Below are 144,179 nucleotides of genomic sequence, written 5' to 3'. Positions count from 1 at the left end.
AATATACAAGCAGCTCATACAACTCAATGCCAGACAAACAAACAACTCAATCAAAAATGGGAAAAAGACATAAACAGACATTTCTCCAAAGAAGACATACAGATGGCTAACAAACACATGAAAAGATGCTCAACATCACTCATTATTAGAGAAATGCAAATCAAAATTACAATGAGTTATCACCTCACACTGGTCAGAATGGCCCTCATCAAAATGTCTACAAACAATAAATGCTGGAGAGGGTGTGGAGAAAAGGGAACGCTCTTGCACTGTTGGTGGGAATGTAAATTGATACAGCCACTATGGAAGATGGTATGGAGATTCCTTGAAAAACTAGGAATAAAACCACCATATGACCCTGCAATCCCACTCCTACGTGTATATATACCCTGAGGAAACCAAAATTGAAAGAGAAACATGTATCCCATTGTTCATTGTAGCACTATTAACAATAGCTAGAACATGGAAGCAACCTGGATGTCCATTGACAGATGAATGGATAAAGAAGTTGTGGTATATATACACAATGGAATATTGCTCAGCCATAAAAAGGAATGCATTGGAGTCAGTTCTAATGAGGTGGATGACCTAGAACCTACTGTACAGAGTGAAGTGAGTCAGAAAGAGAAAAATAAATACCATATTCTAATGTATATATTTGGAATCTAGAAAAATGATAGTGAAGAATTTATTTACAGAGCAACAATGGAGAAACAGACTTATGGACACGGAGAGAGGGGAGGAGAGGGTGAGATGTATGGAAAGAGTAACATGGAAACTTACATTACCATATGTAAGAGATAGCCAATGGGAATTTGCTGTATGGCTCAGGAAGCTCAAACAGGGGCTCTGTATCAACCTAGAGGGATGGGATGGGGACGGAGATGGGAGGGAGGTTCAAAGGGAGGGGATATATGTATACCTATGGCTGATTCACATTGAGGTTTGACAGAAAGCAGCAAGATTCTGTAAAGCAATTATTCTTCAATAAAAAATAAATAAAATTTTTAAAAATACAGAAAGGGAGGCGGCTAGAAGGAACTTTGTGGAATTGGGTTGGAATTTAGAGGTATCAGTATAAACTGGTGGTTATGGACAGAGACATAGAAATGTATGTGTATATGCATAACTTATTTCTAGCTCTTTCTTCTGAGTTCTTGAAGCAATGATTCAAGAGAGATTGAGAGGTTGAGTGGTTCCAGTAGCAATGAGTGCACATAAAGCTCAGATCTTGGCAACTTAAAACAATTTGTCACTATAAAACACTATTAGAAAAGTCATTGATTAAGGGACTGAAGCAGAGAAGGGACAAGAGGAGCTTGGAATTTCTCACTGGACCTGAAATTAAGGAAGATCTTAAAGAATGATGTGCGTGCATACTAAGCCACTTCAGTCACATCTGACCCTTTGTGACCCCATGAACTGTAGCCCACAAGGCTCCTTTGTCCATGGGGATTCTCTAGGCAAGAATACTGGAGTGGTGCCGGGAGCCGGTGGGAGGCACTCTGCCCATGGCAAAGGTCATGAGGAAGGAGGCTCGACATACGCAAAGGCGGGATCGAGCCTCAGGAGTCCCCCTGGAAATCCTCGAGCATCTACCCCCATAACCAGAGCCTGCCTACTTTACTACTTTGTGCTCTCACCTATACCTCTGACTTTATGGGGGGCTGTCCCCCACCACCTCTTTCAGAGAAGGAGTTAACTTAGAGCTCCAGTTAATAATAATTCCTGGGTGTGACAGGAGTGTTTCAAACTTACAAACTCCTCTAAAGGTTCTCTAGCCTGCCTGACAGGCTTGTCTGGCCACATGTGATTGCTCACAGCCTCCCAACCGTGAGAGGCATGAGATGCTTTAAACCTTCTAAAAACAGGTTCTTTAGAGAAGTTAGAAAACTATTAGTATAAGTATAGTAGGCTGATTAGAAGTTGTATTGGTGAAGGGTTTTTCATTTGTTTAGCCAATGTTTACTGCTAAGTCTCCACATCCCCTGCCCTTATACACATTAATGAATATATAGAAGAAATAAGTATTAACCTTTGATATAAATCACGTTAGACCTTAGGCTAAGTAAATTCTTTCCTTAACTAAAACCCACTACACCCTCACCCTATAGGAATGTAACTTTATTTGGGTGGCGTCTGTTTTAAGAATAATCACCCCTGGAGAAATAAGTGTTGACTGACCGCTGTCACAAGGAGAGGGTCATAAATTGTCAGCAGGCCCCCCTGGCCAGAAGATGATGTAACACCCCTAAGACCTCTGTATACATTTGTATGAAGCACCTGACTTTGATAAAAGTCAGGACTGCTGTCCCCACGTGACTTTGGTATAACACGTCAGTGTATAAAAACAGACTCTGGAAAATAAAGAATTGGGATCAGTTCCTCGAAATACTGGTCTCCCCATGTTGTTCTCTCTCTCAAACTCTGGCTGAGTCTCCATCTGGAGCGTGGAGCCCGCCATGCTTGCTAATTATGCCTGGGCTTCTAAGATCTGACCGGGGAGGCCTCAGTGTCTCCTCTCCTTCGGGAGAACGGAAGGATGCCTGTGGCCTACGTAAGTGGTGCAAGCTTCTTGTCTTAAGTTTTATTGGTTTCCCGAGTAAACCAAGCTACTCAGCCTCTTTTCTCCACTGAATTTTCCTACTGAGCTATCCTCATTCTAGTACTCTTTATATCTCTAATTAACATTTAATTAAAGCCAGTGTATTCGCCGACACCGTCCCCACTTTGAACTCCCTGGATCAGCCAGGGCTGGACCCCGGCAGAGTGGGTTGCTATGCCCTCCTCCAGGGGATTTTCCCAACCCAGGGATTGAATGATGGGCACATGTCAAAAGTGCAGATGCCACCCTAACTGAGAAATCAAAGTTAACCTTCCCTGTAATGTCACACATCATGAGTCTCTTGTTAAAATGCCCTGAAAACAGTACAACTCTCTTCTGAACTTTCCTGGCAAATATGTATATTAGCATCAAATGATGAGGAAACATCAGCTAAAGCTCATACGGAGGAGGGATTCTACAAAATTATCAAGTCAAAGAAAGACTGGAACCATTGCAGATCAAAGAATATCATCTAAAGAGGCATGGTGAGTGTATACAATGTGTGAGCTTTTCATGTGTAGCTTCGTTTGCAGGTTTTGAGGCGCTAAAGAATTCAGCAACTTCTGTATTGTTTTCAAATGAGCAGAAAACATAATAGGGGGTTGGTATCCCAGGGAACTATCTGGGTGCAAGGCTTGTTATATTTTGTCTTATATACAAAGCAGATCTGCCTTATGTACAAAGCTTTATGTACACCAAATTTTATTTATTTTAATCAGATTAATCTCCAGACTATTTGCCTGTCTTGTTTTCCATTCATCTCTAGGTTCTGTTACCTAAAAGGATATAATTTTCTTCCAATTTTATTTTATCTTCATCTCCAAGTATGTATCCTTCCCACTGCGATGTACAAAAACACAATTTTAGGTGTGAAGATTTTTTGATTAATAGTATATATGTGAAATCTTAGTTTCTACCTATGTGTGTGTGTGATCCTGCTCTTTGCTACTCCCTGAACTGTATAGGCTCATCTGTCTATGGAATTCTCCAGCAAGGATACTGGAGTGGGTTGCCATTTCCTTCTCCAGAGGATCTTCCTGACCTCAGGATTGAACCCACGTCTCTTGCATCTCCTGCATTGGCAGATGGGTTCTTTACCAGCTGAGCCACCTGGGAAGCCCATGTAGGGTTAAAAATGTAAACTGACCTTTTTGAAACAGATTTCAACGATGTGGATTTTAACAGTGTTTCTCACTAAACAGTATGAAGAAATCCTCTGTGTATGTCAATGTATGTCAGTGACACACAAAAATATGTTTAATAATTGAATCATTCCCCAAAAGGGTGGATATTCTAACTAGAATGCTAAAAGCTTTGGCGGGTGATGGAAGTTTGAAGTAGAGCTTGGGACAGATGAATTGCTCTGCATTATAGCTGCCTGAGAATTGTGAGGAGGGAAACAAAATGCAAGGTCTGCTGGCATCCACCGGATGGGGAGGTGAGCTGAGATGCAGGATGCATCACAGCATAAGAAGTAGGGGATTGGAAAGGGAGTGGTCCAAGAGGAATTTTAGGGCAACAGGTCTTGAGTGTGATTCATAAATCTCATAAAATGCTTAGGGTACTTGGAGCTGTGGTAGAAACTAAAGAAGAGGCGTAATTCCGTGACTGACACGGTGTGGAAATCATAAGGCTTTGTGGATGAGGGCACTGTAGACAACTGAGGTCCATAAGGGCACTTGGGCATCTTGTAATATGCAAAAGAACCCATCTGTGGATATGTTCCTTTATGGGTCTTGGTTTGTGGGGTGGGGGGTGGGGGTTCATGTTTTTCTGTAATATAATGACTGGTCAACAGTCATTTCCTGCCCTTTTTCTTTACTAAGCCATTTTTACAATGGGACAGTTTGATAAATTTGGTAAATATCTGAGGCTAGTTCACAGGCAAACAAAGTCATAAGTAGATGGGTAACAGTCTGTTCACTGGTTTTCTCTAAATAGATACAATGAGTCACATCTTCCCCTTGGTTTACCATCTGCTGTGATTTAGAAAGCAGCCCTCATTTAAACAAGACTTAATTTTTTTTTCTCTTTCTTTGATTATTCTTGCATGAGAGAAGGATTGGCCTGGGACTCACACTTTAATTTATTTCTTGTTGTACATGATAAATCCTTATTGTGCTATGTCAACCCTTGTCTTGCCACCCTGTACAAATCACTTAAAGGGGGCATCTATAGCAAGAGTACCACTGAACTGTCTCTACAGATGCAGCCACGAGTGTGAGCTCATTTGCTCAGCCGTATCCGACTCTTTGTGACCCCATGGGCAGTAGCCCGAGAGGCTCCTCTGTCCATGGGATTCTCCGGGCAAGAACACTGGACTGGGTTGCCATGCCCTCCTCCAGGGGATTTCCTGACCCAGGGATTGAGCCCAGGTCTCTTAGGTCTCGTGCACTGGCAATTCCTCTCTCCTAGGGAGTGTCTGTGATGCTCCCTCGCCATCACTATCTGGCAGAACTGATTTTACTGTTGATTGTCACAGCAGACACTTGAGATGAGCTACAGGTCACTTGGGATGATTTTGTAAAGAAATCTGTCATGACTGGGCAGTTGGGCAGAGAGGTTGGGACAATCTGAATATAGGAAAGTCCTATCCAGAGCTGCCATATAATTTTCTTCCATATAAGCTTACCTTCTATTTTCTATATGCTATGATGAGAGAACCAGTTCTTACAATTTGATCATGAGTTTCATTCAAAAGTTTTGTAAATGGACTTCCCTTGTGGTCCAGTGGGACTTCACACTTGCAATACAGGGGGCCTAGGTTCAATCTGAGCACCGAGGAATTAAAGTTTTTGAACTGTGGTGTTGGAGAAGACTCCTGAGAGTCCCTTGGACTGCAAGGAGATCCAACCAGTCCATTCTAAAGGAGATCAGTCCTGAATATTCATTGGAAGGACTGATGCTGAAGCTGAAACTCCAATATTTGGCCACCTGATGCAAAGAACTGACTCATTGGAAAAGACTCTGATGGTGGGAAAGATTAAAGGCCGGAGGAGAAGGGGCTGACAGAGGATGAGATGGTTGGATGGCATCACTGACTCAATGGACATGAGTTTGAGCAAGCTCCAGGAGTTGGTGATGGACAGGGAAACCTGGCGTGCTGCAGTCCATGGGGTTGCAAAGAGTAGGACACGACTGAACAACTGAACTAAATGACTAGGTTTCAATCCCTGATCTGGGAACTGGATCCCACATGCCGCAACTAAGGGATCATGTGCTACAACTAAAGATTCCCCATGACGCAGCAAAAATCAAGGATCCTGTGTGCCTTGACTAGGACCCGGTGCAGCCAAATAAATAAACATATATTTTTTAATTTCATAAAACTTTTGAGCATCTACTGGGTACAGTCATTGAATAAGATAAATTCCTTGCTTTTAAGCAGCTGAGTGAGCAAACCAACAATTGCAATTGCAAAGACAAAGATATACAAAGAGCCTGAGTAGGGTGATGTGTTCTAACCTGGGAATTAAAAACAGAAGTGTCTTAGAGGAAAGGGTGCCTGAGTTGTGCCTGAATAAGGAGGAAATAGTCAGGAAGTGGGATGTGTGTCTGGGGGTAGGAGTGGCAGACCAAGGTCCCAAGAGTGGGAACAATATGAATAAATCCTCAGAGGTTTGAAAGGAAATGCAGTAAGGTGTTCAGGGAGGAACAAGCATTGCAATCATGGCAGGACAAAGCGTGAGGCCAGAAGGAGAGGAGTCAGGGCTGGATAGTTAGTGGAGTGGGTCACGGAGCAATGCAAGAGGCTTAGCGTTGATCCTTAGGCAACTCGGGAGACACTGGAGAGTATAAAATGGAGAGCTGTCTTTTAAAAGACATGGTTATGTGGAGGAAGCGCTGCAAGTGAACAAAATAAGGAAACCATTGAGAAGGTTGCTGCTGTGCGAGAGAGATGATGAAAGATTGAACAGGGCAGTAATTACAAAGATGGAGAGAAGGGAGTTGGGCTTGCAAATTATCAGGAGCTAAAATTAATAGAACGTGGGGATTGATTACATTATGGAACAGAGTGAAGGAGCCCAGTACCTGCCGTGGTAACTGGTTGGCTGTAATACAGTCTATTTGAAGAGCCCACTTAGTGGAATATAAATTTAGCCTTGAGTACTTTATCAGAGCTCATCAAGTAGAGATATCCACTAGCCAGGGGTCCCTAATCACCAGGCTATAGACCGATCCTGGTTCATGACCTGTTAGGAACCAAGCCCTAGAGCAGGAGGTGAGCAGTAGGCCAGAGAGGGAAACTTCATCTGTATTTACAGCCACACCCTAATGTGCCTGAATCATTCTGAAACCATACCCCCTCCCACCACTGGTCTGTGGAAAAATTGTCTTCCATGAAACCAGTCCCTGGTGCCAAAAAGGCTGGAGACTATAGCACTAGGCAATCAGATTTGTGCTGAGTGGCATAGCCAGGTCAGGGATGCTGCTACAGATTAAGAAATCAACAGCAGAGAAATGGGAATTAAAGCCCAGGGAGAATGTGTAGAACACAGAGGTCAATGGTCAGAAGCAGCAAATGGATGGAATGACCAAACAGCAATAACAACAACAGAGAAAATCCATCAGTATAGACAAGGAGGAAGGCAGGGATTGGGGGATGATGGTGGTGAGCTTTAGAAAGAACCAGAGGGAATCCTGGGAATATATCTAGAGAAAACTCTAATTTGAAAAGACACATGCACCCTAGTGTCCACTGCAACACTATTTACAACAGCCAGGATATGGAAGTAACCTAAACATCCACATGCAGGCATGCCCAGTCACTTCAGTTGTATAGGACTCTGCAACCCAATGGACTAGAACCTGCCACAGGCTTCTCTGTCCATGGGATTCCCCAGGCCAGAACACTGGAGTGAGTCACCATGCCCTCCTCCAGGGGATCTTCCTGACCCAGGGATTGAACTTATGTCTCCTGAATTGGCAGGGAGGGTTCCTTACCACTAGTGCCAGCTGGGAAGCCCAGATAAAGAATGCGGTATATTACAATGAAATATTACTCAGCCATAAAAGAGAATGAAATGATGCCATATGCAGCAACAGGGATGGGCCTAGAGAATGTCATACTAAGTAAGTCAGGAGAAAGGCAAATACCAAATAATATCACTTATACGTGGAATCTAAAAGAAATGACACAAATGAATTATTTACAAAACAGAAATAGATTCACAGACATTGAAAAAAAACTAAGGTTACCAAAGAAGAGTGGGGAGAATAAATTAGGAATTTGGGCTTAATATATACACACTACTATATACTGACTAGATAACCAACAAGGGCCTACGGTAATCACAGGGAACTATACTCAAAATTCTGTAATAACCTATAAAGGAAAAGAATTTGAAAAAGAATATGTATCTATATATAACTGAATCAATGTGCTACATACCTGAAACTAACACAATATTGTAAATCAACTATACTTCAATTAAAAAAAAGAATATTGTAAAAAAGTTTAACTCTGAGGCAGTCTTTTCTGACTAATTGAACTGACGATAGTTGCTGCTGCTGCTAAGTCGCTTCAGTCATGTCCAGCTTTTTGCAACCCCATGGACTATAGCCCGCCAGGCTCTTAGTTTATGGGATTCTCTGGGCAAGAATACTGGACAGACTGCAATGAGCAAGCTTTAAACCTCAAAGTAACATTGGTCAGTTTGATGTTAGGAGAAAAGTTTTGATCATTTGATCAACTCACTTGTGCTATCTAGAACTGTATTCTCCAGGAGGGTAGCTACTACCATAAAAATTAATTCGTAGTAAATTAAATTAAAAATTGAGTCCCTCAGCAGCATCACACACTTACCCGGAGTGCTACCTACTAGTGGTATGAACAGCATCAACGCATTTAAAGTGCTCAAAGGCCACATGTTTTGGACAGAGTAGGTTCCCAGGTGGCTCAGTGGTAAAGAGCCAGCCTGCCCATGCAGGAGACACAGGAGACGTGGGTTCGAGACCTGGGTCAGAAAGATCCCCTGTAGGAGGAAATGGCAACCCACTCCAGTATTCTTGGCAGGGGTAAGAATAATCCATGGGGTTACAAAGAATCAGACACGACCTAGGGAATAAGCCCGCAAGGTATAATAGTACCACCATGGTTGAAAGTTCCATTGGATGGTACTTACCTAGAAATGACTCCTTGGCCTGTTACTGCCCAAGGAAGGAGCCAGGTGCTAATCAAAATGCCATTCACTAGTAGAAAAACTGTAGATGTGGTTACAGTGATTGTGTAGTCCTTTGTTCAAAATACAAAGCAATACAGTATTAGGATTAGAAACCTTTAAGATCGGAATTACATGGAACTAAATACAGTATTTAGCCATACTGAATAAGTGGATGTGAGTTCTTTTCCCTTCCGTGTTCCGATACAATAAACTCTGGATGCACTGCCATCACCTGGGGGTTAGGAAAAGTGAACTAAGTCTAAGCGTTTGAAATTTTGCATTTACTTTCTCAAAAATTGCCAAATAAAACAGTAGATGCCTATTGTGTGTCAAGGCTACTTTGCTTTTAGAAAAAAAAAAAAATCACAATCTCTAATTCAAACAATGATCTAAACTGTTTAAATTTTCAAAATATAAAATGAGAGGTCAAGAGAGCCCCCAGATACTGTTCCCCGGGGGGGGGGCGGGGGGGGCGGGGAAGTAGTTCAAACATTTTAAATATGTTCTTAAATTTGTGCTTTTTTATAAATCATCCCTCGTATTGGAGAGCAGTAATGCTAGCTTCTACTGAGAAGCAAACAGTAACAACCAAAGTATTATAAGGAAATTAATATTTATTATGGTAATGGATTAGAGGAAAAGGTAAGAGTTCACTAAATAGCTTATTTGCTATTATATTGATACTATTTTTAATAATCAAACCATTACCCAGGAGATGCTGGCCAAGTAGAAGATGCTGGCCAAGTAGAAGATGCTGGCCAGTCTGGATGACCGAATCATGAGGCTGTGTGGTAAATAGTTACTGCCTGGTTAACAAACAGGGGACTCTAAAAGTCTAATTGTGTTTTTGTGAGTGTGTGCGTCTGACATTAAATTTTGAATCTTATTGCTCAGGAAGGACAGAAGGAAAACAAAAGCAAAAGGAAAAGCTTTGTTCTGAAGGTGTCCAGCAGGGGGCATCAGTGCTGCAGCTACAAGCATGCTTTCCATGACCCCAATTGAAAGAGGCTGGTTTATGATCAACCTTCATTAACCATTTCTCTTTCTGACACGAAGCAAGAAGCACAATCTAAATATCGATATCTTCAGGATAAATCTACTTTCATCCTGGGAATGACTGATTTTAAACATAACTTACAGAAAGCTTACATACAGCACCGGCTTCAAAGTCTTGAACGAATGTGGGGGGCGGGGCTAGAATAAGCACAGTCCAAACAGGAGATAAGACGATGGACCACTTTCCACTCTAGGAGAAGCCATCTGGGAAGAACAACTCTTTTCTTTTCAAACTCCCCTTTACTGTCAGTTCCATCTCCTCAGCATGTCAGAAGAGAAATACATTTCCATTCTAAAATACAAAATCCGCCCAACCTTTGTTCCCACCAGCCACCATCCAATTTACTCCTCTCTTTATAATCCCCAAACTTCTTGAAACCATGATCAACACTTTCTCATCTCTCATTCACTCTTCAGCTCCCCTTAATCTGTTTCCCACCCTTGTGTCTTTCAAATAATCCTCCATGGAGCCCAAAGGGAAATTTGCCCAACTTCAAATCTCCTTGTGGTTAAACCTCTAGTCACTTAGGATAGAGTCCAACTCCTAAGCAGAGAATTAGGGTTGCCTCCCTCGCTGACCTTCTCTCTCACTAGCAGTCCCCAACTGCATCAGTTCACAGCACACACCATGCCTTTTCTCATTTCTGTGCTTTTGTTCATACTCTCTTCTCTCCCTGGAATGCCTTAACATTCTCCTTTCCCAGATTTGTCTGAATTTTCCTACACATTATTAACATCAAGCTCAAATTCTTGGAGGAAATTTCCCTAACTGGAGGAATTTCCCTAATTCCCCCAGTCCTACATGAATAACTGAACTCAGATCCAAATTTCTTATAATCCCCTCTGTGTCTATCTGGGAATATATTTATTAGTGAATATGTTAATTATCTGTGTCTGTATTATAGTGTTTTGCTTATATGTCTGTCTTCCCTTTCAGACTGAGAATTGCTTTAAAGAGGAGGTTTGGGAGTTTAATGATTCACTGAAGACTCCAAACAAAAACAATATTACAGTAAAATATTTTGCTTTATACACATTATTGAAAACTTTTTAAAAACATCTACTGCTGCTGCTGCTAAGTTGCTTCAGTCGTGTCCAACTCTGTGCGACCCCCTAGACAGCAGCTCACCAGGCTCCCCCATCCCTGGGATTCTCCAGGCAAGAACACTGGAGTGGGTTGCCATTTCCTTCTCCAATGCATGAAGGTGAAAAGTGAAAGTGAAGTTGCTCAGTCGTGCCCGACTCTTAGCGGCCCCATGGACTGCAGCCCACCAGGCTCCTCCGCCCATGGGATTTTCCAGGCAAGAGTACTGGAGTGGGGTGCCATTGCTACCTATGTAAATACAGACATTTATGGTTATTTCCAAAAAATTACTGTAGTGGAAGAATCATGGAATTACTTAATCTAGGAGCCCATTATTTAGAAAGTAATGGAATATGGTTTGGGGGGAGAAAAAGCAGGCAAACCTTGGAAAATCTAATGGTGAAAAGATGGAAAAAACAAAGAGAGCATGAGAAATATGTAAATAAGGCCACTACTGTGGTTACTACTATTACAAAGTATCGTGCCCATTGGTATGCTAAAAAATTTGGAAATACAGTAAGATAAATATTTTCTGGAAAACTACCAAATTGCTTCAGTATGAAGTATTTAATATGAATGGACTAATAAGGATCAAATTTAAACATTTATCAAATTGCCTACATAAAATACTTTCAATTTTTACAAGTGAATTATTTAAATATTTCCTAGAACATTTATGTGCCATTAAATTGTTTCGGAACATATGAAGTGGTAAAATTCACAATTCAGCCTAACAAAGCAAACATAACACTTATATCAAAACCCAATCCTTAGCCCTCAAACAAAACGGAAGATTCATTATCTGGAAAGTCATTAGTATTCAGTATCTCAAACTTGAAGAAAAAATTATACAAAATTTTCAACTTTATCATAAGGATATTTAATTAACTTAGATGACTATTTATAAGAAATTTTCTTTTAATAGAATAATGGTCCTTAAATATAATAAAGAGCTTCAAGTGTGGATTTTGATAAATTTATCATTTTTTCATTTTTAATGAAAGATCCAATGGTTTCAACTTTGTATCTTGAAAAGAGAATGTGGTAAAATGTTTTGAAATCCAAGTTGTCCACAATTATTTGGTGAACAACCCCGTGTTACAGCTCACAGGATATTTATGCAGACAATTTTTATGCCAGGTTGCGGTTCTTCCACAATAGGTCTAGATGATTTCAAACTTTGTGATTCTTTCCCTGGAAGTTATGTCTATATAATTTTGGAACTAAGCAATATGTCTATAAAGTATCCTTAAAATTTTGGTGAATATTTTCCATACCATAAAAAGAAATTATATGAAATACTGATGGAACAGTTTGTTTAAAAATGATTTAAAGAATTAGAAATATGAATTTTCTCTTTGTCAGGAGTAATCCAATAGTAGTTATGTAGTTATGTTATCTTTGCAGCATGATGCTGTTAATAAACATGAACTGCTAAAATATCTTAACAAAACGTGATGGGCCACCCCTCAGCCTCTTATTGACCTTTGTTCTTAGAGTTTGAGAGTGGTAAGTAAGCATTCCTAGACGTTAGTCAGCCCCGTTGCCCCAAATTAAAGCTGATTAAGAAATAAAACAAACTCCTCCCTCCATGGGATTCTCTAGGCAAGAGTACTGGAGTGGGTTGCCATTTCCTTCTCCAGGGGATCTTCCTGACCCAGGGATCAAACCCGGGTCTCCCGCAATCCAGGCAGATGCTTTAACCGCTGAGCCACAGGAAGCCCTAAAACAAACTACTGGAGGTGAAAAACATCAGTTTACATATTGATGAAGCTAGATGGGAGACACAAGACCAGGGGAGGCTGCCAAATAATTTCCTTGCTGAGACTGACTTTCCCTTGGTGACTGTATTGCTCTCCTGCTGTGGGCAGAGCTAACCATGGTAAACAGACCTCAGGAAGAGCTGGAACTGCCTTGCCTAAAAGAGACCTGTGCCTGCTGTCCTTTTTCCCTAAGCTCACCAATGAGATCAGCTATTCTCTTTCCAAGTGAAAGAGTGAGTGAGGTACACCGCTAAACACTAGAGAAAAGGTGTAAGTTCCCAATTTGTAGAGAACGGTTGCTTCTACCAAGTATATTTTCAGTAAGGTCTTAGAGAAGACACCATTGATCATTAAATTATTTCATGTTTTAAGATTACATTTAATTTATAAGGTTAAACAACTACGGCTTAAGCAAGAAGGAAGCCAATGTTCCTTTTATTAAAAGACATCAGATACCGGTAGCACAATTACTTTAGCAGCTACATAATCATCCAAGGTCCAGCCTTCTTTCTGCTATTTGCTCTACCAATCCACTTCCTCCTGGCACAGGAAGGATTCTAGAGCTCTGGCCATTATATCAAATCCACATTGAATATGGAAGGAAGAAAGAAAGAAGAGAAGTGAAGAAGAGTATGTTCTCTTATTCAGGAAATTTTCTCAGAATGACACATGACCAAATGATGCTTTTGTATTTGATTTCTTTGCCAAAACAGTGAATTACTGTCCCTGTTGCTAGGAAGTCAGGAAGGTTATTTATCTGTGCCCAGTTAATACTGGGGCCTTATTACAAAGCACCAAGGGGTGAATGTGTTTGGGAAGCAACAAGCAGAATTTGTCATGTTGATCAAGCAACATGGAAAAGAATCAGTTCAGCTCAGTTCAGTCACTCAGTCGCGTCCAACTCTTTGCAACCCCATGGACTGCAGCACGCCAGGCTTCCTTGTCCATCACCAACTCCCAGAGTTTACTCAAACTCATGTCCATTGAGTCAGTGATGCCATCCAACCATCTCATCCTCTGCCTCCCCTTCTCCTCCCACCTCAATCTTTCCCAGCATCAGGGTCTTTTCAAATGAGTTAGTTCTTTGCATCAGGTGGCCAGAGTGTTGGAGTTTCAGCTTCAGCATCAGTCCTTCCAATGAACACCCAGGACTGATCTCCTTTAGGATGGACTGGTTGGACCTCCTTGCACTCCAAGGGACTCTCAAGAGTCTTCTCCAACACCACTTTTCAAAAGCATCAATTCTTCAGTGCTCAGCTTGCTTTATGTGAAAAAATAATGGCAGCTAATTTCCTCCGCTGAAAAGTTTTTAATCAAATTCTCTAATGTATTTATTTATCTGCTTATTTTTGGCTGTTCTAGATCTTGATGGCCCTGCGCGGGCTTTCTCTAGTTGTGGCAAGTGGGAGCTACTCATTGTTGCAGTGTGTGGACTTCTCATTGGAGTGACTCCTCTTGTTGCAGAGCAAGGCTCCAGGGCACATAGGCTTGGTAGTTGTGGCACAGGAGCTTAGTGGCTCCCTAGGCATGTGGGATCTTTCCAGACCAGGGGTCAAACTCATGTCCCCTGCATTGACAGGTGGATTCTTAACCACTGGACCAGAGGGGAAGTCCCTCACATCTTTTTAAATTAAGTTTTTACTTTTACTTTGTTTTAAGTGCCAAAAAAGGTCCATCTAGTCAAGGCTATGGTTTTTCCAGTGGTCATGTATGGATGTGAGAGTTGGACTGTGAAGAAAGCTGAGCACCGAAGAATTGATGCTTTTGAACTGTGGTGCTGGAGAAGACTCTTGAGAGTCCCTTGGACTGCAAGGAGATCCAACCAGGAGATCAGCTCTGGGTGTTCTTTGGAAGGAATGATGCTAAAGCTGAAACTCCAATACTTTGGCCACCTCATGCAAAGAGTTGACTCATTGGAAAAGACTCTGATGCTGGGAGGGATTGGGGGCAGGTGGAGAAGGGGATGACAGAGGATGGATGGCATCACTGACTTGATGGACGTGAGTCTGAGTGAACTCCAGGAGTTGGTGATGGACAGGGAGTCCTGGCGTGCTGCAATTCATAGGGTTGCAAAGAGTCGGACACGACTGAGCAACTGAACTGAACTGAATAGCATATAGTTACATGATAGTTTCAAGTTGTCAATCAAGCTCTTTGTAAAACCAAAATTCCATGAACATGGGAGCCTGGCACGCTGCAGTCCATGGGGTTGCAAAGCATCGGACATGACTGAATGAGTGAGCACACACACACAAACATTTTATTCACATGATATTTGTGCCAGTTTCTCAAGTCCAAGAGGAAGAGAAAGTGAAACAACAGTTTATATTTCAGTAATGGAAAAGCAATCAGACCCACATAAGTATGACAGCTTCTCTCTTTATACTTAGCAACAAGTGTCCCTTTTTAGGATCACTATGCATTTCAACTGTATATGCCAGATCAAGATCAAACCCTTGAACCTGAGCCAGTCCAGGCTCCTATAGGGTTAAATTCAGGTTCTACCCAATCCTAGGGAACCAGTTCTAACTAACCACCCTATGGATGGAAAGAGAAGAATCCTAGAGGTTAATATGCTGAAATCCCCAAGTTCTTCCTATCTCCATAGTGACTTAGAGCTTCATATTCTTATTTAGATTGGACACATTCATGCTCAGCAGACAGCCTGGGACTAAGCTGGTGTGCACTCAAAATCCAGTGAACTCCAGGAATCTCTGAGCCTCTACAGAGGCAAGCAAGGAACACTTTTTCCAGATGTTGCCCCCTTCCGTTCAGTCAAAGTACACATTGCAATTCTCTGCTTGGGTGGCTGAACAATGCCATTCCTGACAAGGGGGTGCCATTTGTTTTATTCCTCTGCAAACACAACATTCTTGCTCCCACAGGAATCCCACCTGGAACAGTAAATTTCAATATCCTTGACTACAGTCTAGTTGCTTCTGCCACCTACCATTACGAGACACCTTTGTTTACTTGCCATTCCAGGTAACTAATTAAATAACAGCTTCAATTTGCAGCAGATGAACTCAGACTTTCCAGTAAATATCAACTCCCATGAATTCTGGAAAAGGAAAGAGAACACAGGAAGCTTTCATTTCTCTATGTGGTATCTGCCTGGTGTGCAAGTCAGTGGTCGTAATGATCCCTAAGCACTCTAAGTGCTGATCATTCTTGTTTTTCCATGACTCGGTCTTTTGCTCATTAAACCCAGCAGTAAATATGACTTGGATTTAAGAAATCTGGATAACAATCCCTGTGCTTCTACCAACTAGTGATGTACTTTGTGCAAGTTTCTAAATTTACTTGTCTGTTTCATTTTCTAAAAAAATCCAAAAGTTGGAATAGATAGCTTCTCATCTCATTTTCAATTCAAAAATTCTGACTTGAACTTTTTGAAATTCGTTCTTGGATGATGTCTAAGAGAAATGTATTTCAACATTTTCACATTTAAAAGAGGCAATCTGCTTGAAAGGAAACAGATGTAGGTGCAACATGGATTTCATTAATCCTATTTGTAAATCTCCATTAAGTAAGAGCTGTAACTTGTTGATTTCCAAAGTAGGAAAGAATTTTTCATAATTCAGGTTGAAATATTGTATCCTCAAAGGAAATTTTGGCAAAAGATCTGTTTAGCACACAGCTGATGAAATGTGATCATGTAGCCAATGGCTTTCTTAATTTTGTAAATCTTAATGCTCTCACTGCTACAGCACTAAACACGGTTGTTAGAGGCAAAAAGGAAAATACATCTATTGAGAAAGAACAAGCATTTTTTCCAAGCGTAAATAAAATCTGATAAACTTGGAATAAGGTTAGAAAGAAATTGAATTGTGCAACAACATCACCCCATGAACTCTTTCTTGGATGAGTATGTCTGCTGCTGCTAAGTCGAGTCAGTTGTGTCCGACTCTGTGCGACCCCATAGATGGCAGCCCACCAGGCCCCTCCGTCCCTGGGATTCTCCAGGCAAGAACACTGGAGTGGGTTGCCATTTCCTTCTCCAATGCATGAAAGTGAAAAGTGAAAGGGAAGTCGCTCAGTTGTGTCCAACTCTTAGCAACCCCATGGACTGTAGCCCACCAGGCTCCTCCGTCCATGGGATTCTCCAGGCAAGAGTACTGGAGTCGGGTGCCATTGCCTTCTCCATGAGTATGTCTACAGAACCACAAACCAGAGGCCCAGCAGAGCAGTATACAGTAGTTTCTTTCACAGGGAGTAGGAATAAAAATGTGAAAGTGAACTTTATGAGAGATATTATAGGTCTAAGTGGATTGAATATTGCAAAGTTGATATGGATGGGTCAGATAGTTCTGCTTTCTGCTTGTGGGTATCAAGTGCTGAAAGTGAAAGCAAAGTCACTCAGTTGTGTCCGACACTTTGCGACCCCATGGACTGTAGCCTACGATGTTCCTCCATCCATGGGATTTTCCAGGCAAGAGTACTGGAGTGGGTTGCCATTTCCTTCTCAGGAGCATCGTCCCAACCCAGGGATTGAACCCAGGTCTCCCACTTTGTAGGCAGATGCTTTACCATTTGAGCCACCAGGGAAGATGAAGGAAAGAAAGTGAAGTCACTCAGTTGTGTCCGACTCTTTGCAACCCCATGGACTGTAGCCTACCAGGCTTCTCCGTCTTGGAATTGTCCATGCAAGAATACTGGAGTGGGTTGCCATTTCCTTCTCCAGGAGATCTTCCTGACCCAGGGATTGAACCTGGGTCTCTCACATTGTAGGCAGACGCTTTACCGTCTGAACCACTAGGGAAATCCAAGTGCTAGTTCTACCCAAATGTGGTACACGGGCACCAAGGATGCAGAAATATCATCATTCTTAGTGATGAAGTATCCTTAGTAACAAACTGAGAAGTGTTAGGCTGGACTTGTAGGTTAGGGGAGCAGAACCCTGACCACAGGGGAACCTCCAGGGAAACTAAACGCCATGATAGTGGGAATGGAGGGATGAGAAGACAGATGAAGCCGAGAGGGAGTACACAGGGCGGCTTAGGGCACTGCCTGATTTGCATCCACTTGCACTAGAAGACAATGGCAACCCACTCCAGTACTCTTGCCTGGAAAATCCCATGGATGGCGGAGCCTGGTGGGCTGCAGTCCATGGGGTCGCTAAGAGTCAGACACGACTGAGCGACTTCACTTTCACTTTTCACTTTCATGCATTGGAGAAGGACATGGCAACCCACTCCAGTGTTCTTGCCTGGAGAATCCCAGTGACGGGGGAGCCTGGTGGGCTGCCGTCTATGGGGTCGCACAGAGTCGGACACGACTGAAGCGACTTAGCAGCAGCAGCAGCAGCACTAGAATTAACTGTAGCCCCTGCTAAGCATGATGGGGAGGAGATGAAAGTGCAACTGAAACTCTGCTATGTTTGGGAAAAAACACTACTAGGAGAATGAATATAAACAGAGAGATTCTTTTTTTTTTTAATTGAACTCTAGTTGATTTATATAAGGTGTTAACTTCAGGTATATGGCAAATTGATTCAGTTATATATTTATATCTATATATCTTTTTTTCCGATTCGTTTCCATTATAGGTTATTACAAGATAGTGAATATAGTTCTCTGTGCTACCCAGTAGGCCCTTGTTGTTTATCAATTATATAATGGTATACATATCTGTTACAAAATACACATTTTTAAAACATTTTTTTAATGTGGGCCATTTTAAAACTCTTCACTGAATTTGTTATAATATTGCTTCTGATGTTTGTGTTCTGGTTTTTTGGCCACGAGCCACTGGGATCTTAGCTCCCTGACCAGGGATCGAACCTGCACACCCTGCACTGGAAAGCGAAGTCTTAACCACTGGACTGTCAGGGAAGTTTCCATAGACTCTTTATTGAGAGGCAATTAATGATACAGTGTTATACTTCAGGCGCTGTGGTTCCTCCCCTGATATTCTCCCCAACCCTTACCAAGGTGCATTTCTTGGGACTCAGTCTTAGGCTCTCTGCTTTCACTCCTCCTGGCCCACTACCAAGAGCTCTTTTCATTTACATAATTTCATCTGATTCCCCGCTCCCCAGAGAGGGCTCTCATCTTGCTTTCTCTTCAGTTCCCTGGGGACAGGTACTTCTTTCCTGGTTAATTTCACCCATGTGCCCCTCTATTTAATACCCTGTAAACATTTTTGGGGCTCCAAAATCACTGAAGATGGTGATTGCAGCCATGAAATTAAAAGACGCTTATTCATTGGAAGGAAAGTTATGACCAAACTAGATAGCATATTCAAAAGCAGAGACATTACTTTGCCAACAAAAGTCCATCTAGTCAAGGCTATGGTTTTTCTGGTGGTCATGTATGGATGTGAGAGTTGGACTGTGAAGAAAGCTGAGAGCCGAAGAATTGATGCTTTTGAACTGTGGTGTTGGAGAAGACTCTTGAGTGTCCCTTGGATTGCAAGGAGATCCAACCAGTCCATTCTAAAGGAGATCAATCCTGGGTGTTCATTGGAAGGACTGATGCTAAAGCTGAAACTCCAATACTTGGGCCACCTCACGCGAAGAGTTGACTCATTGGGAAAAAACTCTGATGCTGGGAGGGATTGGGGGCAGGAGGAGAAGGGGATGACAGAGGATGAGATGGCTGGATGGCATCACCGACTCGATGGATATGAGTTTGAGTGAACTACGTGAGTTGGTGATGGACAGGGAGGCCTGGCGTGCTTCGATTTGCTGCGATTCTTGGGGTCGCAAAGAGTCGGACGTTACTGAGCAACTGAACCCAACTGAAACATTCTATTATGGTCTTGAAATGTCTACTTCTTTGTAAGTGTTCTCAGTATTTTTCATTAGGGTGCCTTATGTAGTTCAACAAGACTGAACTGTTTGGAATTGGAGACAGTATTCTTAGGAAAGCCTGACATAAGAGCTGGATTCAGAGAAAAAGTGATCATGTAAGTTAAAGTGCACTTGCTATTGTTGATTCGTAGGATGGTGCCTTGCCTACGGACAACTGAGATGTTCGGAAACCTCAAATTTCTGGGGACACAACTAACAGACACAAAATAAGCTGAGAAAAAGTACTGAGAGAATCTAAGAAACCCCAATAAGTGTCCCAGCATCCAAACACCAGTACTCATGAATATTTCACCTGTGGTGTTTAGTCCCGTTTCTGCTTGTTTGCAGAGGAATCAAAGAAGTGTGAGTGCCTGGTTTCTACAGGAGATTAAAAGAAGCAAAATAGTTAAAGTATGTACAAAGCAAGAATAGGTTAGTAAGGATATATGCAAAGATACAACGTCTAGGGAAAAGGCAGAAAAAAATGAGATTCTTCCATGTCCTGGCCATTGTAAATAGTGCTGCAATGAACGCTAGGCTATATGCATCTTTTGGAACTATGGGTTTCTCTGGGTTTATGCCCAGGAGTGGGATTGCTGGGTCATATGGTAGTTCTGTTTTTAGTTTTTTAAGGAACCTCCATACTGTCCTCCATAGTGGCTGTACCAATTTACATTCACACCAACAGTATAGGAGGGTTCCCTTTTCTCCACACTCTCTCCAGCATTTATTGTTTGTAGATTATTTTTTGATGATGGCCATTCTGACTGGTGTGAGGTGATACCTCATTATAGTTTTGATTTTACTTTCTCTAAAGAATTATGATACTGAGCATCTTTTCATGTGCTTTTTAGCCATCTGTATGTCTTTGGATAAATATCTGTTAGATCTTCTGCCTGTTTTTTAATTGGATGATTTGCGTTTTGATCTTGAGCAGCATGAGCTGTTTGTGTATTTTGGAGATTAATCCCATGTTGGTCGATTCATTTGTAAATATTTTCTCCCATTCTGAGGGTTGTCTTTTTGTTTGGCTTATAGTTTCGTTTGCTGTGCAAAAGTTTTTAAGTTTAATTAGATCCCATTGTTGTTGTTGTTGTTTTCTTTGGTTTTATTTTCACTACTCTAGGAGGTGGCTCGGAGAAGGCAATGGCACCCCACTCCAGTACTCTAGCCTGGAAAGTCCCATCGATGGAGGAGCCTGGAAGGATGCAGTCCATGGGGTTGCTGAGGGTCGGATACGACTGAGCATCTTAACTTTCACTTTTCACTTGCACGCATTGGAGAAGGAAATGGCAACCCACTCCAGTGTTCTTGCCTGGAGAATCCCAGGGACGGGGGAGCCTGGTGGGCTGCTGTCTATGGGGTCACACAGAGTCGGACACGACTGAAGTGACTTAGCAGCAGCAGCAGCAGGAGGTGGCTCAAAAAGGGTCCTTCTGTGATTTATGTCAAACAGTGTTCTGCCTATGTTTTCCTCTAAGCATTTTATAGTGTCTGGCCTTACATTTAGGTTATGGAAGAAAACTACATGTTCATCAACAGAGGAGTGGATAAAGAAGATGTGGTACATATATACAATGGAATATTACTCAGCCATTAAAAAGAACAAAATAATGCTATTTGCAGCAACATGGATGCAACTAGAAATTGTCATACTGAATGAAGTAAATCAGAGAAAGATGAATATCATATAGTATTACTTATATGTGGAAGCTTAAAAAAGGGTACAAGTGAATTTATTTATAAAACAGAAGTAGTCACAGATGTGGAAAACAAAGTTGCGGTTACCAGGGAATAAGCAGGGGGAGGGATAAATTGGGAGATTGGGATTGACATTACACACTACTAGATATAAAATAGATAAACAATAAGAACCTGCTGTACAGCCCAGGGAACTCTGCTCAGTACTCTGTAGTGGCCTATATGAAAAAAGGGGGGGGGGAGAAAAAGAGTGGCTCTACATATATGTTGGCTTCCCAAGTAGTTTAGTGGTAAACAATCCAATCCACCTGCCAATGTAGGAGACACTGGTTGGATCCCTGGGTCAAGAAGATCCCTAGAGAGGGAAAAGGCAACCCATTCCAGTATTCTTGCCTAGAGAATTTCATGGACAGAGGAGCCAGGTGGGCTACAGTCCATGGGGCTACAAAGAGTCGGATATGACTAAGTGACTAAAAACAATAACAAGAAATATGTATATGTGTAACTGATTCACTTAGCTGTATACCTGAAACTAACACGACGTTGTAAATCAGCTATATTCCAATAAAGATTGTTTAAAAAACCAGACTCTCATGTGAGATTCCAAAAGAAAAATTGGGGGCAATTTTAGTGACTTTTTAGTGTAGGGACAAATCGCCATATTTTTTGACAGAGTCTATGGTAATGGCAATAACAAAATCAGAACAAGACTTTTTTTTTATACAGATGAACATATTTTCAACAGAAGTTAAAGACAAATAGCTTTTAAAGTAAGTTGCTAAATACAGACTTTAGTCAGGAAAAAAATTATATCCAAAGGTTATTTATTGATAGATAACCTTTTTAAACTTTTTTTTGTTTGTTTTTTGGAGTATAGCTGATCAACAATGTTGTGACGGTTTCAAGTGCACAGCAGAGCAACTCAGCCATACATATACATGTATCCATTCTCCCCCAAACTCCCCTTCCATCTAGGCTGCCACATACGTTGAGCAGAGTTCATAAGCTATAGAGCAGGTCCTTGCTGGTTTTCCATTTTAAATATAGCAGTGTGTATATGTTCATTCCAAACTCCCTAACTATCCCTTTTCCCCCACCCTTCCCTCTGGTAACCCTAAGTTAATTCTCTAAGTCTGTTTGTCTGTTTCTGTTTTGTAAATAAGTTCATTTATATCATTTCTTTTTCAATTCTGCTTATAAGAGATGGCTCAGACGGTAAAGCGTCTGCCTGCAATGCGGGAGACCCAGGTTCGATTCCTGGGTCAGGAAGATCCCTTGGAGAAGGAAATGACAATCCACTCCAGCACTCTTGCCTGGAAAATCCCATGGACGGAGGAGCCTGATAGGCTACAGTCCATGGGGTCGCAAAGAGTCGGACACGACTGAGCGACTTCACTTTCTTTTCACTTTGTAAGAGATATCATAATATCTTACAGAAAAACCCAAACGAACGTTTTGGCCAACCCAATAATTACGTAGTTACAATGAGTAGGATGGGTCCCTAATTCAATGACTGGTGTCCTTATCAAAAGGGGAAGTTGGGACCTGGAGACAGATGCATGCAGGGAGAACACCATGTGACAAGGGAAGCAGAGATGGGGACAAGGCTTCTATCAGCCAAGGAACACCAAAGATTGCAGGCAAACCACCAGGAACCATGACAGAGACCTGAGGCAGATTCTCCATCACAACCTTCAGAGGGAACCAACCCTGCTGAACACTTCATCTTGGACTACTAACCTCCAGAACTGTGAGGCAATACATTTCTGCTGTTTAGGTCACACGGTTTGTGGTACTTTGCTATGGTAGCCCTAGCAAACTACTAGAACCATTGAGCCAGTTCCTTAGGAAGAATTAAAACTCATTACCAGGCTTCCCTGGTGGTTCAGACAGTAAAGAATCTGCCTACAATGTGGGAGATCTGGATCCAATCCCTGGGTCGGGAAGAGCCCCTGGAAAAGGGAATAACAACCTATTCCAGTGTTTTTGTCTGGAGAATCCCGTGGACAGAGGAGCTGGTGGGCTCAAGTCCATTGGGTCACGAAGAGTCGGACACAACTGAGTGACTGACAAACACTGGAACACTGCTGTATTGAACTTACAATGATTGTATTCCTAGAACAGGATAGGTGGAGAGAAGGAAAAAGAGTAGGTAATTAGGCTTTCATTAATTTTATTGTTCTATTTCTACACACGTATGCCTACCTGTCTACCTAATCTCCTTCTATAATGTAGATAACTGCATAGAAAACTGTCCATCAATCTTATTCCATGAATGGGATCAGTCACTCTCAATGCTTCTTGCTGTTGCTGTAGTATGTTCTAAGCACTATTAAAGATATTCATTTTCAAGATTCTGTGGGCCAGGGGGTTGGTCAATTAAATGGTGTGTCTCATGGAGAGACATTTTAACTACATTCCCGCTGGGGGTGCCACGAATCAGATCCAGGAAATTAAACAACTGTCTCTTGAGCAACTATTATGTACAGGGCTCACTGTGAGGCATTTGGGGACAATACATATATTAATAATTAACTACTGAGCTGGACATTAAGGGGACACATACATCATATTTGAAGCTTTTCTTTAATAATATGCTGAATGGAAAAAAAGACCCTGAATCACAGAGCCAAGTCATGGGCTGCCTCCTTTGAATTTATGATGGGTTTTATACCTCCAGGTTTTGGCAGACCCAACCACAGCAGTTCTGTCCTTCTCCTCCCCATATAGAGGTCCATTCCCTGGGGTCCCTACTTCCTGCCCAGTGAAGCCCTATCCCCTGGAAACATAATGATAATAAAGTTAATTTATTATTGTACAATTAAAATAACTCATTTACGTATACCTCTTCCATTGATGAAGGGCCAGGGTATCTTCCCAACCCAGGTATCAAACCTGCATCTCCTGTGTCTCCTGCATTGGCAGGTGGATTCTTCAACCACTGAGCCACCTGGGAACTTGCCTCCATATATATGTGGAAGAATATTTATTCATTTATTTAGGGATAGTTTTATTATGAAATAGTCATTTTCCTACTTGTTTTCTTTTATTTTTTCAGTGACTTTCTGGAAGATGTTTTATGAAACACTTTAGAAGTCATAGCTACTCTTCTGGGTTCAAGAGGCACCCGGGTGATAAAAACTTCCCATACGTGATATTTGATCTTGCCAGATAAAAGGACTTCTTTTTATGCTCCAAAACAGCCCTCTATTTCAACAGCATCATTTAACTCCAGTTAGAAGGGGCTTCTGGACTTAAATGCTAATGAAACTATGGCAGGAAATAATTTGCTTTATTAATGCAAAGAGATGTCAAATGCAATTATAGAAGTAGAGAGCAAAAATTATTAAGATTTTGATGGAAAGATTATTCAATCTGAATCTGTTCATTAGAATCCACTGTTTTGTTATTAAATGGGTTTGCATAGAATGTTTTCAAAGTAATGAGAGCCCCTTATATGAATGTGTCTGGATCAAGCCATGGGGGAAGCTCTTGATATATGTTATTCCTCAGTTATTCAGCATGATGAAATGACTTCTCTATTCAATAAATGGCATGATATATGAAGATGAATGATAACTGGAAGTCAAAACAAAACATTTAATTCAGATTTTATAAAGATCCTTAGTTACACTGTTTAAAATATAAATTTGTGTGTTAGTCGCTCAGTCGTGTCCATCTCTATGTGACCCCATGGATTGTAGCCCACTAGGCTACCCTCTGTCCATGGGCTTCTCCAGGCAAGAATACTGGAGTGGGTTGCCATTTCCTTCTCAGAGGATCTTCCCAACCCAGGGATCAAACCTAGGTCTCCGGCATTGCAGGCAGATCTTTTATTCTTTACCATCTGAGCCCCAAAGAAACCTCAAATATAAACTTATCTCCTCCAATAAGACAGTCATAAATTCTGGATCCTAAAAATATATTATTAACTTCTACCCCCCAAACCCTTTTATTCTCATTGCTCTCCAATATAACCTAATTTGTGTGACTGAATGTCTCGATGACGTGCCTTTCTAACTAAAAATTGATAGAAATTTTATCTGAGAAAAGCTTAAATGGAAATTTCTGTAAAGAGTTGGACCTGAGATCAAAGTGGACTGAGAGAACATTTTTTCTAATGGGCTTCATTTCAGGAACTCAGCTGATAGCTGATTCCCTGGTAACGGGTGCCACTCCCAGAGGAAAAGTGTGCAAATGATCTGAACCCAAGAAAGCAGGGTATGCTGTTGGAAAGCTAATGAGTTTTAAAAGCCTCATCTCCATCTAGTGAGAACCCTGATGGGCAGCATTAAGCCTCTGGAAAATGAATAGTGCTCTCTGAGAGCACAGTTTTAATATTATTAACCTTCTTATAGTGAATTGAAGTTTCTTGTTCAGAGAAGTGCTGAGGAAAACCTCAACCCCGTTGACCTGTTGAACTGTAATAATGTAGATACTTGAGAGTGGTGGGGAGCAGTAGGCGAAGAGCTTCAGTAATTGGAAACTGATGTAGCAGTGAAGGGAATGGCAACCCACTCCAGTATTCTTACCTGGAGAATCCCGTAGACAGATGAGCCTGGGGGTACAGTCCACGGGATCACAAAAGAGTTGAATACAACTTAGCAAGTAAACAACAACAGCAGCAAAATGTAAAGGGTTCTCCTAACAGAGTTCAACATCATTGATAAAGGAGAGGAGATTGCCCAAGGTCCTCAGAAGTTAATCGACAAATCCCGGCTAATGGAGCTCACTGTGAGCCACTATTGGTACATCGTGACATTTGAGGCAAACCCAAACTTCTAAGACGCTAGAAGCAGAAGTCCTTCTTGATATATTCAATCCTGTTCCAATGCTTTAGGAGAAAAAATATTAACTTTCATAAGAAGCATTCCCAGAAGGATTCTGTAATCATGTAAGATGAAGACATCCTTATCCAAATGACCTTTGTAGTTTGAACAAGCCAGAACACTGAGAGTCTCTGGATACGACGATAGGGTCACAGGTGCAGACCTGGCCTCCAGCTTCCTGCTTTTTTAAACCCATCCCAAGAGAACATCTCTTGACTCCTAGAGTGCCTTCTAATCCTGTTGTTGTTGTTGTTTAGTAGCTAAATTGTGTCCAACTTCTTTGGGACCCCATGGACTGTAGCCTGCCAGACTCCTCTGCCCATGGGACTTTCCCAGCAAGAATTCTGGAGTGGGCTGCCATGCTTTTCTCCAGGAGATCTTCCTAACCCAGGGGTTGAACCTATGTCTCTGGCGTCTCCTGCATTAGCAGGTGGATTCTTTACCACGGAGCCACCTGGGAATCCCAAACAACACCTCCAAAAGAGTGTAAAAACAACCCATAGAGTGGGGGAAGATATATACCTGGAAAAAAAAACTTTATACCAGAACATACAAAGAGCTCTTATCAATCAATAAGAAAAACATAGACATACAAAAATATTTATAAAATATTTTAACATATACATCACAAAAAGAGGATATCCAAATAAGCAATAAACATATAATAAGACCCTCAACTGCATTGTTTTTAAGGAATTGCAAATTCAACCACAATATATCACAATATTCCCATCAGAAATAAAAAGTGAAGAAAGACAGAAAATATCAAGTGTTGGCAAAAATGTGGATAAAGTGGAATACTTAGACAATGCAGGTGTGAATATCAGTTGGTATAATCCCTTTGGTAGGCCATCTAGTGCTATCTGTTATAAATGAACGATACACATCCTATAGCCCAATCCTTCTCAACAACAACAAATACAATCAACAACAAAAATATGAATATACGTTCCTCAGAGGACTTGGCATAGAACTATCACAGTGGCACTAGTTTGTAACAGTAAAAAACCTGAAAATTTCAAATGTCACTCAATAGTAGAATGGATTAGTAAATGTTGGTATGCTCACACATTGGAATGTATTTGTACAGCCATGAGAATGAGTGATTTACAACTACTTAAAAAATTCCAAATTAATTCCCAAATATTGAAAAATCCTCCTAATATTGAATTAAAAACCAAGGTACATAGAAGTGTTCCATTTATATAAATTACATAAATTAGCAAAGATACGATGTGAGAAGCCAGGATGGTGATCACCCTTGGGAGAGTGGGCATGGGGAGAGGTGTTCCAATAGTAAAAAGAGACCCAAGTGGGGTCTCCTGAGGTTCTGGTAATATTGTGTTTTTCCCTTTGGATGCCAGTTTCTCAAGTGTGTTCAAGTCAAGGAAAATGAGATTTCCCTTACCAAGTTTTTTAAGAGTAGACCAAACAGTATAATGAACCATCATGTATCCATGTAATCATACTCAGCTACAATGATCAGTTTATGATTAATTTTGTTTCAAAGATACTCCTACTTCCCACTTCCCATATTGCTTTGAAGCTAATTCCAGACATTATATCATTTATTTCATCTGTAAATATTTTAGTTAGTATCTCTAAATCACATGACTCTTTTAAAAACAGAGCTGAAATGCTGGAGAGGATGTGGAGAAAAGAGAACCCTCTTACACTGTTGGTGAAAATGCAAACTAATACAGCCACTATGGAGAACAGTGTGGAGATTCCTTAAAAAACTGGAAATAGAACTGCCATATGACCCAGCAATCCCACTGCTGGGCATACACACCGAGGAAACCAGAATTGAAAGAGACAAGTGTACCCCAATGTTCATCACAGCACTGTTTATAATAGCCAGGACATGGAAGCAACCTAGATGTCCATCAGCAGATGAATGGATAAGAAAGCTGTGGTACATATACACAATGGAGTATTACTCAGCTATTAAAAAGAATACATTCGAATCAGTTCTAATGAGGTGGATGAAACTGGAGCTGATTATACAGAGTGAAGTAATCCAGAAAGAAAAACACCAATACAGTATACTAACACATATATATGAAATTTAGAAAGATGGTAACAATAACCCTGTATGCGAGACAGCAAAAGAGACACAGATGTATAGAACAGTCTTTTGGACTCTGTGGGAGCAGGGGGGGGATGATTTGGGATGAATGGCATTGAAACATGTATAATATCATATAAGAAATGAATCACCAGTCCAGGTTCAATGCAGGATACAGGAAGCTTGGGGCTGGTGCACAGGGATGACCCAGAGGGATGGTATGGGGAGGAAGGTGGGAGAGCGGTTCAGGATTGGGAACACGTGTACACCTGTGGCAGATTCATGTTGATGTATGGAAAAGCCAATACAATATTGTAAAGTAATTAGCCTCTAATAAAATAAATAAATTTAAATTAAAAAAAAATAAAAACAGAGTTATGGTAACATTATCATACTGAAAAATTGGCAATAATTCCTTGATATTATAAAAAAAATCAGCATTCAAGTTTTCAAACAGGGCATATACACAATTCGTTTTAGAGTTAGAGAAGTTCATCCTACTTGAAATTCACTCTTCTTGAATGAAGTCCATTTCAAATGGGATCTGATTCTCACATTGTTTTCCTGATTTTTTTTTTTTTCCATCTATTAGTTCAACCCTACGATCATCTATGGGGCTTTCCAGGTGATGCTAGTGGTAAAGAACTCGCCTGCCAATGTAGGAGGCATAAAAGACATGGGTTTGATCCCTGGTCCAGGAAGATCCCCTGGAGAAGAGAATGCAATCCACTCCAATATTCTTGCCTGGAGAATGCCATGGACAGAGCCTGGTGGGCTACAGTCCACAGGGTCACAAAGAGTCAGACATGACTGAAGTGACTTAGCATGCATGCACCATCATCTATATACCTAAAAGCAAGCTTAGTTGTTACTAATGGTTTGTTTGATGAATAAATGACAATGTTTCCTGAATATTAGATACACAAACCCACACACACATAAATACACATATTCAAACTCTATGTTAAAAATATCCCCCTTTCCTATGGGTCTCTATGATAGACTTTTATAGTTTTGTTAACTATCTTTTACAATATTCTGTTTTTCAGAATGATGCATGTGAGCAAATAAATTAGAAGAAATTGCTTTTTAAAAATCAATATTTGAACTTACAATTAGAAGAGGGTTCAGAAGATAATCAAGGCAGAAGATGAAAATTTTGCTTTCTGTAGAAAATTATAGGGCTTCCCTGGTGGCTCAGATGGTAAAGACTCTGCCTGCAAGTTAGCTTTGTGGATTCAAGTGACATATAATAATACATGGGACATGTTTATTGCTGTGCTTTGGACATTTGTATAAAGGAATTATGGTGGTTCTTGAGTACAGGATGTTTACACCAAATATACTCTCCTTAATGATGGCAAAAGGTATTTATATTACCATGACCTGTATTTACTCCACAGGTCTTGATATTGGGAGCTCTGAGTCATCAGTAAGGAAGCTGGTCTAAGCCCTGGAAATACAGTGATGCTTTGCTAGATAATGTTTCCATGAGTAAACTTTTGTGGTGACAAAAGCAGAAGAGTGCTTTGGCAGAGTTGTCAATACGGACTCTTCCCTCATTGTAATTGGCCCCGGCAAAAAATAAGTAGGGCATGGAAGAAACTCCAGCCGGTTGATTTTATTCTTGACAATATGGGTGAGTTCTCCTGTCCCAAATAAAAAATGAAGTCAAAATTTGGGAGCTAATCTCCTTTAAAATTTTAATTCTTCTTCTTCCAGCACCCAAGAGGCATCTTCTAAATTTGTGTCATTTTTAATACGGGGGGATGATAATGATAAGGGCTTTTTGATGCTGTTCTTTTGTTTTTAGAATGAGTTACTAGTATTCTTCCTGTGTCTTTAGTGAGAAATTGGGAGATGCTATGTATTGGGAGATGTGATACTATGATTTATTATATATATATGTATATTATATATGTATATTTGGTCTTTGTCCTCTTTTCTGGCAGAGAGCTCCTAAAACCATTGGAATTCCCTACATGTTGAGACCCACAGAGGTATCTTTTGTATTGTTAATGTGGTTTTGGGGAAGTGGGTAGGTAACTTAAGGATGGGGGATGGTGTTCATTGGAGACAACCACATTATTAGAGCGTTAAAACTTTCAGTTCCACCCACTGACCCTTAGGAAGAGGAGGGGAGGTCAAGTTCAATGACCAGTAGCCAGTGATTTCATCAATCATACTTATGTGATGGAGTTTCCATTAAAACCCCAAAGGAGAGGGTTTGGAGGACTTCCATACTGGTGTACACATGAAGATCTGTGGAGAATCTAGAGAGCGCAGAGAAGCTTCATGCCCTTTCCCCATAACCTTGGCTTTGCCTGTCTTCATCCAGATGTTCCTGACTTATATCCTTTGATAATAAACTGGTCATCCAGTAAGTAAATTTTTTCTCTGAGTTCTGTGAGCCACTCTAACAAATTAATTGAACCCAAGGAGGAGGTAGTAAGAACCTCTGATTTATAGCCAGATGGAAGGACAGGTAACAAGCTGGACTTGTAACTGTCATCTGAAGTCCAACAAGAGGGTCATTGGGACCTCCAATCTGTAGCCAGTGGGTCAGAAGCACCAGTGACAGCCCAGGCTTGCTACTGGCATCTGAAATGGGGGTGGAGGGGTACTGTGGGACTGAGTGCCCAGCCCGTGGAGTCTCGTGCTACTCCCAGTAGATTGACTTGTAGGGCACCCCAGTGGTGTCTGGAGAGCTGTTCGTTAGTGTCCAGAAACCTCTTCTGCCAAACATTGATACTGGATCCAAGAATCTAAAGAGAAGTACTGTTTTTAACTGCAAGGGAAAAGGTCTTTATTGTTATACTAACAAAAAGTACAGAGTAGACCAATTTCAAAGTTGCTTCAGTAGCTCAATGATCATGTCACAGACACAGATTCTGTTCATCCTTTGGTACTATTCATGTCCCAAGCTAACAAAAGGAGGTAGGCAGAAAGAAAAGGGCCTTTCATATGGTCCTTCTTCAAACAAAGAGTAAAGTTATTCTCAGAAGCCCACCACCCCCAGCCAACCTTCTCATGTCTCAAGTTCTAGTTGTTCATACCCAAACCAATCACTGGCAAAGTAGAACAGGATTATCTGTTCAGTTCAGTTCAGTCACTCAGTCGTGTCCGACTCTTTGTGACCCCATGGATTGCAGCATGTCAAGTTTCCCTGTCCGTCACCAACTCCCGGAGCTTGCTTAAACTCATGTCCATCGAGTTGGTGATGCCATCCAACCATCTCATCCTCTGTTGTCCCCTTGTCCTCCTGCCTTCAATCTTTCCCAGCATCAGGGGATTTTCTAATGAGTCAGTTCTTCGTATCAAGGTGGCCAGAGTATTAGAGTTTCAGCTTCAGCATCAGTCTTTCCACAGAATAGTCATAATTAGACCTATTATGGTTTAGTCTCTGGGGCTTATCAAACAAAACTCAGTATTATCAAAGAAGAAGATGGAATGGAATGTCCTGGGTTGCATCATGGTTTTCTTCAATGCACCATTTTGAACAAAGTCCTCACACGAGGTTTCCAACCTTGCATGTGTCAACATATGTTATACACCAGATGTAGAACAACAAAAACCAACATGAAAAGAAAGAAAACCAAAAACAACTTTTTTATTAAAACTTTTCATGCACAGACACAACAGTATACTTTATTTGTCTATCTATTTTATGGAAGGTTTATGAGCCATGTAACTTTAGTAAACTTGTTCTAGGTCAAGCATGAGTTGAGAGGTAGATAATATTTAAGCAGACATTTTCAATCCTACAGCACTACAAAGAATGGATAGGAAGGAGTACTAATAGATGAACGCAATTTCATTACTATCATAAAAAATAATTAAAATATTTACCTCTGATGATATTTCATCTTCAGACACCAAGTCACCAAGAAGTTTCCTGGACATCAAAACAACACTGTAAAAATGTATCAAAGAACTCAAAAGATAGCCCAAAAATCCACTGAAAGAAGGAAAAATCAACAAGTGGAGTTGGAGATTTTATCTTGGTTACTATTCTGGAACAAACACATCTGAGCTTATCTTCTCCCCAGATATGTATTTCATTTGCTAAGATAGCTTTTCTGATGTTTAAAATTTTTTCATGTGTCTAGACAGCCTTGTGGCTAGGCAGCAACCCTGTGAAATAGTGATGAGGCAACTTTACAGATAAGCAGGCAACATTTGGTAATATAAACACCTGCTCTATTAATCCTAATGGAAGATTAACATCTGCACAGAAAGAAAATTAGTAGTTCAAACAGGGAGCATCAACGTCGGAGGTATGCAGTGCATCCTTGGTGCCAGATTGGCCAGCATTTTGTGGGACTGCAGTCCATAGGGGAGCAGAGTTTTGCTTGTTGGAACAGATGGATGGAACTGGATCAGATTATTCCCATGAAGGTGACTGAAATTCTCATTAAACAATGCTCTCTCAAGAGGAAAAAAAAAAAAAAAAACATATAAATCTAGAAACACAGGGTGCAGGAGAGAAAGTGAAAGGAAGATAGTACTGGGAAGCAATTGGGGGATAAGAAGAGATGAACAGGGCCGCCATTTGCGGTTCTACTGCCCCCAATCAGACTCATGATCCCCTGCCTGTTGCGTGCATGCATAGTCAGTTGCTCCAGTTGTGTCTGACTTTTTGCAAATCTATGGACTGCAGCCCGCCAGGTTCCTTTGTCCTTGGGATTCTCCAGGCAAGAATACTTGTTTGGATTGCCATTTCCTTCTTCAAGGGCTCTTCTGACCCAGGGATCGAACCCAGGTCTCCTGCACTGCAGGTGGTCTACTGCATTGCAGGCAGATTCTTTACTGCCTGAGCCACCAAGGAAGCCCTCTGATGTATACAGTAGGAACTTGCTGTTCATCTATTAAGTGATTTATAAGGAAAGAGGGTAATGATGTTCACCTTGACTCTCATTTTGATCTTTATTAGAGATTAACTGGTTATCTCCCTTGGGTCTGTGCTTGAAACCTCCCAACGAGGACGGTACACAATTTGTCCAATATTAACCCTAACTTGGATTGATTCTGTGCCTTCCCAAGCAAGAACGTAATTTTACTTTGTTTCATTTTCTTAAACCACAACACAGGAAATTTATATCTGGAAGGATTGACTCTTGGGGAAGCAATTTGTCTGGGAAGTTTTTATTGAGCTGAGTCAAGATGAATCAGACTACGAAATTTCAGTGTTTACAGCTGAAAATAACAATTGCATGATTAGCGGGATGAAAGGAGGTGGTGAGGCAACTTGTTGATGCGTGGAGATTATTAAATGTTGGAGTTGGCAGTAAGGATGCCAAGGAATATTTATCCCTGCGTGCATGCATGCTAAGTTGCTTCAGCTGTATCTCATTCTTTGAGACCATATGGATTCCTCTCTCGCCAGTCTCCTCCATCCATGGGATTCTCTGGACAAGAATACTGGAGTGGGTTGCCATGCCCTCCTCCTGGGGATCTTCCCTACCCAGGGATAGAACCTGTGTCCCTTACATCTCCTCCTTTGAGAGGCAGGTTCTTTACCACTAGCGCCACCTGGGAAGCCCATCTCTGTCCCTAACAGTCCTTAAAAGTCATATATTGGATTGGCCAGAAAGTTTGTTTGTTTTTTTCCATAACATCTTATGGACTTTGGGAAAGGCAGTCTCCCGTTCTATGCCTAAGCTTTCTCATTTGTAAAATGGGAAAAAATTAAGGACCTATTTTCATAAGCAGTCATGAGAATTCAATGACATAATACATCTAAAGTACTGAAATGAGATAATAAGTATGAAATCTGGCTCATTGTGATCATCAATAAATGTTAGCCATCCATCTAGTGTAGACCATCTGGTAATTGTGATAAATAACTTGTGACTCTGGAATAAAAAGCATAAGGTATTGCTTCCCTTTTGTTAGAGTGATTCAATTAAAAATATTATAGTCATTTCCCTCAATGGTTTATCTTATTCCCAAGAACCTCAATAAAGCACCTTTGACTTTAGAAGAGTCCAGAGGAGTTCAAGATTAAATGTTTCTCCATCTGAAAGGTTCATAATGGTCTGCCTTGTATTGAACTCCTAATGCTTTCTCCTATTACTAAAAGGATCATCAGCATAATAAATAAGCATTTTTGTAATGCTGCTCATAAAACGCAGATTAGGCTGCACAGAATTGTGTAGTTTGAGAACATTTTCTCATACACTGTCTAATTTGCTTTCAACAGAATGCTAGTGGGGCTGGCTTTACTTCTGTTCATAAGAAGTCAGAAAATCAGAGAAATTACCAACCGAGGATTACGGAATTGCCAGATGGCATGCTGGGACTCAGACTTTGGTTTTCTTACTTCAACTTCCATGTCATTGCATGACCTTTGATCTCCTGGCCTGGAAAAGCCTGGATTAATAGAGCATGTGGGGGATCTTCTATGGATGGATGGCATTTTGGCCATGAGTTTGCTTATTTCCTACTGGGGCCATAGACCAACCTTTGTAATGTTCTGTATATGGTCTCAAAGAGTCAGACATGACTTAGTGACTGAACAACAACAACTATATTGGTCTATAGTTGTTTTAATTTCTAAAATGAAATTACTATATTCATTTCATCCCTGGAAAGTCCACAGAAAAACAACACCAAAACAACTAAATGTGAAAAACAGTTACTTCTTTTCTTCCCCTCTGTAATTGTTGTTCAATCTCTAAGTCATGTCTGACTTTGTGACCCCATGGACTGCAGCATGCCAAGCTTCTTTGTCCTTAACTATCTCCCACAGTTTGCTCAAATTCATGTCCATTGCGTCAGTGATGCCATCTAACCATCTCATTCTCTGTCATCCTCTTCTTCTTTTGCCATCAATCTTTCCCAGCATCAGGGTCTTTTCTAATGAGTGGATGTCTCACATCAGGTGGCCAAAGTATTGAAGTTTAAACTTCAGCATCAGTCTTTTCAGTGAACATTCAGGATTGATTTCCTTTAGGATTGACTGGCTTGATCTTCTTGCAGTCCAAGGGATTCTCAAGAGTCTTCTCCAACACCACAATTTGAAAGCATCAATTTTTCATTGCTCAAGCTTCCTTATGGTCCAACTCTCACATCCATACATGCTGCTGCTGCTGCTGCTGCTAAGTCACTTCAGTCGTGTCCAACTCTGTGCGACCCCATAGACGGCAGCCCACCAGGCTCTGCCGTCCCTGGGATTCTCCAGTCAAGAACACTGGAGTGGGTTGCCATTTCCTTCTCCAATGAATGAAAGTGAAAAGTGAAAGTGAAGTCGCTCAGTCATGTCCAACTCTTCGAGACCCCATGGAGTGGGTTGCTATTTCCTTCTCCAATGGATAAAAGTGAAAAGTGAAAGTGAAGTCACTCAGTTGTGTCCAACTCTTAGTGACCCCATGGACTGCAGCCTACCAGGCTCCTCTGTCCATGGGATTTTCCAGGCAAGAGTACTGGAGTGGGGTGCCATTCCCTTCTCCACATCCATACATGACTACTGGAAAAACCATAGCATTAACTACACAGATATGCTCTCAGGGTTTATGAAAGCTTTTATTCCAAGGAGCAAGCATCTTAATTTCATAGCTGCAGTTATCACCTGCAGTGATTTTGGAGCTCAAGAAAATAAAATTTGTCACTGCCACTTTTCCTCCTTCTATTTGCCATGAAATGATGGGACCGGAAGCAACAATCTTAGTTTTCTGTATGTCGAGTTTTAAACCAACTTTTTTCACTCTCTTCTTTCACCCTCATCAAAAGGCTCTTTAGTTTCTCTTTGCTTTCTGCTATCAAAATGGTATCATCTGCATACCTGAGGTTGTTGATATTTCTCCAGGCAATTTTGCTTTCAGCTTGTGATTTATCCAGGCCAGGATTTCATATGATGTACTCTGCATATAAGTTAAATAAACAGGGTGACAATATACACACAGCCTTGTCTTACTCTTTTCTCAAATTGGAACCATTGTTGTTCCATGTCTGGTTCTACCTGTTGCTTCTTGACCTGTATACAGGTTTCTCAGGAGACAGGTAAGGCAGTCTGGTATTCCCATCTCTTTAAGAATGTTCTATAGTTTGTTATGATCCACACAGTCAAAGGCTTTAGCGTAGTCAGTGAAACAGAAGTAGATATACTTCTGGAATTTCCTTGCTTCTCTAGATCCAACAGATGTGGCAATTTGATCTCTGGTTCCTCTGCCTTTTCTAAATCCAGCTTGAACATCTGGAAGTTCTTGGTTCATGTAGTGCTGAAGCAAAGTTTGAAGGATTTTGAGCATAACCTTGCTAACCTGTGAAAGAAGTGCAATTGTGTGGTAGTTTGAACATTCTTTGGCATTGCCCTTATTTGGGATTGGAATAAAAACTGACATTTTCCAGTCCTGTGGCCACTGCTGAGTTTTCCAGATTTGCTGACATATTAATGCAGCACTTTAAAAGCATCATCTTACAATTTTTAGCTCAGTTGGAATTCCATCACTTCTACTAGCTTTGTTCATAGTAATGCTTCCAAAGGCCCACCTGATTTCAGATTCCAGGAGTCTGGCTCTAGGTGAGTGACCACACCATCATGATTATCCTGGTCATTAAGACCTTTTTAAAAAATATTTCTTCTGTGTATTCTTGTCATCTCTTCTTAATCTCTGTTAAGTCCTTACTGTTTCTGTCCTTTATTGTGCCCATCCTTGCATGAAATGTTCCCTTGATATCTCCAATTTTCTTGAGGAGATCTCAGCTCCTTAGGATATCTTAATATACTACCTAGTATATAATTTCTGCTCAAAAAAATGTTTCTAAGTTAATAATTGACTGACAATGAAAATGCATTAGAAACAGAAAACAAAGGACATATCAGATGGACCATCTCCAATCAAGTTGTCATATTTGATGTACAAAGCTAGTGTAACTTAAAAGATATTACAGCTCTCACAAAGTATCTTGTTAATTACTTTCTTAAGAAATTTATTTTTCTTAAAATAATGGCAGACTCAAATATATGCTTATGGCATGAGGCATTTGTCATATTCTATTTTGGATAATTTTCTCTTGAACAACTCAGTTTTGTCCCCATTTTACTGGTATATAGCACATTTTATATGTGAATGACAATGTTGCAAACTTTTATATACTTTTCTTGGTGATCCATCTTTTATTCAGTAGAAGGATGGTGATTAGTTTCCCACAGAAGCTAAACAACTCTCCTGAGGGTACCACTTGTAACTAGTTTGATTTGTGATATTACATTATAAGAGTAAGTGAGATAAACTTTAAGCAATAATAAATCAGGTGACTCCTTTTCAGTAGCCAGTAATCAAATTTCAAAGCTCAAAGTATGAAAACTTTGTGTTCACTCATCATTTATATAAGGTAGTCTAATAAAAAGACACAATATTGACTCCTAGAATGAACCACCCCTTGTGTAATTATATATGACTATAAAAGCGGGTGCAACCTACGGACTCTGTGAGAAAAGGAACAGCTCTTTACCTGGGTAACATCAGGTACAAGATGCCAATTTCCATGAATAAAGGTAAGCATGATTTTTATTCACTATCTTATAACTTTAAGATTTTTAAATGTCCTAACATTTCAGATGTTAGGTGAGTCAAGTTTTCTGATATAAGAAATTAACATAATGATAATACTAAGTAATACTTCAAAGGCTAGTTTGTGTTTCACCTCTAAGGAATGTAAGTTCTCATTTTATATTTGATGTTGCTGCTGCTAAGTCACTTCGGTCGTGTCCGACTCTGTGCAACCCCATAGACAGCATCTGACCTAGTTCCCATCATGAATTGGATGAAATAAAAACTTCATTTTTACATATAATTTTATTCAAATTGTTTGAGCTATGGTTGTCCAGAATTACTGAGAAGCTTAATTAAGACTTGGAAATCTAAAAAGTTTTTCTCTTTACAGACTGGGAAATTGAATGTATTCTTAAAACAATAAAACAATAATATTTCTATATACTGAAAATACATCGAACTACAGATATTATTTGTGTTAACAGCTTAAGATAAATTCAATAAGACATTTTCATATATTAGTTTAAAATATCCTTGTGCTTAAAAGGTTCCATATACAATCAAGTTATTAAGGTAAATAGCAGAGGTGCCTTCTATTGTACTTTTACTGCCCCAGTCAACAATGACCTTGGTATAAGTGAATTAAGTGTATAGCAGGTAAAGTTGTACCACAGAGGCTTTTCATAATCATCAGGGAGCTTCAACTGTACTTTCAAATCCTATAGAGTAACACTGCTAACATGAGAAATGTACCATTATCTCCTTCATGGGAAGACATCATGGAAACATATTTAAAATTTTGACTGTTGCTTCAGGTTAAATAGTTAGAAATAAAAATTCAGAACATGAAGATTAACCCACCATCTGATTAAGCTTTATAGAATACAATTTATAGGAATAGAATACAAGTAAAATAAATTTATATATCTTACTTTATTCTAAAATTTGAATTACTATTTGCCATGACACAATTGACTCTTAGCAAGGTTTTCTTGGTCTGGGGGCCAACTTAATTAGCTTTTTAAAAATATCTCACCTTTGAAATAACCTTATCAGATTTGCATTTTTATTAATTGCACTAATAATCTCTCAAACCACAGTTGCCAAGGGCCCTGGTATGGGGCTGGTTTGGATAATCTGTGTCTATCCGTTGGTCTTCTGGGAGATAGAGAGGGAAAAATCTGCTTCAGGCGGCTTCTCTGTATCAAAGCTCATGGACAGTCTCTGATTCCTGATAGAAAAGAGTACTTCCCAGGTGTCCACAGTAATATGTGTACGGTGTGTGCGTGTCCGTGTGTCTCTGTGCTTGGGCATGTACGTGTGGCTCAGACAGTAAACAATCTGCCCACGATGCGGGAGGCCTGGGTGTGATTCCTGGGTAGGGAAGATCCCCTGGAGAAAGGAATAGCAACTACTCCAGTATTCTTGCCTGGAGAATTCTACAGACAGATGAGCCTGGCGAGCTATAGTCCATGGGGTCGCAAAGACTGAGACACGACTGAGCGACTAACACACACACATATGTGTATAACATCTATATATCTGTGTTAAGCAGAATTTTCCATTTGGGACTTTGCTGTCACCAAACTAATGACATGGCCTAGTGAGAAGTAGAATTTATTAAATATTACGTTCTCCCCTTCCTCCCAAACTCAACCCTTTTCTAATGTAACTTAATCATTTCAAGATGCACTATACAAAAAAAAAAAGTACATTTCCACACAAGTTGGCAGACACAGGATAAAATTTTTTAAATTACAGAGAAAATAAGAGAAAGTGATTGAATTAAGATAGTTGTCTGAGACACATCTACTTTCTTTCCCATCTGAAAATGTGAAATAATAATTCTTTTTTAATAAAGAGAAAACCCAAATGAAAGCAGAAAAAAAAATGCATGCAACCAACAGTTTAGAGATGTTAAAGGATTCTGGAAAGGTGGGAGATCAAAACTACGTCATGAAATTTTATAGAGCTAATAGAAAACTCAGTGATCATTCCGACGGTCATAAACTTGGAAGAGTGGTAGCTTTCAAACGGTAGAGAAATTTCTCTTTCTTGATGAAAAAAGAGATAGAAGAGGAGAGAGAAACAGCTTTGATGACATTCAGTCCCAGATCAATCTGTCTTACACTAGTACATTACATTAACACAGACTTTTTATTCTATGAGCCAGTCAATTCTACTAATGGTTAAGCCAGTTTTGGTTGTGTTTTTCTATTATCTGCCATGAAAAGATACCTAATGTTGTAGATACAAAAGAAGAGAATGAATAAAATGGAAGACAGTTTCTCAGAGCAAAGAAAATCATTAGATTAGAAGTACCACAGAGTTCAGAACAAGGCAAAATAGAAATGCCTCACTGAGTTACATATTGGTGAAATTTCATAACACTTAGAATAAGAGGAAAATCCTAAAACATTCCAGAGAGAAAAATAAAACAAATTACCAAGAAATGAATGATAAACAGATTGATATAAGATACTTTACCTGTAAAAATGAATGATGAAAGAGAAAAATAAACTCTTCAAATTTCTCAGAGAAAATGACTTTGAAATAGTTTTATGTCTATTAAAACTATGATCCAATCAGTTCAGTTCAGTCACTCAGTCGTGTCTGAATCTTTGTGACCCCATGAACCACAGCACGCCAGGCCTCCCTGTCCATCACCAACTCCCGGAGTTCACTCAAACTCACGTCCATCGAGTCAGTGATGCCATCCAGCCATGTCATCCTCTGTCATCCCCTTCTCCTCCTGCCTCCTCCTGCCCTCAATCTTTCCCAGCATCAGGGTCTTTTCAAATGAGTCAGCTCTCTGCATTAGGTGGCCAAAGTATTGGAGTTATCATCCAATAGGAAGCCAAAATAAGGAAAGTTTTAGACATGTAGGGCCTAGAATTTCTTACCACCAATTTCTCTTCAACAAATGTTTCTTCTTTAGAAGAATCACTTATATACGGAATCCAGGAAAAATTCATATGACTCTAAGAAAAGGAATGATAAGGATTGTGAGAAACAGTAATATAAAAATAATGATACAATTTACAATTATCTAAATACTTTTATAAAGCTTAATTTTTACATCTGAAACTAAAACCCTGGATATATTAATATGGGTTATGGGGATAGTCAGCAAGAGAGAAATGTAAGCTGTTGTATTGTAAATGGGAAGATATAGACAAGCATTAACTTTTGAGATTGACAAAAATCTTAAGTGAGGAATAACAACAAAATATTTTGATTATTTCCCATCAGAGATAATGGAGGTCAATGTAATAACATTTAAAGTGCTTAAAAAATCTTGAGTAAAAGTTATACATCTAGCAAAATTATCCATTAATAATTTTTTTCAAGCAGAACAGCCTGACAAGAAATTCTAAAGGAAGTTCTTCAGATTGAAAGGAAATGATACCAGATTATTGTGCAAGTCTACTGGAAGAAATGAAGAGCAGTGAATATGGTAAATATTATAACACTTTTATTTTGAGTTATATAACATACATAGATATAGTATATATCCATAAATGCATTACAAATAACAATAATAGTATAAAGATGGGAGAGGAAATGGAGGTGTATTGGAACAAAGTTGATATAGTTTACTGGAATTAAATAAGTACTAACCTGAAGTAGACAGTGATAAGCTGAACATTGTAATCACTACACAAAGAAAATAACTTATTAAAAAATCTACCAAAGAATAAGAATAGTTTGCTGAAAGAATTGTTGAACACAAAAGAAGTCAGTAAAAGAGGAATAGGGTAGAAGAGAAAGATATGAGACATAGAAAACAAATATCAAAACAGCAGTACCACAGAAACAATTACAGTTAATTTCAAGGGTTAAATATAGTAATTAAAAGACAGAGACTGGAATTGGATAAAAGAGCAAGATTTAACTTGACACAATGTATTAGAAACACTTTAAAGATACATAAAGGATACAAAAAGGTCTACCACGTAAACAATAAATATAGGTGATCCGGAATAGCTATCTCAGACAAAATAGACTTTAACACAAAAAATATTACTAAAGACAAAGAAAGAAATTTCATAATAATAAAAGGGGAAATGTAACAGAATAGCAATAATTAAAAATATGCATACATTTAAGAACACACAGCTACCCAAAAAGAAGTAAATCCTGAACAAAACTGAAAGAATAAATCAACAATTAACAGTTAGAACTGTGGGCTTCCCAGGTGGTGCAGTGGTAAAGGATCTGCTTGCCAATGCAGGAGACGTGGGTTCAATCCCTGGGTTGGGAAGATCCCCTGGAGGAGAAATTGGGAACCCACTCCAGTATTCTTGCCTGGAAAATTCCATGCACAGAGGAGACTGGTAGGCTACAGCCCATAGAGTTGTAAAGACTCGGACATCACTGAGCACGCAGGCAAACACACAGTTATAACTGGAGATTTTATTATTCTTCTCTCAACAACTGATAGAAGAATAGACAAAAAGTCACTAAGAATATGGAAGACATGAACACTGCTATAAACCAAATGGACTTTAAAACATGCAAAAACATTACCAAGAGAAAGAGAAAACGCATTCTTTTGAAGTATACATGAAACGGTTTCTAGGAGAGACCACATGACATCCACAAAACAAGTCTCAGTGACTTCACATTTGAATTTAGATGCACTGAAATCATACAAAGTATTTCTCTGACCACAACCAGATTGCCAAAAACAACAGAAAGAAATCTGGGAAAACCCCAAATACTTGGAAATTAAACACACATTTTCAAAAAATAACTTGTGAATTAAAGAAGAAGCCACAAATGTAAACACAACAAATCATGAGATTTATTGGATGCAACTAAAACACTGCTTAGAAACTATCTTGTAGCTTTATTTTTTTTTTACATTTCACATCCATATAATTTATTAATTGGATGACTGCTTACTATTTTTTTAAAGCTGTTCTCTATGATAATACCATTGTTTTAGATACATAGTACAATTTGTCTACTGCTTAGAATAGTTTTCCATTTATTTCATAACAAAATGGAAATCAATTGATGTTATCTTTAGATTCCACTACATTATGAAGCTATTACCATCAATATATTTTATCTACTGACCATGAGATACAAGAAGTTAGTCTCCTAAAGTAATATCTCCTTCAGAAAAATAATGAAAATAGTAGGAAAGCCCTATCATGAATTGCTTGCTTACAAATACAAGATGTCACTGACTAGAGGATATTCCATGATTGAGTCATGATTTTAAATATTTTATGGTAGTAGCTCCTTAAGAATTTAATAATGATTGTGAGTTCTCCTTTCCAAATTCCAAGTTTTGCGATTTTTCCAACTTCCCTGAGGCTATCATTCATAAGTATTAAACAGTATTAAAAAGGTTAACAATATCTGTTTTAAGAACTTTAAATGCTTATATTCAGTTTAGTTCAGTTCAGTTGCTCAGTCGTGTCCAACTCTTTGCGACCCCATGAATCACAGCACGCCAGGCCTCCCTATTCATCACCAACTCCCGGAGTTTACTCAAACTCATGTCCATTGAGTCGGTGATGCCATCCAACCATCTCATCCTCTGCCGTTCCCTTCTCCTCCCACCTTCAATCTTTCCCAGCATCAGGGTCTTTTCTAAGGAGTCAGTTCTTCGCATCAGGTGACCAAAGTATTGGAGTTTCAGCTTCAGCATCAGTCCTTCCAATGAATATTCAGGACTGATTTCCTTTAAGATTGACTGGTTTGATCTCCTTGCATTCCAAGGGACTCTCAAGAGTGTTCTCCAACATCACAGTTCAAAAGCATCAATTCCTCAGTGCTCAGCTTTCTTTATAGTCCAACTCTCACATCCATACATGACTACTGGAAAAACCATAGCTTTGGCTAGACAGACCTTCGTCTAGTAATGTCTCTGCTTTTTAATATGCTGTCTAGCTTGGTAATAGCTTTTCTTCCAAGGAGAAAGCATCTTTTAATTTCATGGTGACAGTTACCATCCACAGTGATTTTGGAACCCCCCAAAATAAAGTCTGTCACTGTTTCCATGGTTTCCCCATCTATTTGCCATGAAGTGATGGGGCCAGTTAGGACTGGACATGGAACAACAGACTGCTTCCAAATTGGGAAAGGAGTACATCAAGGCTATATATTGTCACCCTGCTTATTGAACTTATATGTAGAGTACGTCATGTGAAATGCTGGGCCAGATGAAGCACAAGCTGGAATCAAGATTGCTGGGAGAAATATCAATAACCTCAGATGTGCAGATGACACCACCTTTATGGCAGAAAGTGAAGAAGAACTAAAGAGCCTCTTGATGAAAGTGAAAGAGGAGAGTGAAAATGTTGGCTTAAAGCTCAACATTCAGGAAACTAATATCATGGCATCTGGTCCCATCACTTCATGGCAAATAGATGCTGAAACAATAGAAACAGTGACAGATTTTATTTGGGGGGGCTCCAAAATCACTGTGGATGGTGACTGCAGCCATGAAATTAAAAGACGCTTGCTCCTTGGAAGAAAAGCTATGATCAACCTAGACAGCATATTAAAAAGCAGAGACATTACTTTGCCAACAAAGGTCCGTCTAATTAAAGCTATGGTTTTTCCAGTAGACATGTATGGATGTGAAAGTTGGACTATAAAGAAAGCTGAGTGCTGAAGAATTGATGCTTTTGAACTGTGGTATTGGAGAAGACTCTTTTTTAAAATTTTATTTGTTTTTTATTGAAGAATAATTGCTTTATAGAATTTTGCTGTTTTCTGTCAAACCTCAATATGAATCAGCCATAGGTATACATGGAGAAGACTCTTGAGAGTCCCTTGGACTGCAAGGAGATCCAACCAGTCTATCCTACAGGAAATCAGTGCTGAATATACATTGGAAGGACTGATAGTGAAGCTGCAACTCCAATACTTTGGCCACCTTATGATGCGCAGGACTGATTCATTTGAATAGACCCTGATGCTGGGAAAGATTGAAGGCAGGAGGAGAAGAAGCTGATAGAGGATGAGATGGTTGGATGGCATCACGGATTCAATGGATATGAGTTTGAGTAAACTCTGGGAGGTGGTGATGTACAGGGAGGCCTGGTGTGCTGCAGCCCATAAGGTCCTAAAGAGTTGGACATGACTGAGTGACTGAACTGAATTGAACTGATGGGACCATATGCCATGATCTTAGTTTTCTGAATGTTGTGCTTTAAGCCAACTTTTTCACTCTCTTCTTTCACTCTCATCAAGAGGCTTTTGAGTTCCTCTTTACTTCCTGCCACAAGGGTGGTGTCATCTGCATATCTGAGGTTATTGATATTTCTCCTGGAAATCTTGATTCCAGCTTGTGCTTCATCCAGTCTAGCATTTCTCATGATGTACTCTGCATATAAGTTAAATAAGCAGGGTGACAGTATACAGCCTTGATGTACTCCTTTCCCAATTTGGAACCAGTCTGTTGTTCCATGTCCAGTTCTAATTGTTGCTTCTTGATCTACATACAGATTTCTCAGGAGGCCAGTAAGGTGGTCTGGTATTCCCATCTCTTTTAGAATTTTCCACAGTTTGTTGTGATCCACATAGTCAAAGGCTTTGGCCTAGTCAATAAAGCAGATGTTTTTCTGGAACTCTCGCTTTTTTGATGTTCCAACAGATGTTGGCAATTTGATCTCTTGTTCCTCTGCTGTTTCTAAATTCAGCTTGAACATCTGGAAGTTCACGGTTCACATACTGTGGAAGCCTGGCTTGGAGAATTTAGAGCATTACTTTGCTGGTATGTGAGATGAGTGCAATTGTGCGGTAGTTGGAGCATTCTTTGGCATTGCCTAGAAGGCGATGGTACCCCACTCCAGTACTCTTGCCTAGAAAACCCCATGGATGGAGGAACCTGGTAGGCTGCAGTCCTTAGGGTCGCTAAGAGTCGGACACGACTGAGTGACTACACTTTCACTTTTCACTTTCCTGCATTGGAGAAGGAAATGGCAACCCACTCCAGTGTTCTTGCCTGGAGAATCCCAGGGACAGGGGAGCCTGGTGGGCTGCCGTCTATGGGGTCGCACAGAGTCGGACACGACTGAAGTGACTTAGCAGCAACTACCTACCCTTAAATGCTCTCCAGTGTAGCCTGCAGAGTAAGCAGTCAACAAACCTTTATTCAGTGCCTGCTCTCTGTCAGGTCTTGGGTCCACAGGGCTCTTATGTTAGGCTCTGGAGATTACAGGTGACTATGACAATCCAGAGTGTTTAAAAGAGCACGAGTGCTCAGTCATGTCTGACTTTTTGGGACCCTATGCCTGCCAGGCTCCTCTGTCCATGGAATTTTCCAGGCAAGAATACTGGAGCAGGTTGCCATCCCCTTTTCTGGGGGATCTTCTGAACCCAGGGATCGAACTCCTGTCTCTTGTGTCTCCTGTACTGGCAGGCAGATTCTTTACCACTGTGCCACCTAAGAAGCTCCCCAACTGCCAAAAGAGTGTCAGTTAAATTCAAGACTGTGCAGAGTAATTAGCTTTGGAAGGAAGTTTTTTCTTTCTAAACTTGTGCCAGAAACATAGTGGCAACATGTGGCAAACATACTTTCAGTGGCTATATTATTTGTAGGTAGATGTAAAACTAGCCTCTCTCACAGAGAGTAGACACCTTCCACTCCACAATTACACCAGCTCTGTTGATTAATAAACTCAGCACTGGCCCATGAAGATAAGCCTGTTCAAACAGTGCAGAGGGTAAACAAGTGGATACTAGTCATCATGATTTCTTGTATAATCTAACAGTCATTTTATTAGCCCGGCTGAAACACCAGTCCCTGAGGGGATTAGTATTGTATGCACAGGAAATGGGGCCAGAGGTTCAAAGTGACTTCTAATCCCTCAACCCACTGCTAGGATTTAATCACTCCTCTTTTCTTCCCTAGTAGCTCAGCTGGTAAAAAAATCTGCCTGCAATGCAGGAGACCGGGTTCGATCCCTGGGTTGGAAAGATCCCCTAGAGAAGGAAATGGCCACCCACTCCAGTACTCTAGCCTGGAGAATTCCATGGACAGAGGAGCCTGGCAGGCTACAGTCCATGGGATCACAAAGAATCAGACACGACTGTGAGACCAACTTTCACTTTCTTTTCTTTTGGAAAGATAAGTTTTTCTAAAAACCTCTCCAGCTCAAAGAGCCTTCTACAATGATGCAGCACAGGAAGCTGAAGCCTGGTGACTTTTAGCTGGGAAAACAAATAAACCTATTCATTTATTTTTGAAATTTGGGTTTGCCAAATGGTATATGAGATCTTAGTACCCCCACCAGTGATCAAACACAGGGCCCTTGCATTGGAAGCCCGGAGTCTTAACCACCGGACTGACAGGGAAGTCTCACAACAAACTTTTTTTTCATTGTGTTGAAACAGGATTTATTTGAAACAGTTTTTTGTTAAAACAAAACAAAACAAAATGTTAAGTTTGGCTTTCAGCACATATCCAGGTCACTGTAATGGCCTTTAGAAATATTAAAATCTTAAACATCAATGAACACTCCAAGTCCTCCTTAAACATAATATGACAAGTTTCACAGTCTAGTACTCTTGAAGGCAAAGTTGTGTCAGATCTCACAATCTTGACATTTTGTGGTGTTTATCATTTAAGAGATAAATGAAACCTTCCCCCCAAACCTGCTGTAAACATCATTACCTCAAAACTGTATGTAGTACTATGTGCCAGGAAGAGAGAGAATACAGAGGTCTGTCAATTCTGCATTGCATAGAAATAAAACTCCACTAAAAGCCTTTCATTAAAAAATGTAACAACTTTCTGCTTTGGTTTGCAAGAAGCCAGGACTGATCTCAAAATTGAAAGCCTTAGAACACAATGCCTCTAATTCCAGGGTATTCTTTTGATTTACACCCATTTTACAAGAGTTGATTGTCCCACTTTAAGAATGGTCTGAGTATTGTGATTTTCTTTTTTAAATAAATATATAAATTAAAAAATATTTAAATAATAGAAAAATAAACATCTTCCCAGTGTACCCAGCCACTCTCTTGTCATTCTCTCCCCCGTCCGTCCCGCTGCTCGCCCCTTCCTTTCTCTCTGATTGCAGGACAGGACTGGGGCTCTCAGGGTTTTTATTATGAGTCTAGATTCGGTGGAGACACTCTGATGTGACACCTAGACTCAAGGGTGCGCTGCTGCAGCCGGTTGCGCTTACCGCCCGGGGACACACATGGCGCGGCCTCCCCCTGGCCGCGCGTGGACACGATGGCGCGTCCCCACCCCTCCACGCGCCCCTCCTGCTTCCTGCCCTACAAGTAGCCCGAGCCGGGCAACTCTGGCCAGAAGTCCTCCCGGCCTCACGCAGAGCAAACCTCCTTTCTCCCGGGGACCGCCGTGTGCGGAAGAGCTCTGAGCTCCGGCGCGGACTCCAGCGGCGCCCGCGCCGCTAGTGCCCAGGCCGCGCCCGGCGCCGGCTCACGGCGACTGTCTCGCCCTAGGTGCCCGCGCCCGCGGGGAGCAGCTGCCGCAGGTGGCGTTCGGGGCGTGGTCAATGAGGCGAAGCCTGAGGAAGATGCTGCGCCCCGGGGAGAAGAAGGAGCCCCGGGACTTCGTCTGCCTGGGAGTGGAGGACCACAAGGACAACAGCAATGACTTCAAGGTACCCGGGCGGGCGCTCGCAAGTCCGGGCGCGGGTCGGCTCTTCCTAACTTTACCCTCCTCGACTCGAAGTTTCCTAGAGGGCAGCCCCGGGATGGGAGGACCCGGCCAGGTGAGGGCTGTCTGCTTGGGGTGTGCGTGCGGTCCAGGATGGACCTCGGGAAGTGGGGAACTCGGGGAGCCGCGTTCTTAAAAGGCGCCCGCCAGCAGGTGCCGGCTTTGTCCTTCCTGTTTGCTTGTTTGTTCACCCTGCTCTTGCTTGTGGTGGGCAGCTGCAGCGTGAGGAGATCTACCCCCAAAGTACCGCTAGCATTTGGCCGCAACTGCCTGGTGCCAAAATCGGAACCAGTTTTGGAGTGCGTGCTGTTCTCCTTTTTACAGATTTTATTTAGAACCAAACAACTAGATGGCTGAATCTGGCGGTCGGAGAGCTAGCTGCTTAATAGGAGTTTGGGGTTCTAGAAGCATGCTTGTCTTGCGGAGGGAAATGGAAGCAGAACCTAACAGTGAGGTGTTGCAGGGATTGGAGGACGGGTGGGCAGACTCCTCCAGGGGCTGGGGCAGTCAGTCGGAAGGGACTTTGAGGGAGGAGACCCTTCGAAGCTAGGTGGTCTTCCGGAGGTCCCAAGGACTAGGATGGGGCTTCTGTTTCTTTTGCGGATTCCAAAGTCGCTTTGACCAAAAGGCTGCACCAGCTCAGGTTGCTGCTGGCTGATGGTGCTAACTGAGGGCGGAGGCTATCGGATGCTCAGAAAACTCATCGCTGGATGCCTCACGTTGTCAGTAGGAGGAAACATCTCTTTTTAAACATTAAAAGAATTAAAAGCTCTCTCCAACGCCACCACAAATGTCTTTGCATGGTGAAACCATTTACACTTGGATTTGCTCATGGAATATATTTTGGAATACTTTCAAAATTAGCCGCTGGAGATGTATCTCATTCTTCTTAGCAGCTTTATAATATTCCCTTGTATGAATGTGTTATGCTTTACCAGACCAGCATGTGTGTGTTTGTTTTGTTGTGCTATTACACACGTGATTGAGTGTCTGTGGGTGTAGATATGGCTTCCTCTGTCTACAGTACCTTAATGAGTATGTTAAAGGCCTAGTAGGATCTAAAGTCACCTATGGGCTTAATTTTGGTAGAAATTGCCAAGTTGCCCTCTAAATAGGTTAGGTGAATAGACAGTGTTTTTAATTCTGCATGTGAGTCAGGCATGCATAGAAAATTACATAAAACCACACACCAGGCCTCCCAAGGTGCATCCAGATTAAATCCAGATTAAATACTTTTCCTCCTCCTTAATATTAGTATAATAACTATGGTCTTTTAGCTTAATACAAAGAACTGAAGTTATAAGTGAATGTCAAACACTAGGATAGCATCTTTGGAATTAACATTAAGGGACTGGAAAAAAATTTTTAATTTTGAAAATCACACCAAATGTACTTTCTTTACTTATCAATGTGGTCTCTGTTTTCTGGAGATAATCAGTGAAGGAATTTTGCAATACAGTGTCTCAAACTTACTTTCTTTGTGTTTTTATTTGTCTTTGTTTAGTTTTCTTGCCTAAATCCAGCAGAAGCATTTATGTTATCTAAGGCTTTTGAAAACCACAGTCAAGCTTGTAGATTGAGGGATTTATACATTTTATTTTGTTACCTGACTTTAAATCATCCTGTAGAAATCTCAGCAGTGAGAATAATTACAAACGAATACATGTAGCACTCTGGAGAGTTCTGAACTCTAAGGATTTCCTCATTAAGAAGACGTGGTGTACAATATTTTCTCCAGCATGCACACACATCTCAGGAATCCTGACAAAATCGAAGTATGGCAGAAAACTTACAAGATTAGAAATGTGGAATATGAATCATCTGACTGATGCTTTTAATCTTTTCCAATGACTTTCTTTCAAGGGAGTTAATACTTTAGCATTGGGCCTTAATTTCTCATTGTTATGGGCTTCCCTGATGGCTTAGACAGTAATGAATCCACCTGCAATACAGGAGACCTGGGTTCAATCCTTGAGTCGGGAAGATCCCTTGGAGGAGGAAATGGCTAACTACTCAGTATTCTCGCCTGGAGAATTCCATGGACAGAGGAGCCTGTCAGGCTACAGTTCATGGGGGGATTGCATCGAGTTGGGCACGACTGAGTGACTAACGCTTACCTTACTTAATTCTCGTAGTTATAATCTCCCATTTGTTAAAATCTCTCATTGTAATAATTTCCTTCCTTTTTGCCCCATACTGCTTATATGTATTTCATTAAAACCACCTAAAACAGGTGTATTTGATACCTCCAGTTTAAAGAACTCAGAATTAGCTTCTTTAAACGTAATAGGAGAACTAACCAATCAATCCTAAAGGAAATCAACCCTGAATATTCATTAAAATATTGAATAATCATTGGTGCTAACGCTGAAGCTCCAATACTCTGGCCACCTGATGTGAAGAGCCAACTCATTGGAAAAGATCCTGATGCTGGGAAAGATTGAGGGCAGGAGAAGAAGGGGGAGGCAGAGGATAAGATGGTTAAGAGAGTGTCACCTACTCAATGGACATGAATTTGAGCAAACTCTGAGAGACGGTGAAGGACAGGGAAGCCTGGCGTGCTGCAGGCCATGGGGTCGCAAAGAGTCAGACACAACTTAGTGACTGAACAACAACAACAAACGTGGTCTAGTCTGTTACATCCTGTATCTAGTCATAGAGTTCAGAACCGGAAAGAATGTGAAGTGACCTGTGACAGCAGAAAACTCTATTGACTGAATGTGTAATAACTTGTCTAGATGACATCCTTGACTTTCAGTACTTTCTTTAAAGAAATCTCTTGGAAGCCTAGGTAACATGCCGTAAACTAAATTCAGACAGCACATCTGATGAGCTTGTATAAAATATTTAGATGCTTTGTTATCATTGTGAACTCAGCAGTACCTCATGAGCCTCTGAACCCAGGCCTGGCTGTCAAAGAGTGTGTAATTGGGTTTGTGTTGACTGCACATCACTGAGTAGACCTGTAAATTGCTCTTTTTGACACTGTGGGGTAGACGATAGAATTCCTTTATTATTACTGGAAGAACGTATCAATTTCAAGTGCTATAATACTTCCTAATGGAGTCAGGTAAACTTCCTTTGATGGGGTGAGACATTGAAAAAGAGCCTACTTCTGTGAAGAGCTCATTTTAAATCTATTACTGAATATATATAAATTTGGAAATTTCATACCTTGTGAGAATGAATCAAAAGCAGAATATCAACACCTCGAAATTTCACAAGGAAGAGATATACTGTCATCCATGATAAGTCATCTTTAGTGCAGTTATAATAAAGAATATAAAGAGCATGAAGAAAACAAATCTTAGAGAAAATTTAGATATTCTAGAAAGTTCTTTCTCCCCCCTGACGTCAGTGGACATTAATGTCTGTTTGGAATCATACTTTTCCAGGCCAGTGACAACTGCCAACTATGCCCAAAACTTATGGAACTTGTCCTGCAAAGTTTGTTTTTATGATCTGGAAACTTTATCACACAGTTTCTCTATCACAACTTCAGTCTCCACTGTATGTTGGATTTTTGGCATTCATCAGTCAGACAAAATCTGTATTCCATATACCTTCCATTCAAATTCTAACTTCGTTCCTTACTGTGTGCCTTTGGGTAAACAATGTAACCTCTCAGTGTCTTGATCTTTGGTGGTAAGTAAGTACACAGACAGTAGAAACAGTGAGAGACTTTAATTTTTGGGGGCTCCAAAATCCCTGCAGATGGTGACTGCAGCCATGAAATTAAAAGACACTTGCTCCTTGGAAGAAAAGCCACAACAAACCTAGACAGCATATTAAAAAGCAGAGATACTACTTTGCCAACAAAGGTCCATCTAGTCAAAGCTATGGTTTCTCCAGTAGTCATGTATGGATGTGAGAGTTGGACTATAAAGAAAGCTGAGTGCCAAAGAATTGATGCTTTTGAACTGTGGTGTTGGAGAAGATTCTTGAGAGTCCCTTGGACTGCAAGATCAGACCAGTCCATCCTAAAGGAAATCAGTCCTGAATATTGATTGGAAGGGCTGATGCTGAGGCTGAAGCTCAAGTTCTTTGGTCACCTGATGTGAAAAACTGACTCTGACTGGAAAAGAGTATTGGAAAAGACTCTGATGCTGGGAAAGATTGAAGGCAGGAGGAGAAGGGGATGACAGAGGATGAGATGGTTGGATGGCATCACCAACTTGATGGACATGAGTTTGAGCAAGCTCTGGGTGTTGGTGATGGACAGGGAAGCCTGGAATGCTGCAGTCCATGGGGTCGCAAAGAGTCGGACATGGTTGAGCAACTGAACTGAACTGAACTAAACTAAATGTTAGCCCTTCCTGCCTGCAGAGAACCATGAGGCACTGCACCTGACCTGACTTGGCCTGGTTCAGAATCCAAGTCATCAAAAGAGGGGGGATAGTTCATTCCCAGAGGAGAGTGGGCAGCTGTTCAAGATAACTGACCAAGAGACTTACATCACCATCCTTCAGTATGATTCTATCTCCATTACTTAGGAACACATTGTATGGGAATTGACTATCAGCAGAAAGGCCAAAGAAAGGACAGTAATTTAGCTCTACTCTTACTCCTTGCATTCACGAAAATCTTTTTTCATCAACTAGAATCCCTTATGCTGTGGTTTCAGTACATTTTTCACCTAGAAGAGACAATGCCTCTATGTTTTCACTCTACTTATTTTCTTCTCAGCTCGCATCTATTACATTTACTTCCAAACTCTTCTCAAGGCCTTTATTTCTACAGCATATACAGGTTTGGCATCAGAAAATCAAATTATTTATTTAATGTGCTTATCAATGTAAAAGCATTTGCAGACCTGGGTTCCATCCTTGGGTCAGGAAGATCTCCTGGAGAAGGGAATGGCTACCCACTCCAGTGTTCGTGCCTGGAGAATTCCATGGATAGAGGGGGTTGGCGGACTACAGTCCAGGGGGCCTCAAAGAGTCACACATGACTGACTAACACTTTCACTTTCTTTCTATATGTCTAAGAATCAGCCAGGCAATTAAGGAGACACAGGTTCGATTCCTAGGTTCAGAAGATCTCCTGGAGTAGGAAATGGCTACCCACTCCAGTATTCTTGCCTGGAAAAACCCATGGACAGAGGAGCCTGGCGGGCTACAGTCCGTAGGGTCACAACGAGTCAAACACAACTGAGCATGTATGTTCTGGGGCATGCTCTATATGTCTAAACATTTTGTGTTCTTCAGAAAAAAAAATTATTTACTTTATCATAAGCACAAGAACTAGCTTGGATGATAATCCTTTGACAATGAACTTATTATACTAAGTTTTATATATGCTTATTTAAGGTAACAATTTTGTATATACTTCTAGGTGGTGTTCGAGGGAAACAAATGCGGTCTACAAAACTTTGTGAAGAAACAAAAGAGATTTAAAAAATATGATGATGTGAATGCCTCACCTTTGCACCATGCTGCAGAAGAAGGTCAAGTGGAGCTGATGGAGATGATTGTCAATGAATCCTCCTGTGAAGGTAACAGAACTTTACAGCTAGTGCTATGTATTTCATCATCTCATTAGACTCATTTGGAAAGAGTGGAATGAAGTGATTCTGGAGGGTTGATTAGTTCCAGATTATAAAGGGCCTGAATGTCTCACTCAGGAATGTGGTCTTTCCTCCAGCCAGTGCCCTTCAATCTTTTCCACAGAAATACTGCAGAGGACGGTGCAAGGATCTGGGGCAGCCCACTGCCAGTGCAGATTTTCTTTGCAATTGCATGATAGATCATAAAAATTAATGTGTATTTCATGTATTCTTATATACTGTTTCCACTGAGGTCATCACATACTTAAATTGCTTGCTTGAAGTATGCACATGCTAAGTCACTTCAGTTGTGTCTGTCTCTTTGGGACCCTGTGGACTATAGCCCACCAGGCTCCTCTGTCCATGGGATTCTCCAGGCGAGAATAGTAGAATGGCTAGCCATTTCCTTCTCCAGGGGATTTTCCCGACCCAGGGATCGAACGCGAATCTCTTATGTCTCCTGCATTGGCAGGTGGGTTCTTTACCTCTAGTGCCACCCTTATCGTGTCAATAAAATTGACACCCCAAGAAGATGTCACATCCTCCCCAGCCTTGTGCCCCCAGCCTTCTCTGAGAAACTCAGCTGTAGTTGATAAGGAAGCAGGATGACACAGAGATTTAAGCAGTGAGGTGGTGTAATAAGACCATTATTATTTAATGTAAGATGAAGGTCAGTTAAAAAGCTATTTTAGTAGTAAAGAGAAGTTGAGCATCCACTAGGGTTTTGAGACTGGAATAAGGAGAAAGGGAGAGATTCAGGGGCTATTTCACATGTAGAGTGGAAAGTGCTTGATAAAGATTGAATGCAAGGAGTAAGTGATGAAAAGGTGTACTGATGTTGACATTCTTAATTTAGGAATTAGATTAATAGTCTAGCCATCTGGAAAAGAAGGTTTATAAGAAAACAGAAGAAAAGTGAATGTGAGGAAACAATTTAAATATGGTCATACTGAGTTTAAAAGGCCCAGGGGACATCCACTTGAAAATTTCTAGTAGACTTGTAGCCTAATACCTTGTATCTAGTAGACCAAAAATATAGAAGGAAAGGGTCACACTACAGGGCCAGTATTGCATAGGAAGTAGCTCAAATTGTGTAAATGAATGAAAATCCTTTAGAAGACCATAGAATTGCCATTGAAGGTGGCTAAGGGTAAAACACCAATGCTCAGGGTCAGAGGGCAGAGGAAAAGCCAGAAAAACAATGGTGAAGACAGTGATGCATGAGATTGATGGCACATGAGCCAAGGGAGAGATTAGTTAGAAGGATCAGGTACCACAGAGAGATCATATAGAAAGGAGACACAATAACCTTGACATTAGAAGGCCTCCTGACCTCTGTAAAAGTGATTTATGAAAAGCAATGGTGGTAAAAGCCAAATTCAAGTTATTTAATTGATGAGTTGGAGTTTGTAAGTTTTGGCCATGGTTTCATGAGGTTTGGTGCTAAATGAAATGCTGAGTGTGGTGCTTTGTCTTGATCAGACAGAATGGTCAAGGGATGTGTGTGAGTATGTGAGAGAGAGAGAGAGTATGTGTGTGTGTGAGTGTGTGTGTGTGTGTGTGTGTGTGGTTGAGAATGAGGCACTGGAGTGACTGAGAGAAGATAGTGGGGAGATAAATGTTAAAAAGGAGAGAAATGAGAAATATGGCTGCAGCAGGATTCCAGGCATTGTAGGTGGTCCTTAAGTCATATTTATGAATGAGCTCTTTTCCCTTCTCTTCAGACATAAAAATATACTACCACCAATTAAAATGGTTGATAAAGCAGACGGTAGTGTCTATTTTAGAGCAGATATAAAGTAAATCCTGTAGTGTCAAAGGGCATGCTAATCACAGGGTAAATAATACAATGATATATTGTAGAAGTATGTCAAAATCATGTATGGCATCAAGGTGCACAAGCTCTAATTCTAGTCTTGTGTTTGTTAGTGGTGCATCTTTTTTCTCACTAACATTTTTTTGAACCATTGCTAAAGGCCAAACACCCCATTAAGATCTTTAAGGACATGATTTGATATTCTTCTCCTAAGAATATTGCAAGGTGTACCTATCTGTTACACTCCTTTCTCTTCCTCCCTCCCCTCTTTCCTTCCTTCCACCAAATTTGAATATGAGAAAACTGAGATTCAAAGAGCTAAGTCAGCTTACAGAGCTCTTACTGGCTGCATAATGCTGGCAAGATTTTGAACCTCTCTAGTCCTCATCTTTCTGAAAAATGGTCATGGCCCCTTGTGAGCTATTAGAGGGTTGGATGATATAATGGTTGCGTGGAACTTAGAGTTGCCTGGTGTAGAGTTGTTACTTTTATATAAGCTCAATGCTTTGCAACAAATCCCCAAATTCATAGCACAGATAAAAGCATGTAGCAATAGGAAGACCTATTTCCTATGGATCCTACAGATTGACAGCTAACTCATTTGACAAAGTCAGTGCCATCACTGACATGCAGCCCCAAAGGTGTCTGTTAGATGTTTTTGAGAACTGAAGCTATCTTTTTATTTCTCCTAAAGAAGGTGAAGCCTCTACCATGGGACTGAGCACCGAGCTTTGCAGTAAATAGGCATGCAGTAGGTGCTGAGTACAGTCCAAGCAACGTCTCACCTGTATTTTGCTGTCTTTTTCTAGTACTGAATGTGATGGATGATTACGGAAATACCCCACTGCACTGGGCCGCAGGAAAAAACCAGGTGGAAAGTGTTAAGTTTCTTCTTCGAAAAGGAGCCAACCCAAACCTCCGAAACTGCAGCATGATGGCCCCGCTGCATGTGGCTGTGCAGGGCGGGTACAATGACGTGATGAAGGTGAGCTTGCTGGTGGTCCCCAGGCCGAGCAACGTAGCATGGGCCGGGCCTCAGGTCCAGCTATGTCTGCTTCGTCCAAAAGGCCAACCTCAGCTGCCAGGGCCAACAACATGTGATGATTTTAAAGTTGGCTTTTCTTCTGACCAAAACCATCTCCATAGTGATCGTGATGATGATGACGTGAAGAATAATAAGCACCATCTTATTTTCTTGATTAGTTCTTATGTATCAGCTACCAGCCTTTTTCTGTGTTTAGGAGCCTTCTGTGTTTTTGGTTTTTAAATCCCCATTTTAAAAAATCTATAAAATAAGACCATTATTATCCCCATTTCATAGCTGAGGAAACTGAGGAAGAGAGTGAATTAAATAACGTGCTTAGTTAGTGCGTAAGAGTTAGGAGGCGAAAGCAAGAGTTAGGAAATTTGTCTTCATTATTATGTTTCTCAAGTCAGGGTTTTACTGCTTTTACCTGGCTGATCGAATGCTTCAAAAAAAGGAGGTGACCAGTGCCTCCGTGAAGAGAGGAAATATAATTAGGATTTATTGTTTTTGTGAGAGTCAGTGACAGGCCTTAGTGGATGGCATGTCTTAGCAGAAGACATAATCATAATATGGGGAAATTTCTTAGTATTTTTTTAAGAGAGTGAATTGGGTCAAATAGAGGAAGCCTTGAGAAACGCAGTTTACAAATGAATTATATTCTAGAAATTCATTTCTGAGGTAGGTAATTTGGACCTTGCAGTAAATTTTCCTTTAGGAAAAACGTTGCGAAGGATGACATGGCTGTTGTGTCACAGTTCTGGCTGCTATCACAGAAAACCACAGACCCAGTGGCGTGAACAACAGCTGTCTCTCACAGCTGTGGAGGCTGGGTTGTCCGAGATTGAGGCAGTGGTGGATTTGGTATCTGGTAAGGGCCTGATTCCTGGTTCATAGGTGGCCTTTGTCTCTCTGTGTCTTCATGTTGAGGAAGGAATGAGAGCTTTCTGGGCTTTCGTTTATAAGAGTGCTAATCCCATTCGTGAGGGTTCTGCCTTCATGACCTAGTTCAGTTCAGTTGCTTAGTCGTGTCCCACTCTTTGCAGCACAATGGACTGCAGCACACCAGGCTTCCCTGTCCTTCACCAACTCCTGGAGCTTGCTCAAACTCATGTCCAGTGAGTGGGTGATGACATCCAACCATCGCATCCTCTGTCGGCCCCTTCTCTTCCTGCCTTCAGTCTTTCCCAGCATCAGGGGCTTTTCAAAGGAGTCAGTTCTTCCATTAGATGCCAAAGTTTTGAAGTTTCAGCTTCAGCATCAGTCCTTTCAATGAATTTTCAGGACTGATTTTCTTTAGGATGGACTGGCTGGATCTCCTTGCAGTCCAAGGGACTCTAAAGAGTGTTCTCCAAGACCGCAGTTCAAAAGCGTCAATTCTTCGGCACTCATCTTTCTTTATAGTACAACTCTCACATCCATACATGACTACTGGAAAAACCATAGCTTTGACTAAACAGACTTGTTGGCAAAGTAATGTCTCTGCTTTTTAATATACTGTCTAGGTTGGTCATAGCTTTTCTTCCAAGGAGCATGCATCTTTTAATTTCATGGCTGTAGTCACCATCTGCAGTAATTTTGGAGCCCCCAAAAATAAAGTCTCTCACTCTTTCCCCATCTATTTGCCATGAAGTGATGGGACCGGATGCCATGATCTTAGTTTTCTGAATGTTGAGTTTTAAGCCAGGTTTTTCACTCTCCTCTTTCACTTTCATCAAGAGGCTCTTTAGTTCTTCTTTGCTTTCTGCCATAAGGGGTCATCTGCATATTTGAGGTTATTGATATTTCTCCCAGCAATCTTAATTCCAGCTTGTGTTTCATCCAGCCCAGCATTTTGCATGATGTACTTTGCATATAAGTTACATAAGCAGGGTTACAATATACAGCCTTGACTTACTCCTTTCCTGATTAGGAGCCAATCTGTTGTTCCATGTCCAGTTATAACTGTTGCTTCCTGATCTGCATGCAGATTTCTCAGGAGGCAGGTCAGCTGGTCTGGTATTCCCATCTCTTTAAGAATTTTCCATGGTTTGTTGTGATCTACACAGTCAAAGGCTTTGGCATAGTCAATAAAGCAGAAGTAGGTGTTTTTCTGGAACTCTCTTGCTTTTTCAGTGATCCAACGGATGTTGGCAATTTGATCTCTGGTTCCTCTGCCTTTTTTAAATCCAGCTTGAACATCTGGAAGTTCACGGTTCAGGTACTGTTGAAGCCTGGCTTGGAGAATTTTGAGCATTACTTTGCTAGCGTGTGAGATGAGTACAATTGTGTGGTAGTTTGAGCATTCTTTGGCATTGCCTTTCTTTGGGATTGGAATGAAAACTGACTTTTCCTGGTCCTGTGGCCACTGCTGAGTTTTCCAAATTTTCTGGCATATTGAGTGCAGCATTTTCACGGCAACATCTTTAAGGATTTGAAAGAGCTCAGCTGGAATTCCATCATCTCCACTAGCTTTGTTCTTAGTGATGCTTCCTAAGGCCCACATGACTTCACTTTCCAGGATGTCCGGCTCTAGGTGGGTGATCACACCATCGTGGTTATCTGGGTCAGGAAGATCTTTTTTGTATTGTCCTTCTGTGTATTCTTCCCACCTCTTCTTAATATCTTCTGCTTCTTTTAGGTCCATACCATTTCGGTCCTTTATTGTGCCCATCTTTGCATGAAATGTTCCCTTAGTATCTCTAATTTTCTTGAAGAGATCTCTAGTCTTTCCCATTCTATTGTTTTCTTCTATATCTTTGCATTGATCACTGAGGAAGGCTTTCTTATCTCTCCTTGCTATTCTTCAGAACTCTGCATTCAGATGGGTATATCTTTCCTTTTCTCCTTTGCTTTTTGCTTCTCTTCTTTTCTCAGCTATTTGTAAGGCCTCCTGAGACAGCTATTTTGCCTTTTGCATTTCTTTTTCTTTGGGATGGTCTTGATCACTGGCTACTGTACAATGTCACTAAACTCTGTGCATAGTTCTTCAGGCACTCTGTCTATCAGATCTAATCCCTTGAATCTATGTGTCACTTCTACTATATAATTGTAAGGGATTTGATTTAGGTCATACCTGAATGGTCTAGTGGTTTCCTCTACTTTCTTCAATTTAAGTCTGAATTTTGCAATAAAGAGTTCATGATCTGAGTCACAGTCAGCTCCCAGTCTTGTTTTTGCTGATTGTATAGAGCTTCTCCATCTTTGCCTACAAAGAATATAATCAATCTGATTTTGGTGTTGACCATCTGGTGATGTCCATGTGTAGAGTCTTGTCTCATGTTGTTGGAAGAGGGTGTTTGCTATAACCAGTACATTTTCTTGGCAAAACTCTGTTAGCCTTTGCCCTGCTTCATTTTGTACTCCAAGGCCTAATTTGCCTGTTACTTCAGGTATCCCTTGACTTCCTACTTTTGCATTCCAGCCCCCTATAATGAAAAGGACATCTCTTTTGGTGTTAGTTCTAGGAGGTCTTATAGGTTTTCATAGAACCATTCAACCTCAGCTTCTTCAGCATTACTGGTTGGGGCATAGACTTGGATTACTGTGATATTGAATGGTTTGCCTTGGAAAGGAACAGAGATCAATCTGTCATTTTTAAGACTGCACCCAAAAACTATGTTTCTTCTCTTGACTTATGAGGCTACTCCATTTCTTCTAAGGGATTCTTGCCAACAGTACTAGATATAATGGTCATCTGAGTTAAATTCACCCATTTCAGTCCATTTTAGTTCACTGATTACTAAAATGTCGATGTTCATTCTTACCATCTCCTCTTTGACCATTTCCAATTTGCCTTGACTAATGGACCTAACATTCCAGGTTCCTATGCAATGTTTTTTTTTATAGCATCGGACTTTACCTCCATCACTGGTCACATCCACAACTGTGTGTTGTTTTTGTTTTGGCTCCATCTCTTCATTCTTTCTGCAGTTATTTCTCCACTCTTCTCCAGTAGCATATTGGGCACCTACTGACCTCGGGAGTTCATCTTTCAGTATCATATCTTTTTGCCTTTTCATACTGTTCACGGGGTTCTCAAGGCAAGAATACTGAAGTGGTCTGCCATTCCCTTCTCCAGTGGACCACATTTTGTCAGAACTCTCCACCACGACCTGTCTGTCTTGGGTTGCCCTACGGCATGGTTCATAGTTTCATTGAATTAGACAAGGCTGTGGTCCATGTGATCAGTTGGATTCATTTTCTGTGGTTGTGGTTTTCATTCTGTCTGCCCTCTGAGGGATAAGGACAAGAGGCTTATGGAAGCTTCCTAATGGGAGAGACTGACTGTGGGGGAAACTGGGTCTTGTTCTGATGGGTGGGGCCATGCTCAGTAAATCTTTAATCCAATTTTCTGTTGATGGGCGGGGCTGTGTTCCCTCCCTGTTGTTTGACCTGAGAGCAAACTATGGTGGAGGTAATGAAGACAATGGCGACCTCCTTCAAAAGGTCCCGTGCATGCTCTGCCACACTCAGTGCACCATCCCCGCAGCAGGCCACCACCGACCCACACCTCTGCCAGAGACTCCTGGCCACTCAGAGGCAAGTCTGGGTCAGTCTCTTGTGAGGTCACTGCTCCTTTCTCCTGGGTCCTGGTGTGCAGAAGGTTTTCTCTGTGCCCTCCAAGAGTCTGTTTCCCCAGTCCTGTGTAAGCTGTGGCGGCTCTATGGTAGGGTTAATGGCAACCTCTTCCAAGAGGACTTATGCAATACCCAGGTCTGTTGCACCCAGAGCCCCTACTCTGGTGGCAAGGCACTGCTGACCCGTACCTCTGCAGAAGACACTCGGACAGTCAGAGGCAAGTATGGCTCAGTCTCTGTGGGGTCTCCTGGTGTACACAAGGTTTTGTTTGAGCCCTCCGAGTGTCTCTGGTAGGTTTGGGGTTTGATTCTAAACAGAATTTCACCCCTCCTACCATCTTGCTGAGGCTTCTCCTTTGCCCTTGGACGTGTGGTATCTTTTTTTGGTGGGATCCAACATTCTCCTGTCAATGGTTGTTCAGCAGTGAGTTGTAATTTTGGAGTTCTCACAGGAGAAGATGAGCGCACGTCCTTCTACTCCATCTTGTAGACCTACTGCTAAGTCGCTTCAGTTGTGTCCGACTCTGTGTGACCCCATAGACGGAAGCCCACCAGGCTCCCCCGTCCCTGGGATTCTCCATGCAAGAACACTGGAGTGGGCTGCCATTTCCTTCTCCGATGCATGAAAGTGAAAAGTGAAAGGGAAGTCACTCAGTCACGTCTGACTCTTAGTGACCCCATGGACTGCAGCCTACCAGGCTCCTCCGTCCATGGGATTTTCCAGGCAAGAGTACTGGAGTGGGGTGCCATTGCCTTCTCCATTGTAGACCTAAGCACTTCCCAAATGCCCCTCCTCTTAATACCACACTGGGGATTAGGATTTCGATATATGAATTTTGAGGGACAAAAACATTCAGTTTATCACACCACATCCAAACCTACTCAGCCTATAATATACCAACAATACCTCAGGGGTGTCCATGAATTCCATGCTTCCTTAGTTCAGACCCCTTCCTCTCAGCCCCCTGAGTCCTTGGCTCCTGTAAGCCAGGCAGAGAGCGTGTGAGAGGAGCCCCCTCTCCACTCTCCCCTTGTGCCCTATATGTAGCCTTGCCATAATCCTTAGCACAGGGTACAGCAATCAAATGTTCACATGCTCATTTCCCGCTCTGACTGCTTATACTGGAAGAAGACACTGTGTGTGACTAATGGAACATCTCCAGTCTTCAGCATTGCTGCTAAATGATGGCTTTTGAATGAATAAATTAGTAACTAGGCGTCCTGGCTGAAGGGCAAGGGGAGAGTTTAAGTATCTGTGCCTAAGAAGACAAGTCAGAACAGCCCCTTGCAGAGGTTATTGGAGAGGCCTTTGGCAATAGGCTGTCAGTTTCTGTCGATGTCTGCGTTATTCATGAGCCTGATGCTACTTCTGTATCATCTGTGCTGGGCCACCAGTGAGTGCGGACCCCTCCCCCCGAGAGATGCCACGTTTCCCCAATGAACTCTTGTGCTTCCTCTGAAGGCTCTTTTCAAGAACAAATGCCCATTGACTTAATTAATCTCACCTCTGAAAGTGTGATTTGGGAACTCAAAGGCAGGTTACAGTTGAAAGCTACTGTTAACTAGAAATCAAATCTTCAGGCTAACAAATACAGAAGGATAGGTATCACACTGAAATAGAAGAAAGTCTAGAAATAAACCCATAACTGATTTACAAACTAGATGGTGGGTATAACAGATTTTCCTTTGACACCAGAACAAGAAAAAAAAAAAATAGGGTTGTAAGGGAACTGAAATTAGTTGTCTCTCCTTTGCTTAGTCTTACCAACCATCACTTCATCAAAAGATGTTTTCAAGCCCTTTTGCTTCACCAGAGAAGAAGGAGAAGGAATTTAGGAGGGTCTCTCTGTGTGCTTGCATCCTCAGGGCCTGCCTGTCCCATTTATACCACCTACAGTCCACCAGGTTCCCTCTGTCCATGGAATTCTTCAGGCAAGAACACTGGAGTAGGTTGTCATTCCCCTCTCCAGGGGATCTTCCTGACCCAGGGGATTGTACCCGGGTCTCCTGCATTGCAGGCAGATTATTTACCTTGTGAGCCACAGGGAAGCCCTATTTATAACACCAGCTTTTGCCAATTTCAGTCTCCATTATCCAGCCTTCCCCCAAACCTTCCACAGCTGCCTTGTGGTTGTAAAGTACACAACTGTTACCCATGTGTGACCTTGTGTGACCTCAAGTTCTTACACACATACCACTGGTGTGCATAGTGTTTCCTGGGGCACATTGGACCGGGGTTGGGGGCTGGCCTTGCTTCTCGGTAGCCTGCAGGTCTTAGTTCTTGGCTTAACCCCAAAGGATACAGTTGGACCTCCCATGAGGCTTCCTGGATTCTCATCACAGGGATCTCTGGAGGTCTCACCTGCCAGCCTCCAGACTTGTCTGGTCATGACTGAGCTTGAACTAGACACACAGTTTATTGTTTTTTTTTTTTTAATGTTTTTTTTTTTATCATTTTATTAGGAATAATTCCAAATGGGTTATGAAGAAAACTTATTCATTGAGTTTGATGAGTTTTCCAAAAACTCTTAATGAAGATATGTTCACCAATAAACAATAAAACATCAGCAGAACTATCATATACTGGGCAAAGAGTCAGGCTGATACCAAAAGCAACATGCAACATAAAAAAGATACAATATAAAGGAAGACAGTCTGCTGAGGATTAAAAATCATCTCCATATGCACTCTTTGCATCTAGCACAGAACTAATTATCAAATCCAAACCACACAAAAGTAAGCTTGGCTGATGGAAGCCAGGAGTCAATAAAAATGGAGGGAGAAATTGAAGTTCCTCAGTGCAAGATCTGAATAGTGTTTTAGAGCATTTCCCTGGCTGGTACAAGCAGTATTAAAAAATCTTTTTGGTAAGGGGGAAAAATAAATTCAAATGGAATGCTACAATTTTTAAAATCAGCAGACTGTCCCAGGAATGATAAAGGTATCATTAAAGTAGCAGGGGGTAACTTTAAAACATTATTCCTTGTGGGCTCAAAAAAAAAAAAAAAAAAAACATTCAAAATGGATTTATTTAAAAGGTGTCACATTAGCTACCTCCAGGCATTTAGGCTTAAGCGAAGTAAGAGGACACTTTTTTCCCCCAAGTTAAGGAGAATCTCTTTAAAACCAAGCATATTGCTAAATGGCAACATTATACTTGGTAAACAATAATTGGCAACAAAATAAGTTTAAACGCAATAATATTCTGCCCAAACCAGTCCCAGATACTGTTTAATAACCAAGATGCAAACTAATTTTGTTGTAACAAGCCTAGACCAATTCTATCAAACATGTCCTTGGTTAGATATCCAGCTTCATTTAACGTTTTGAAAGCTCATTTGACAGCCAGTCAAGTCCCTCATACAGACTGGTTCCTTGTGTAGCCCAAGTGGCTTGAACATACCATGTTCTGTTAAGAAGGGACTGAAGACTAATTTATCTGTCCAATTTCACTAATGGCCATAGCATTCGGCAAGTCCTGTTTGTTCGCAAAAAGCAGCAACACTGCATCTCGCAACTCATCTTCCTGAAGCATTTTCTGCAGCTCTTCTGCTCCTTCCTGAATTCTTTCACGATCATTGCTATCTACCACAAAAATAAGACCCTGGGTATTTTCAAAGTAATGTCTCCAGAGAGGCCTAATTTTATCTTGACCACCAATATCCCATACTTTGAAACAAATGTTCTTATATTCTACTGTTTCCACGTTAAAACCAATGGTAGAAATGGTGGTGACCATCTCCCCTAACTTCAGTTTATACAGAATGGTCGTCTTGCCAGCAGCATCCAACCCAACCATCAAAATGCGCATCTGCTGCTTGCCGAAGAGGCGGGAGAAGAGGGAGGAGATGGTGAGGGGCATGGCGGTAGTGACACTTGGAATGGGCAGGAGCAAAAGGGGTTTGGGGCGTCCCCGGACCTTCTCCTTTTACGCTCCCAGAAAACTCAGCGAGAAAAGAGCTGCTGAGGAAGAAAGACGGCTGCGGGGACGGTTCGCTAGCCGGCGTGTCCGAAGAAGCTCCCGGCCAGCGGGGTGAGGGCCTGCTCCGCGACTGGCGGGGCAGCTCCGGCTCCGGCGTTAAATCTTTCGCTGTGCCACGTCACGAGGCAGCCGCGGCGACTACTGCAGCGGCCCGGCCCCTCCAACGCGGCCAGATTCGCGTCACCGCCGCCCCTTCCCCCTGCGCTTCCGGGCGCTTCCCCACACACAGTTTAGTTGCACTCTCTGGGCCCCCTGCCACCTACACTTTAACACAGCTTTAGGAAAGACTGTGCTAGTGGCAGTGAGAAGAAACACCCTAATAGAGGCTCCAGATCTAGGAGCTGTGATTCTAAGAGGGCAGAGATAAAAAAAAAAAACAAAAAACCTCTTCTTGTGGACTTGGGTAGATTACTTCACATGCGAATCAATCCAGACTTTGTTAAGAACAGAAGGCGATGCCTCAGGTCCATTGACTGAACTGTGTGTTCTTATTTTCCTTCATCCATAATCGTCCTGTGTGTTCTTATGGCCTAAAATTCCAGTGTGATTTTCCTTTATGAGAAGAGCTGATTAGTAAGCCTGATTCATCTGCTGACGTATCAGGACACATTCTATTAACTAGCAGCTCTGTGTGTCTTCTTTTGTAAGTCAGAGTTTTTAGGAAACAGCTTGTTTAATAAATTCTTTCTTAGTTGTGAGCACATGATATAATTTTATCAGAGTCTTGCTGCAAAAGAAAAGGTCTTTAGCAGGCTAATTCAGAGATTTCTCTTTTGAGGGAGACATTTATGTAAGAAAAATTTTGTTAGAAGAAAACTAGTTCAAGATCAATAGATTCTTAGCCAATAATCAGCTGTGAGTCAGCCAGATGAAGGGGTAACAGGTCTTCAATTAAATCCCATTAGAAAAATTGCTTAACCATTTTAGCAGGAATTCTCATTTCTTATGTCGGAGAAAGAGTTTCTGGTTCCAGACTAAGTTTGAACCGATTGAGTTAAGCTATATCTCTGTTACATGAGACTCTTCTTTCCTGGAAGGAACGGGGTTTTAATGGACATTTCCCAGAATACTTGCAATCTGGGTCAAAGAAAAATGTCCAGATGGGAAAAGGAAACAGTTCCCTCCCATGTTTGCTTCCCACTCCCTTTCTCTCTTCTCTCTCTCCTTCTCCTTTCTTACATTCCTCCCTTATCACCACCCACACATTCTCAATTTATTTTTTGGCTCCATCAATTTATTTTTGGTAGATATTAGTTAATCTCATATATTAAAATCACATATCTGGAATCTAGAAAAATAGTACAGATGATACTATTTGCAAAGCAGAAATGGAGATGCAGATGGAGAAAACAAAGGTATGGATACCAAAGGGGGAGTGAAAAGTGAAAGTGAAGTCGCTCAGTTGTGGCCGACCCTGTGACGCCATGGACTGTAGGCCACCAGGCTCCTTGGTCCATGGCATTTTCCAGGCAAGAATACTGGAGTGGGTTGCCATTTCCTTCTCCAGGAGATCTTCCCGACCCAGGGATTGAACCCAGGTCTCCTGCATTGCAGGCGAATACTTTACCGTCTGAGCCACCAGGGAAGTCCAAGGGGGGGAAGAGGGTAAGATAAATTGGGAAACTGGGATTGACATATATACACTATTATGTATAAAATAGATAACTAATGAGAGCCTGCTGTATAGCACAGGGAACTTTACTTAATGCTCTGTGGACACCTAAATGGGAAGGAAAGCCAAGGGAGAGGGGATATATGTGTATAGCTGATTCACTTTGCTGTACAGCAGAAACTAACAGAATGTTATAAATAAAGCAACTATACTCCAGTAAAAATTATATACATATATATATAGCTTACTTAATACAAGTGAAAAATATTTAGTGAGCAATGTTAACTAGTATTTACGATTTTTAGTCTATTTTCAATTCTACAACTCCATGTTGGCTTAATTTATGACCTATAGAAATTGCCATTATTTCATCTATATGAGAAATTTTTGTAGTACCCACTAGGTACAAGGTTTTATGTCAGATTCCACGGGAGACTGATGGAAAAGATGAATAAGGACATGGTTCCTGGTACTGAAAGCTTAACATCCAGTGGAAGACAAATACCCTATTTGAAAACCTGCAGGTTAACTTTTGACTGACTATTCCCTCTTTTAAATGTAGGTCTTGATTGAGCACAGCAGTACTGATGTTAATCTGGAAGGAGAAAATGGAAACACAGCTCTGATAATCACATGTTTCACAGACAACAGTGAAGCCATGCAGCTTTTGGTTTGTATTTTATTTATATTTTTTCCTGTTTTCTTTATCCTTTAGTACAACATGAATTTTTGTTCTTTAAAACAGCTTTCAGGGACTTCCCCGGTGGTTCAGTGGTTAAGACCCCATGTTTCCAGTGCAGGGGACACAGGTTCGATCCCTGGCCAGGGAACTAAGGTCCCACGTGCCATGTGGTGTGGCCAAAAAATAAAAAATAAACAAAACTATTTTCAGTTTCTCTTTTAGCAAAATATAAAATGTAGAAAGTGTGTCAGAAAAAAAATAGTTCTATGAGTTTGAGTACATGTTCACACCCCTTAGAGCTTCCTTGATGGCTCAGCACATAAAGAATCTGGCTGCAATGCAGGTCACTAGGGTTCAGTCCCTGGGTCAGGAAGATCCCCTGGAGGAGAGCAACGCAAGCCACTCCGATATTCTTGCCTGGAGAATCCCATGGACAGAGGAGCCTGGTGGACTGTAGTCCTTGGGGTCACAAAGAGTCGGACACAAGTGAAGCAACTGAGCACACCTCTTAAATCTTAAGAGTCTGAAATTTCTTCTGGAAGACAAATAGGAAAGCATTACAGAAAACGTGAGATGACTGAAGTGAAAAGAAAATATCGACAAGAAAAATTAATGTGAAACTGGTAGTCAGACCTAGAATGAAAGTGAATGTGAAAGTCATTCAATCATATCGGACTCTTTGTGATCCCATGGACTACTGGGGTGGGTAGCCTTTCCCTTCTCCAGGGGATCTTCCCAACCCAGGGATCAAACCCAGGTCTCCTGCATTGTGGGCAGATTGTTTACCAGCTGAGCCACCAGGGGAGCCCAAGAATACTGGAGTGAGTCGCCTATCCCTTGTCCAAGAGTACTTCCTGACCCAGGAATCAAACCGGGGTTTCCTGCATTGCAGGCAGATTCTCTACCAGATGAGCTATCAGGAAAGCCCAGAATACAAAAGACAAAGCATAATGGCCTGTATGTGCATAACGGTGAATCATACTTGGGACTCTGAGCTTCTGAATCATCAAAGGAAAGATGAAGATTGTTATTTGCAAAATTATTGTTGGGGCCTGAAATAAAAGCCAGGAGAAACAGCCCCATATCTGTTTCCAAGATGAGAAGAAACAGCTGCCATAGGTTCTCAGAAAGGGACCCTTGCATGATATAATGACTGAGCTCCTCAGCCATAGCTCAACAAGAAGAGCCAGCCTTCTCTCCGGTGAGATTTCTCGGGATGATCCAGTCCGACTCTTCAGGTGTCTGTCACCATGGCTGAGTCCTGGTCCACGGAGTGCCCCTTCTGAGTGTGGTATTAGAATTTCATCAAAGAGCTTTCTTTTAAATATTCCTCAATCACTTGTACATTATTCAGGCCAGATTTTCTATTTTTAGCACTTGATTTTCCCTCTCCACCACCTCCAGGGAGTAAATAAAATGAAATAAAATAATTTCAGACTATCTGTGGGATATTTCAAATTACAAATACCTTCTAACATATTTACTAAATATACTTGGATGAAAATATATATTCTTATAAGCTGTCATGATTGGACCAAAAAAAGAATTTTAAAAGATTTAACTTTTTTGGTCCAATCATGACAGTTTATACTGGGAAATTCCATGGACAGAGGAGCCTGGTGGGCTAGTCCATGGGGTCACAAGAGTCGGACACAACTTAGCAACTAAACCAACAACCAGCCAACCACAATGGAAAAACCTCAAGCAAAAATCAATAAAATTAGAAATAGCAAAAGGATTTAATTGAATATGAAAGAGAATTTTTAAATGGCAAAAGATCAGTATGCAATCCTATCCTAAAAATTTAGAAATGATTTTTAATGGATAAATGTGCTGTGCTTAGTTGCTCAGTCGTGTCCGACTCTTTGTGACCCCATGGACTATACATAGCCAGCCAGGCTTCCCAGTCCATGGGATTCTCCAGGCAAGAGTACCATTTTCTACTCCAGGGGATCTTCCCAACCCACGGATTGAACCAGGTCTCCTGCGTTGCAGGCAGTTATACTCTTTACCATCTGAGCCACCAGGGAAGCCCAATGGATAAAAAACTGAAAGTAATTAAAGTGTTAAAATTGACTACAAAATTAAATATCTGTGAGGAAAGTATTTAGGAAAAAAAAGCATTGCTAATACTTTGTTAAAGCTCTGGAACCAGCTAATATATGCTTTTATAGATTTTATAGTTTCTTTCAAACTTGCAAAGAAGTTTCTGTTTCAGGTAATCTTCCTGTAGCACAAGAAAAGAGTGACATTGTGCAGATTAGTTTTATAAAGTAGACATAATAACTCCAAAACCTGAGAGCTCCCCCCAAAGAAAAACATAGATCAATTTCACATAGATGCAGTCTTAAAAATACTAGCAATTAATTCATCAAAATAATGAAAAGTACCATGTAATACCACATTGGCCTTATCCAGGGACTGAATGGAGAGTTCAGTATTAGATTAGATTATAATCCCTTGATTGACCTGAGCTAACAAAGCATATGATTATATCGATCTGTTTATCTTTAAATGGATATAAAATTATCTGTATTTTCACAGATTTATAAGAAAAAGACAGTGCTCCATAGAAAACTGGCAAGGGGCACATAAAGTTTATTTAATTTCTCTAGTAATCAAAGAGGAAGATATTAAAACAATGAGTTTTTTTTAAATCTCTTAAATTGAAAGGACAAAAATTCCTTATTGATTGAAAATGTAATGAGTGTTAGAAAATGTAATGAGTTGGGGAATTTCATTCACTGTTGGCACAAATGTATTTTGACTCATCAATACCAATTCTTGGAATACATCTCAGGGAGATAATTAAAGATATCACTAATATTAACATCAGTGTTATGTATAGCAGAGAAAACTGAGAAAAAGTTGAAATTCAGTAATAGGGATTCATTGTATGAAGTTTTATGTACCCCCAAATGGAATATGTATTTAATAAAATCATGTAATTTAAGAATATTAAATAAAATACTTTTTAAAATGATGTGATCACATAGTATACATGTAAATATTACTTATGCAAAGAAGACAAAATATTGTCTTCTAAAATGTAAAACAACAGTGTCCCTAGAAAGCAAGATGATACATGTATTTGCTTCTTCACACTTTTTTGCTTTTTCAAAATCTCTCATTTTGTGGTAAGAGGTACTTAAAACTGAAATCCAGTGTTCTATAGAAAATGGTGATTGAGAATGGTTGACTCAGAGGTGAAGGTAATATACCATTCTGTTCATTTTAACAACTTTTTAGTAGAGAACATTCATTAGTGAAAATGTCTGATTTTCATGATTTAATACAAGTGCTGGTCTAATCATTTATTAATTGCACAAATGACAGGAAAATGATCTGGGAAATATTATCACTTTATTTGTATAAGGAAATGAGAATGGGTATAGGAGCAATCGTGATAATGTTTTTTAAAATCTCTTTAATTTCACTAAAAAATGTGTTGACTTTGGTGGAAGATCAAGTTGAAATTTTTGTGAAATGTTGTTACTTTGTCATTAGAAAATTTAAAGTGTCTCTAGTTCAGAATGTTAGCCTAGTTCCAAAATTACCTTTTTGTCCAGGTTTCATACCATACAAAGCTTTTCTATGTAAATAATTTTACATAGGCACAGAGTAGCGAAAAGTTATGGGAGAGGCATATAAATTCTTGTCCATCCTTGTGATGGGTTTAATCTTTGTCATTTATTTCTTTTGTTCTTTCTTTTGTTCCAGTTAAATAAAGGGGCTAAGCCATGTAAATCAAATAAATGGGGGTGCTTCCCTATTCACCAGGCAGCATTTTCGGGTGCCAAAAAATGCATGGAAATAATATTAAAGTTTGGTAAGTAGAAGCTTTCCTCCATTATGTACTATAAGTAAGCCTATTTTGGTGGATGCTATTGAGAAATATTTAATATGATTTATACCTGGGCTTTTATGTAAGTCTAAAAGTCGTTTCTTCTTTTTTTTTAAAAAAATACCTTTTATTTATTTATAGTATTTATTCTCTTGAATTTTATTTCCTCCTAAAGGTGAGGAACATGGGTATAGCAGACTGTCTCACATTAACTTTGTGAACAGTGGGAAAGCCAGCCCTCTCCACATGGCAGTTCAAAGTGGGGACTTGGACATGATTAAAATGTGCCTGGACAATGGTGCGCAGCTGGACCTGCTGGAGGTAACTGTTCAGATTCCTCCTGTAGAATTGTTCATGTTCTATTTGCCAAAGTGCCCTATAGCTCTTTCACAGTTAATTAGATAGATGTTACTTTCTGCTATTCATGCAAAACCAGAATAAGAGATTCTCTCAAATTTTAATCTATCTAAAGAATTTTGAAAGCTACCAAAGACAATTGCAAACACAGATACAGATACAGTAGAGATAAAGACACTGATGATAGAAGCTAAGTACAGTCAGAGCTGTCAAGAACTGTCACCTTGCAAGGAAATACAGTTGCTAGCTATGACTTTTATATTGAGGCTTCTCAGTAGGTGAAACTGATTACTCTTTGCCATCTTAAATTCCATACTCCTTGATTTTGTTGGACTAGGAAGAAAAAAACAACTGAATTTAGGTTTGATCCTTAAATTGGGACGGAATATTGATTGATGCTGATATCAAAACTCTTTACAGAAAGGGAAGTGCACAGCCCTTCATTTTGCTGCCACCCAGGGAGCCACTGAGATTGTTAAGCTGATGGTATCTTCCTATTCTGGCAACAGCGATATTGTTAATGAGGTGGATGGAAATCACGAGACACTGCTTCACAGGCAAGTTTCCCTCCTATCATTCTGAGTACAGATTTTTTGTCTTTATGTATTTAATTAAGAAGACAAGACAAAGTTACTGCTTACGGTAGCAGAGACTCCATAGTTCAAAAGAAAAGAGCAGAGATAACAAAGATCCTGTGGTTCAACTGCAATCTCTATGTTCCTCTGGAATCAAAAATACAAAGTTGAACAGATTTTCATAGGATAAACTCTCCAGTGGAATATTCTGGATCAGTTCTTTGTCCAGTGGCTATAGGCTCGATTCACTTCCTGTATGCTCAGGAGGTCAACATACACAGCTTTTCAAAACCTTTCTAACCTGTTTCAGGTCCTCACGTGTGTGTTATCTTCATTCTCAGGGGGGATAATGGAACAGATACATATGAGTGGTCCACTTTTCCCACCCGATTTCCCTTTCCACGTAGTCCCACAATTACATGTAAAAGTTCTCAAAACATATATGTACTTAGTCTTAAGGAATGATAGCCAAGCTCCAAAGAAGATAAATACTTCTGTTGAGTTTAACAGAAATACACATCAGATAAAAGCATCTGAAATTATAGGCTTACTAGCTGCTAAGACAGGAAACAGGCAGTGTAGACTGTGTTCAATTCCTTGAGAAGACAAAAATTGGCTGTTCCCTATGTGAGTTAAAGAAATGGCTGGGAAGGGGCTTTGCTGTCTCTCTGTCTCTATCTCTTACCATCTCTGTCTCTGTCTATCTGTCTGTCTGTCTCTCTCTATCACACACAACACTCATGGAGGCAGAGCTAGAAGCTTGGAATGGCAGAAGAAGAACTGAGATAGTCTCAATAAGTAACTGAACCAAGAAATCTACACTATCCCACAGTGAAAAAGAAACACTAGCTACCAATATAAGATCTGGTTCTAAACTGGGGAGATGGAGGCGTGAGTGTACACATTAGCAAAACCACTAGCCATAATAGGCTACACATGAACAGAAGGAACTCCAAGGAACTTCCATGCAGGATGAGTTTGCAAACTAAAATTTCATAGCATAAAGGAAATTCATAAGATTATGACAATCAAATCAACAAAAGGCTAATTTACTTCCAAAGGAAAAGAAATAACAGGGCAATTTATAAATAATTTCATAATAAAGGTATTTAAAACTTTCAGAAATTTAAAAGAAGGAATGGTCAGTTATGTAAAGTAAATGTATTAAGAGAAGGCATTATGGAAAACAAATTGGCATTTATGAATCAAAGATTGATGATGTGAAAAAGATGCAGTTGGAAACCCTAGACAGGAAAAAAAAACCAAATATTGAAATAAAACAAAAACTCAGTAGATGGATTAACCTCTAGACCAGATATTTTTCAAACTACTACACGTTAGAATCCTGTGAGGAATTTATAAAATCCCAACATTAATTCATACTCAGATTACATCAGAATTGCTAATGACTCTCAGGAATTTTTAAAAACCCTTTGTGATGCCAATGTTTAGCCAATTCAGAAATCTGAGTTTAGTGATCTGAGTTTAGTTAAAATGTGTACATTTACCCTAGAGCTTTAATATACAAATATGCACAAGAAGGAGTTATTTTAGGATAACAGACCCATCTACCTGACCAAAAAATATACTTAGCCTGGTGACTAGCTGGACGCTTTCAACTTGAGTTGGCTGAAGATTTCTTGGACTGGTTCAGTCCAATTCTGATGAACCTAATGCTGATCTATGATCCTGGAATGTCCTTTTAATAGCCAGTGACATTGGAGTTCATCTTGAGCTTCAAAGGAAAGTTTGTTCCTTGATCTACAGCTTCTTTTGCTACTGTAGTGCAAAGATCTCAGTGGTGTGCAGGCCACACTTGGAGCACCAGAGCTCTAGACTGAGAAGATACAGAACAAATCGAATGGGGCCTTAAATTAACATTATTTGACTCTTAAAATTACTCAATATATCTAATAACATTTAGAATGTAACCTCTTGTGAATTTTGAATGAAAATTGGCAAGCTGATACTAAGACTTACACACAGAACGTTAAGAATAGAGGAGATGATCTTGAGTAGGAACAAAGAAATAAGATTTGCATTAGGAAACAGACTTTTAAATCATTGGTATTAACATTTGTTATGGTGATGCTTTAATATAGATTAAAAATCTGTATTTGATGTATTAATTAACATTATCCTTATGGCTGCTTGTGAGATGATACCAAGTGACTTCAATTACATCCATCGGGTTTTTTTTGGCTTCCTAAAACTTTAGGAACGCTAACACTGCCTTGTTAACTTTTGCCAACAAAGGGGCATTGTGAACCCTGCAGGTAAATCTTAGCTGTACCTTGTATGCAATTGTTGCTATTTCTCATGGTCACAGTGGTAATAGCCAGTTTTTTGGCCTTTATTTTAAACTCTTAGGACAGATTTTACTCTTCACTTCAGAACATGTTCATGATGGTTTTTTTACAAGGAGAAAATAGGTTTGCAGAAAGATGAGGAAGAAAATCTTGTGATGTATTTTATCTTTCTCTATTACTCCTACTTGAAAAGTTACCCTAATCAGAATCCAATTGTAGATTTTGAAAGGTTATTAACTCTCTAGCCTTTTATCATGTTATTCAATGATCCTTTAAACTCACTTTCTGAATATATTGAATAGTAGCTTTATTGTGTATATTTATATCAATAGTTCCTTAATATGCTTATAATTCTCTTTTTGCAGAGCCTCATTATTTGATCACCATGAACTAGCTGACTACTTAATTTCAGTGGTAACTATTTCTTTGACAGATTTATTTTTTATTACTATTTACGGTTGAAAAATCATATAATTACATACCATGGATCTTCAAAATTCAATCAAACTTTTCAAATTGGGGTATACTTGCTTCACAATATTGTGTTAGTTTCTGCTGTATGATTAAGTGAATCAGCTACGAGTATACACACATCCTCCTCCTCTTGGTTCCCATTCCCCCATCCCATCCATCTAGGTCACCACAGAGCACCAAGCTGAGGTTCCTGTGCTGTTTTACACATGGTAGTATATATGTCTATCCCATTCTCTCAGTTCATCCACCCTTTCCTACCCCTGTGTCCAGACATCTGTTCTCTACATCTTCATTCCTGCCTGCAAATAGGTTCATCTGTACCATTGCTCTATAATCCACACATATGCATTAATATACAATAGTTGTTTTTCTCTTTGATTTCTTGCCTACAAGCAAAAGAGTTTACAAAAAGATGATTGATACATTTGCAAAACATTTTGAAAATTTTTTCTATGTCTTTAATTTTGTATCTCTGAGATGAGGGATGTACACTAAGCTTACTGTGATAATCACTACATGATATCTGTAAGTCCAATTATTATGCCACACACCTTAAACTTATTCAGTGCTATATGTCAGTTATGAAAATGAAGGTTTTAGTCACTCAGTCGTGTCCAACTCTCTGTGACCCCGTAAGCCCACCAGTCTCCTCTGTCCATGGAATTTTCCAGGCAAGAATACTGGAGTGGGTTGCCATTCTCTTTTCCAGGAGATATTCCCGACCCAGGGGTCAAACCTGGGCCTCCTGCATTGCAGGAAAATTCTTTACTGTCTGAACCACCTTGGAAGAACTGATGCTAAAGCTGAAGCTCCAATACTTGGCCACCTTATGTGAAGAGCCAACTCATTGGAAAAGACCCTGATGCTGGGAAAGATTGAAGGCAAAAGGAGAAGAGGGTGGTGGAGGATGAAATGGTTAGATAGCATCATTGATTCAATGGACATGAATTTGAGCAAGCTCTGGGAAATAGTGGAGAACAGAGTAGCCTGGAGTGCTGCAGTCCATGGGGTCACCAAGAGTTGGCCATGACTTAGCGACTGAACAACAACATGTCAATTATATTTCAATAAAACTAGAAGAAAAAAAAGATACTTGATACATTCACAAATAGGGTATATTGTATATGAATGCATAATGGCCAAACCTCATTGCCAGGAAGCCAGAAGTACCAGAGTATACTTTTGATGCCCATATCAATGCATTTTTTGTGGGGAGTTGATAGGTTCATGGCAAGGAATGCTCTCCTGTGACCCAGTCCTGGGAAAGGGTCAGGCTTGTTGACTCTGTCAACCCCTCTTCAGTACAAGTGGCTTGCAGGTGGAGGCGGGACAGAAAGCAAGTGTGCCCTTCACCTTCCATTATAATCTTCTACCCCTGCTGCCTCTGTGCCAGCTTTCAAACAATGAAAACATGAAGAACTAAAAATACTGTCCAAGGTTTGTTACAAGTGAAAGCACAAGACCTTTTTCACTCAGTCAGCTTTTGGGTTCAATTTTAGTAAGCCCTTTCTACAGATGAGTCTATGATGTATTTATTTAAGCCCCATCATATCAGTAATGAATGGAGTCTGGCTTGGAGTATTTAACCTGTGCTTGTTGTCAATAGCAACTATTGAAATTGTGGTATTTACATAGGAGAATCCCTGGAAGACTCATTATAGCCCAGAGTTTTGTTATTCACAGTTTCCTGCAAATATAGCCCTCTCTTCTGTAAGAGGATGGCAGGACCTCTCTGATCACTATCAGGCTGCCCTTGTCATCTGTATTCAGTGGGTCCCAAAAGAACAGGATCCTAGCCCCAGTCGGAGTTTAAGCTATTTTTATTACCCTGTGCAAAAGATAGAATTCTTTCCATGAACTTTTAAAAAGTTTTTGTTTCTTGTCATATCAAATATTATAACCATAATATGTAATGGTAAATACCAACTTATTCCCTTGAAATATATATATATGAGATGTGATTTCTTAAATGCAAACATTTTTTAACATTTGACTAAAATTTTACTTTAGGATTTGAATGATTACAATTCAGTTATTTCAGTTCATCTGTTTCAGATGAAGTAGAGTTTTTAAAAAGAGAACAGTTGTTTTTTCATGAGTTATAATTAACATGTACTATTATGTGAATTTCAGGTGTAGAGCATGATTCAGTATTTGTATACAATGAAAAGTGACCACCACAGCAAGTCCAGCTACCATCTGTCACCATGAAAGTTACAAAAATTTTTTTTCCTTATGATGAGAGCTCCCAGGATCCACTATCTTGGCGATAGAAGTGAATGATTTCTTGTGAATGCTTTTAAAATGACAAATGAAATAAACTTAGATTTTTTTTAACCACAGATATTTAACAATCTTCTCTTACAGTGGGAACTAAACTAGTGATATAGGTCAACATTTTATGATTTTGGCAGGAAGATAGATCTACTGCCAGATGTCAGTCAAAAGATTAACATGTGAGAAAGACTTCAGTTGTTGAAGTTAGAGAATAATGCCTTGATTTTCTCTATGATTCATGCAACACGAATTACGGGGAAATGTCAAGCAGTCATGTGCGTGAGTGCTAGCTGTATTTTGGACATTCTGTCCCAATGAATGAACACTAAGTTACAGACTGTAGTGTGAGCTGTTTTGTCTGTTCATAGGCTCTTTGTTGAATGACTTGTTTTATTTTAGGGAGCAGATATTGATATCACCGATTCTGAAGGACGGTCTCCACTTCTATTAGCAACTGCTTCTGCATCCTGGAATACTGTAAATTTGCTCCTCTCTAAAGGTACTAAGAGGGGCTGAACCAGGCCTTTAGAACTGCTACTCGGTTGGTTAAACACTCAGTGTCCATTTACTGTGTGCCAGGCTGTGGGCCAGGTGCTGTGAACACAAATGGGATACTTCCCATAACTAGAATAATTCTCAGCCCAGTAGGGCATAATACTTGGAAAGATAACTTCAGAACAAGAATTGATAACCTTTGTAAGGGGATGACTACATCCCAGGCATGTCACTAAACACTTTATCTGCATCCTCTCAGTGAACCAATCCACCTGATGTAGGTGCTATAACTGTTCCCATTTTAGATACTAACCCAGTCTGATAATGAAGAAAAGAGATACCTTCACCTCTTCTCCCTTGATCTCTAATCTCTCTATAATTCTATTTTATGTGTTAAAAGATGAGACCTCATATATTAAATAATGTAATAAATCACACATTCTCTACCCCTTGTACACACACATGCACACTGCAAGATAAACACATTTTAAACCATGTTTAGTTTTCTTACCTAAATAAAGTTCTCTAACTTAAACACTGGCAAAGTTTTAAGTCAGTCTTTTATTTTCTTACATTGAAAATCCACCATAGGCTATGCTTTAAATAAATGAGTAGGAGTTATATTTATATTGTGCTTTTTAGGTGCCCGTGTGGACATAAAAGATAATCTTGGACGTAATTTTTTGCATTTGACTGTTCAACAGCCTTATGGATTAAAAAATTTGCATCCTGAGTTTTTGCAGGTAATACATATGTGTGGATTTCCATAAAATGAGTTGGGTTCAATAGAGGGTAAAGTGATTTCATTTATTATGATTTTTATTCCTTTGAAGGCTGAGTCTGGAATTTAAATTTTATTTTTAAAGAAAGATGTCATATTTGAATATTTACAACTTAGTAGAAGGCAATGGCAGCCCACTCCAGTACTCTTGCCTGGAAAATCCCATGGACGGAGGAGCCTGGTGGGCTGCAGTCCATGGGGTCGCTAAGAGTCGGGCACGACTGAGCGACTTCACTTTCACTTTTCACTTTCACGCATTGGAGAAGGAAATGGCAACCCACTCCAGTGTTCTTGCCTGGAGAATCCCAGGGACGGCGGAGGCTGGTGGGCTGCCGTCTATGGGGTTGCACAAAGTTGGACACAACTGAAGCGACTTAGCAGCAGCAGCAGCAGCAGTGATGATTATGATAATGATAATAATAAATTACATTGGGACTGTTTTCTAAGTTATGGAGAGTTTCCATATGTCCTTATCTATAATAGAATGCCTTTCCTTCACTCTTGGACCATTATGAATTGTGTATCAATTGAGAAGTCAAGTACATGAGTGAATTAGCAGCACTTCCTAATCAATGAAGAAAAACTACTCAGCATGCTTGTTGACAAATTGAAAACATTATCTCTATATTTATATTCACCAACTAATATTTACTGAGTGACTGTTAGGTACATTTGAAGTGCATCATACTTTTTTAATAGATTTTAATATAGTCTGTGTCTTAAAGAGTCAAATATATTTGAATATCTAAAATATAAAATGTTTATGGATTGATTTAAGCTGCTCATTTGCCATTTGATTTTATTTAAAAGATGAAGTGATGTTAATTTCATTTAATTTTATTCATTTTTTTAAAGTGACACTAATTTAACAGTTTTGCTAATTTTGACTAACAGAGCACATTAATATTAAGCGGTTAAGTATTATTGGGCTGGGCATGGGGGGTGAAATGAAGGGAGAGATGAGAAGGTTGGTTTGTGGTCAAATAGAATTTGGAAAATGCTGGGTTTAAAATATTAAATACATTTCCTATTCTTAGGACTTCTCAGCGCCTTTAATACAGTAATACACATTATAGGGAGACAGAGCACACATCTTCATCTGCATTTATTTTACTCTAGTATCCTTGTGTGTGTTTTTAGTTGTTCAGTTGTGTCCGACTCTTTGCAACCCCATGGACTATAGCCTGCCAGACTCCTCTGTCCATGGGATTTCCCAGGCAAGAATACTGGAGTGGGTTGCCATTTCCTTCTCCAGGGGATCTTCCCGACCCAGGGATCGAACTCACATATCTTGCATCTCCTGCATTGGCAGGCAGGTTCTTTACCCCTAGCATCACCTGGGAAGTCCCTAGTATATAACCCTTAAGGTTATTTATACTTTCCACTCAGGTGTATATATTGGTCCTTGTTAGAAAATACTATCCTATAAAATAGGTTGAAAAACTCTGTTAGCATCATCACGGAGTTATATTCAGAATATCCATCTTTCCCATAGATGCAACATATAAAAGAGCTGGTGATGGACGAGGACAATGATGGGTGCACCCCTCTGCACTATGCATGTCGACAGGGGGTCCCTGTCTCTGTAAACAACCTCCTCAACTTTAATGTGTCCATTCATTCCAAAAGCAAAGATAAGAAATCACCCCTGCATTTTGCAGCCAGGTAAGGGTCACTTTAAGCGACATACAAGCATGTCCTCTTTCTGTTAAATATTTGCTTTGAAAATATCAAACTTTTTTTCTTTCAAGTTATGGGCGTATCAATACCTGTCAGAGGCTCCTGCAAGACATAAGTGACACGAGGCTTTTGAATGAAGGTGACCTGCACGGAATGACTCCTCTCCACCTGGCTGCAAAGAATGGGCATGATAAAGTTGTTCAGCTACTTCTGAAAAAGGGCGCATTATTTCTCAGGTGAGGATATAAGATTGCAATATTTACATCTTCTTTGTAACTGGCTAGACATTGTCAGGCTTTTTTTATATTTTATTTTTGATTATAATATCTCCCTTTCAATCACACTAAGTACTTTTACCCATTTCACTTAATCCTCAAAACATAACATGCTTTATTAAATATTGAAAGGGAAGTCAGTATTATTTCCAACTGAAAACACTGAGGTTCATAGAGCTGAAGGCCTTGTTCAGAGTCACAGAATAAGTGGCTTTGTGTAATTTCCAGAATCTTTGAGATATCCCTTCTCCTATATACCTTCATCATGCTATCAGCTGTTTTGGCAGATACAAGGCAGTGTGTTTTTACAGACACACACACACATGCTATACAAATCAAAGACTCTACATCTCATTCAGTATGATGACTGATGGACATGAAGAACTTCCTTTAAGCTGCAACATGAGACATAAAAATTTCCTGAATTTCACTACAAAAGAAATCTAACACATGAAACAAAACCAAGTTAAAATGTGCTGTGCTTAGTTGCTCAGTTATGTCTGACTCCTTGTGACCCCATGGGCTGTAGACCGCCAGGCTCCTCTGTCCATGGGGATTCTCCAGGCAAGAGTACTGGAGTGGGTTGCCATGCCCTCCTCCAGGGGATCATCCCAACTCAGGGATTGAACCCAGGTCTCTTGCATTGCAGGTGGACTCTTTACTGTCTGAGCCACTGGAAGCCCAAGTTAAAATAATTAAGTACAATAAAAAGTGGCATCATTAAATGACATCTTTGTAAAAATAAAAGGAAAACCCAGAAGTGTTTCATAGATGTATGATGGGCTAATTTCTAATTGCACCAACATGGTAGCAGAGAGTTTATTAGGCTAATGTTAAAAAACACATCTCTTTATCAGAGTACCAACCCCAGCACAGCAATGATGCAGCCGTGAAATGAATGTTCTGCTTAGCTCCTTCCTGCTTCCAAATGAACACCAGGCAACAGACTTGCAAAGGGGACCCTAGGTGAACCCAGAAGACAAGAGCTCTTGCATAACTATGTCATAACTGTAATAGCGAGGTGTCTCTTGCACCTAATACGGTTACTCACTGGCCCTGAAATTAAATTGTATCAGTATCTCACACATTTTTTTCTATGTCTAATTTGGAAAAAAGGCAAGTGTTCACTGTATTCATATCTTGAATTTCTGAGAGAAAAGACAGACATTTTCCTAAAGGATCAAGTAAGAATTTTTGAGAGTATGAGAGGAACAATCTCTTTAGACCTGAACTTTTAGAAAAAAAAAGTGGCAATAAGCTAAGCATCTTCTATCCATGTTTTGTATAATGATATTATTATTATAATGATCATCATTATTATTATTAGCCATGAATGGTAACCACAAGGACTAATAACACCATCATGGAAAATTTTTGATACAATATTCAGTGAAAGAATAAAGCAATATTGAAAATAGTGTGTATAAGTACATTACAGCCTTAAAGAAAATATGTATGACACAGACATGCTAACTCCAGTTTCACTCACCCCAAGTGTTTGATAATGTGTTTATAGACTTTATTTATTTTCTTTTATAATTTTATTGAGATTATAATTGACACTGTGTAAGCTTAAGGGGTAAAACACATGTATCATGAAAGGGTTACCACAGTAAGTTCAGCGAACACCCTTAATCTCATACAGATACCAAAAAATGGAAAAAGAAAAAAAAAAGAAAAAAATTTTTCTTTGTGATCAGAACTCTTAGGGTTTACTCTGTTAATGTTCATTTATAACATACAGCAGTTTTAATTATATTTATTCATGTCATACACCACATCCCTAGTATTTATCTTATAACTGAGAGTTTGCAACTTTTACCCATGGATTGCAGCCCACCAGGCTCTACTGTCCATGGAAATCTCCAGGCAAGAATACTGGAGTGTGTAGCCATTACCTTCTCCAAAGGATCTTTCCGACCCAGGGATCGAACCTGGGTCTCCTGAATTGCAGGCGGATTCTTAATCATCTGAGCCACCAGGGAGGCCCTCATCCAATTAAGCTTGAAATTAACTCATGTTTAATTAACCAGGCAATACATATTTGGGCTTCCCAGGTGGCTCAGATGCTGAAGAATCCACCTGCCAATGCAGGAGATGTGGGTTTGATCCTTAAGTTGGGAAGATCCCCTGGAAAAGGAAATGGCAATTCACTCCAGTATTCTTGCCTGAAAAATCCCGTGGACAGAAGAGCCTGGTGGGCTCCAGTCCATGGGGTTGCAGAGTCTGACACAACTTAGCAACACAATAACAACAATACATAATTACTTGCTAGAACTCAAATATCTCAGGTATGGTTTGTTTTCTCTGATCATCAGACCCACTTTCAGTTGGGAGGTGTCCTTCCCCTTTTCATCTGTAAGGTAAATGCACACGTTTTCTCTTCTTTAACAGTGACCACAATGGCTGGACTGCTTTGCATCATGCTTCCTTGGGCGGGTATACTCAGACCATGAAGGTTATTCTTGACACTAACTTGAAATGCACAGATCGGCTAGATGAAGAAGGGGTATGTACTGTGTTCCTCATACCTACCCCAAATCTTGGCATAGAGGAACCTTCCAACATTGCCAGAAACCTTCTTTTCCCTTCTTGGGTTCCTATATTGGGAACCTATATTGGGTTCCTCACTAACAGTCTGCATAATAAGGGATAGTTAGGGAGTCTGGAATGGACATGTATACTTGGAGTACAGCTGATGAACAGCTGTACTTTTATTTTGGAGTACAGCTGATGAACAATGTTGTGATGGCTTCAAGTGGAGAGCAAAGGGACTCAGCCATACATATCCATGTATTCATTCTCTCCCAAACTCCCCTGCCATCCAGGCTGTCACATAACACTGAGCAGAGTTTCCTGGTAGGTCCTTGTTAGGTCCTTGTTAGTTATCCATTTTAAAGATAGCAGTGTGTACATGTCCATCCCAGACTCCCTAACTATCCCTTATTATGCAGACTGTTAGTGAGGAAAGAGTCAAAGGGGAACAGAATAAGGAGACAGCCCCAAGGGGTGGATGTATGTTGAGGACAGCTGGTGAGTCTCTCAGAGGCCTGTTACAGGCCCACGTGAATTGATGATAAAATTTTCACCCAAGGGAAATGAAGAGAACAGGGGTAAGTTTTCCCTAAAACTAAGCATATTTGATTTGAAAGACTGTCCTTCAGTCCACTATAATGTCCTTCATTCTTTTTTGGAGAATGAGTATTGAAATGCACGTTCTTTCACGAAATGACAGAGCCTAGAGGACTATCATTGCTTTTTAAAATGCCTTTTTGTGGCAAAACTAGAGACTGGCAACCTTTTATCAACCTGTGATTTTTTAAAAATTTACTTTATTTTTGGCTGTGCTAGACCTTTGAAAGAGCATGGATTTTTCCCTCTAGCTGCGGCAAGCGGGGGCTACTCTGCAGTTGTGGTGCACAGGTTTCTTCTCCTTGTGGTGGCTTCTCTTGTGGAGCACAGGCTCTAGGTGCGTGGTTTCCGTAGTGGTGGCACAGGCTCAGCAGTTGTGATGCAGGAGCTTTGTTGCTCCACGGCACGTAGGATTTTCCCCTATCAGGCATCAAACCCAGGTCTCTTGCATTGGCAGGTAGATTCCTTACCGCTGAGCCACTGGGGGAGCCCCAAATTTTAACTCTTTGTCATTAAATAGTTTTGTTAATAATATCTTAAGCAATTCAACAGTGAAACAAAGCTGTAAAATAGCCAAAGGATGAGTAGCCTTTGTCACTGGATTGTCCGGGTTCTGTTTTCTCTGAAAGAACACCGCGCTTCACTTTGCGGCGAGGGAGGGCCATGCCAAAGCCGTCTCCCTGCTCCTGAGCTACGATGCTGATGTGGTCCTGAACAAGCAGCAGGCCTCCTTCCTGCACGTTGCAATCCACAATAAGAGAAAGGAGGTGGTCCTCACGACCATCAGGAGCAAAAGGTACGCTGCCGTCCTGCCCTCAAGTGTCTAGTGTCCTCCGGCACTGGGGATAATCCGAGAGGAAGCAGGAGGAGAAAAAGAATCAAAGTTTCAGCTGTCGATCACCATTTTTATTTATTTTTCCTTTTTTTAAATTGAGGTTTAGTTGATGTGCAATATATTATGTAAGTTCCAGGTGTATAACACAGTGATTCACAATTTTTAAAGGTTATATTCCATTTATAGTTTTCTAAAATATTGCCTATAATCCATGTTGTACATTATATCCTTGTGGCTTATTTGTTGGATACATAGTAGTTTGTACCTCCAATCCCCTACTCTTATTTTGTTCTTCCCCTCTTCCTTCTCCCTCCTGGTAACCACTGGTTTATTCTCTATATCCACGAGTCTCTCTTTTTTAAAATATTCACTAATTTGTTTTATTTTTAGTTCACATATAAGTGATACCATAAAGCATTTGTCTTTCTGACTTATTTCTCTTACCATAATACCCTCCCAAGTCCATATGTGTTGTTATAAATGGCAACATTTCATTCTTTCTTACAGCTGAGTAATATTCCATTACATCTATCTATCTATATGTATATATATACACACACACACATATATATACCACATCTTTATCCATTCATCTGTTGATGGACACAGGTTGCTTCCATACCTTGGCAACTGTAAATAATGCTGCTTTGAACACTGTGGTACATGTATATTTTTGAGTTAGTGTTTTTATTTTTCCTTAGGATTATATATCCTGTATACCTATATACCCAGGAGTGGACTTACTTCATCATATGGTAGTTCTAGTTTTAGCTTTCTGAAGCACCCCCATAGTGACTGTACCAATTAACATTCCTACCAACAATGTATGAGGGTTCCCTCTTCTCCACATCCTCGCCACCATTTGTTATATGTGTTCTTGTTGACAATAGCCATTCTGACAGGTATGAGGTGATATTTCACTGTAGTTTGAATTTGCATTTCTCTGATGATTAGCAGCATCTTTCCATGTGCCCGGTGGCTATCTATTTGTCTTCTTTGGGAAAATGTCTATAGAGGTCTTCTGTCCATTTTTTAAAATCAGGTTGTTTGTTTTTTGATGTTGAATTATATGAGCTGCATCATATCATTTGAAAATCTTTTCTTCCATGCAGTAGGTTGTCTTTTTGTCAATGATGTCCTTTGCTGTGAAAACACTTTTAAGTTTCATTAGGTCCTATTTATTTTTGCTTTTATTTCCCTTGCCTTAGAGACAGATGCAAAAGTCAACATTTTAAAATGTCAGTTGTTTCCCTAAAGTTTTTAATGAACTCTTTGAGTGACCACAGACACCCAAAGAGTTGCTTAAACTCTCTGGTCTTCAGTTTCCATTTCTAAGTGATGGGAGCACAGACCCACTTCACAGCACTCTTGTGAGGCTCCCAGGGGTCAGGTGTCTGTAGTCTGTGGCACCATGGTCTTCTCAGGCTAACTCTGCCCTGACTCACCTGAACTTGCCTGAAGCTCTCCTGCCCAATGGAAACCCCCAAACTGGATGTTGGTGAAAATATTCTCCAAGGTAAATCCCTATTGTTACCAGTGCCAGGAAATGAAATTTCCTTTAGCCCATGATTTTGTGTGGCTGTGGGTTTTTTTAAACTGTACTCTAAGGAGTTTTAATGATGAAGTTGGAGGGTAGTTTGTCCCATGTCTCAAACATAATCTGTTCTATGTATTAGTCATCACAGATCGATTCTCACCAAGGCCCAGTGTCCCCCAGTAGTGGACTCAGAGATGAGCAATCTCATATTCATAGCAGACCAAGCCTGTGTTTTGGAGCATGGGAAGTCTCCAGGTCCCCTGGCCCATTTCCTTAGAAGCACTCATCAGTGCAACCTGGAGTTTTCTATTGATGGTACAGATATCCTAGATGGACTTTACTGATAGGGTTAACAGAAAATATGTCTGGGTAGCTTTTAGAACTAGCCTCCTATTACAAAGATAGGATCTTGGAGATAAATGGGCTCTTTTTTACTTCCTGTTATAGATTTCTTTCATTCTTGGTATCATAAACATCTCCTTATCCTGTCCAACCAGATGGCAGTAAAGAAAGATGCAAATCTGTGATGTTCTCACAGAGCCCGTGCTTATTAATGTACTTAATACATGTTGTTCTTATTTAGTTGTGCAGTCATGTCCTGCTCTTTTGCAACCCAATGAACTGTAGCCCACCAGGCTCCTCTGTCCACGTGATTTCCCAGGCAACAATACTGGAATGGATTGCCATTCCCTTCTCCAGGGGATCTTCCCAACACAGGGACCGAACCCACTGTCTCCCGCTTGGCAGGCAGATTCTTTACCACTGAGCCCCTGGGAAGCCCTGACACATGTTACTTTGTAGTTTAATTCAATACATGATGTGTGCCTGGGTTAAAGGTAAAGTGTCATGCTCCCAGTACTATGTTGCTGTTGTATGTTTGTGAATGTGGGTATCTCCATACAGCATGACCAGCTTTGAAAGTAATGCCCCTTCATGACTTCAGGGGGAAATCAAGGTCAAAACCTACCTTCTTGAAAAGGCATTTAGATAAAGAGTCAGAACAGTGATTATAACAGCCATCCTTGAATTTGCACACATTTCTAATTTCCATGAATGAACAAGGACTCTATTGGATTGATTTCAGTTCACATATTGATTCCATTGGAACCAATCAGTTTCTCCTAAACATAATAATCTCGAATTTCAACTGGTAGTTCTGTTGTTGCACACAACAGAAAGTTTAAGAATTGTGTTTATTATTTTTTTACAGATGGGGAGAATGTTTCAAGGTTTTTAATCATTGTTCTCCTACCAATAGATGTCCCGTTATAGAACTGGTAGAATACCTCCCTGAATGCATGAAAGTAAGTTCTAAAAACAAAAATCCTTTGGGTATATGCTTGTCATGTAATAAAATGTGAAGATTTATTGTTGTAATTACAACCTAAACATAGTAATTTCCATCTTTAAAGTTAAGCGTCTAGTTTTATATAGGCTACAAGGGAATCTAGCCAACAAATTTGAGAAGGACCTACTTGGATTAAAAAATCCTGTTAGTGGTTACGTGCAATGTAGGAAAATATGTTAAACATATTTTTTTTATTCAAACAATCCAAGTCTAGAGCAGAGAGCACTAGTGGAGGTTGCCAGCTGAATAAAGCCTCTAGATGTGGGGGTTTGGGGGCATGCATGTGATTGTTTCAAATTTGCATCTATTAGTTGCAAACATGATTTCAGATTTTGTCACTCAGTAATTCCAGTTGTTTGGATCTGTCCTAATGAATAATCAGATGTACAGAAAGATTTATATGCAATGATGCTTCCTGCAGCATTATGAATAGTAAAAAGTTATAAATATTCACATATGGAAAACATAGAAATTATTCCAAAATGCTAATAGGAATTACAGTTGTGATTATGATTTGGTTTTTCTTTTCTTCTTCATGTTACTATATATTTTCTAGTTCATTTTCTATAATGACTTGGTATTATTTTCATATTATGAATTTTTTTTTTAACTAGGGGGAATTAAAAGTCTTTTAGTTTAGCCTCACATCACATATTTGTATAATAAACACAATCCTTCCCCCATGACCCTCCCCTTCCTCTGGTAGCCCAGCCTTCAGTTTGCCTACGCTGGTTATTACAAAGCTTTCAAACTGTAATAGCCAGGCCTGTGTCTGGTTCTTCCTTGCACAGCACAATTGACTGGACTTGTCTTTCTTTTTCATGATGTCTGTTATGACTCCTAGTACTGCTGCTGGGTCAAGATCAACAGAGACTGCCTCAACATTTTTAAGTTGCCTTGGTGCTTGAGACCAGCCAGGACAGGCATGCCCTCCCAGTGGGGCTTGAGTTCCTGTGTCTCCCCTTCAGGGTGCTGTCTAACCCTCTACTGTTGTGTCCTGCAGGTGGGGTCGACCAGATGTCCCAGGAACTCTAAGGGACCCATTAATGGGGTTACCTGGGGCTTTGTGTCCACATCTGGTTTCAGGAGGGCAGACTGACTGGGCAGAATTTCTTTCTCAGGATCATGATTTGGGGCCACCAGAAAGGTCCAAGCACACAGATTTGGGGTTACTCAAATTGTTTATGTAGTAGACAGGAACCCCCACAAAATATCTGTCCCTACACTTCCCAGGGGAGGATCTAACGCTTAACTCTTAAGTGATTTCTCCCTTAACTGAGCATCTCGAGGGCGTCCAACTGTTTGTCATTATAATATCCGTGGCCTAACATCCTGTCCACACCACTTTGGATGTGAACTTTGTCAGTGTTGCTCAGTAAGCCAGGTACAGAAGCAAACATAATATTCCAGGATCAGGTACAGGATCAGATACAGAAGAAGCAACCTAGACTATGGGAAGAACTCAGGACTCAGCTGGAAGGTCTCGGTTAGAGACAATTAAGTTATCACTAGAAAATGCTAAGCAAAGGAATCCTCAATCATCCACATATTTTCTAGGAACCCAGAAAGACATCAAGTTTTAGGCAAAGCAAATGGAATATTTCTTACCTAAAATTTAGTAAATGCAATTTCATTCTCAGGTGCGTATTTTTCTATATCACTTGGTGTTGCTGAGGCATGCAGTGGTACGTGTTAATTCTTCATGTTTTAGACTTTTTTCCTGAATGACTTAGATCATAGTGTACAAGACGTTGAGGTACAAGAAGCAAAGGAAGGGGAAGGTAATATCGTGGGTATTATTTTAGAAATGGGACCAAATTCCGTCTTGGATCTAGTCTCCTGCCCAATAGCTTTGCCAGTCTTTTTCTCTCAAAGGTACTTTTAGATTTTTGCGTGATGCCCTCCACAGAAGACAAGTCCTCCCAAGACTACCATGTAAGTTTATTTTATCATAATAACTTGAAATGCATTTTAACTCTTTAAGGAATAGTAAAAATAATGTTACTAGAACTCCAGAATCTCAAAAGATGGTAATTGTCTTCATTTCTCATATTATTATATTATCTACTTATGAGATAATTTTTCCCTTGGATCTTCAGTTTTCTCTCATGATTTAATTGTTTCTAACAGTTTTATTTAGCCTTATTATTTATATCTTTATATTTTCTTGTGTAATATTGCCTGAAGAATGAAATTCTAAAAGAGCTAAGTGGTCTTTCTAGAAGGCATTTTTCCCCACAACTAGAGAGTTATTAGAAAGGAATCAAATACCCTGTTGGCACATTTATTTTTTGAAATTAATACAGAATAGCTTATTTATTTTTCTTCAGGTTAAATGGCTCAACTTTATTTGAATCACTTAATTTTCAGCAGAATGATAGGGTTGCATATTTAATGTGTTAAGAAGGACTTTGGGGGCCTATGCTAGACTGCAATTTTTAAAAATTGTTATCTTCTACAGATCGAGTATAATTTCACATATCTTCAGTGTCCATTAGAATTCACCAAAAAAGGAACACCTGTACCGGACATCGTATATGAGCCTCTTTTAACTCTCAATGTAAGTCCACTATTTTCCTTATTCAGGTAGTTTCTACATGAATTCTGTGATGTTTTGGTATGATAGTTCCAGGAAGGAGTCTGGAGAGAATTCCAGATTTATGGTTTGATCTCTGTGTATGCCATGCAGCCTAACTCTTTATTTGTTAGTAAAGAAAGCAATCATACAAAATGATTTGTAATTTGGTGCCCTTAAAGTTCCACACTGTTGATCACCTTAGTCCTAATGGTCATGCTAGACCTGCCCAACCCAGAATCCAATAAACCATAAACAACACAGGCTGACCATCAGCATCTGCTCCTACCTCCATCCACTTCAATGCAGACATACGTATATGAGTTTCCAACAGTATAAAAACCCCAGGAAAATGCAGGGGGTGACAGTTTACAGTCATTGATTCCAAATTCAGCTAACCACTGGCCTCCAGGGTAAACGCAAACCTCTCAGCAGCTCTTATATCCTTCTGGAAGAGGGAACCCAATCTGAAAGCAGGCACTAATCACACAGTTTGGACCCAAATTTCCCAAGAGACTGGATCCAAACCAGTTCTTATTCCAAAGAGTGCTTTTACATTTCTTGTAAGTGAGGTCATGAAAGCCATGCAGACAATCTGCTTCAGGATAAACCAGGAGTTTCAAACTCAAATAACTGCAGAGGAAAACAGGTATCAGATGAGTGGGTTTCTGGTCTAAAAGGACAGCAGCTACTAGTTTCAACAGATTTTAGCCACGTGGAGCAGCAGACTTGTGGTGTAAATATTGGCAACACAAAAGCTTGTGTGCATGTGAAAGAAAACATTTGAAGGCTGGATGGCAAATGGTGGTGTAGGATCCAGATTTGTTCTCCCTAATATAGTAACTGAGCCACATGTGACTGCTTAAGTGAAAATTAATGAAAATTAAAATCAAGTTAAAAATTCATTACTTCATTTGCAGTAGCCATGTTTCAAGCCCTCAGAAGCCTATGTGGTTTGTAGTTCTTTTGCTCAACAGCATAGATATAGAAATTTTCATCACTGCAGAAAGTTCCATTGGACAGCACTGTTCTAGATCAATTAAGAACTTTCATTTACCTTAAATGAGTTCATTTCCCTACGTGGAAGGCTTTGATACAGACCATGGTACCAGCCATCACCTAATGTGAAATCTAAAAGGCTGGCTGATGGGAATTCCTGGCTGTCCAGTGGTTAAGACTCCCCCTTCCAAGGCAGGGAGGTGCCGGTTCACCGGTCCAATCCCTGGTCGGGGAGCTAAGATCCCACATGCCTCATGGCCAAAAAAAGCAAAACATAAAAAATAAACAATATTGTAACAAATTCAATTAAGATTTCAAAAATTGTCCACATCAGAAAAAACAATCTTTAAAAGGCTTACTGAGGACTTGGAGTGTGAAGGAAGAAGAGACATGTGGATTTTATGCCTGTAAGACTGGTGATGACAACTGACTTTCACATCTGTTCTATGCAAATAATTTTAGCATCTGTATAAAATGATTCTCTCTAGCTTGTGTTTTTTTTTAAAGAAATATATTCTTGATATAATTTTTGATTTTTCAAAGTTTCTAAAATAAGCAAGTGTTGTTTTGATAAAATCAAAATAAAGTTATAAAGCCAGCAAACAAAAAGCTGAGTTTATACTCAAGAGTTTAATGTGATTGTATTTTTATTGATCTTTCCTTATTTCTCAGGCAATGGTGCAACATAACCGCATAGAGCTTCTCAACCACCCTGTGTGTAAAGAATACTTACTTATGAAATGGTGGGTATTAAGTAGTGTTTCTTTTGAATGTTGCTCTCATTAAATTTATTTAAAATCTTACAAAACAAAAAATAAACTGACCCAGTAATATTTGATTATAAAAAAATCTTCTAAATAATTTTAATGGTATCTGAATACTTTATTACTTTTAATGTTTTATACTTTAAAAAGAAATATGTCAAAGGCAAATTTTGGTATTAAAATGTTGATATTAATTTATCTTTGGCATTAAATGAAATATTTGGGGGGATCATTATATAAAACACAAAGGAGCATTCCTGGGCTCTGCAGTTTGGCAGACAATGAAGTAACAAGAGTATTCCTGGGAAGAGCATTCAACTTGGAGTCAGAGCTAAAGTTCCTTCCATTAATTGGTGAGAGGTTTAAAGTAAGTCATAATTTCCTAGGAAGTCATGATTCCTTTTCTGGAAATGAAAAAGGTGAATTCCAAAATCTTTCAAGTTCAATGAACTTATCAAATACATTTCCAAAAGAGACTATAACTCCTGTTTCTGCAGGTATCTTAACTGAATATTTGTGGTTGAAACTACTCAGTTGTGGTTTGCTTATGTTTTGTAGGTTGGCTTATGGGTTTAGAGCCCATGTTTTGAACCTAGGATCTTACTGTCTTGGTCTGTTTCCCATGACCTTTCTTGTTGTCAGTATCAGACCAGGTATGGCTTTCAACTCAACTGGAATCATCAATGAAACTAGTGACCATTCAGAAATTTTAGACACCAAGGTATCTTCAATTGGTTTTTATATTCCAACTTTTTAAAACAAGAGATTTTCAGAACTGTGGGCATTTTTTCTTTAGAAAACACTTTAACCTCATAATAAATCTGAACTATCAAGACTTTGTTTAATACAAAGAGCTTATAGAATTCATGTATGTAGCAACTTCTAAAACCCTTTGTAGAATGAGAGGGAATATAAATAAATAGATCAATAAATGAGCTTATCAACTAACAAAAGGAATTGACATGTATGAGAGCCAGTGTACCTCACATGTATAAGGTGACATGTACCTGGCTTAGATGGGTGCTGAAGTATAAAAATTTAAAATAGGATATACAAGGAAGAGGGCTTCCCTGGTAGCTCAGCTGATAAAGAATCTGCCTGTAATGCAGGAGACCCTGGTTAGATTTCTGGGTCAGGACAATCCCCTGGAGAAGGGATAGGCTACCCACCTCAGTATTCAAGGACTTCCCTGGAGGATCAGATGGTAAAGAATCTGCCTTCAATGCGGGAGACCTGGGTTTGATCCCTGGGTTGGGAAGATCCCCTGGAGGAAGGCATGGCAACCCACTCCAGTATTCTGGCTTGGAGAATCCCCATGGACAGAGGAGCCTGGCAGGGTACAGTCCATGGGGTCGCAAAGAGTCGGACATGACTGAACAACTAAGCATATACAAGGAAGCAGATTTCTAGCTGCCAAGGATACTGGGGAGGGGGAAATGATGTTTAGCAGGGACAGTATTTCCATTTGGAGATAATGAAACAGGCATGGAACTAGGTAATAGCTGTATAACATTGCGAATGTACTTCATGCCACAGAATTGTATGTTTTAAAAGGTAACTCTATATGTAAAATGTAACATTTTTGAAATGTAAATTTTATGTTATATGTATTTTACCACAGTTAAAGAATATTATATAGATCCTTTAGAATTCAATTGGCAACCTCTATTAATAAAGACATTATGAAATGACTGTGTTGTCTTTATATTGGCATCACAGGAGTTTTCTGTTTAAAGCAAAAATGGACAGTACCTAGAAATAAAAGCAGATAAAAACAAATGTTTAATAGTGAAAATGATGAAGAAAAGTGTTGTTTTCTTTGATATCCTTTATAACTGTTTATCTTTTTTGTTTCAGAATTCCTTTGCTATAAATTTCTGTATGATTTTAGTTTTGCTATCAAGTATATTAGGTTACTGCAAAGAAGTGGCCCAAATTTTCCAACAGGTACATGATATGTTTTATATCTTTACAGTAGCAAATATTTTAATATGCAAAATATAGATTAATTGCTAAACAATTATTGAAACAATTTATGTCAGAATAAAATCACATAGCTGGATGAATGTATAAATCAGAAATACCAAGTATAAACTCTTAAAAATGTAGAAATTACATGATTTCAGATAAGGCTCCTGCATTGGATGGTGCCTATTTGATTTATCTGAAGCAAGTGGTTCCAGTTTTATTAGTATGTATGTGTCTACCCAGCTTCGATGAACTTTTGGAAGACTTTTCTGTTTTCTCTGAGATATATTTCATATTTTGCTAACACACAGATTTTTTCAATTTGATAATTTTAAGTGTCACTGTTTACAGAGATAATTTAGGTGTAACTGTTTATTTGGCTTAAGACTCCATTTCAAATGGATCTTTGAATTCCTTTCCTAATAGGAATGCTTTACTTTATTAGATAAAATTTCAAGTTACAATGAAATTGGGGAACGTTTCTATTGCATAATTTTTACAGGTGTCTCAGTGGTAAAGAATCCGCCTGCCAATCCAGGAGACTCAGGTTTGATCCCTGGGTAGGGAAGATCCCCTGGAGAAGGAAATGGCAACCCACTCCAGTATCCTTACCTGAGAAATCCCATGGACAGAGGAGCCTGACCTGCTACAGTCTGTGGAGTCACAAAGAGTCAGACATGACTTAGCAACTAGACAACAATGACAACAATGTCTTTTTAAATAGGTGAACACACATTCAGATCAGACCCAAGGTTTATATAAATTACGTGTAGGTCTTTGATGCAGTTGATAAATGGCATCAATCATTTATCTCTCAGGGTAGAGGCTTTAAGTCTCTCATTATTCATTTTTTGGTATAATTTTGTGTTTTTTATAAGTCATATAGCTTTTATACAATGCCTCATTTTCTGAAAGAATTTACTATATTACATGATATAAGCACAAGGATATTTGCATTAAAGAATGTTAGTAGTAATAACAGTGCTTTGCATTTGTCTGATATTATACATCACAAGTACACACACACACACACACATTTCCACTAAATTGTCACAACTCTGAGAGTTAAGACTGTGTTGTTCCACTGTTCCTTAAATGATTTAGGGCATATTATTTAATATCTCTTATCATTATTTTTATTTTTTAAAGATGAGAATTACAAATGATAGTTTATATTGAACTGTAAAGTTGTATGATTTTTTTATTAGTTTTGGTCTCCACAGTTCCTTATTGATATGTAAATTATCTACCCTATAGGAAATCTGATGCTCAAAACATGAAATATTTAAGAATAGATGACACCAAATCATTATGGTAATTAAGTCTTAGCACCCCAAACCTCCTTAGAAGCAGCTTTAGTTCATTTTCCTGAGAAATCCATGTGCATGTCCTTATATAGACAGAAAGGAATTACTAAAACAACTTGCACCCCACAGGAGTTTCCTTAAGATGCAGTGAACTTTATGAGTAAAGCCTCAAAACTTATAGAATTGCTTAGGCTCCCAAAATGCCAGGTCAGCAGGAGAGGCTGGGGCACCTCTAATACTGATCTGTACCCAAGACTCTGAGTTAAGTCCAGGATGGCAAGAGCTGGTGGCCCCTTGGTCATAAACTTCTCACCAGCTGTAATGCTGGAAAAATGTTGTTACTGGTTACATATATATAACCATCCATAAGTTGCCAGGTCTCAGGCTCTACGTGTGGTAATTCTTTATTCTTTGCAACCCCAGAAAAGGAATTACTTTTTGGATAAGGACAACGCAGCCGAATGGATCATCTACACAACCAGCATCATATTTGTGTCACCCTTGTTCATCAGGATACCAGCATATGTGCAGTGGCAGTGTGGAGCAGTTGCTATTTTCCTCTATTGGATGAACTTCTTACTGTATCTTCAGAGGTAAAACCAGCTTGAATGACTTCTACATCCTTTGTTGTTGTAGTTGTGTAGTCACTAAATCACGTCCGACTCTTTGCAACCCCATGACCTGTAGCCCGCCAGGCTCCTCTGTCCACAGGAATTCCCAGGCAAGAATACTGAGTGGGTTGTCATTTCCTTCCCCAGGGCATCTTCCCGACTCAGGGATAAAACCCATGTCTCTTGCGTCTCCTGCATTAGCAGGCGAATTCTTTACCACTTCACCACCTGGGAAGCCCGTAAGCAATTGGTAGCATTGATACTGGGAAGCTGTGAATAATTTTCAGTGGCCAAGTGGTAAAACAATTCAAGATAAACGTTAGGAAGAAGTGAAAACAAAAGAAACAGAGCAGTTTGACAGTTTGAAAATAAAAGGCTTGACTCTTCACAAGTTCTCGTGTCCCTGTGTGAAAGTAGATGGCCTCAATGATCTCATCTATGAACCTTAGTACCTGGTGCCTCATTAACTATTGACACTGAATGAAATTCAGTTTCAGCACAAAAGTGAATAAATGTAATTTTCAAAACGTCCCTAGATTTGAAAAGTGTGGAATTTTTATCGTGATGTTGGAGGTGATCATGAAAACTCTGTTGAAATCGACAATTGTGTTTGTCTTCCTTCTCGTGGCTTTTGGACTCTGCTTTTATGTGCTCCTGAATATCCAGGTGAGGTATTTGCATGAGTCGTTGATTTTGTTGCTGTGAATACTGGGAATACATATTTATACTTAAATCTTAATGGTGTACAAAATTCATAATAACCTCACAATATTTGAATATTTTTTATCTGATATAATAGCATTCACATGGTTTTTATCACAGGGAAAAGTAAATGACTTTTTCCATTGTCAGGAAGTTTATGTGTAGTGCATGATGATTTGTTACATGTGCAGAAAAGATCTTTCTGATGACTTTTGTTGTTGCTGTTGTTGTTTAGTCACATCCGACTCTTTCGTGACAATATCAACTGTAGCCCACCAGGCTCTTCTGTCTATGGGATTTCCCAGGCAAGATTACTGGGGTGGGCTGCCATTTCCTCCTCCAGGGGATCTTCCCAACCCAGGGAATGAAGCTGTGTCTCCTGCTTGGCAGGCAGATTCTTTACCACTGAGCCACCAAGGAAGCCCTTTTGATGACTTTACCACCAGTTTGTTAGTATTAATAGTTCTTATTACTGTATTTCAGTAGCATATTCTTATGACTATTTTTTTAAAAAGTATTTTAAATGTGATTTCTATCATTTTACTCTCTAGGGAACATTTTTTTTCATTATATACAATTTGAATTTCATTTTCCCCTTACTATCTTTTCCCAGGATGCTTTCAGCTCTCCATTCCTTTCTATAATCCAGACCTTCAGCATGATGCTAGGAGACATCAATTATCACGATGCCTTCCTAGAGCCATATTTGAAGAATGAACTGGAGTATCCACTTCTCTCCTTTGTACACCTTATCATATTCACCATGTTCGTCCCAATTGTCCTCATGAATTTACTTGTAAGTAATTTATCCTATTGTTTGCTGTCAGTAGATCACTTGGGACATTTAAGAATGATAATGCTTCGTAGCCTCTTTTGTCTCCTTTCACGAAGGGAGAAGAGGAACTGCTATAAAATTCATTCATTCAACATTCATTAGTACCTGGGGCGAGCCAGGCAGTGTGAGGTTAGGAGATGCTAAGATGCATCTATTTGGCAAATATTTACCAAGAATCTACCAAAATGCCAGACACTGATCCTGGCCCAACAGCGGTGAACAAAACAGACCAATACCCAGCCCTGACATGACTATAAACTTGTCATGAAGATGAGTAGTAAACAAATAAATATGTAGCCTGACATCACCCCTAAATGCCATGAAGAAGTACAAAGAATCGACAGAGTAATAAGGTAATGATGAATGGTGAGTGCTGCTTTGCAGTTGGGCTGAGGGTCAGAGGTTAGGCAGAGACCTTCATGGAGTGGAAGATTAAGACCTCATCTCTGCCCTAGAATTTCTCATTGACCCTCTAGAGATTCAAGCGGGGAAGAGTTGCTCATGCAGAGGGCGTCGGCAGCATTCAGCTGCCACGTCTGAGCCAGTCAGAGCCTGGATGACCTCAGCAGACACAGGTGTTCTCTTCCACAGAGAGTGTGCTCCAGCCACAGGCATCTTGGTTGATGCAAACAGAAATACATCCCAATTCAGGGTCCATGGGGAGCCTTCACTGGCAAAATTGTTACTGAATGTGTGACTGTCCATAGAAATAAATATTTATAGATAAATTAAATGGACAAGCACACATTCAGTACATTTTGTCTGAATCTGACTATACAGCAGAGACTGTGCTAGGCTGTGTTGATGGAAAAAAATAAATAATAATACAGACTACTCAATGTTTTGATTCATGCTGTTGTTGAGTCACTAGGTCATGTCTGACTCTTGCAGTCCCATGGACTGTTCTAAGCACTGGGCATACAGTGGTATCCTGGGCAGACAGAGTCCTTCTCTCATGGAGTTCACTTGACTCTGAGCTCCTTGAGAGCACGGACTGGTTTTTTCTCTCTGGCTACCACCTGTAGAAGGCTGATTTGGCATAGACAGGTACGAAGTTCCTAACAAGTGATGAGAGAGTGAGTGAATGTAGCTGATTTAATTCAGGTTTAGTAGAACTGAGCTGACAGCTTACCTCACTTAATTCTACCTAGCCTTGGATTTCTAGAGGGAGATTTTATCAGAGCCTCACCTACCTTTAAAGTGTACCTTTTTGTCCCCAAATATATGGAAGATATAAATTCCTTCCATTCCCTCAGTTTAATGTTTTAGCTTTTCCATGATGTCAGGTCACTCTTGTTTCCCTCAAGTGCTCAACTCCTGGAGTTTGCAACCATTTTGCATGGCTACACCAATCCCAGGCTTCCCTTGTGGCTCAGCTGGTAAAGAACCCGCCTGCAATGTGGGAGACCTGGGTTTCTATCCCTGGGTTGGGAAGATCCCCCGGAGAAGGGAAAGGCTACCCACTCCAGTATTCTGGCCTGGAGAATTCCATGGACTATATGTAGTCCATGGGGTCTCAAAGAGTCAGACACGGCTGAGCGACTTTCACTTCACCCCTGTCTTGTCCAAAAGTAAAATATTTTCATTTTAAGTTACGATGAAGTGCAGGTTAATCTGTGTGCCCTCACTTTTCATGAGAACACGTATGACTACTGGACCCACTGATGTGACCACCACTGTTGCAAAGGTCTACAGGCTTTTGCAGGCTTCTGTACAGCATGTAAGCACAGTGTCTTAAGGCCCTGCTAGTAAATTTCAAGCCCACTCTGACTGTAGTCAAAGGGACAACACACAGACTTTTAGATGAGTCATTAAACCAATAGTGATTCGCTGCCCTGTTGTCCTTCAGATTGGTTTGGCAGTTGGTGACATTGCTGAGGTCCAGAAACATGCACTGTTGAAGAGAATTGCCATGCAGGTAAGTGTTCTATTCCATCATGACTTACTGAACTCACTAATGACTTCCCAATTATTCATGGATAAACAGTGCTGATTTCTGAGAACACCGTTATTTAATACAGGCATTGTCTGAGCCCTGAGAGGCACCCCACCCTGCCGGTTCTTTGTGTCAGTGGAGCATTCCTGCTCTGGTCTGAGAGTCAGTAATCATGAAAAAGATTTCCCCCAACAACCTCAGCAGAGAAACTGGGTAATTGCCTGAGCCTCTTTCTATGTTGGCATTTGGCCAGCCAGGTAGTTAGAGGTTGGACCAAGAACGTCAGTGATTCTTGTCAATAAATCCCAAACGTACTTTAGGTGGAACTTCACACCAGCTTGGAGAAGAAGCTGCCGCTCTGGTTCCTACACAAAGTTGATCAGAAATCCATCATCGTGTATCCCAACAGACCCAGATACAGCAGAGGGATATTAGTAAGTACATGTGACAAATACTGTCATCAATCACATGATATTGACATTCATTCTTTGTGTTATCCCTAAGGGTGCCTGTTTATGGGCAAAGTTCCCGTCTTCCAAGTGGCTCATCCATAGCCTCCGTGTTAAATACGTACCACATCCCCCCAGTGAGAGCAGAGGGTGGGTGGACCAGTGTAGGTATACTTCATTTCTTCTTCCTAGTCACATGTGACTCACATATGTGTGCAGATATGTGTGTACATATATAGAATACATGTGTATATATACACAGCTACTTACACACACAGGGAGAGTGTGCTATTGCTATTGCTAAGTCACTTCAGTCGTGTCCGACTCTGTGTGACCCCATAGACGGCAGCCCACCAGGCTCCCCTGTCCCTGGGATTCTCCAGGCAAGAACACTGGAGTGGGTTGCCATTTCCTTCTCCAGTGCATGAAAGTGATAAGTGAAAGGGAAGTCACTCAGTCGTGTCCGACCCTCAGTGACCCCATGGACTGCAGCCTTCCAGGCTCCTCCATCCATGGGATTTTCCAGGCAAGAGTACTGGAGTGGGGTGCCATTGCCTTCTCCACAGGGAGAGTGTACATTACAGAAAATATACAAAGTATCAAAGACTGGACAAGGCTATTGCATTATAATGGAAAAGGAACTTATACTAACAGTCAGAAGTACTGGATTCTAATTCTTTCTGAGTTCTTCATAGGTTGAGTTTCCATTATGTAGTTATAAATGATAAGGTCAATCTCAGCATGGGCTTAGGCTTTATTCTGCACTACATTATTTTTGTTTGATTTCTCTCATAAATGTGGTTGCCATCACCACTGAAACACAGAAAGCTCAGCAGCTAATTCTCTGGCCTGGAGCTCATTGAGTTCCAGGCTCCTGTAGCCAACGGTCTATATGACATGTTCTCTGGTGTATCTCCAAGGTACCTCAAATACTGCTGTTCAGAACAAACTCATGCAAAGCACACGTACAATCTCTACTCCTCTTGTTTCACCTCCTCCCAACATCCCCTACAGGCAGAGGGTGAAACCATCCCATCTTTTCCCAGACCTTCATGTTTCACTGGATGTCAGCACCATTCATTTGCCTGTGAGAGATGTCGTCCATCTCCTTTCCCTTTCTCACCTTCACAACCCAATTGATCCCACATTTGGTCCACCTGACTTCCCATGTGGCCTGTGCAAGTGGCCATCTTCTCTTGCCTGGATGGCTACAATTACCTCATTCCTGGTCCTTTCACACCTGCCCTTGACCCTTTGCGGTGCACTGATGGTTTAAAAGACATTAAAAAGCTAACACAATATTATAAAGCAATTATCCTCCAATTAAAAATACATAAATTTAAAAAATATGTATAAAAAGCAAAAAATCCTATGATAAACCATTATGGAAAAGAATAGTTTAAAAATGTGTATGTAAGTATAATCAAATCACTTTGCTGTACAGCAGGAATTAACAACATTGTAAATCAACTACATTTCAAGAAAAATAAATAAGAAAAAAGACACTAAATTAAAAAAAAACCCTGTATTTCAGAAATTTCCCCATGTGACATTAAGTTGTGTTGGATAATGGTGCAGAGCAGTTTGAGAGAAATAACAACCAATCATGTGTGGAATTCCGCTATTTGTGTTGGATGTTTTTAATGAGAAAATATAATATGGTTCAGTCACACCTTTTCCTAAACAATCCCCTATTCCAGTTTATTCCACCTTCTATATTAACTATACATCTTATACATCCCTCAGTTACATGTGTGACTTCATTTTATGGCTGTGTATATTTGTCTACTTCTATCAAGAGGCTGTGAGCTCCTTGAGGGCCATGATTGTGTCTCTGAATATTTGTGCTGGCATGCCCAGCTTGTAGCTGACTGATGGCACCTGTTCAGGAACTAGTTCTTGAATGGAGTTCTACCTGAATAACTGTTAATCTCTTATCCCATAGCGTGGTGTATTTCATTATATCTTTTGCCCCCATGAAACAAGACAAGAAATACCAAATGTTGATACATCTTTAGAAACAGAAATAATGAAACAAAAGTACCGGTATGTATTTTTCCTTTTATCTATATTAAAAAAATTTAACACTCTTAATGATGAATAGTAAAAGTCTATATTGTCTAATTGTGTTTATCTATATTGTCATGCTTTAATTGATGATGTGGCTAGTATACTGAGAATTTTGAGACTGTTTCTTTTTAGACCCAACAACTGACTTGCTGCTACTGACAGGTCATTTTGCCCAACAGTATCCTAAACTGCATTCTTCATCAGCTGTCTGAATTCTTACATCAAAACTCTCTAAGCTTTGAGGATCCCTGGAGAAACTATGCAATGTTCAGTGGTGAAGCCTGAGGGCTTCAGGGCTAATTTACCTGCTTTCAAAGACCTATTCAACTGTTTTCTAACTACACGATCCTAGGCAAGGTGTTTAACCTTCCTGTGCAACTAACTGTGTTTTAATCTTTAAAATGGGGATGAAAATTAAACTTCGGAGAACCACTTAAACTTTTAAAATATGTATTCATTAAGAGGATCATGACTACTGAAAGTGAAGTGATAGTCACTCAGTCGAGTCCAACTCTTTTCTACCTTATGGACTGTAGCCTCCCAGGCTCCTCTTCCCATGGGATTTCTGTCCATATTTTTTCCAGGCAAGAATACTGGAGTGGAGTGCATTTTCCTTCTCCAGGGGATCTTCCCAACCCAGGGACTGAACCCAGGTCTCCTGCAGTGCAGGCAGATTCTTAACCATCTGAGCCACCAGGGAAGCCCTTGGTACAGTTAATCTGATCTAGAACCCAGTACGAAGGTTTTCTGTACTCAAGGACTGGAAGGATAATTGAAAATTAACCCATGAAATGTATTTCCTTTCAGGCTGAAGGATCTCAGTTCTCTTCTGGAAAAACAGCATGAGCTTATTAAACTCATCATTCAGAAGATGGAAATCATCTCTGAGACAGAGGATGAAGATTACCACAGTTCTTTTCAAGACAGGTTTAAGAAACAGCAGTTAGAACAAAGGAATAGCAAATGGAATTGTGTATTGAGGGCGGTAAAGGCAAAAACACACAGCCCTTAAGTATTAGTTGTCCAACTGCGCAATGGATTCCTGATGGTCAGATGGGGGGTTATGTGACTTACTGGGTCTACATTCCAATTTGACAAGAGTGAAGAAAAAGCAGAACTATGATTCTGATTTCACTATATGTGAAATCATGGTTCCTGTATTCTATATAAAAGGTAGACTCTCTGTTTCTCTTCATATTTTCTGCCAGTCACTATGTACAGGGATTATCCTTGCTAATAAGTTCAGGTTGGACTTTACCTCGAATTATCTGAGTGGGTAGAAAGCTCATTTACTAGAACACACATTGTAATGATAAGGAGTAATATGTGTAATAACTATTAAGCTAGAATACAAATGTCAATACTGGATCCCTGCTTAATAATTTACAGTAGGGAAATGCATTCGACAATGAAGTATTGAATTAGATCCTACCACTTGGTATTAAAACGCTGTGTTGAAAAACTCTGTGCATGGAACCCTGTGTGCTGTGTTCCCACCAGAATAAATTCCCCACCTTCAGGCTGTTCCTAACACACCTGATGTCACGTTGAGATGAGGCCCCAATTAATAGACCTTCTGTTATACATGAATTTTACTATATGTAGCGTCTGTTATTTCTGTATATTTTGTTTGCTGCTGATGACAATAAATGTAAAATCCATATAGTCACCCCAGGGATTATTGTGTAAGCCTTCTATTATTAATACATTTATTTTTGAGATTTGCAAAAACACCTCCATCATCTATGTCCTTTTTCTTCTGATGTCCAGTACAAAGTGTGATCAACGCCTCATCATTGATCTTTCAAAGTCCTTCTCTTGTTTCATTTTCCTCTTCGCCTCAAGTCTCATGGTACTCCCTGCCCAGGAAACACCCTCTTTAATGAACGTCTTTGACCGGGTATGCATTTTTGTGTTGTGTTGAACAGTGTTAAGTTTGGGGTGTGTTTTTACTTACATAGGTGATTTGCTATGCCCTCTTTCTTACTTCTTATTCTTACTTACTTCTTGTTCTCTTGCTTACTTCTTTCCATTGGATATTATGTCTGCAGGACATAACTGAGTTGCCCCCTGTCCAGTGAGTAAGAACTCCGACAGCTGCTCACTGTCATGGTGTACACCCCGCAGAGGACTCATCTCTGCTCCAGAGGTGGACACAGTGGTGTCCTCCCCCTTCCTCCATCACACACATTCCCAGACACTGTCATACAAACAGGTCAAGTGCTGAGTGACAATATATATTATGAAAAAACAGACATAGAGAATAGACTTGTGAACACAGCAGGGGAAGGAGAGGTTGAGACAAAATGAGAGAGTAGAATTGAAACACATACATTACTATATGTAAAACAGATAGCTAATGGGAAGAGCACCAAAGAACTGATTCTTTCAAACTGGTGCTGGAGAAGACTCTTGAGAGTCCCTTAGACAGCAAGGAGATCAAACTAGTCAATCCTAAAGGAAATCAACCGTGAATATTCATTGGAAGGACTGATGCTAAAGCTCCAATACTTTGTCCACCTGATGCAATGTGCCAACTCATTGGAAAAGACCCTGATGATGGGGAAGATTGAGGGCAGGAAGATAAGGGGGCAACAGAGAGTGTGATTGTTGGATGGCATCACTGACTCAATGGACATGAGTTTGAGCAAACTCAGGGAGATAGTGAAGGACAGGGAAGCCTGGTGTGCTGCAGTCCATGGGGTCATAAAGAGTTGAACATGACTGAACAACAACAACAATGGGGAGAAGCTGTATAATACAGGGAGCTCAAGCTGGTGCTCTGTGACAACCTAGAGGGGTGGGATGGGGTGGGGGTGAGAGGGAGGTTCAAGAGGGAGGGGACATATGTATACTTATGACTGATTCACATTGTTGTACGCCAGAAACCAACATAACATTGTAAAGCAGTTATTCTCCAATTAAAAAAAAAAACAAAACACTTCATGGTTTCCCATCTCCATACCTCTTACTATCGCTCTTCCACCCAGAATGTCCTCTGCCTCCTCTCTCCAGCTTTTTTCCACTTCAGTTTAAATGGCTCCTCCACCTAGAAGTCTTTCCTAATGCCCCAAGATGGTGCTCCCTGCTTCCTTTGAACTGGAGACTTGATTTCTCCTTTGCCACTTCTGTCTGTTGCACTGTCCACTAAGGGGTAGACTCTTGAGGTCAGTGATTGACTATCATGAATAGTCTCAAGCAATCTAAAGAATTCCATCCTGTTTCTTTTTTCTTTTTATCCTGTGTAGTTTCTGGCACAGGGCCTTGAGTAATGGATAATAACAGATGCTCAATGAAAAATCAGGGAAAATAATAAACAGTATAAGCCTGAGAGATACTGTAAGAAAACTGGTCCAGCCTGCCTCTGAAAAGCAGTTTAGTGCCCCTATTCTGTTGACTCTTGTCCTAGAGAAGTTGAATGATTTTCCTCTAACTGGTGGAAGAAACACTGAAACACCACTTTTCTGCCTTTTTTTCACTGTGTCAATCTGCATTAATCTTGTATTAATACTTCCCCGGTAGCTCAGCTGGTAAAGAATCCACCTGCAATGCAGGAGACCCCAGTTCGATTCCTGGGTCAGGGAGATCCCCTGAAGAAGGGATAGGCTACCCACTTCAGTATTCTTGGGCTTCCCTGGTGGCTCAGATGGTAAAGAATCCACCTGCAATGTGGGAGACGTGGGTTTGATCCCCGGGTTGGGAAGATCCCCTGGAGGAGGGCCTGGCAACCCACTCCAGTTTTCTGGCCTGGAGAATCTCCATGGACAGAGGAGCCTGGTGGGCTACAATCCATGGGGTCGCAAGGAATTAGACATGACTGAGCGACTAGGCACACATATTGAGGAAGAAAGCTCTAGGAAGAGAAAATTACAACTTCAGTTGTTGTTCAGCTGTTTTTAAAAATTGGTAGAGAAGGGAAGGAGGAGAGGGGTGATTATGGCTCCTGAAAAGGAAGGACAGTATGTCAGTACCAGCAAAACCTGAAGGGACGGTCTCACCAGCACTTTCTACACAAGCTGCAAGAATCTAATTGTGAAGCAATACTGAAGCTCAGGAATCTGTGAGAATAACAACCAACTCTGCTACAGCCCCTCAGACAGTTGTTCTCGAACTCGAATTCTTCATCAGGACCTTCTGTGGACGTGGCCCAGGGACAAAGCAGGATCCTCAGTTTAATCCCCATTAAGGACTTTGAAAAAAAAAGGAACATACGGGAGACAAATCAAGTAGCTACAAATTGACTCAGTAAAGGCCAACACTGTCCAGCTCAGTCAAGAGTCACATTCTGTACAGACACAAAGCTTTGATTCTGAAGAGGCTAAAGTTGTCTGACGAAACCATAGTAGAGACAAGCCCGAAGTGGGGTTGAAAAGTGCAGACATCTTTGCTTTCAGAACACCTCAGGCAGACACAAGAGCTTTTGTGCTGTGTGCTCAGTCGCTTCAGTCCTGTCCAACTCTTCTGCGACCTTATGGACCACAGCCCACCAGGCTCCTCTGTCCATGGGATTCTTCAGGCAAGAATACTTCAGTGGGTTGCCGTGCTCTCCTCCAGGGGATCTTCACAACCCAGGGATCAAACCCACATCTCTTATGTTCACAACCAGATAAACTAGCAAGTCCCAAATTTACTGTGATGTGGGGTGGTGTCCTCAGCCACTGAGATACAGATTAGGTCCTCGGAAGGAAGGAAACCAGCAAGCCCAATGGCAGTCTTCAGCTAGGGACTCAAAGTCTCTTCCACCCCAGCAGAGACAGTTGGTCATCAGACAGCCTGATGGCCTGGAGGGTTTTGCCTCAAATGCTGAGTATGTCACAGAAACCAGGGAGGTCCCCAGAACTACAATACTGAACTGCCTGTAAAAACGCCTGCAATTCCCACCATGCAATGTCACTTTGAAAACCTTACCAAATATAAATCTGCAAAATATATGTAATCTTCCAAATTTAACTAAGATGAGAAATGCATTAATCCAAATTGTCCCTCTACTCAGAGGAGTGGAACCCCAGTTCTGCAGCAGGTACAGTGCTGCCTAGAGTCTAATGGTCAATGTTGTCCTTCCTTCTTAGTCTTGAGGAATGAAGGGGCCCTTTTTCATTCAAATCACTGTAGTCTTACCACTCAGCACACAAGCCCTGTCTGCACATTTTACCTTCCTACCATTGCTGTGCTGCCTTGAAATGGATTTGACCCAAGCTGATAAGGGACACTGCCAAAAAATGGGAGAAAATCAGGGATTTTGGAAGTTTCCATAAACTGATGAAGGACAATCCACAGAACTTTGAAACATGGACTATGTTAATTTCATAATATGAAGTGTAGAAGTGTACCACCTATGTGACCAGTCTAATTTTTCAAAATGCTACATTTTAAAAGTAGTTTCCATTTAAGGAGTTTTTAAGGCAGTATTTTTTTTTTTTAACTCTGAAGAAAAGCCAGTGAGAGAAAAAGCTAAATTCTGTGAAAATATTTTTGACGTATGTTTGATACTAACATTTTAAATCTAGGGTTTCCCGGGTGGTGCAGTGGTAAAGAATCTGCCTACCAAAGCAGTAAATGAAAGAGACAAGGGTTCGGTCTCTGGGTTGGGAAGATCCCCTGGAGAAGGAAATGGCAACTCACTTCAGTAGTCTTGCCTGGAAAATTCCATGGACAGAGGAGCCTGGCAGGCTACAGTCCATGGGGTCACAAAGTGTCGGACACGACTGAGGCACACGAGAGAGACAGAGAGAGAGAGGTTTACGATAAGAAACATCAAAATGTGGCAAGTTCCTTGCTATAAATATAATACCCAGGGCTTCATTGCTGTTCTTTGCACATGGAGATTCAGCAAGAGAAGTTATCTGTGAAAAGCTGAAGTTTTTCCCCAAGACTGGTACACAACTATCGAAATCCACTTTGAAATAGAATAAAACAGGGCCAAAAAAGTGTGAAGTTGTTTGAGAGATTATTTTTTAGCTTTTAAGGTTGTTTATAATTTGAAAAGCAAGTAACTAAAGCAAACAATGCGGGGAAGGCCTCTGTGGTTGGGCGCAGCTCTACCGCTTGGGTAAAATGTTTCCTAAGATTCAGTTCCTTACCTGCTGGGACAGGATGAATGAGGAAACTCAATATGGGTGTTTTTATTAAATCATCCATTTAAAAGTGGTATTAGCAAAAATAAGGACAATTTTAAATGTTTTTGGTTATTGTTAATATTTTCTTTTTAAAAAAATATTTAAGGAAACTATTATCATAGAAAAATATTACATACACAGAGTAAGACTTCCCTGGTGGCTCAGGCAGTAAAGAATCCACCTGTAATGCAGGAAATGTGGGTTTGATCCCTAGGTTGAAAAGATCCCCTGGAGTAGAGCATGGTAACCCACTCCAGTATTCTTGCTTGGAGTATCCCAGGGACAGAGGAGCCTGGTGGGCTACAGTGCATAGGGTCTCAAAGAATCAGACACAACTGAATTGTGACAGCATGCACACATACAGAGAGTATCAGAAGAAGTAATTGGCTGCAGAATTTAAGCTCACATGGATATATATACATGTCTTCATATTTTGAAAAATGACATTCTATGACCTATTCACAAGTGAATATATTGAGTTACTACTGAAGATAATTTCTGAAATGTAAAATCAGATTTAAATAGTACATTTCAAATGATACAGATCAAATGGGTAGATAGCAAACTATGACCACAGTGGGGCTCTCATGCTCATATACAGAATTCTATGTGTGTAACTTGAAACTTTTTATTGAGATGTGAATCAGATGCTTTTGAATTAAACAAAGAAAGTATCACTGATAAAAAAAAATAACTACTTAGTCATTTAGCAGCTATCATACCCTTCAAAGAAAATGATTTAAAGCAACACAAACAAAAATACACTTCCAGCTTAACCTGACCATGTAAATATTCTAGAGTCAGCCCCAGACAGGGGCTTCAACCCTGCACAGCTAATGACACTTGTGACCCACAGAAATCCCAGCTGGAATTAGCCTGTCTGCACTGCACTTTAAAAACAAGTCAGAAAAAGGCAAACTTTCTGTTCTTCTGGTGCCGTGTGTATATATTTTGGCTATTTCAGGATATAAGGTAATGGAAAAAAAGCACCTTTTGTTTCATTTTTCACCATAATGAGGAGTACATTTGACGTGTATGACAATTTCACTAGATAAGACAGGAACAATAAAACACAGGGTCGAAACACAAAGAAAAGAATGCTTTCTGAGGTCCTATTGGCACACGTAGTTGTTTTATGATGTTTTAAAACTCATTTTTAACTGATCATGCCTAAGTGTGTTCCACACTTTGGAAAAAAGGACATTTATGAATTCGCACTTATCAACAAATGTTTCAAGAGATCAAGAACAGCATAACATGTACATTACATGTATGTATACAACACAGGACATAGATGTTTATGGGAAAATGACGAACCTCTTTGTAAATTTCCATTGTACAGATTTCAAAGACCGAGCCAGTGCAATATAACTATAGATTATATCAATATCTTCTGTATTGATCACTGTCAGCTCTGGTAACTATAAAAAAGGTCAAATCATTTGCATTTCACAGCTAATCACTCATTATTTTAGCAAAGAGTTGATTCTACTCAAAGTTAAAGATAGTGCGTCATTTGTGACTAAAGTGTCACATTTGAAACTAAAGAAATATAGGTTAGCTCATTTTTCAAAAATTTTTGAGTAACTACAAACATAATTTAAACAGAATAAATATATATCAATGCACTAAAATAGAGAAGAAAATAAGCAAAAACAAACAATATAACCAAAGCATTAAAAAAAAAAAAAGGAAAACATTGAGGCCCACAAAAATCCAAAGTCATAAACAACAGAAAAATAATAAAACTTATCAATTCTGACAACAAATACAAACATTAGTAAAAGCAAAAATACTCTCCATTGGGTTAAGAAATTTAATTAACTAGAGAATAATCTAAACCAGCATTATAGAAAGATGAGCAAAGGTAAATGTGAAAAGGTAAGCAACAGCAGTGACAAAATGAACTTAACACAAAGAATTCAATGGGAAAATTTAAAATTAGAAAAATATATTGCTTTACACTGATAAAAGTTTTGATCTATTAGGAAGTCATGAGTTACTAACCTTTTTGTTTCAAGTAAGTTATCAAAATGTGTCAAGCTATACCTGGTAGTCATGAATCATTGATAGAAATACTGCGGGAGAATCTTATCACACCTCCATTAGCTTAATCCTAGCTCTACGTTTATGAATTGTGTGACCCACAAAGGTTATTAAAACATAGTTGCCGAGGAACCACCAGAGAAGAGTCTGCTAGGCTGTGGCAGAGAGTAGCAGCTGCTGGGGTAACGCAGGTGCCAAAATTGGGTTCCCAGACTAGAAGAGGACTTGGTCAGAAAGGTGGGTCTTTGGAGACAGGAGGGTTTAGGAAGCCTTTAGACTCTTGATTATATTTTTAGTATTACTTCCTCATCTGACCCAAGGTTAACCTCTTTTGATCCCAGCCCACTTTTTCCCCCTTCCAATTTCTGACATTAAAATCCCATTTTCCCTAATAAATCAGAGTTTTAAAAGTTTAAAATAGTAAAGCGTTTATAACCCTTGGAATTTGAGTTTGTGAGTAGAGAGAGAAAATAGTAACTAAATCTGAACCATTACTGGGTCTGGCTTTCTTCCTCTTTTACCTGATTTTTATTGACAAAAATGAAGCTGTTTTAATCCATGTGCCAACTGAGAAGATACTGATTCCTCCCTGTGTCCCTTCCCCAATTAATCTACTATCTAAACTTTAGTTGAATGAGACCTGCCCTATTCATGCTACTAAAATTTAGTCTTGCCCTCTGCTCCCTCCAGATCTTGCTCTTCCTATGGGTTTGTCTCATGTTCCCTGGAGCATGCGTGCTTAGTCATTTCAGTCATGTCCGACTCCTTCCAAACCTATGCACTGTAGCCCGTCAGGCTCCTCAGTCCACGGGATTTTCCAGGCAAAAATACTGGAATGGATTGCCATGCCTTTCTCCAACTCAGGGATCGAACCCACATCTCCTACATTGTAGGTGGATTATTTATCAATTGAGTCACCAGGGAACCCCCCCATATCCCCTCATCTGCCCACCCCAAACAGGATACTTGTTTCAACAGTTGGTTCTCATGGTGAATAGCATATGTTCCAGGGGTGTCATCTACTCTTTCACTGAGATGCTAGACAACTCTTGATTCTGGAATGTTCTACTGCCTTGCTGTTAAAAGCATGGCCTGTTGGACCAGCAGCATGGGCATCCTCCGGGAGCTTGTTAAAAATGCAGTCTCAGGCCCCAACCTAGACCCACTGAGTCAGAATCTGCATTTTAACAAGGTCCCTGGTGATTCAGCGGCTTCTCTGATAGCTCAGTTGGTAAAGAAGCTGGCTGCAATGCAGGAGACCCCGGTTTGATTCCTGGGTCAGGAAGATCTGCTGGAGAAGGGATATGCTACCCACTCCAGTATTCTTGGCCTTCTCTGTGGCTGAGCTGGTAAAGAATCTGCCAGCAATGCGGGAGACCTTGGTTTGACCCCTGAGTTGGGAAGATCCCCTGGAGAAGGGAAAGGCTACCCACTCTAGGATTCTGGTCTAGAGAAGCACTGCTCTGGTGATTGTTTCACACTATTATTATTGCATACATGATTTTAAAAACCTACATTCAAATACAGGAAACGCTCATATTTAACCACCCCCACTCCAGTTTCACAATGCATACGGACTTAGTAAAGGCTCTGATAAAACCTGTAGTGAACAAACCAATATATTTTGTTTTTATAACATAATAAGTTTGATATTTACTACCCACAGATCCCCTGTCACATGGTAACTATTAATATCCTTCAAAATTCACAATCTATGGGACATATTTTGGGAAATGCTGAGCTAATGGACATAATGTGATGAAAGAAAGCAAAGCAGCAATCAGGCACTTCTTTGGATTTCTGTTTCCTTACCCATGCATTGGGGTTAAATCTTGATTTATTGACAGCTAAGAAAAAGATGAAATAGATGTGAAAGCCCTTTGAAAATTTAATTCATTTATTTATTCATTTAGAGAATATTTACGAGTGCTTTCTTTGTTGGTAGGTGTGGGGGCTATAGCAATGAGAGAAGCAGACACAGTTCCTACTTCCATGGAGCCAAAAATCAATTTCAAGTGAATTAAGGATTAAGATCTAAAGACCACAAATGTATGTAATGATTCCCCTGAGGTAATCAACTTCTAAAGGAATCCTATAAGTGTTAGTTTAACTCAAAATTATTTATTTACTTAGCAGAATGCCTTCTCAAACCCACGGGGAATAGGAGTACCTACTGGCTAGTAATAATAATAATGTGAGCATTTATATAGAACTTACTAATAGGTAGTTTTTAATCAAAGTCATGCTGGCCAGCTAGCCTCTGATGTACAATATTTGCCAGTTTCCATGGTGTAAATATTCTCCCCAAGGCCAATTACTGCAAGCTACTAATATGACATCACCTAATATGGGGATGGGAAGATTTGTAGATTCAGAAAAGATGTGAGCCAGTACAAACAGCACATCATGGCATGAACCATTCTAAGTAGTTCACATAAATCATAACCACTTGGGAAGAAAATAACTACTATCTTTCCCCCATTTTACAGATGGGGAAATTGAGGTATGGAATGATTACAAAATGTTTTCTAAGATCATGTGACAAGTGAAAGAGAGCTGGGATTTGAATCCAGGGACATATAACTTTAGAAGTCCTACCTTTAGACAATATAGCCAGTGCTTAGTGGAAAGTTCTGATGTATAAAAATTCCTTCAGTTAGTGTCAGTCAACTCCATCTCATTCATTCATGTATTCATTCTACCAGGAGGAGTCAATGATGGGAAATATAATACTTTGACTGAAATGCTGATAGCTGCTCCACTGAAATGAGAGTATTCTATGTGGGAACTAAAATAAACTAACATTTGGATGTGGCTAACACAGGCGATGGCACCCCACTCCAGTACTCTTGCCTGGAAAATACCATGGATGGAGGAGCCTGGTACGCTGCAGTCCATGGGGTCGTGAAGAGTCAGACACGAGTGAAGCGGCTTAGCAGCAGCAGCAACACACTCCTGGTGATAGAGTACTTGCACTTTCATGGGACAGTCACCAGATTCCTTTGGTTTGGCATGCCAGATAAACTGAGATTTGTCCAAAATTGTTCTTTGGTAACTGCTAAGAGATTATGATAGATGTTCAAGTGGGCATGCAGATCATGTTGTTCCTATTATCTGAATGGTAAGGCTATTGTCCTGGTTATTTTATATAGACTTTGGTTAGGATAGCATATTAGTTTGCTAAGGCTGCCATAACAAAGTACCACAAACTGGTGGTTCAACAAGAGAAAATTATTCTCTAACAATTCTGGAGACTAGAAGTCCAAGATCAAGGCATCAGCAGAGTTAGCTCTCTCAGGGCTATGAGAGAGGATCTTCTCCATGCATTTCACCTAGTTTCTGATGACTGGCATTCTTTGGCTTGTAAAAGCATCACCCAGATCTGTGTCTTCATTTTCACATGGGATTCTCCCTCTGTACATGTCTGTGTCCAAATTTCTCCTTTTTGTAAGAACATCAGTCATTTTGGATTAAAGCCCACCTTATGACCTCATCGTAAGTACATCTGAATGACTCTGTTTCCAAATAAGGTCACATTCTGAGGCACTGGGGGTTAGAACTTCAACATATGGATTTCACAGGAGATACAATTCACCTCATAACAGATCTGCTTACAAAAGCAAAACTCAAAATAACATACCTATAAATGAAAAGTTTAAAGTTAAAATGATATAAACCAATGGTTGATTTCTCTGTGTCATCATAAAGGCTAGAGGTAAGGAGTACAGGGCTAATATAGCCACCTTGCTCCATAGAATCCTTTGCACATCATCCAAGCATATGCCCTGTCTTCAAGGTCCAAAATGTTGGCACGAAAGGTTCTAGACTGTGGATTGCAGGAGGGAACAGGAAAAAGGACTGCAGCAATGGTCTCTTAAAGAAGATTCCTAGGATCTATATGTATTATACCACATATATACTATTATATTTGGATTTAGCAAAATGACTACATTTTGCTTTGAGAGAAGTTGAGAAATACAGTTCTTATTCCATGCAGCTGTGTGCTATGCTTTGAAAGAATGGATTAATGGATGTCAGCAGTCAAGCAGCAATCTCTACCACAAATTAGAAGAGAAAAATCACAAAATCCTAACACCTGTTTGAAGAAGGCAGCTCCTTAAAGTGTTGAGCCATTTCTAATGCTAGGTACCTCACCTGGGGAAGATATGAAAGTTAGAATAGAGCATTCCCCAGGAGGCTATTGTTGTTTAGTCACTGACTCTTTTGTGACCCAATGGACTATGTACATGGGATTTTTCCAGGCAAGAATACTGGAGTGGGTTGCCGTTTCCTTCTCCAGGGGATCTTCACAACCCAGAGATCAAATTCTTGTCTCCTGCATTACAGGTGGATTCTTTACCACTGAGCCACTGGGAGGCTGTCTTAGTTAAAAGGCAGAGACAACTTGGCTTAATCAGGATTTTGAAATGGTACAACGCTCTGCAAGAGATTAGGTGTTAAACAGAAAAGCAGTCTTGAGAAAATACATTAGAAACTAGTTAATATCATATCCCAGGAAAGGCCTTCTTTTTCTTCCTGGATGTCTATGGGGGAATGGGATAATAGCTGAAAGCCCATGGTGAGCAGCACAGTTTTCTGGAAACCAAATTTATTTAGCTTTAAATTCTATGTGTTTATTTCTCTTTTTACTCAAGAATTTACTATGGTTTATTTTCAATCATTCCATTCCTGTTTCAACTGTGAGCCAGTTATTGAGTCAAGGGATTTTGCTCACATTAGGTCAGACTGTCTAAATGATGGAGAGAAGCCTACCTAGGGCCCTATGGTAACTGCTGCGTCGCTTTAGTCGTGTCCAACTCTGTGTGACCCCATAGATGGCAGCCCACCAGGCTTCCCGTCCCTGGGATTCTCCAGGCAAGAACACAGGAGTGGGTTGCCATTTCCTTCTCCAATGCATGAAAGTGAAAAGTGAAAGTGAAGTTGCTCAGTCGTGTCCGACTCTGTGTGACCCCATGGACTGCAGCCTACCAGGCTCCTCCATCCATGGGATTTTCTAGGCAAAAGTACTGGAGTGGGGTGCCATTGCTGTCTCCTGCCCTATGGTAAAGGTAGCGGCAATTTTTCTGACTGCAGGTGTGATATGGCGTGGCCCATCACCACGTCCTATCCTACCAGTAGAACTTTCTTTAGAAAGAACTTGGGAAGTTTGGAGTGCGTGTTTTAATAAAGAAGGCTTGGGACTCCCCTGGTAATCCAGTGGTTAAGACTCTATGCTTCCAATGCAGAGGGTATGGGTTTAATCCATGGTTGGGGGACTAAGATTCCACATGCTTTGTGGCCAAAAAATGAAAAACACAAATAAAGGCTACTTTATCTTACTCTGAGTTAATTACAGCCTAGTGCATCCACTCCCAGAGTTTTCTCTCTCCTTTTCTCCTCTAAGCTAACGTGGAGGGACTTAGACCACTGATTCTCTGCTCATCTCCCAAGTTCAGTACCTGCTGGTCCATGGCCACCAATATGATGAACCAAAAAAGAACTAGTTAGTAACTGTCTTCCTGCTCTCATAACCTCAGGAATCAACAGCAAGGGGAAAAAAAAGAGAGAGAGAGAGATTTGCAAAATTCCTGAAAATTTGACCCTGGGCTCTCACGCTGGTATAGAAAGGTCTAATCACAACTAGTGACTGAGCACAGTGAGCACAATAAGTTACTAGCTCTTGAACTAATGGATGGACATTACAGAAAAGAGTTACTCCGGATTTGAGAAGCTGTATCAAAATCAGTTAGTCTCAAGTGGCTACAGCCAAAACAGCCTTTTGAATATGTCAAAAGAATGAAGAATAGCTTAACGGAGCCATAAAAGATGCTTTCCAGTAGTCATTTACGGATGTGAGAGTTGGACAAAGAAGGCTGAGCATCAAAGAATGGATGCTTTGTGCTGGAGAAGAATCTTGAGAGTCCCTTCAACAGCAAGAAGATCAAACCAGTCAATCCTAAAGGAAATCAACCCTGAATATTCACTGGAAGGACTCATGCTGAACTGAAGCTCTAATACTTTGGCCATCTGTTGTGAAGAGCCAATTCACTGGAAAATACTCTGATGCTGGGAAAGACTGAGGGCAGGAGGAGAAGGGGCGACAGTGGATGAGATGGTTAGATAACATCACTGACTCAATGGACATGAGTCTGAGCAAACTCCAGGAGATAGTGAAGGACAGGGAAGCCTGGCATGCTGCAGTCCACGGGGTTGCAAAAAGTCAGACACGACTTAGAGACTGAACAACAACAAAAAGAGGCTTCTGATGAAAATCTCCGTCTTCAGAAATAATAAATCTGCTTTACTAAAAGGAAACGGGGAAGGAGAGAGTGAATGAACTAAGTGACTAGAACAAGGGATTTTCCTGTTCTAACACATCTTCTGTTCACAATATATTAATAAAATGTTTCCACTAACACTGTTTCTCTTCCTAGCCCTATATCCTCAGCACAGAAATTAATTCAACCTTCAGATAACCTTACTTCTGAAGATTCAGGAACACAACAATCATTTTTATCTCTTAAAAATGTGATTTTGAATCTACTTCAGTTTGATTTCTATTTAGGGATTATACAAATTACTCAAAAGGAAGGTTGATAGAATTCTGATTCTTAAGATAGTGTTTTATGAATACAGATGATTTAAATTTGTATGTTGTGAGTGAATTATCCTCTTTTTACTCTATTTCTAACTAATCAAATTTTTATATTTTGTCGATTTTGTTGTTTAAACGATTTCACTAAAACAACTATAATAGGAATTTTACTGAATGACTGGAGATAGTTTGAAATAAACTGGGGGAATTCAAACAAACTGTGAAATGAAAATATCTCCTCCATATCAATAAATAAGAAATGTCACAGCCATCAGCCATTTCTGGCCTCCAAATGAGAATGAGGGCTCCCAAATGTACAATCCAGAAGATGCCACCAATCCCCACAGTGATTACTGAGGAGCTGGGGTGGGGGGCGAGGAGCGGGGAGATTCAAGAAGCTGCCTTATCTACCACTCTTAAGGTGGACAAGGAAACGGGGTTGGCCCCAGAGAGCTGAGGTGCATGCGAAAGGAATGAATTCAGCGAGCCCAGAGGCTCTCATCTTCCTGTACACAGAAAGCTAAATTCCTCGATACCTTACCTCTGAGGTCCAGACTGCCTGCTGCCTTTGTTGTAAACTTGTACACAGCCTGACTCTCCACCCCCGCACCCCACCCTGCCCCACCCCCACCGCTGCCTCCTTGGAGCAGTTTTCTCAGAGCTAGTGAGATACTGTCTCCATACCCGAAACAGTCCCACCAAATAAAGCAACTCTCCACTCTCAGGTTGTGACTTTTAGTCGACAAATGTAACTGAAGATATTGGAAGTAAAGGCCATTTCTGTTTATGCCCAGATACATGTTTACTAAGGTCATAAGACAAATGTGAAAGCAAATTGATGTTTACTTAAATAACTTTTAGTCAGTTTAAAAAATATATTTCAGAGCGTTTGTAACTCAAGTATTTAACATAAAGTTAAAAGGCTTCTCTTGATTTGGAGTTTTTTTTTTTTTCTTCAAAAATGGGGCACTTTTCTTAGTCAAATTTCCAATTTATTTGTGAGTTATAGACTTTCTCTTTCTGCTAAGAATGTTCTGCCCAGCAATTAATGCATCTGGTCCTATGAGATTATGGCATCTGAAGGAAAAGTCCATGGTCAGAGGCTGGAGCCAATGATGGAGGTCCAGGGAAGATGAACAGAAAATAAACAGAGCCTCTGAGCAGCAGGGCTTGCCTGGCTGGGGGCAGGGGAAAAACACAGGAGTTTTCACACACACAGACATCACAGCACAAGACTACATGTTCAGGAGAGAGAATCTGCGTGCTCACTTTAACCTGATACAGCTGGGAAAGGAATTTAGAAATATAGTATAAAAAAAATTCATCTGCTCAGCACTAGATGGCAGTGAATGATAGTACTTAATAGGATTTGGGGGTCATTAATGACACTACTTGGAGAAGGAAATGGCAACCCACTCCAGTGTTCTTGCCTGGAGAATCCCAGGGACAGAGGAGCCTGGTGGGCTGCTGTCTATGGGGTCGCACAGAGTCGGACACGACTGATGTGACTTAGCAGTAGCAGCAATGACACTATGAACCTATTTGGACTGTCTTGAGTCTTGACCTAGAACAATAATAACAACAACAAAAATCACCTGATCACTCTTGCCTTGTTTCCTGTTCTAGCTATAATGCAAATGATGTATGAAAGACATTATTTTTTCCTTCTCCAATGGCAGCTATAGTTCTGTCTCAATCTTCTTTACAACACTCAGTTTCTCTATTCTTCATTTCGGTGCTGTCGTGTGTTGTAATCTTTTACATTTATATCCTTTACTGTAAATATATTCTTTTTTCTTTCAAAAGAGTGTTTATATATAAAGTCTTTAGAAACAGCAGACTGTTCATTCCTTTATTTGACTGTTGTTATCCATTCCTGCTACTGCTGCTGCTGTTAAGTCGCTTCAGTCGTGTCCGACTGTGTGCGACCCCATAGATGGCAGTCCACCAGGCTCCTCTGTCCATGGGATTCTCCAGGCAAAAGAACACTGGAGTGGGTTGCCATTTTCTCCTCCAGTGCATGAAAGTGAAAAGTCAAAGTGAAGTCGCTCAGTCGTGTCCAACTCCTAGCGACCCCATGGACTGCAGCCCACCAGGCTCCTCCGTCCATGGGATTTTCCAGGCAAGAGTACTGGAGTGGGGTGCCATTGCCTTCTCCATATCCATTCCTAGTCAAGTGCTTTAAATGCCTTGCACTTGGAGAACTTTTAATAAGCACTGCATCTTTTAAATACACTCTGTATTAGGTTTTGTTTTGCCATATGAGAAACAAGCCTGAGGTATGTTTTCTACTTGTTAGTCTTCTTCCCTCTAAGTATATAATTTTCCTAAAGGAAAAAATTGTGTTATATTTTTATATCCTCAGGAAATAGAACATTAGCATCTTTGACCATCAGAGCTGAAAAAGACCTTAGTATTAATAGTCACTTGGTCCAATTCCATCCGTTTTTAGACGAAGCAACTAAGGATCAGAGTAGGTAAGTAATTTGCCTGAGGTCACCAAGCAGCCCTTTAGTGAGGGCGCTGGAAACAGAACCAAGGTATGTTGGCCTATAGAGCTTCTTCGTTAGCCCTTTATAAGCTCCCAGGCTAGAGGTGCTGAGTGGGAAAAGTAGGTTCTCTCCAGGCTGGGGGCCGGGTTTGGGGGAAACATCCTGCCTCTGGTTTTAGCCAGTTTCCGCCAGCTTCCGAGGTTTTGAAGCCCAGGGATATGGCACCAAGTCCCACGCAGGCTCTGCAGAACAGGCAGACGGGTAGGATACAAGGACAACTTTTCTTTAAGCCACTGAAGCAATCCCCAAGGGGTGAGTGCAGGTCCCCGCTTCTGGGAGGAAAGAGGCGTCCCGCATCCTAAACTTAAAAGAGAAGAGAAATTTGAAGCTTCACACACCCCAGCCTGTCACCGTCCACATCCAGGGGCGACAGTGGCTGCGTAGGTGGCCTCTTGGGTGGCCTGGGAGACAGCGCTGGGGGAACAAGCGTCCTGTGCCCACGCCCTCCGCCCACCAGCGCTGTGCCTTGGTCGCATGCCACCTTTGATCCTGCTGGGCGCACTACCTCAGGGTGGGGATGGGTGCCCTGCCACACCTGGCTCATCCCAGCTGCCCCCACCCCAGGGTGGCGCAGGCAGGAATGCCCCCACTGTCAGCGGGGCAGGACCGTCAGTCCAACTCCCCTGACTCTAGGAGACAGCTCATAGGAGCGGAGTTGTAGGACTCTAAGCCGGTGGGCCTGTGGGTGGTAGGGGGCCTGCGCTTATGGGAGAGAGGGCTGGGCTTAGGGAGCCCTTGATCCGGGAGAGACCTGACCTGTTCTACTTCCACAATTATTTCCTTCCAGCCCCAGCTCATCTCGGGCTTACAAGAAGATACACTCCCTCTCTGAAACTGGGAACCACGATGCTTTGTTGCTCAAACAAAAATAATTTTTAAAAATGTTAAAAAACAAAACTTTTCTGAGCTTAAGCAATCTGCAAGATTTTTCCAGTATACAGTAAGTGCAGACAAATACTGTTTGACATGAGATTCCTAGAAGAGTCAAAATCACAGTGTGAGAAGGTACATTGGTAGATGGGGGAGGAGCATCTACCAATGGGGAGTTAGTGCTTAATGGGGACAGAGTTTCAGTTTAGGAAGGTGAAAAATTGGGGAGATAGATGATGGTGAGAGTTGTACAACAATGTGAATGCATTTAGTGCCACTTAACTCTACAGTTAAATATGGTTTAAAATAAAAAAAGAAATCTGCAGTATTTAAGGAACTGGTGCCTTTGTGGGAACTTCTTTTACCCTCACATCCTTCACCAATAACATTAGCCCATGAGTATTTGTAGGGCATCTGCTGGTCCTCAGGACTGTGCTAGGCATGGAGGCTAGGATGGTGAATAAAACATATGTTTTTTCTTCTTTCCTGGAGTTTAGAAGTTTAGAAGAAAAGACAGACTTGTGGGGGCAGAGGGGGTAGGTGGGGAACAGTTCCATGATCGAATGCTTCCAAGGGCGATGGCTTACAGTAGTGTGCTGAAACCTCTGGTACTGGCTCCCCATACCCACCCCAGGCAGTTGTCAAATCTTCAGGAATTTTGTCAGCCCTGTGTTAATCACAGGGCTGTCAGCCATGCTTGCAATCTACTAAGGTGAAGTACTCAGACCACTGAAATCAGCAACTGTCGCAAAGCAGCCCTCCCCCCAGAGACCCTGCTGTTAACCTTCACCTGCACATCATTGGAGAGAAGGGTTATGTCTCTTGGGGAGGATACCTACCTGCTGCTGAACAGGATTCTGTGAGTGTATCCAATTACCAGCTGGGCAGGGAGAGCTGGAAAGGGGGCCAATGTATTTGACAAGGGTGCTGTCTCCACTGGTGTGTGGTGTTTCCTCCTTTCCATTAGTAATCCAGTGCAGGGAGGAGTATTTCCAGGGCCACCTGTGTCAATAAGGTGGCCAGGCAGTGGTGATGGGGCACCCACAGGTGCCCCAGCATCAGTTTTGAGTAGAAACATTTGGATTATGGAGGTTCATTGGGTCCAAGTTACTGCCCCAAAGTGCTCTCCCAAACTTATTTTTAGTTTTTTGGGGCTTGTTTTTCTTTTACATTATTTATTTGGCTGTGCTAGGTCTTAGTCACAGCAGGCGGGATCTTTAGTTGAAGCATGTGGGGGTCTAGTTCTCTGATCAGGGATCAAACCTGGGTCCCCTGCACTGGAAGTACCAGAGTCCTAGCCACTGGACCACCAGGAAAGTCCCTTGTGCAAATTTTAGACATACCTAAGCCTTCCACCATTAGGGTTTTGCCTGATCTACCTACCTTCTGTTCTATTCCTAACTTCATATTTTCTTTAAACTCACTTGCTTTATCTATGTAAAGAAATATTAAAGGAAACTTCAAACACTATTCATAAAATCAATAGTTTGTAATAAATAGAAAATGATCATAAAGATAAATGCAATGAAAACAGAATAATGGTATTAAATTTAAGGTCAGCTCAGAGTGAACATCAGTAGGTGTACAAGATATGTTAGTACCACTTGGCAACATTTCTAGAGATCATCAGTATAATTGAAATCACATTAAAAGGAAATAACTTTATCAGTGTGATTGGACACTATTTAATGTTGTAGCCAAATACCATGTAACCATCTTGTTATCATGATGCCATCATCAGCATCCTGACCTTTACTGAGCACTTCACAAGTGCCAGCTGCCGTTCTAAGTAACTACTGATTTTCTGTAGTAATTGGATGTTAATGGAGTTTTTCTCTGTTCAGCTTGTGCCAGTTCTGTGGCCATACTATTGGGCTGGCCCAAATTTTCACTCAAGTTTTTCCATACCATCTTATGGGAAAACCCGAAGGAACTCTGTGGTTAACTCGATACTTTGGTCTTTTCTACTCATGCCTCAACTGACTTTAGTTCTACAGAGCCTGAAGGCAAACACAACTTACTATTGTGATAATTATCTTCTAATGAGCACATAAATCCTTCTATTTAACTGATAGATATGACTTTAAAACACATCTTCATCTTATTATCCTATTACTGTTATGAATATGACAAAAATTTCCCCAGAAATAAAAATAAAATTAAGCTTTCTTGACTGACTATTCATTCATTCAACAGATATTTATTGAATGCCTATTACACAGGCCAACACATGGATACAGAGGATGAATTTCTCTGGCTGATGGGCCAACCCGAGGTCCTGAAGACATTGTCTCTCCCAGAATGTGGACACGGTAAATAATATCATCAGTTATGTGAAAGAATTTGCTTAAGAGCAGAAGGAGGGTAGAATCTGAAGTTCATGCTTGAGAGACTAGACTTCCAAAAGGAAAAGATAAAAAGATTAAGAAAAAAAGAAGAGCTGTTTGGTGATTGTAGATCATAATCCTGTATCATATATTTGAATGCTGCTAAAGACTAGATTGTGTGTGTGTGTGTGTGTGTGTGTGTGTATTGTTGGGCAGTTTTATTTTAAATTTAATTTTAATTTTTGAATAGCTAATACATTCACATGTTTCAAAAACCAAAAGACCTAAATATGTACCTAGTGAAAAGTTCTCCCTCTGTCTCTTTCCCTCATCTATCAATCTAAGTAAGAGAGTAGATCTTAAATGTTCTCAACACAAAAAAACATGGTAACTATGGGACAGGATGGAGGTGGTGGCTAATACTGTGGTGATAATCATGTGGCATTTTATAAATGTATCAAATCAACCGAAATGGGAAGGAAATACAAAAAAGAGGGGATATATGTATACGCATGGCTGATTCATTCTGCTGTACAGCAGAAACTAACACAGCTTTGTAAAGCAACTGTGTGTGCTCCGTTGTTCAGTCATGGCCAACTCTTTGTGACCTCACGGACTGTAGAGCCCACCAGGCTCCTCTGTCCATGGAATTTTCCAGGCAAGAATATTGGAGTGGGTTGCCATTTCCTTCTCCAGCAAAGTAATTATACTCTGATTAAAAAAAATCAATTAAAAATAAATAAAAACATTATATACCTTAAACCTGACACAATGTAATGTGTCAATTATATTTCAGTAAGGCTAGGAAAAGAAAGGAGAAGGCAATGGCACCCCACTCCAGTACTTTTGCCTGGAAAATCCCACGGACGGAGGAGCCTGGTGGGCTGCAGTCCATGGGGTCGCCAGGAGTTGGACATGACTGAGCAACTTCACTTTCACTTTTCACTTTCATTCATTGGAGAAGGAAATGGCAACCCACTCCAATGTTCTTGCCTGGAGAATCCCAGGGACGGGGGTGCCTGGTGGGCTGCCATCTATGGGGTCGCACAGAGTCGGACACAACTGAAGCGACTTAGCAGCAGCAGCAGGAAAAGAAAAGAAGCCCACTTTTTTCTTGTCCGATATCTGATAGCACAGAGGAAAGGCAGAATCTGCCAGTGACTCACTGGGCAGACAGAGGTTACTCATCATCTACACTCTGAGGTCCAGCCCTGCCTTCCTGTGCAACTCAGTGGTGGGTCACGGGGTAGGGGCTAGTCTGAGGACAAAGCACACTTAGCCTTCCTCAGAGCCAGAAAGAAGAAACTGGCAGTGAAGATGGTGTAATAAACAGGGACCCCCAAGGGAGCCCCAGACCAGACCCAGTATCCACTGGAACCCCAAATACCACTGCTAAATGAATTGGCTACAATAATGATGATTTCATGCACTCCTTAAAATAATTACTTTATCCAATTAAAGATCTCTTCAAGTGTTTTCCTGACATCAATCACCAGCACAGGCAAAATCTCAGATGGTCCATGTTTTACTTTATACTTGCTTCCTCTATCCCCTGCCCTAGCTAGCCTTCTTGGTGAGCATATAACTTTTCCTTTGTAATTTTATAAACTGAAAAATTAATAGTATGGGTTCTATTTTTCCATTCTTTCCCTTCTCTGTACAAACAAGCTCACTTCCCCCAATATTTTTTAATGAAATATTCCATCTAGACCAATCCACACCTTGGTTGTCTTCCTTTGCCTACAGTCTCACTTACTGGGGTTCCCTGGTAGCTCAGATGGTAAAGATTCTGCCTGCAAGGCAGTAGGCCCGGGTTCAATCCCTGCGTCAGAAAGATTCCCTGGAGGAGGAAACAGTAACCCACTCCAATATACTTGCTAGGACAATCCCATGGACAAAGGAGCCTAGCAGGCTACAGTCCATGAGGCCTCAAAAAAGTCAGACATGACTGAGCACACATGTACTCTAATTACAAGGCTTCTTTGGTGGCTCAGTGGCAAAGAATCTGCCTGCCAAGGCAGGAGATGTGGGTTTGATTCCTGGGTCTGGAAGATCCCCTGGAGGAGGGCATGGCAACCCACTCCAGTATTCTTGCCTGGAGAATCCCATGGACAGAGGAGCCTGGCAGGCTATAGCCCATGGGGTCACAAAGGGTCAGACGTGACTTGACAACTAAACAACAAGTCTCCTGTATACGAACCTTCAAGTTGTGAGCTTTCAGATTCAAACGTGTGTTCCATCAGCGTCAGGTGTGAGTGACAGGCACTTGCCCTCCGTCTCCTATTGCTGACAGTCCTTCAGCTCTCCCGTACCCCACCGCATCTCCCTCCTCCTCTTCTTGCTTGTTCACTTGATGCCAGTCCCTGAGTGCCAGCTGTTGTACTGTACTACTGTACTTTTCAAAGTACTGTTCTGTAAGACTAAAAATGCTTTCTTTAGTTTTTGCTATTTTTATGTATTATTTGTGTGAAAAGTATTATAAACCTATTATAGTACAGTTCTACAATATGTAGCTGATTGTGTTAGTTGCGTACCTAGACTAACTTTGTTGGACGTATGAACAAACTGGACTTACGAACACGCTTTTAGAATGGAACTCATTCATATGTAGGGGTTACTGTATAGCAGGGGTTCCCAACCTCTGGGATTTAATGCCAGATGATTTGAGGCAGAGCTGATGTAATAATAATAATAATAAAGTGCACAATAAAAGTAAATGTGCTTGAATCGTCCCCAAACCACCCCCACACCCCCAGTCCATGAAAAAAATTATCTTCCACGAAACTGGTCCCTGGTGCCAAAAAGGTCAGGGACCGCTGCTGTATAGGATTATAGCCGTGGTACTCAATGGGGGGCAGAGAATGGGAGACAGGGACATCTTGGGTGTCACAACTGGGCTGGGAGAAGGCTACTTGCATATAATGAGTATGTCACTCAGTGTCCCACAGTATATAAGACAGATCCCACAACAAAGAACCAAAGAACAGAGACCCTGAATTCAATAGCCCAAGGTTGACAAACACTGGATTAGAGGAGGACACTATAGGACACTATAAAAGTCTATGATACCCTACGAGAGTCAGACACGACTGAGCGACTTCACTTTCCCTTCTCACTTTCATGCATTGGAGAAGGAAATGGCAACCCACTCCAGCGTTCTTGCCTGGAGAATCCCAGGGACGAGGAGGAGGGGGAGCCTTGTGGGCTGCCATCTGTGGGGTCGCATACAGTCGGACATGACTGAAGCGACTTAGCAGCAGCAGCAGCAGCAGCAGCACGAGAGTTAAAAGTGAGTCAGAACAGAAACAGAAACTAAGAAGGGTCATCACTGAACTGTTCTTTAGAATTTCCAGAAGCTCTGGCCTATTTATCTCCCATCTCTGTGCACGGGCTCATGTGTGCTCAGTCACTCAGTTGGGTCTGACTCTTTGTGACCCCATGGACCAAAGCCTGCCAGGCTCCTCTGTCAAAGGGATTCTCCAGGCCAGAAGTGGGTTGCCATTTCCTTCTCTAGGGGCTCATGTGTAGTTCTAGTTATAAGATTATAAGACACTCTCAAAATGTGTTCTAGCTACCCATGTGGATATCCCTCGATGCTAGGTCAATTTCTCATTAAGAGACTTTTGCTAATTCTTAAACTACCTCCTTACTTTGCATTTCTGTAAGTCCACTCAGCACCACATCTGAAAATAGAAAGATTAGTTAGCATTGCATCTGAAAATAGGAAGATTAGTCAGAAACCAAAAATGAGCATTTCTTAGGTACTTGCTTTGAAGGCAGAGGGCATAGTCACTAATTAGAGGGCATAGTCACTAATCGCAGTTGCATTCTGAAAGGCATTATAGCAAGAAGAAGGGCAGCGATGTAGGGGCCCCTAACCGGTTAATAATAACAAAGGCATTGAGGACAGGCAAAGCTCGAGCCTCCCTGGACAGGTCAGGAGATGGATATTTCTTTCAATTTAACTAAACTTAGGTATGATGGAATAAACTGCACTTTGTGAAGTTGGGGCTGCAGAGAATTGTCCTATTTGTTTTTGAAATCAAATCACTGTCAACTTCATGTGTATTTCAGACGTTACTAGGTAATCAGCAGGCCATGAACAGCAGGAGAAGAGAGCTGGCCTTGCCATAAGGTAACAGTTGCCCATGTGCTACAGGAGGAAAAGGTGTTACATTATAAAGGAAAGAAATTACAATGTATGCAGCTGCTCTCCTAGGGCTTTTGGAAGAAATATGTAAATAGAGCAATGGAGCATAAACATAATGCGGAAATGGGCAGGTCTAAAACCTGGAGGAGTTAAACACCACTTGTTTAAAAAAACAGAGATGGTCCTTGGAACTTCAGCTCTCAGAGGTGCAAACGGCTTATGTCTGATTCCAGTCCGTGGTAGCAAGACCCTTCTTTACCTTGAATAAACAGGAAATTACAACCAAAGAACACACCATAAGACAGAGTAATGTGATCTGTATCACTCTAAGCACTGAACTGCAGTGCTCCTGGATTTATACATAAACACTTCAGAGCTGTAATGTAAAAGACTAAGTCTGTTTATCTCTGCATTGTGTACTTGGGAATTAAGAAAAAATGAAGGAAAAAAACCTACTGTAATAGTAAAAGCCCCGAATGCAATGTTTAGAATACAAAATTCCTTTCCTTAGAAAATGTGTGGAACTACATTGCAAGAACTTTTAAAAATAGCACATAGAACGGAATGTTCTTCCAGAGATGAAAAATTAAGTATACCATGTCCTTCCCCATCACCTGTGGCTTGGTAATGTCCTGTCAAGCAACCCGATTTAAACTGAAGGGAAGAACCTTCTCTAAGGCTCTCCACACCTGAATTTTGTCAAAGATTCAGTTTTTGCCCCTCATGAAGAATTTGCCTTGATTCAGCAATGGGCTCATCAGATGCCTGCCCCACTCCTCTGTTCTGAGCCTTTGTTCTGGAAGCTGCAGAATGCTCATTGGAGAATGCCTGGGGCACTGATCTTCAGGGGTCCCTGACACTTCAGAAGCAAAAGTTGGAAGTGATGTCAAAGATATCCTGAGATTGGCTCAGGGCTGAGCAGACAGGAAGTAACTAGGACAGCAGCCCCTCCCTAAGCTTCTGATTCTAGGTCTGTGTTGTATCTTTCCCTCATGAAAATGACTATGGTTCCAGACATCTGTTCAACTGGGCTTGCCTCCCCACATCAGTCTGCCCGGTTCTCTCCAATCGAACCCATTTGCACATGGAAACCAAGCCCTAAGGATATGTGATCTAAAGGAAAGGATGAAAGCTAATCCACATGTGCTCATTATTCTGGACGCCTCAGAGAGCTGGCCCAAGTTCCCCCAAATGGATCCTTCAAAGCAGCCTGATTATCACTTAGTGAGTGTACACCTTGTACAAAGAAAGTACGTTGCCGTTATAAAAGCACAAACAGCATTAAGACCAATTAAAGTATAATTTTAAAAAACCCATTGGTACTGATGAACCTGTTGTCAGGGTAGGGCTTCCCTGGTGGCTCAGCTGGTAAAGAATCCAACTGCAATGCAGGAGACATGGGTACAATCCCTGGGTTGGGAAGATCCCCTGGAGAAGGGAACAGCTACCCTCTCCAGTATTCTGGCCTGGAGAATTCCATTGACTCTATAGTCCACTGGGTCACAAAGAGTTGGACACGACTGAGCGACTTTCACTTTCACTACTTTCAGTTGAGGTGCAGATGTAGAGAACAAAAACAGACTTGTAGACAATGGGTGGGGGAAGAAGGGAGGAATGAACTGAGAGAGTAGCACTGACATATACATACATTATCACGTGTAAAGTAGAGAGCTGGTAGGAAGTGCCTTTAAAGCACAGGGAGCTCCACCTGGTGTTCTGTGATGACCTAGAGGGATGGAAGAGTTGGGAGGGAGACTCAAGAGGGAGGGATATTTGTATACATATGGCTAATTCATGACGTTGTACAGCAGAAACTAATGCAACATTATAAATCAAGTATATTCCAGCTTTTTAAAAAAAGGTGAAAAAAAACCCAACCCTATGTCATTCTGTGTTTGCATATAGCTATTCCATTAACTATCAGTCCAACTGCAGGCCATTATTTATGTGATTTCATGTGACTCAGTTACTTCTTCAGTAAGAGGGAGGAAAATAGCACCTTCCAGTAGTCCCACCCTTAGGGATCCAGCAGCTGGAGCATGGCCCAGGAACTTGCATTTCTGGAAAGCTCTTCACGCAATTCTGATGAATAGCTAGACACAAGAACCACTGGTTGATAATTCCAAGAAAATAAGACTACTATCTCAGGAAAATAAAAGACATTTATGTATTTAATTTTTGGCCCCACCACTCAGCATGCAGGATTTTACTTCCCAGACCAGGGATCAAACCCTGGGAATGGGAACGTGCCCCCTTCAGTAGAAGCGTGGAGTCAACCACTGGACTGCCAGGGAAATCCCAGCAACGTTTATATTTGATGCTAACCTAAACCAGGCATTAGCCTGGGAGAATACTATTCTAGTTCATGACAGATTTAAAGTTAGCATGTATAATTTTATAGACTGAGATTAAGAGTGGGGCAGGGAGGCAGAAAGCAGCCAGTTATTTGGCTGCTGGCAGGATATTCTCAGCTAATTTGTATAAAATATTCAGGACAGTTCTGGGTACACAGTAAATGCTCAAAAGATGTTAACAATGATTTTCAGTGTTGAAGAGAAACTGCATTGCTTAATTTAGGAAAAATTTAAGTAGTCTTTAAAGAGGTGCTCTTTAAAAAGGTGATCAACCTTCACTTGAGCAAAATATCTTTTAGAGATTACATACAAGGATCCATGCACATTAAAACTTTATCTAACATGTTAACTGCTTACATTTTCCCACCAAGCAACTTTGGAGAGCTCTCTTTTTGCTCTAACTTTTACGTTTTGCATTTTAAAACTGATATCGATAGTCCTTTTATCCTTCTGAAAAACACACACCAAAAACTATCTGGAAAGGACATAGGTTGTCATTTAAAGAAACTGGAGCTGGAAAAATTCTTTAGTCATCACTGGGACAAATGTTAGGATATTTTGAAATGTGTACCAACCAAACACTCATATCTATAATAAAATTCCAAAAACTTTTCCTGCCTTGTATGTGTTTATAGTACAAGATGTATTAAAACAGGCATGACGGTTTGAAGATATAAGATGTTCATTTCATTACTTCATGTCCCTGAGCATCCTTATCCTTCCTTCATAAGCCTTTTGCACCTTTCTGGCAACATCTCTTCTTCCTGTTCTTAGTTAAGACAGGGTGATACTTCTTAGCAGATACAAAATGACTAAGTGATTTTAGTAATGTCAATTATGTGCTAGGTCCTTAACGCAAGACCACTTTGTGATCCTGCTTAATTCTTTTAACCCTTTCTTCTCACCAAGGTGTTCCATAGCTGGAGCACCAGCCACTATTAAAACATGATTATAAATCATGGGTTATTTGCCCACTGACCCTTCTTACCACACACACACACACACACACACACAAGTTCAGGCCTCACTTAGACAGCATCTCTGCTCTTGATGAATCTTTATGGAACCTTATCTTATATTTTTAACAGCAAAGCTCAGGCTCTGTTTTACTGAAGCTGTTTATATATCTAATCAGAGTGGATCAGGAAATGTGGTTGACAGCATAGGGCTGCCTGAGAAACATAATATTTGCTGGCCGGCTTTAAGGCCACCTTTCAGCTTGAAGGCGTGATCAATGGAGTGTGTCTGAGGCTCTGTTTAGATTAAGGGAAATAACGCACTGGTGGCCACATTCATCCCAAGCAAATCATTTTCCCTCACTCGGACTGTAGTGAAAAGCTTTCCAATAAAGTGATGACAGGATTAAATACAAGCAACTTCTCCTGTGTCCCTCATGTGGTTACTGGCTGCAGGCTGAAAGGAATGGGGGTTCTAGTTTGATTGGGAGAATGGCCCGGCAAAAGAGATGGCCCCCATACTCTGCCCGCCACTACCTAGCTGTGTGGCTGAGGGCAAATTATTGGATGTGTCTGAGACTTTGTTTCATCATTTGTACAATAGAGATTATTAGTCAGGGTTCTCCAGAGAACTCTCTCTTTTTCTTTCCATATATATAATGCAATATATCTATAGATATAATATCTATCCATTTATTTATACAGAGATTTATTTTAAGGAACTGGTGCATGGATTGTGGGGGTTGGTGAGTGGGAAATTTGCAAGGCAGGCCTGGGGCTCAGGGAAGACTGATTCTGCAGCCTGAGTCTAAAAGCAGTCTGGAGGCAGAATTCCCTCTTTCTTGGGTGGAATTTAGTCATTTTTTAAGGCCTTCAACTGATTAGAAGAGCTCACTCACATTACAGAAGGTAAACTGCGTTACTCAAAGTCGATGGATTTAAGTGTTAATCTCAACTAAAACATACCTTCACAGTGACATCTCAACTGGTGCTTGGCCAAAAACTGGGTACCATGGCTGAGCTAGCTGACACATAAAATTAACCATCACAGGGGATCATAATAATCTCTGCTCAGAGAGCTTTGGGGAAAATAAATGTTAATGCCTAAAAGACACTTTGCATAGGACTTAGTAACAGACTGTGTCCCACAATGTTAAGGCAGATTCGATTCATCGTTTAAGACCAAGTTTTAAAACATTAAAAAGGACATGAATGAGTTACCATTGGGTAGATTCAACAGGACCACGTGACAGCATCTGCTTCCTTCTCAGTCTACTGATGAGCCTCCCAGTAATAAGTTTTGGAGTCTCTGGACATTGAGGGGTGACACATTTGTAGCAAAGGCATGTTTCTAGACTCATTGCGTTTTTAAAAACTTACCTTCTGCTCTTGAAAAACAATAAAGAAACTTTGTGAGTACAGACAGATTTTTTGTGGGTGTTTTCATATCCTGTGGCCCCCATAATTTTGAACATGGAGGCATAAGTTAAGGGTTTATTTCACACTGACTTCCCCAGTGCTCGCCTAGAGTTGGAAAAGGGCATTTAAGAATGTGGCTTCCACATACATCTTTCTCTCCGTGGTATGAAATATGGCCTCAAAGAAAACTCCGTTGTTTCCATTTCAAGGTCCTTTTGTGAGCAGAGAAACTGGGCAGTTACTGGTGGAATGCTACCTTTCCAAGATTTATGAGGAGTCGTGGAGGGCTCCGTAAACTCGGAAGGTAGCTTTTGTATCCTGCGGCACTCAAGACTGATTTAATTTCATGTCAGTTCTGGAACAGCAACCACAATATGAGCTGCAAGTTTATAAATTGCTCCTTGGAGCAGCTGACCTTGCAGGTGGGGGAGTCAAATGGAGTGGAAAAGTAGAGGAGCCAGCAGATGGAGAATGTTGGTATACCGAGTGGGCGGATCCATTTCACCAAAACAAGAGTTCTCTTCTGCCCCCCCATTCTCACCCCAAACCCCTTGTTTCCTTGAGTTTGTCTCCTGCCTAAAATACTCATTTTTTTCCCCCAGAAGATGTCAGATGGGTGAATGAGGAAGAAACTGGATTATGGTGCCATGATATAGGGTCTTCTGGATTTTCAAGATGATTTCATGAAAATTCTGCTCCTGAGCTACTCAGAATAAGCAATCTAAAGCCTAATTTATATCTCCTCTCACAATAGAATCCATGATGGGGAGGTTAAACTGATTGCTACTAAGCTAATACTCAGAAGCACTGGATTCTTAACAGGAGCTCGAAATGTGGTTTGGATTCATAGCATCGATTAAGCCAGGCCTTAAAGAGAGCGAGCAACACACAATGTTATTGGGAGGAAGGCACACACAGCAGGATAAATCTCCCCCAAATCGATTAGTCCCATCACAGTGGAGAGCTGTTTAAGTGAGGGGCAGCAGCCCCTGTTTCCTGTCGTCACTTGGAATTATACTGGATGAAGCGTTTGTGGACAATACGAGGACAGACTCACCTTGGGGACAGGATGATCACAGTAGTTTGAGAGGTACTTCCATGCCTTCAGAATGTATATCTTCAGTTAATTCTAAAAGTAAAAAATAATACATTTCTTAGAATAGACATGTCATCTAAAATGCAGCTATGTCAGTAACCCAGACTAGTTAAGAAGTCATCCCTGTTCTCAGGCAGCTTAGTCCAGTGGGGGGAGGCAGTAACTAAAAATAAGTTATACTACAGTATGCTGTGTGCCATAAAATATACATTTGTTGGAATCCAAAGTGTCAGTCAGGGAAGGCTTCACGGAGGTGGTGGCATTTGCGATGAATCCTGACTGGTGGCTGGCTTTCTGGTTTTTGCTTTTTGTATTTTTCAGCTAAGCGGAATAAAAATAGAGCCAGGAAGAAAAAGTCAGGGACTTTTGAAACGGCCGGAAATATTTCGAGAAAGGTGAGAACCTAGTGTGTCTGAAGCAACAGACATGTGCTCAGTGACTCAGGAGATGAGGGAGAGAGAGCTTAGGCGCAGCCTTCTAACAGCCTAGGAGAGGAAACATGGGCCTCTGAAACTCCGGGAAATGGCTATAAGGCAGAGAAGGACAGGCTGGAGGAGGTATTAGTGTAAGTGGAGTGTGGGGGCTGTAAGGGAGAGAGGAGGCTAAGGGTACACGAATTTCTAGCTAGGAAGGCTAGATGGGAGTTTGCTCTACTGATTGCTAAGGTAACAGGGATGGGAAGGATCAGCAGCGTCAGGTGACAAATGCTGTGGCAATCTGAATGGGAGACAGATGGGGGTGGGGAGGGTGAAGTTCCCCAAATTCATTTAAAATCTCCTTTCAAATGAATGACAACTGTGCCAGTTCAAGAAGTCACTCCAACAACATGGAAATGAGTGTCAAACTCCACAAGCTGAGTTCATTTTGAAAGAGAAACTTGATAATGGTTATGTACTATTTTCCATAATTGGCATTTACATTACAAAATAAGTTTCAGTCTTGGATAGAAAGTAAGCTCCTCTTCAAATAAACTTTAAAATAGACAATTTCATTTTGGTCTGATGAAGACTTATTTTATTTGACAAGGACTTGAGAAAGGATCAATCTGTTCAAAGTTAAGATAGCACACAACAGTCATCTAAGGAATTCTTTATAAGAGGTACTACAATTTTTTTCTGGAATATTTTTCCTTTGTCAGAGCTAATGCATCATATATGCAGTAAATTACTTCTTTCAAAGTGAAATTCCATCTAGATCAAGTTACACTCATTCTGTGTATGCACACATCTACCTGTGCAAACACCCAGACATTACCACAACCAATACCTGATAAATGTCAGCATCATAAACCTTACTGTCACTAATTTTACATAGCAAGAGGCAAATTTCATGTAAAATAACTTTCCTTTGGCTTTTCACTTTTGGTTATATTTTAGTAACATTTCTATTGTGAGCATCTCATTTTCAAAGTGGGGAGAAAAGATAAAATACTATTAAATACATAGAACCACAAATGAACCAAAGCTAACTTAATGTGGTTGATATGAACAAACTTCAGTTAAATGAATTTATTTGTGCGAACTATGCAACAAATAACCCCACTGAAGGGTAATACTTAGAAAAATATACTAAACAATTTGGAGTTTATTTTTGTGTGCAGTGTGAATCTGGGAACTAATTTTATTTTTTCCATCATAACCAATTCCCCTGAATTTTTAACTTATAGATTATATTTCTTAATTTATAATGCACTATCCCAACTAATTGTTAATGTGCTAACTTGCTTTAATAGTGTCTAATGTTAACTCATTTTTGCATTCCTATGCTGAACTGGTTCTGATATATTTTTCTAGCATATTGGTGAGTTCAATATGCAAATATTATATTTGGAATTTCTTCTATATTCAAAACTAAGACTTTAGTTAAAATTTTATTGATTCATCAATCACTTAGAAGGTTCTTCATAACACAAAAGAATTTGGAGGATATCTTGATTAATTGTTGCTAACTTAATCACATTTTACTCAGAACAGTCTCTGCTGCTGCTACTGCTGCTGCTAAGTTGCTTCAATCATGTCCGACTCTGTGCGACCCCATAGACGGCAGCCCACCAGGCTCCCCCGTCCCTGGGATTCTCCAGGGAAGAACACTGGAGTGGGTTGCCATTTCCTTCTCCAATGCATGAAAGTGAAGTCGCTCAGTCATGTCCAACTCTTACCGAACCCATGGACTGCAGCCTACCAGGCTCCTCCATCCATGGGATTTTCCAGGCAAGAGTACTGGAGTGGGGTGCCATTGCCTTCTCCAGAGACTCTCTCCATGTACAAAAATTGTTTGATATTTGTTGAGATTCACTTTGTGCTTTAGTATGTGAAATATTTTTGTTAATGGTGCACTTGCCCCAACACAACATTTTACTAAAAGAGATTTGTATGGATAGGTATGTATCTGCACAAAAGTAAACAATGCATATGCATACTTTTATGAGGTCTCAAGCCTTGGCATTATTCCTACACCCAGGCTCTATGATACTAATTGTTGAAAAATTCTAAAAATATACTGTATGTGTGTGCGTGCTCAGTTGTGTCTGACTCATTGCAACCCCATGGACTGTAGCCCATGAGGCTCCTCTGTCCATGGGATTTCCCAGGCAAGATTACTGGAGCAGGTTGCCATTTCCTACTACAGGGGATCTTCCTGACCCAGGGATTGAACCTGCGTCTCCTGCATTGGCAGGTGGATTCTTCTGCCATTGAGCCACCAGGGAAGCCCCAAAATATACTGCTGCTGCTGCTGCTGCTAAGTTGCTTCAGTCGTGTCCAACTCTGTGCGACCCCATAGACGGCAGCCCACCAGGCTCCCCCGTCCCTGGGATTCTCCAGGCAAGAACACTGGAGTGGGTTGCCATTTCCTTCTCTAATGCATGAAAGTGAAAAGTGAAAGTGAAGTTGGTCGGTCTGGACCAACTCTTAGCGACTCCATGGACTACAGCCTACCAGGCTCCACCATCCATGGGATTTTCCAGGCAAGAGTACTGGAGTGGGGTGCCATTGCCTTCTCTGCAAGATATACTACTTCTGTCTAAATGCTCAGGTCCCAACGTTGAGAGTGCAATGAGTTAAGACAATGGCACAAACTGAAGAAAATACAATTACCTAAGAGAGAAAAATGACTGACACAAATACTTCACCTAACACTGACCAGAGACCTAAGATTTGGTGTAGGTATGTTGGAATCTACTGTCAGGTTCTAGGGATTTTCAATATTTCTATGTTTTTCTTACTCAAAAACACATGCAACAAGCACCTTAATTTCTATTATCTTTATTTCATTAGTCAGAAAACAACTGCTCATTATATTTAATAATAATAACAGCATATCAAAATTCTGTTGCTAAGCCATCTAAATATTGGGTTGGCCAAAAAGTTCGTTTGGGTTTTTAAGATGTTATGGAAAACGCAAATGAACTTTTTGGCCAACCTAATAACATTTTATCAATAAGCTATTTTTCTTATTTCTTTTAAAAAGTGCTTTTGAATGAGTGGACATTAGAAATTAGCCAAAATCGAATCGAATCTACTACAGAAAAAGAAACGGCTAGCAAACTGACAGTTTCATCAGCAAACACACACCAGCTGTCAGTAATGTTCAGTGTCAGCTGGTGTGTGGAGAAATGGTTGTGCTTTCTCCGTGTTGTCAAGAGGGGATGCTATATATCCTTCAGTGAAGGCTTTTTGCTTACTTTCAGCTATCCTGTGTCCACTCTGGTCTTTTTGTGTGCTCTGTATCTCGGCCTGCCTTTAAGGGGAGCTCCCCATCGTGTGTGGGTTGGCAGCAGCTCCCGGGAGGCTGTCTGGTGCAGAGGTCAAGGGCAGACCACTCTGCGTTTGATCCTTGCCTGCCATTGACTCTACCCTCTTAGGGAAGATGCGTAACTTCCCTGACACTCAGTTGTACCGGTTACTGACATCTGTGTGTACAAGCCCTTGGAGCACCCTTCCAGTTGCCAGATGGGAGACTGCCTGATTCACAAATCATTAAGTAAAGACAATTAGATCTTTCTTTTGGTTGCATTTTGTTACATTTGTTACAATGAGAGCTACCTGAAGTCAGTTTTGAGTTGAAACTTGGAAAAGCAAGGGAAGGAGTGGGTTCAGGAAACTGACATTGAGTGCATCCCTCCTGTGTGCGGCTGCTCTCAGGTGCTTCATGCACGTCCTCTCATTTTAACCCCCCTTCACCCCCACCCCAAACATTCCAGAGCGATAGAGGCTTGATGGATCTCAGGTCCCACACAAGGGATTGAATCCCGGGCCCACAGCAGTGAAAGCGCTGAGTCCTAACCACTGGACTGCCAGGAAATTCCCAAGGATGCCTTTTTTATAGATGTCATTCCCAGTGTTACATAATATTTACATAGCAGAACCAAGATTTAAACTGAGATCTGTCTGAAATTCGAATCTATGCTTTTAACCACTAGTTGACACTGCTCCCCAGGGTTCCAGGAATAGTGAGAGAAAGCCCTGAAGATGAGAGAGAACTAAGAGAACAGGGAGACCTGTGTAAGGAGAAGGCTGAGGTCCAGGCAGTCTTGACAGCTAGATAATTGGCCCAACCACCTAGTTCACCACAGAACCTCGATTCCAGACAGCAGGTCAGCAGCGGGGGAGGAACCGTTTCCAGGGGCTTCTGGGAATAAATAAAATCAGCAATAAAAAAAGTCCTTTACCAAAGAGTCATGGGATTATCTAAAGTGGCCTGCTTTCCTTCTAAGAAAGAATCAGAGGGATGTGGAGAAGGAAATGGCAACCCACTCCAGAATTCTTGCCTGGAGAATCCCAGGGACGGGGGAGCTGCCGTCTATGGGGTCACACAGAGTCTGACACGACCGAAGTGACTTAGCAGCAGCAGCAGCATCACTTAAAAAAGCAATCTAATCTCAGAAAGAATAGCTGGTCATTAGGAAATAATATTAGTCTCAAAAGAGATTTAGACCATTGCTTACATGCAAAATATTTGGGATCAAATGATTTGATATACTTGAAACATATGAAGCAGAAACTATTCACAATTTGAATTTATTCAGTATTTGGAATCCCTCTCACAGATCTGCTTTCTACTCAAGAACAAGGATGAACACCCAAAGGGCAAAAACAGGGTTTCAATCATTATTACATCAATATCACACATTCTAACAAGAAACAAATACATTTTTAAAAACTTCAGTTTTTATTCACCAAGAAATATACTAGATTTATGTATTCAGTTCAGTTCAGTTCAGTCGCTCAGCTGTGTCCAACTCTTTGCGACCCCATGAATCGCAGCACACCAGGCCTCCTTGTCCATCATCAACTCCCGGAGTTCACCCAGACTCACATCCATCGAGTCAGTGATGCCATCCAGCCATCTCATCCTCTGTCGTCCCCTTCTCCTCCTGCCCCCAATCCCTCCCAGCATCAGAGTCGTTTCCAATGAGTCAACTCTTCGCATGAGGTGGCCAAAGTACTGGAGTTTCAGCTTTAGCATCATTCCTTCCAAAGAAATCCCAGGGCTGATCTCCTTCAGAATGGACTGGTTGGATCTCCTTGCAGGCCAAGGGACTCTAAAGAGTCTTCTCCAACACCACAGTTCAAAGGCATCAATTCTTCGGCGCTCAGCCTTCTTCACAGTCCAACTCTCACATCCATACATGACCACAGGAAAAACCATAGCCTTGACTAGACAAATCTTTGTTGGCAAAGTAATGTCTCTGCTTTTGAATATGCTATCTAGGTTGGTCATAACTTTCCTTCCAAGGAGTAAGTGTCTTTTAATTTCATGGCTGCAGTCACCATCCGCAGTGATTTTGGAGCCCAAAAAAATAAAGTCTGACACTGTTTCCACTGTTTTCCCATCTATTTCCCATGAAGTGATGGGACCGGATGCCATGATCTTCGTTTTCTGAATGTTGAGCTTTAAGCCAACTTTTTCACCCTCCACTTTCACTATCATCAAGAGGCTTTTTAGTTCCTCTTTACTTTCTGCCATAAGGGTGGTGTCATCTGCATATCTGAGGTTATTGATATTTCTCCCGGCAATCTTGATTCCAGCTTGTGTTTCTTCCAGTCCAGCGTTTCTCATGATGTACTCTGCACAGAAGTTAAATAACCAGGGTGACAATATACAGCCTTGACGTACTCCTTTTCCTATTTGGAACCAGTCTGTTGTTCCATGTCCAGTTCTAACTGTTGCCTCCTGACCTGCATACAAATTTCTCAAGAGGCAGATCAGGTGGTCTGGTATTCCCATCTCTTTCAGAATTTTCCACAGTTTATTGTGATCCACACAGTCAAAGGCTTTGGCATAGTCAATAAAGCAGAAATAGATGTTTTTCTGGAACTCTCTTGCTTTTTCCATGATCCAGCGGATGTTGGCAATTTGATCTCTGGTTCCTCTGCCTTTTCTAAAACTAGCTTGAACATCAGGAAGTTCACGGTTCATATATTGCTGAAGCCTGGCTTGGAGAATTTTGAGCTAAATTACTTTACTAGTGTGTGAGATGAGTGCAATTGTGCGGTAGTTTGAGCATTCTTTGGCATTGCCTTTCTTTGGGATTGGAATGAAAACTGACCTTTTCCAGTCCTGTGGGCACTGCTGAGTTTTCCAAATGTGCTGGCATATTGAGTGCAGCACTTTCACAGCATCATCTTTCAGGATTTGAAATAGCTCAACTGGAATTCCATCACCTCCACTAGCTTTGTTCGTAGTGATGCTTCCTAAGGCCCACTTGACTTCACATTCCAGGATGTCTGGCTCTAGGTCAGTGATCACACCATCATGATTATCTGGGTCGTGAAGATCTTTTTTGTACAGTTCTGTGTATTCTTGCCATCTCTTCTTAATATATTCTGCTTCTGTTAGGTCCATACCATTTCTGTCCTTTATCAAGCCCATCTTTGCATGAAATGTTCCCTTGGTATCTCTAATTTTCTTGAAGAGATCTCTAGTCTTTCCCATTCTGTTGTTTTCCTCTATTTCTTTGCATTGATCACTGAAGAAGGCTTTCTTATCTCTTGCTATTCTTTGGAACTCTGCATTCAGATGCTTATATCTTTCCTTTGCTCCTTTGCTTTTCGCTTCTCTTCTTTTCACAGCTATTTGTAAGGCCTCTCCAGACAGCCATTTTGCTTTTTTGCATTTCTTTTCCACGGGGATGGTCTTGATCCCTGTCTCCTGTACAATGTCGCGAACCTCATTCCATAGTTCATCAGGCACTCCATCTATCAGATCTAGGCCCTTAAATCTATTTCTCACTTCCACTGTATAATCATAAGGGATATGATTTAGGTCATACCTGAATGGTCTAGTGGTTTTCCCTACTTTCTTCTATTTAAGTCTGAATTTGGCAATAAGGAGTTCATGATCTGAGCCACAGTCAGCTCCTGGTCTTGTTTTTGCTGACTCTATGTAGTTTCTCCATCTTTGGCTGCAAAGAATATAATCAATCTGATTTCGGTGTTGACCATCTGGTGATGTCCACGTGTAGAGTCTTCTCTTGTGTTGTTGGAAGATGGTGTTTGTTATGATCAGTGCATTTTCTTGGCAAAACTCTATTAGTCTTTGCCCTGCTTCATTCCATATTCCAAGGCCAAATTTGCCTGTTACTCCAGGTGTTTCTTGACTTCCTACTTTTGCATCCCAGTCCCCTATAATGAAAAGGATATATTTTTTGGGTGTTAGTTCTAAAAGGTCTTGTAAGTCTTTATAGAACTGTTCAACTTCAGCTTCTTCAGCGTTCCTGGTTGGGGCATAGACTTGGATTACTGTGATATTGAATGGTTTGTCTTGGAAACGAACAGAGATCATTCTGTTGTTTTTGAGATTGCCTCCAAGTACTGCATTTCGGACTCTTTTGTTGACCATAATGGCTATTCCATTTCTTCTGAGGGATTCCTGCCCACAGTAGTAGATATAATGGTCATCTGAGTTAAATTCACCCATTCCAGTCCATTTGAGTTCGCTGATTCCTAGAATGTCGACATTCACTCTTGCCATCTCTTGTTTGACCACTTCCAAGTTGCCTTGATTCATGGACCTGACATTCCAGGTTCCTATGCAATATTGCTCTTTACAGCATCGGACCTTGCTTCTATCACCAGTCACATCCACAGCTGGGTACTGTTTTTGCTTTGGCTCCATCCCTTCATTCTTTCTGGAGTTATTTCTCCACTGATCTCCAGTAGCATATTGGGCACCTACTGACCTGGGGAGTTTCTCTTTCAGTATCCTATCATTTTGCCTTTTCATACTGTTCATGGGGTTCTCAAGGCAAGCATACTGAAGTGGTTTGCCATTCCCTTCTCCAGTGGACCACATTCTGTCCGATCTCTCCACCTTGACCCGCCCATCTTGGGTTGCGCCATGGGCATGGCTTAGTTTCTTTGAGTTAGACAAGGCTGTGGTCCTAGTGTGATTAGATTGACTAGTTTTCTGTGAGTATGGTTTCAGTGTGTCTGCCCTCTTGCAACACCTACCGTCTTACTTGGGTTTCTCTTACCTTGGGCGTGGGGTATTTCTTCACAGCTACTCCAGCAAAGTGCAGCCACTACTCCTTACCTTGGACGAGGGGTATCTCCTCACCACTGCCCTTCCTGACCTTTAACGTGGGATAGCTCCTCTAGGCCTTCCGGCGCCCGCGCAGCCACGGCTCCTTGGACATGGGGTTGGTCCTCCCGGCTGATGCCCCTGGCCTCCAGCGTGGGGTTGCTCCTCCCAGTCGCCGCCCCTGACCTCGGACGCAGGGTAGCTCCTCTCGGATGCCGGTGAACGTATTAAAGATCCAGAAGTTCTAAAACATCTCTCATTTTATGGGAACTCTTTTGATGTCTGCATTGTCATCTGGGCATCCTAGTTCTGGTGCTACCAGTTACTGGAAAAGTGTGATACATAGTACTAGCAATGACATGAAATAGACAAATCGAGAAGATCAGCTATAGGCAAACAACTAGTGAGTCTGGATACGTGTAACCTGCAAATAAAAGAAACACAACTTCATAACAAAAAAAGAAAATTCAGTAACTATTTAAAAAAAAAGACTCATTTGCTGGAACAAAGTATTAAAATTCATAATTAATCTGCTGTCTTAGTCAATGTTAAAGAGAAAACCACAAGCCCCAAAGGACATCACTTGTGCTAAAGCCCTTGGTACCAAAGCTAGCCTTAATTACTGACTTAACTGCAGTTTTGACCTTCTCCAGAAAAGCAATCTTAATCGACTAGTCTGGAATTTTCTGGTCAAACCAGTAAGGTAATCTATCAGGTGGGCCCTCTCCAACTCCCTCAAGAAAAAGAGGTACCTGCAGGAAAAAAACCTCAAAGTTTCTTCCCCTTCAAAAGAAAGTGTTCTTGATTAAAAATAATCCTTTCTTTTATTTGGCTAATAATTCCCTTGCCCATCCTACTTCTGGTAAAAGTCTTTCATTTTGTACAGCCCCTTGGAGCACCCTTCCAGTTGCTAGACAGGATGCTGCCTGGTTCACAAATCACTGGGTAAAGACAACTGGATCTTTCTGTTGATTGAACTCTGTTTTATTTTTCACATATTTATATGGTAGCAGTGGTGGGACTGAAGGGAGTTTCCATGGCACTTGGGGACAACCCCCAGATACACAGACATGGAGCCCAGAGAACACTTTGAGTTTACTGTTTTTCCCACCATTTCCTAGGGCCATTGTTAAGTTTCTCTGCTCTTTGTGTATTCAAGCTCCCAAGCTAATTGGCTTTCCTTTACAGGGCAGGTCAGCTTGAGGTGGTCGAGGATTCAGTCTGGAGCCTGACTGAGCTGGCAGACTCAGTTCTGCCCAGAGCTAAGCTCCTCGTCTTTCAGACCACAATTCCCAGGATGCAGTAATATCTTCTGGTTATTGCCAATAGTGGAAAACCCCAGCCCTTGATTCTGTTCCCAGATTCCACATAGGGAACTGTTAAAAGGCCAGGATGCAGTAACATCTCAAGGTTACTACAGACATACCAAGGGGCACATGTCTGTCCTGTTTTGCATAGAAACTTATTTACGTCCTGAGAGCTTGGCTCTGTAGCCATGAGGTTGGGGGCTCCAAAGTATGGTCAAATAGAAATGTGAGTTGCACCCCATTTGCACTTAGACATGACTGGATAGAAACACGGGTTAAACTCTATTCATGGCCAAGAACCAACCAAACTGATACCAGCCCTAAGGGGAATTACAACAATCTTGGGAACATTCTAAATAGATAAAATCATTTAAAAAGTGCACTTTAAAACAAAGGCTATGAAAAAGTCTACAAAAGATTTCTAAAGTGCAAAGTAGCTTCAGTGAAAGATTCATTGCAAAGAGCTAATAAAAAATTAAACATACAAGTGATACCTTAAAAAAAAGAGAGGCCACTGACATGACTCCTACTGCCTCGCGTTCTTTCCTTTTTCACCTGAGAACTCATTTGTGTTTTACTAACTGTGTCTGAACTGCTTTTTCACTCTGAAGAGACTATTTAGACGGTTACCACTTATAATAAAACTACCCAGGTTACAAATGAACCTCCTCCCACTGAAACAGGAAGAAAGGGGGGCAGGGCACAACCTTTGAGAGAATGGCATGGCCTGAGGACACAACATAAGCTGAAGAGGGGTCCAAGACGGTGGACAGGTCAACTTCCACCAGACCCTGAGCCTCAGTGTACATTTATCGTAAAGCATCAGCAAGCTAAATGACACACCATAGGCACCATGACAGTTTCAAGGCCGACCATCAAAAACCAAAAAGTGGATGGTGGTTCAATTCCTGGAAGTATCTGCCCCTTCCCCAAATAGTTGGAATAATCCTCCTATTCACTGGCCTATGAAATTACCCAGCCCATAAAAGGTGACCACACCACATTTTGAGGCTGACCTCACCTTTTGTGAGGCACATGTTGGTGGTGAAACCGTGCAGGACCCTGTGGGGCCCCTGGGCATAGAAATCTCTCTGTTCACCCTACCACCCAGGTTCCTGTTTGCAGGGAAGAGTCCAGCCTCTGTGACCTTCTCTGATTTCCAAAGGGCAGTTGCTCTTTGGTTGCTCATCAAGGGAGGAGCAGCCAAGAAACCATCTGAGGCAGGATTAAAGGAACCGAGAAGCTCCTCAAGACGACTTCCTGAGACCAGATTAGAGGAGTGGAGGCCCTGCACACACCCCAATCTTGTCAGCACCCTCACCCTTGAACTACTATAAAACTCCTCATCAAATCCTCCAGGTAGGGACACAGTTTTCAAGGGCAGGAGCCCTCTGTGTTCCCCTCTGTCTGGCAAAGCAATAAAGCTATTATATTCCACTTCTCCCAAAGCTCTGTCTCAGAGACTCAATCAGCACTGGTGCCCTGAGAATGAGTTTTTGGCTTCAGAAGCAAAAGGTTGATATTCCGGATTGGTGGCCAGAAAGGGTTCACAGAATAGCAACTGATTTTTTACAAGCCATTATCAAAAAACACAAAATAAGATGGCGTGCCACAAGCCTGCCTGAAGCAATGACTGTGGCTGAGCATTTTGAAAGGATCCCAGAGCAGGATTGAAAACAGGAAGCTGCAAATTTAATAGCTTTACAGCTACAGCAGCTCCAGGGCCAGAGACCTAAAAGCACATCTAGGCTTTCCCCGTTATACACTCTGAGAGGTCCATTATGAAAACACTGGCCCAGAAATTGATGTCTCAATTATCAACAGGGGCACAGGAACAGAGATTATCTTCAAAGGCCCTGTACAAATTCTTCAGCATCAACTTCAGTGTCCCTGCATGGGCCCCTTCCAAAGTTTATAGGATTCTAAGGGATTTCCTGGTAAAAAAAAACAAAACCAAAACCAAAACTATGTTATTCCCATAAACAACCAAGGGTAAACTAAAATGAAAATTAATGAGTTCATTCAACATTGCCAATAATATTTATTATTTGTTCTGGCTAAAATCGGGAGAAGGCAATGGTACCCCACTCCAGTACTCTTGCCTGGAAAATCCCATGGATGGAGGAGCCTGGTAGGCTGCAGCCCATGGGGTTGCTAAGAGTTGAACATGACTGAGCGACCTGACTTTCACTTTTCACTTTCATGCATTGGAGAAGGAAGTGGCAACCCACTCCAGTGTTCTTGCCTGGAGAATCCCAGGGACGGGGGAGCCTGGTGGGCTGCCATCTACGGGGTT

The 144,179-nt window shown here is 40.7% G+C and overlaps 1 protein-coding gene and 1 pseudogene across 1 annotated transcript; one reads left to right on the top strand and one right to left on the bottom strand.

Moving 5' to 3' along the window:
- The first annotated feature begins 47,711 nt into the window (after window positions 1–47,711).
- On the top strand, window positions 47,712–103,904 carry TRPA1 (transient receptor potential cation channel subfamily A member 1). The gene is made up of 27 exons (XM_027561170.1): window positions 47,712–48,161; window positions 53,552–53,711; window positions 56,388–56,563; window positions 67,318–67,425; window positions 71,158–71,266; window positions 71,457–71,602; window positions 72,059–72,195; window positions 74,888–74,936; window positions 77,673–77,772; window positions 78,411–78,511; window positions 80,045–80,214; window positions 80,301–80,465; window positions 82,899–83,013; window positions 84,266–84,432; window positions 87,219–87,312; window positions 89,232–89,291; window positions 89,818–89,916; window positions 91,603–91,673; window positions 92,253–92,415; window positions 93,552–93,641; window positions 95,393–95,562; window positions 96,117–96,246; window positions 96,896–97,078; window positions 98,967–99,035; window positions 99,374–99,487; window positions 101,448–101,548; window positions 102,380–103,904. Exons 1-27 carry the CDS (start codon window positions 48,054–48,056, stop codon window positions 102,582–102,584), a joined length of 3,360 nt encoding a protein of 1,119 aa, XP_027416971.1. The 5' UTR covers window positions 47,712–48,053; the 3' UTR covers window positions 102,585–103,904.
- LOC113904256 lies at window positions 64,261–65,201 on the bottom strand (annotated as a pseudogene).
- Window positions 103,905–144,179: the final 40,275 nt, after the last annotated feature.

The sequence above is a fragment of the Bos indicus x Bos taurus genome, chromosome 14 (assembly GCF_003369695.1).
Source record: "Bos indicus x Bos taurus breed Angus x Brahman F1 hybrid chromosome 14, Bos_hybrid_MaternalHap_v2.0, whole genome shotgun sequence".
NCBI classification, from domain to species: domain Eukaryota; kingdom Metazoa; phylum Chordata; class Mammalia; order Artiodactyla; family Bovidae; genus Bos; species Bos indicus x Bos taurus.
The sequence above is the reverse complement of the archived record's forward strand: the minus strand, read 5'-3'. Positions and strand labels throughout refer to the sequence as shown.

Excerpts from the sequence above, each read along its gene's own strand:
- TRPA1 (XM_027561170.1), top strand. The coding sequence starts at position 48,054 with ATGAGGCGAAGCCTGAGGAAGATGCTGCGCCCCGGGGAGAAGAAGGAG. Across the intron at positions 71,603-72,058 it reads CGCAGCTGGACCTGCTGGAG|AAAGGGAAGTGCACAGCCCT; the intron begins GTAACTGTTCAG and ends AACTCTTTACAG. Across the intron at positions 78,512-80,044 it reads TGCATCCTGAGTTTTTGCAG|ATGCAACATATAAAAGAGCT; the intron begins GTAATACATATG and ends TCTTTCCCATAG.